Raw genomic sequence first — 144,179 nt, 5'->3', positions numbered from 1 at the left:
GGAACTTCTGTCACTGGGACTGAAGTCAGCTTGGCATCCTCAGATGGACCACAGGCAGAAGTAACTATTTCAGAGGCACAAGGAGGACACTTCAGGATGTTAACGAGGCCTTTAGAACTCTCATTAAAAAGAAGACACGTCAAGGACCAGTGTGCAGCCAGGTTTAGAGGACCCTACGCCCAATTATCTAACCAACCAGCAGTGAACTCCAAAATCCCATGCTATATTTTTCAAAACTGCTTTGCTAACAGGCTGCTTATCTTTATTTTAGCTGCTCCCTTCATACACTTACTTAGCTATTTGAAGTTGTAAATTAAAATCAAAGGATTTTAAATGCACTATATTCCTCATTAGATACTCCAATGTGATTAGTTGCTTACCCACTTCCTAACATCACCGCTGTTGATTAGATTGCATTCCCTACAGGGTCAAAACAGGCCCTTCAGCCCAACAAGTCCACACTGATCCTCTGAAGAGTAACCCACCCAGACCCATTTCCCTACCCTATATTTACCCCTGACTAATGCACCTAACACTATGCACAGTTCAGCATGGCCAATTCACCTGACCTGCATATCTTTGGATTGCTACATTTGGCTTTGCTACATACCTGGAGATTCCCTTTAATTTAGTGTTAGAATTAAAACCCCAGTGACTGTAAAATCCAAACAATATTCACATTAAATTTGTTTACATGCAAATTTCAGACTTTCCCTCTTAACAATTTTAACTTCTGTCCCTGACTTGGAACATTTCAACACATTTAAAGATGATGTATAAATATAAGTTGTTGATATACTGCCACAAGGATATACAACTGTGGAAGATGTTTATAGAATCCCTGCAGTGTGCAAGCAGGCTATTCAGCCCATCACATCCACACTGACCCTTCAAAAAGCAACACATCCAGACACCACACTCTGTAGGCATAACCCTGCATTTCCAATAGCTAACCCACCCATCCCTGGGCATTAGTGGGCAACTTAGTATGGCCAATCCACCTAACCTGCACATTTTTGGGGGGAAACTGGAGGAAACCTGCACAGACACAGGAAAACTTGCAAACTCCACAGAGACAGTCACCCACGGGTGTAATCGAACCCAGGTCCCTGGTGCTGTGAGGCAGCAGTGCTAACCACTGAGCCACCGTGCCGACCCAATGCTTGTACAATGGCCTGTTTTTTAGCAGGTCTATCCATCGTGGCTGCATCTCATCCACATATATATATATATGTGGCATTCCCTGATATTCGCTACTGGTAGGAACCTTCCGATGGTGTCTATCGATGTGGGAAGGATAATGTTCTGGGGACACGGGTTCAAATCTCTGAAATTTTAATTCACTGAAAAAAAGCTACAATTAAAAGCAATGATGAGCATATTGTGCATGTTGTAAAAACTCATCAGGTTCATGAATGTATTTTACAAACGGAAATCTGCCAACTTACACAATCCAGCGTCCATGAGTCTCTAGACCGACAGCAATGTAGTCCACTTTAAAATGGCCTAGTTGGTTATTCAGTGGAAGAGCAATTACAGATGGCTGAAGATACCTCCATCCCATGAAAGAATTTTAAAAATGTCTACTGGCTGAATTCCAAATGGACTTCAGGAAGGCATTACACCTGGAATTAGCAGTTAAAGTGCAGCAAGTGGAGCAGATGAACCCAGGGTGTTCCGACTGAGTGAATAAAGAGACCTTCGGGTGCAGGTTCATAGTTCCTTGAAAGTGGAGTCGCTGTTAGAAAGAGTAGTGAAGAAGGAGTGTGGTGCTGGAAAAGCACAGCCAGTCAGGCAGCACCTGAGAAGCAGGAGAATTGACATATCAGACATAAGCCCTTCATCAGGAATGTGGAGGAGTGGTGTGGAAGGGGGCTGAGAGATAAATAAATAGGAAGGGGGATGGGGATGGGTAGCTAGGAAGGTGATGGAAGTGGGTGGTGATGATGTTAGGTTGGAGAGGAGGGTTTTCCTTCACACCCAAACATCTCATCTACTGTGTCCGTTGCTCTCGATGTGGTCTCCTTTATGCTGGGAAGACAGGAAGTCAAGTTGTGGAACGTTTCAGGGAACATCTCTGGGACACACGCCCCCAACAACCCCACTGCCCTGTGGTCCACCTCTTCAACTCCCCCTTCCACTCCACCAAGTCCTGACTCTCCTGCACCGCCAAAACCTAGCCACCCGATGCCTGGAGGAAGAACACCTCATTTCCACCTTGGGGCCCTCCAACCAGATGGGATCAATGTCAATTTCACCAGTTTCCTTATCTCCCCTCCCCCCACCTAATCCCAGATCCAACCCTGCAACTCGGCACCATTGCCTTGACCTGTCCTACCTATCCATTTTCCTTCCTAGCTATCCGCTCCACCCTCCTCTCCGACCTATCACCATCGCTCCCCACCTCCACCTACCTATCGTTTTCACAACTACCTTTGCACCCCCCCCCCCCGGCCCACCCCTCCCCCATTTATCTCTCAACCCCCTTTCCCCACTCTCCACATTCCTGATGAAGGGCTTATACCCGAAACGTCGATTCCCCTGCTCCTCAGATGTTGCCGGACCTGCTGTGCATTTCTAGCACCACACTCTCTACTCTGATCTCCAGCATTTGCAGTCCTCCCTTTCTCCTAGTGAAGAAGGTGTTGGGTATACATGCCTTTATTGGTCAGTGTATTGAGTGCAGGAATTGGGATGTCATGTTGGGACTGTGCGGGATATTGTTTAGGCAACTCTTAGAGTACTGCGTTCAAATCTGGGTCGCCCTTCTATCAGAAAGATGTTGTTAATCTTGAAAGGGTATAGCAAAGATCAAGGATAATGCCAGTGATGGAAGGCTTGAGCTATAAGGAGAGGCTGAGTAGGCTGGGGCTATTTTCCCTGAAGTATCAGAGGCTGAGGAGTAACATTATAGAGGTTAATAAAATCATGAGCAGCTTGGATAGGTAGAGTAGACAAGGTCTTTTCCCTAGGGAAGGGGAGTCCAAAACTAGAGAGTGTAGGTTTAAGGTGAGAGGGGAAAGATTTAAAAGGGACATAATGGGCAACTTTTTCAAGCAGAGGGTAGTGCATGCATGGAATGAGCTGCCAGAGGAAGTGGTGGAGACTGGTACAATTTCAACAAAAGGCATCTGGATGGGTTTTTGAATAGGAAGGGTTTAGAGGGATATGGGCCAAAAGTTGGCAAATGGAACTAGATTAGGTTAGGATATCTAATGGGCATGGACGAGTTGGACCGAAGGGTTTGTTTCTGTACTGTATGTCTCTATGACTCGGTGATGGGATACCAGCCTCTGTGGAGTTATTTCAGCCTGCATCATCAGAGACGTCAGATGATTTGGAACTGAAACCTGGATTTGGAGAGTCTTGCTTTCCCAAGTAAATCATTAATAAATATTGTTCACTTGCAATAACAAGGGTGCGGCCTCTCTTCCATCCAGAACATCTAAATTTAGATTGTGACGGTACAACATGATAGAATTGATTATAGTAATTTGGCAGCAACACTTGCCAAACACAAAATGAAAGCAATTAACAAAACACAGAGTAATTTTATCATTTTGTCATTGAATCTTTGTTGGGGGGGTTAATAAAATTTTAAAGAACCTTCCAGTGGCTCTCAGCTTCCCAGGTAAACGTTGCCCGGTGAAGTTTCCATTTGAGATTAGCACACATTGCTTCCATGTTACGCCCAGCTCCATGATTTATCTATGATTGGAATGCGATTGCAATTTTTGGGATACTTTGCCAAGTGAATCCTTGGTTTCATTTAGGGTGTGATGTGAAACCAGGAACAGGGCGGTTCAGAACGGGATGAGAGGTGAAAGGAAAATGCTTTAGTTCAATGGTGAGTGTGAATGATCTGTTAAGGTGGGAGAAGCAAAACCCTTATAACATTGGAAGATTTTTAGATGTGCTCTCAGGATGGGCCAACCTTTGGAAAATGCAATTAGAATTGTGAGGTGGTTGTTTTGCACCAGTGAGACTTGATGGGCTGAATGGCCTTTTCCTGTGCTTTAGACCTCAATGACTCTACAGTCTTTACAGACTCTATCCCCTTCACCTTGTTTGTCGAACTCCTTAATTGGGTGAGCTTTGACTCTTGACCCCTCTGCTTTTTGCCTATCTCCACGGTCCAGACACCTCAAGATTACGGGAGCCGTTATTAAATCTCATCTTAGTATTCTTGAAGCAGCACAGTGCCAGGTCTGTCACTCTAACCACCTCGCTGAATTCTCACAATCCTGGAACTCAGTGGAGAAGGAGACAATGCAAAACACTGGCCTGAGGCAATCTGTAAGAGGCAAGACACCTATATATTGCAGACAGGCTGTTTGTACACAGTTTTATCCAGAGGTAGAAACTCTGGGCAATAATCTGGAATGTTGTGGAAGGGTCACCGGTCTTGGCCACACAATGGAAGCCTGGGAAGACTCCAATACTACCCCCTTCCAGAGGGTCTGTCTGGAGAGAGATAGGTTCATACAGGGCACAAGGCTCGGTGTAAGAGTCACGGGAATGGCCCCGCCTGGCTAAGAGGCTTGGCTGATGTGAGGTCAGAGAGAAAGTGAGGACTGCAGATGCTGGAGAGTCAGAGTCGAAAAGTGTGGTGCTGGAAAAGGCACAGCAGGTCAGGCAGCATCCGAGGAGCAGGAGAATCAACATGTCGGGCTTCAGCCCTTCATCAGGAATGTCAGGACGGGCGGGTAGATGGGACGGTGCTGAACTAGCGGGTGGACTGTATCAAAGCTGCAAAATCTCAAACGTGCCCTGCCCCTTGGGGATTTGGAAAGGCTGCCGGAATCAATGGGAATCTCCCTCCCTCCACCAAGCGTTGATGAATCCTCTGAAACAGAGATGGATGTGGTGAATGCAACCGTTTCCAAGCCTTTTGTGGGCGGCATGGTGGCACAGTGGTTAGCACTGCTGCCTCACAGCGCCTGAGACCCGGGTTCAATTCCCGACTCAGGCGACTGACTGTGTGGAGTTTGCACGTTCTCCCCATGTCTGCGTGGGTTTCCTCTGGGTGATCCGGTTTCCTCCCACAGCCACAAAGATGTGCGGGTCAGGTGAATTGGCCATGCTAAATTGCCCGTAGTGTTAGGTAAGGGGTAAATGTAGGGGAATGGGTGGGTTGCGCTTCGGCGGGTCGGTGTGGACTTGTTGGGCCGAAGGGCCTGTTCCACACTGTAAGTAATCTAATCTAATCTAAAAAAAGAAGAGAATGAAATTTCACCGAGTTGCCCCCGGAGCACGAGCCGTGTATTACACACCGTCGGTTTCGGACAGCAAGTTGGAGGGACCTGACCCAGCGCGACAACGGTCCGAGAGGCTCTCCAAGGAAAAGGACTGGCCTATGTTCTTGGACTCAGAGGGGGAGGGATGTTGTGATTGCAATGTGGTCAGCCAGCTGGATCTCAGAGATTGGGGCAGGACAAACAAGGCAAAGGGAACACATGATGAAGAATAGGACCCCACTGAGGATCAGAAGATGTTGCATGTCTGCCAGTCACTGAAGCTACTGAGACAGGTAGGTAAAGCAGTTAAGAAGGCGTAGGATGTACTTGCCTTAATCAGCTGGGGTACAGAGTTTAAGAGCAGGGAGATGATGCTGGTAGCATTTTAAACATTGGCTCGACCACAGTTAGAGTGTTGTGTGCATTTCTGGAATCCCCATTGTAGGAGGGATGTGCTGGCACTGGAGAGGGTCTAGAGGAGATTTACCAAGAAGTTGCCTGGGCTGGAGGGTCTCAGTAATGAAGACTGTTAAGCTGGTCCAATCAGGGAGCCCTGGCTGACAGATAAAAAGAGGAGTGTCACACACAACATGGTGTTGAGGAAAAATAAGCACTGCTGCTGTTAGGTGGTAGTGTGGGGGAAAATTGAAAACGAATCAAAGAGGAGAAAAAAAATAAACAGGAGTGTCAAACAAAAGAGGAGGGACAGTGGTTCTGTCCACTCTGTGAGTTGGCTCTGAATGAGACAGTGCTAAAGCCAAGGGCTGTTCATTTGTAAATAAAGAGAGGGGGGGAGGAGGAGCTTGGTGACTGGATACCAGTCTCTGTGGAGTTATTTCAAGACTGATATGAATGAGAGTGATGAAGATAGAATGCCCAAGCTGGGACAGTTTCTCTCAGACAAGAGAAGACTGAGGGAGGATTTGACAGAAACTTTCAAAATCAAGAGAGGGCTGGGCAGAGTGATCAGGGAGAAGAGTATCCTTGTAAACAAATTGAGAATCAACGGGCATCATGAGAGGCAAGAAAAGCACTTTCTCATCCAGCAATTGGCTGCTGGGTGGGGTGGGGTGGGTGTGTTGGCTAGCTCAGTTGGCTGGACAGCTGGCTTGCGACGCAGAGTGATGCCAACAATGAGGGTCCAACTCCTCACACCGTGTAAGGTCCCCAAGGAGGACTCTCCACCTCAACCTTGTGCCTCACCTGATACGTGGGGACCCTCAGATGAAACCACTACCAGTCATCTCTCTCTCTCTAATGAGAGAGTAGCCCTATGGTTCAATAGGATTGGGGTGACTTTGGTTCGGGTTGAAGGCACTGCCTGAAAGTGTACAGGAGGCAGTTTCTCTTGTGACATTCATGAGGGCATCAGTTGGAAACAATGTATTAGGGCATTGGCACTACATTAAAATGATCAGACAGCCAACACAATGCGCTAAATGGCCTATTTTTGAATCGAAACAATTCTGTAATCTTGGCATGTATCATGTCACCCTTCTGCACTATTACATGCCGCACTGTCACCAAACTTACCATGGGAGAGGGCGTCAGTTTCTTCTCACAGTCAATGTTGGTGGGGCTGCATGGTGGTTAGCACTGCTGCCACACAGCACCAGGGATCCAGGTTCGATTCCAGCCTCGGGTGACTGTCTGTGTGGAGTTTGCACATTCTCCCTGTGTCTGTGTGGGTTTCCTCCAGGTGCTCAGGTTTCCTCCCACAATCTAAAGATGTGCAGGTTAGGTGGGGTGGCGATGGGAAATTGCCCAAAATGTCCAGGGATGTGCATTCTAGGTGGATTAGCCATGGGAAATGCAGGATTACAGGGATGGAGTTGGGTTGGTTGGGTCTGAGTGGGATGCTGTTTGGAGGAACAATGTGGAACGTCACCAAACCTCAATATGGGATACCAGCACAACGCCATTAGTGAACCACAACTCATGGATTGGGACATCACTCACTGTGGTCTTGACACAGTCTTGCCTTCAAGTTGAGTAGCTTGTTCTCAGCTCTGTCACGCAGCTACACAAATTATGGAGTCAAATATGCCAAAGAGAGTTGGCATCAGGACTCAGCCCTGCTCCACCTGATCTTGATGCTTTGTTGTACCACATGGAGGGCAGGAATGAGATCAAGGAGTCTGGGCAGCCTATTCCCCACAGCAGATTGATGAATCCATCTCCACTGACAGAGATGAAGATTGTGTGTGTACGTGTGTGTGTGTGTGTGTGTGTGTGTGTGTGTGTGTGTGTGTGTGTGTGTGTGTGTGTGTGTGTACGTGTGTGTGTGTGTGTGTGTGTGTACGTGTGTGTGTGTGTGTGTGTGTGTGTGTGTGTGTGTGTGTGTGTGTGTACGTGTGTGTGTGTGTGTGTGTGTGTATACGTGTGTGTGTGTGTGTGTGTACGTGTGTGTGTGTGTGTGTGTACGTGTGTGTGTGTGGTTGGTGGTGGTGGGGTGGGGGGTGGGGGTGGGGTCTCTATGATGTTGAAGAGTCTGTGGTCTTTGCCATGTTGCTGCTGCAGCTGCCGAGGTGAGAGAATCCCGTCAGTTGTCAATCTGCTGGCTGCGAAACCAGACTGTCGCTTGGGCTGGGTGTGACTGTCAGAGTCCACAATCCGCTCATGGTAACACCATGAGAGATCTACCCCAGAGTTCGTAACAAACAGATGTCTCGGTCATTGTTACAGCACCATGATCCCTTCTGCTTTGCTTAAAGGTTACTATATAAAGGTCACACCTCTTGAAACGGTCATTTTTCCTTCCTGTAGAGATATAAAAAATAGCAGCACAGGTAGGCCATTCAGCCCTTCAAGCCTAGTCTACCATCCAATATGATCATCTATCTCAGTACTCTGTTTTCACATTCACCCCGATACGCTTAGAACCCTTTAGCTCCAAGAAGGATATCTATCTCCTTCTTGAATAAAAACACAGAGACACATAAAAAGACAGAGTTTTACATGGATGCTGGTGCAGGGTCGGATTTTGATATTTCAGTTGGAATTCATCATTTTCAATGCATCGCTACTGGGACAACAGCCAATGTTCTGCCCCAGCTTTTGGTAGATTCCCAATCTATGCTCCTCCAGGGCAACATGGTCAGGAATGGCACAGAGAGCTAGTTCGGTAACAACATTCCCCAATGTGTAGATTTGAATGAGTGCTCCCCTCAACTTTCCAGCTGCTGCTCCATCCAGTAATTGGTCAGACCTGTCAACATTCACCGGGGGTTGGATTTAACATCTGCTTGCCCATTGCAATAGTGAGTGCTGAATCATAGACTCCTACAGCATGGAAACAGACCCTTCGGCCCAACCAGTCCATGGCGACCATAATCCCAAACAAAACTAGTCCCACTTGCCTGCCCTTGGTCCATATCCCTCCAAACCTTTCCTATTCATGTACTCAACCAAATATCTTTTCAACATTGTAACTGTACCTACATTCACCACTTCCTCGGGCAGTTCATTCCCCACATGAACCACTCTCTGTGTAAAAATGTTGCTCCTCATGTCCTTTTTAAATCTTTCTCCTCTCACCTTAAAAACATACCCCATAGTTTTAAACTCTCCCACCCTCCAAAGGAAACATTCTTCTCATTCTCCTTATCTAGACCCCTCATGATTTTATAACCCACCGTAAGGTCACCCCTCAACCTCCTACACTCCAAAGCCTCCAGCCTCTCCATGTAACTCAAACCCTCCATTCCTGGCAACATCCTGGGAAATCGCTTCTGAACTTTCTCCAGTTTAGTAATATCCTTCTTATAACAGGGAGACCGGAACTGCACACAATACTCCAGGAGAGGCCTCACCAACATCTTGTACAACCTCAACATGACGTCCCAACTCCCATACTAAGTGAAGACCAGTGTGCTAAACAGCTTCATAACCATCCTGCCTAACCATGATGCAAATTTCAAAGAGTTATATAACTGAATCTCGAGATTCCTCTGTTCTACAACATTACCCATAGCCCTATGGGTGGCATGGTGGCTGGGTGGTTAGTCCTGCTACCTGAACCAAGGGATACGGGTTCAATTCTAGCCTTGGGTGTCTGTCTGTGTGGAGTTTGCATATTCTCCTCATGTCTATGTGGGTTTCTCCCACAGTCAAAAGATGTATAGGTTAGGTGAATTGGCCATTGTGTTCAGGGTTGTATAGGTTAGGTGCATTAGCCTGGGGGAATGGTTTAGGTGGCTTGCTCTTTGGAGTGTCAGTGTGGACTTGTTGGGCCAAACGGCCTGTTTCCACACAGTAGAGATTTTATCATGAGTTGTGTCGATCCTGTGAAAAGAGCATAGTTAAATTTTCATACTTTTTTTTCCACAGAAAAGAAAACTGCCTGTTTCTGTGTGAATAATGCCTCATAGCACCACAGGAAATTCAGTGCCAAGTTTCAACAGCCCAGACGTTCTCAAATATCCTTTCATAATGGCTCAAACACAATGGCTAATATAAACAATACTGTCACAACTCACCCAGAGTATTGTGAGGTGAATATAGGTCACGCATGAATCATGTGTCAAAAGACAATACTGTTACTAATTCAATGCATCTTAAAGTGACAAACGACAGTGGAGAAATGGAACAGTTTGCAAGTCAATTCATGACACAACCCACGCCTTCTCTTTCAATTCTCTGCTCCCCAACACCTCATCCTCACCGTGGATGTATAGGCCCATTACACCTGTATCCCCCACATGGAGGGGCCCTAAAAGTCCTCTGCTTCTTCCTCTCCCATTGGCCCAACCAGCCCCCCCTCCACTGACACTCTCATGCACTTGGCAAAACTGATTCTCACCCTGAACAATTTTTCTTTTGATTCCTCTCACTTCCTACAAACCAAAGGGGTGGCCATGGGTACCTGCCTGGGCTTGAGCTATGCCCAGCCTCTTTGTAGGATTCATGGAACGGTCTCTTTTCTGTAACTACACCAGCACCGTCCCCCACCTCTTCCTCCACTTTATCGATCATTGCATTGGTGCTGCCTCACGCTCCCGTGAGGAGCTCAAGCATCTTATCAACTCCGCCAACACCTTCCAACCCACCCTCAAACTCACCTGGACCATTCCCGACATCTCCGTCTCCTTCCTGGACCTTGCCGTCTCCATCTCCGGAAACCGACTCACTCCTGACATCCATTTCAAACCCACCGACTCCCACAGCTACCTTGACTGCACCTCCTCTCACTCACCTTCCTACAAAAATACAATCCCATACTCCCAATTCCGCCACATCTGCTCACAAGATGAGCCGTTCCATTTTAGGATATTCCAGACATCCTCCTACTTTAGGTTCCCCTCCTCAGTTATTGAGGATCCCCTCAATCGCATGTCCTCCATCTGCCGCACTTAGGGTCAGGGAGTCATAGAGATGTACAGCATGGAAACAGACCCTTCAGTCCAACTTGTCCATGCTGACCAGATACCCTAAATTAATCTAGTCCCATTTGCCAGGACCACGCCCAACTAGATACCTTTTAAATGCTGTAACTGTACCAGTCTCCACCACTTCCTCTGGCAGCTCATCCCATATCCACACCACCTTCTGCGTGAAAATGTTGCCCCTTGCGTCCCTTTTAAATCTTTCCCCTCTCACCTTAAACCAATGCCCTCTAGTTCTGGAAAAAGTGAGGACTGCAGATGCTGGAGATCAGAGCTTAAAAATGTGTTGCTGGAAAAACGCAGCAGGTCAGGCAGCATCAAAGGAACATAAGAATCGACGTTTCAGGCATAAGCGCTGAAGAAGTCTCCTTCATGCTGCCTGACCTGCTGCGCTTTTCCAGCAACACATTTTTAACCTCTAGTTCTGGACTCCACCACCACAAGGAAAAGACCTTGTCTATTTATCCTATCCATACCCCTCATGATTTTATAAACCTCTATAAAGTTAACCCTCAGCCTCCAATACTCCAGGGAAAACAACCCCAGCCTGTTCAGCCTCTCCCCTATAGCTCATACCCTCCAACCCTGGCAACATCCTTCTAAATCTTTTCTGAACCCTTTCAAGTTTCACAACATCTTTCCGATAGGAGGGAGACCAGAATTGCACACAATATTCCAAAAGTGGCCTAACCAATGTCCTGTACAGCCACAACATGACCTCCCAACTCCTGTGGTCAGTGCTCTGACCAGTAAAGGAAAGCATACTAAAAGCCTTCTTCGCTACCCTATCGACCTATGACTCTACTTTCAAGGAACTATGAATCTGCACTTCAAGCAACACTCCCCAGGACCTTACCATTAAGTGTATAACTCCTGCCCTGAATTGCCTTTCCAAAATGCAGCACCTCACATTTATCTAAATTAAACTCCATCTGCCACTCCTCAGCTCATTGGTCCATCTGATTAAGATCCCATTGTAATTTGAGGTAGCCTTCTTCACTGTCCACTACACCTCCAATTTTGGTATCAACAGTAAACTTACTAACTATACCTTCTATGTTCAAGTTCAAATCCTTTATATAATTGACAAAAAAACAGTGGACCCAGCACTGATCCTTGTGGCACTCCACTGGTCACAGGCCTCCAGTCTGAACAGCAACCCTCCACCCCCACCCTCTGTCTTCTACCTCCAAACCAGTTCTGCATTCAAACGGCTAGTTCTCCCTGTATTCCATGAGATCTCAGCAAGGTGTCCAGCAATCACTTCTCTAGCTTCCTATAGAGTTCCAAGGTACATCTGATCAGTTCTTGGGGATTTATCCACTTTTATGCATTTCAGGACACCCAGCACCTCCTCCTCTGTAATATGGACATTTTTCAGGATGTCACCATCTATTTCCCAACATTCTATATGTTCCATGTCCTCCTCCACAGAAAACACTAATGTAAAATACTTGTTTAGTATCTCCACCATCTCCTGCAGTTCCACACATAGGCTGCCTTGCTGATCATTAGGGGTCCTATTCTCTCCCTAATTACCTTTTTGCCCTTGATGTATTTATAAAATCCCTTTCGATTCTCCTTAACCTTATTCGCCAAAGCTATCTCACGTCCCCTTTCTGCCCTCCTGATTTCCCTCTTAAATATACTCCTACTGCCTTTATACTCTTTTTTTATATATAGATATTTTCATTGAGGAAAAGATTTTGAATTTTTTACACAAAAATATAAAATTACTGCAAAATGATAGAACAATCTCACAATATAACAACAATAACCATAAACAAACTATAATTCTACACCACAAACAATCTAGGAAACAAAAACTCTACACAAATTACAATTCAATGAATAATTGAATCAAAACAAAAGGAAACTAAATTAAACCGAGTTGAACCAAGGCAAATTACGTTAATTACAACACTCAGCACAATCCCACCAAAGCTCTCCATCACCAGTAGCATCAGTTGCCACACCCGTATTTATTAAGAATTCTTTCTCCCAGGGGTCACTGAGGTACCAGGCACATCTCTTATGGCCACACAAAGGACCTGACCAATATAGCCAATAAGTCCGCGTCTATATTGTTCATAAATGGCAGCCACATCCTACAAAACAGTTCCATTTTCTGGTGCCCCATACTGTGAAGAAGTCCAGGGGGAAGTGCTCCATGACTGACCTACCCTGACCAAGAGTCCTGGGGGATGTTCCAACACCTAACTCATCAGAATGTTCTTCCTTGCACAAAATGAAAGAATTTTAAACAGCTTCTTCCTGAAGAGGGAAGATTCGGCAAACCCAAGGGGAGGGACACCGGATCTACCTTGACCTCGGTTCCCAAGACCCCTTCCAAAACACTCGTTATAACACCTCTATACCTAGGAAGCTTGTGGCATGACCACAAGCAATGAGTAAGGGTGCCAACATCTATTTTACATATGGGGCACACTGGGGATGCTCCTGCCTTAAATTTCGCAAGTTGCTCCGTGCCAAATAAATCCTGTGGAGTACCTTCAGTTGCATAGCCTGAGTCCTATTGCAAATCAAAATCTTCCTTACATTCTCCTAAATATCCACCCACTCCTCTGGCGAGATCTCCACATCCAATTCCTGAGCCCAGATTCCACCCAATCACTCAATGTCCTTCAAGACACTACCTTCCAATAAATGATAGAGGGTGCTGACTGAGAGAGTTCCCATAGACCTCCTCTCCACGTCAGACTTATAGGAACTGACCAGTAATGTAGTCTATTTCTGTAGAAAGAGCTTAATCTGAAAGTAACAAAAGAGGCCCCTCCTAGAGAGCTCATATTTCTGGCTCAGCTGCTCGAAAGACATCATGGCCTCCCCATCAAATACGTCTCTCAAACAGGAAACTCCTCTGGACTCCCGGAGCCTAAAGCCGGAATCCGTCAATCCCAGTCGGAATCTTACCGATCCTACTATGGGAATAAAAGGGGAAGTTTTTTTGTAAATTGTCACATCATTCTCCATGCTTTAACCATGTTAAGGACAATCGGATTTCTGCAATGGTCCATAACAGCCCTCATCTTGTCCCTGAACAACAGATTGATGAGGGGACATTTTGCCTGGGAGGCCTTGATGTCCAGCCAAATTGACCGTGGGTCCTGGTAAGACCAATCAGCCACATAGGATGGTAGAGAACTTAGTTGGTGAGTCTGGAAAATCCACACCCCTCATCCCTTGCTGAAGCTGCAACTTGGCGAGCTTCATAAGAAGCCGTTTGTGATGCCAGATTAAAGAGCCGAGCCAACTATTAACCCTCTATAGCGCCTGCCTGGGCAGCATCAAAGGGAGCATTCGCATGGGATATAATAAATGAGGAAGTGCATTAATTTTAACCAGAGCTATTCTACCCAACCAGGATATTGGAAGATCCTCCCAGCACTGAAAGTCCCATCTTATCTTCTCTAGCAACTGCACAAAGTTAGCTTGATATAATTGATCGAAGGCTGGGCTGGTAAAAATGCCTACATAGAGAAAACCTCTGTGCGACCATCTGAAAGGGAATTGGATTCCACCCCCAAGATCAGGTACTCGAACAAAACCCCTGACAGGCATGGCCTCAGTTTCATCAAATTGATTTTATACCCTGAGAAAGGGCCAAATAAATTAATCACTTGTATTAAACAGGACACAGGTATCGCCGGGTTAGTTAGAAAGAGAGGAACATCATCTGTGTAAAAGGTGAACTTATGCCCTCCTGACCCTACCTTTGGGCAGTTAGACTGGGGTTCCTCCGGATGGCCTCTGCCAATGGCTCAATCATCAAAGTAAATGGTAACATTGAGAGAGGGCACCCTTGTTAGTGCTAAAATTGTCAGACCTTATACCATTAGTGAGAACTGCTGCTTTCGGGTCACTATATCACACTGCCACTCACCTGGCAAATACCTCTCCAAGACCAAACCATTCCCGGACATAAAAGAGGTACGGCCACTCCACCCTGTCAAATGCTTTCTCTGTACCTAGGGAGACTACCAAGCCTGGAATCGACCCTTGCTGGCATATCTGAATCATATTTAGCACTCTCCTAGTATTACTAGAGGATCTGCGACCCCTAATAAAACCTGTTTAGTCCTCCTTTACAATGAGCGGCAAGAACTTCACCAGCCTCAACGCCAGCATTTTCGACAAAATTTTAAAGTCCACATTTAATAATGATATGGGCCAATACGAAGTGTAATCCTCTGGGGCTTTCCCTGTCTTGAGAATAAGAATATATGCGTCTCTCAGAGAGGATGGGAGGCAGTCCTGACTGTACGAATAATTGTACATATCCAACGTTGGCCCGGCCAGCATGTCTATAAACTCACACCGAAAGCCAAGTGGGCAGGGCGCTTTACCACTCTGGAGCTGCCTCACCACGTCTTGCATTTCTTGGATAGTTAAAGGGGGTTTCAAAAGACACCTTGGAGGTCCAAGGTCTTAAAAAAGGACTCCATCTTCGTCAATCTGTCCTCACAACCACCAACCGGTACAACCCAGGGTAGAGCTTCCTGAATGCTGCATTAACCTTTCTGGGATTGCAGGTGATAGTACCAGCACACTCACTAATGAATATGATAGATGGGAGGCACTCTTCTTTCTGGCCAAATACACCAGATACCTATCTGGTTTATCACCATACTCGAATAACCTCTGTTTCACAATGGAAATCTCCCTCATTGCCGTCTGGGTGAGCACAGCATTCAGAGCAGCCCTGAGGGCTGTAATCCACTGCAATGTAGTTACAGATTGTCTGTCAAAGTATGCCATCTCAGCTGCCTGTGGCTGAGCCTCAAGCATACACTGCTGCTCTCCCCTCTGCCACTTCCGAGTCACTGAGTAAAAAATAATCAAATCCTTTGCATAGCCCTTGGCAGTCTCCCAGGGCACCAACAGACTACTGGCCATACTCGAATTAAAGTCACAGAAAATGTTTAATTCCCATAAAAAATACTCAATGAAGATGCTATCCTTCAGGAGGAAAGGATCCATTTGCTAATGCCGTGAGCCTGTCCCATCACCACTGGTCTTAACCTCCATTTACACTGCCACATGGTCTGAAATGGCTATGTTCCCAATTCTGCAGGACAGCACCGAATTCAAAAAGGCCAATGGGGCAAAAAACATGTCAATCCTAGTGTCGTACTTAAGTGGGTTAGAAAAAAAGGTGAAGTCCCTACCCTCAAGGTGAAGACATCTCCACACATTCACCAAACCCAGCTCCCTGTTCAGATCCAGCAGCTACCTGGATTGCGGGGATATACATGCGAGACCTCTAGGCATTCTATCCACCTCAAGGTCCATAAGTTGGTTAAAGTCTCCCCCTATAATTGTCTGATGTGCCCCAACGGCCATCAACCTGGAGAGCGTATCCATTAAGAATTTGATGGGGTGTGCCGGGGTGGGAGGGAAATATACATTCAAGATCCCATATTCCTCTCCATCTATTAAAGCTTTAAGGATTGGAAACCACCCACATTCATCCATAATTTGGTCTAACAACTGAAGTGGTAGATTCTTCTGAAAGTGTATAGCTACTTCTCTACTTTTCAAATTAAAGGAAGAAAATAACACCCAGCCAAACCTTCCCTGCTGTAGCTTTAAGTGCCCCAATCGGTTAGATGTGTTTCTTGCAGCAAGTCTACATCGATCCAGTCCTTTCTAAGACTTGAAAGTATTTTTTTCTCTTAATCGGTGAATGACTGCCCTTAATGATCCAGGTGCACCATTTAAACCAGCGGTTAGCCATAGCTGTCCGAAACAGCGTGTGCTCCCCCCCAAGGAGGAAGAACCCCATTTATAGCGTGCTGAGTGAAAACAGTAAATAGGTCATATAAACTTGAAAATGCAACTCCAAATACTACCAAATCAAAATTTCTAACAACCACTTCTACAATGAACAAACATATAACACAAAAAAAGGGACTTTCCCCCTTGCCCACAAGGGGTATTCATACTATCCACTAATCCCTCCATGGTTCCTTCTAGCTGAAGCTGCTCCCCAAACCTAGACAAAACAAAGTATATATAAATTACACATATCTTACAACAAGAAAATTAAAAATGGGAATTCAACTCATCCCATCCATACTTTGACCCCTGGGTAATCCTGGTTAAGAAAAGGTACATCCCCCACCCCACCAATCCCGTACTAAAAAAGAGAAACGAAAATGGAATGATAGAAAAACAAAGGATAATGGGAGGGGATAAAAAAGGAAGAGGAGAGAGATAGAGGAAAGAAAGGAAGAACATCCCACATATTAAAAAGACAAAAGCAGGCAAACCAAGCAAACTACAGAAAAAAAAGCAAAGTGACCATGACTGTTCATATTATTTGAGCCATCCAGTCTATTTTAAGTTGTCTAGGAAGTCCTTTGCCTCTTCCGATGAGTCAAAATTAAACATGGACCCTCCATGGCTGAAATGTAATATTGCTGGATATCTTACAGAGTACTGAATATTCAAGTCCCTCAGCCTCTGTTTTACCTCATCATGGGTCTTCCTCTTATGGATCATGACCACAGAAAAGTCTTGAAAAAACACAATTCTTGATCCTTTATATATCAGAGCCTGTGGATCCTTCCTCAATGCTCTAGCAACTCCCAGTACCATTTACTTGTCTCTGTAACACTGGAGTCGCTCTAGAACCAGGTGGGGGCACTGGTCCGACCCAGGCCTGTGCACTGCGACCCGGTTCGCCCGCTCCACCCACACTCGGCCCCCCCCCTCCGATTTCCAGCTTCAAAAACTGCGGGAGCCGTTGCTTCAAGAAGCTGATCAGCCTACCTCCCTTTTCCTGCCCCTGCAGCCCGATCAGTCGGATATTCTTCCGACGGCCTAGATTTTCGAGGTCATCGACCTGTTCGACTAAGGCCTGTACCTGCCATTCCGGGGCCTGGACCCGGCCCTCTGAAGATTCCACCGTGGTTTTGGAAACCGTAGCCTGCTGCTCCACCTCCACGACGCACTTCCTGAGACATTGGATCTCCTGGCAATGCTTCTGCAGCTTGGCCGAGATCGATTCCAGTCTGGTCTGGGTCTCCTCCATCGCTGAATTGATCTTCTCTCAGAGTTTCACGAACTCTGAGACCAGACTCCGCTCCTCAAATAAGTCCCCAGGGTGTCAGCGGAGGCCGCGGCTTCGGGCGTGTCTGGTACTGCAGGGGTGTGCGCTGCTTGTCACGATCCTCGTGGTCCTTTTCCCTTAGTCATTTTCGTTTCCTTGAAAAAAAGCACGGAAACTAATAAATAACAGCTCTAAAACCGTGCTTTACATCATAATGGGTAAAAAGGGAGGGTGAAAACTCCACTTTGTCTGGGTTTCTGAGCAGGGCACACCTACTAGATTGCCGCCATCTTGGATCTTCGCCTTTATACTCATCCAAGGATTCACTTGATCTCTGCTGACTATACTGGACATATGCTTCCTTCTTTTTCTTGATTAAAACCTCAATTTCTCTAGTCATCCAGCATTACAAACATCTATCGGTGTTGCCTTTCACCGTAAGAGGAACATACTGTCTCTGGACTCTCGTTATTTCATTTTTTGAAGTCTTCCCATTTTCTAACCATCCCTTTACCTGTGAACATCTGCACCCAATCAACTTTTGAAAGTTCTTGCATAAAACTGTCAAAACTGGCCTTCCTCCAATTTAGAACCTTAACTTTTAGATCCTGTCTATCCTTTTCCATCCCTATTTTAAAACTATCTGATATTGTTTTTAAAGCTGAGCTAACTTGAGAATGCAATTTGAAAGAAGTTCTGGGATTTACATGTCAAAGAACAGAAACCAACGTATCCCATGATAAAAGATGAAAGTTTTAATCTAAGATTGTTTGCTGTATCACATCTCCATGACACTGGACCCCTTTGGGTATAAATTCTGAGAGCATGATTTTAACCTCCACAGCCACCTGATGAAGGAGCAGCTAGTGAAAATATTTGAAAGCTAGTGCATCCAAATAAACCTGGTGGACTATAACCTGGTGTTGTGTGATTTTAAACTTAGTCCACCTCAGTCCAATACCAGCACCTCTAAGTTATTTAGTTTATTTTAAAACTAATAGAATTATGGTCGCTGGCCCCAAAGTGCTCTCTCATTGACACCCCAGCCACTTGCCCTGCCTTATTTCCCAACAGTAGGTCAAGTTTTGCACCTTCTCTAGTAGGTCCATCCACATACTGAATCAGAAAATTTTCTTGCACACAATTAACAAATTCATCTTCATCTAAACCCTTAACGGTAAGGCAGTCCCAATCTATGTTTAGAAAGTTAAAATCCCCATCATAACGACTCTATTATTCTTATAGATAACTGAGATCTCCTTACAAATTTGTTTCTCAATTTTCCACTGACTGTTGGTGGTGCTGCTGGTCGGTGGGGTGGGGGGGTGGGGTTCCAGTCCCAGCCCCCTCCCTCTATATATTTCTGGGAACCCCTCCTCCCCAGTCCAGGGTTTTTGGCCTGAAACATTGACCTTTCTGCTCCTCAGATGCTGTCTGACCTGCTTTGCTTTTCCAGCTCCACATCTATTGACTACATGTCAGTTGTGGTCTTCCTCAGTGAAACATTACTGTGTGACATAGGTCCTCCTGAATTGTCCCTTTTCCCCAAGCTGCAGCCTGTAACACACAGGCATGTGCTTTCCTGTGTGCCTTTCAGTATTTTTACATAAGGTGTGCGTTTTGTATATATTTTAATATTAATTATTTCTGAATTTGGATTATTCAATTTTTAAACAGGTGGCATAAGGGTTTTCTATGGTTCTGAAGGCATTTAATGATTAATTTCTGAGTATTCCTGCTACAGTCTTCCTAAACTCATTCACAAGATGAGGGCATCACCAGTTGGACCAGCATTTACTGTCCATCCCTAATTGCCAGAGAGTAATTAGCAGTCAGGTGAAGATGGCAGTTTCCTTCCCTAAAGGGCATTAGTGAACCAGATGGATTTTTCCAACAATGGGATTCAACAATGAGTCATCATATTGGACTCTTAATTTCAGATTTTTAATTTAATTCAAATTCCACCATCTGCCCATGGCAGGATTCAAACCCAGGCCCCCAGAACATTATCTGGGTCTCTGGAATAATAACCCAGTGATAATACCACCAGGCCATCACCTCCCTTTTTTTTAAACAGCACGTGAGAAAGAGTAATGCGTTTTTATTTACTAGGAGAAATTTATGCACTAGTCTCCAGTTTTAGAGGTCAGGGGTTGATTTGTTTTTCCTTTTGATTGGGAAAGACGGAAGTTTTTTTTTAGTTTCAGTTTGGGTACACTCACAGGGCCTTGGCTGAAGCTGAATAAGTAAAGCAATGCCTCTAGAGAAAAGAAGTCTGTTGGAGTGGTTAAGAAATCAATTATTTCAGTAAAAGGAGTCTAGTCAAAGTCCCAGAACAAAAGTGTTTGGCTAAAACACTGAAGAGATTTTTTGAAGCTGAGAAAGTTTAAGCTCATACATATGAAGGTGCCAAGAGGAAGCTTTTAGACACTGAAGACAGAGAGTTTAAGTCATAGTTAAACTAAGCCCAATGGGGATAACAGGAATTCTCTCTGGTCTAAGTATTGTAAAGGGATGGTTTTGGGATTAATTATTAAGATATAGAGGTTTCAGAAGTGATTTACCAGAATGTTGCCAGTTTGGAAAGTTTGAATTATAAAGAAAGTCTTTAGACTGGAATGATTTACACTAGAACTTAGGAGGTTGATAAACAACCTTCTAGAAGTTTATAAAATAATGAGGGGTATAGATTGAGTTAATACTAGTTGTCTTTTCTCTAGGATGGGAGATTTTAAGACTGGGGGCACAGGTTAAAGGTGAGAGGAGAGAGATTTTCAAAAAAGACATGAGGGGCAAATTGTTTTACACAGAGAATGTATAGAGTGAACTTCCTGTGGAAGTGGCGGCTGTGGGTAAAATTACAACATCTAAAAGACATCTTTATAGGAAAGGTTTGGAATGACACAAGCCAGGAGCAGGTAGGTGGGACTGGTCTAGTTTGGGATTATGGTCAGCATGGACTGGTTGGGCCGAAGGGTCTGTTTCCATGCACTAGGACTCTGTAACTCTATATTTACTATATGTTTTGAAATCTTTAAACATGTGACATGAGTCAATAGTTTGGTTTATTTTATTTTATCTTCATTTCTTTTACACGATAAACAATATTACACAATATCATTGTGAAAACCAAATCTGCAACATTGCATGCTTAAATTTCAATTAAAGGCCACCTTTTAAAATGAGATTTGAGCCTGGTATCTGTCCGAGGAAGAGATGTAAATACATTGTGTACACACCAAAGCACTTCTGCTTCAATCCTAATGTTCCTTTTTATGAACAAACTATATCGATCAACTCAAACAAATTTCACGCTGCACACATCTCCGTTACGAAATTTCCATATCTAAGAAACTATAAGTTGTGTCAGTGGCTGACTCAGTGGGTAGCACTCTCTCCTGTGTCTTACAGTTGTGTGTTCATATCCCTTTCCAAAGTTGTGAGCACCGAACTAAACGCTGGCACACCTAGTAGAATCCTGAAGGAGTGCTGCACTGTCAGAGATGCTGCCTTTCAGATGAAATAGCAAACAACAGCCCCAGCTGCTCTCTCAAGTGAATGTAAAAGATCTTAGAGTCATAGGGCTATGCAGCTCAGAATCTCCAACTCATCCAGTTATCCTAAATTAATTTCGTATCATTTGCCAGCATTTGACCTATAGCCCTATAAAACCTTCCTACTGTACTCAAGAATTTGTCCTTGGTACCTAAGATGGCACCATAAGAGATGGCTTGTAAACTTTTCACTGTACTCACGAGAGTAAATGTGACAATAAAGCTAATTCAATTCAATTCTATTCATGTACCCATCCAGATGCCTTCTAATTGTTGTAATTGTACCAGCCTCCACCATTTCCTCTGGCAGCTCATTCCATACACACACCACCCTCTGCGTGAAAATGTTGTCCCTTAGGCCCCTTATAAATCTTTCCCTTCTCACCTTAAACCTATGCCTTCTAGTTTTGGACTCTCCTACTCTGGGGAAAAGACCTTGACTATTCACCCTATCCACACCCCTCATGATTTTATAAACCTCTATAAGATCAGCCCTCAGCCTCCTATACTCCAGGGAAAACAACCCCAGCCTATTTGGCCTCTCCCTATAGCTCAAACCTTCCAACCCCAGCAACATCCTTGTAAATCTTTCCTGTATCTTTACAAGTTTAACAACATTCCGTTCATACAGCAGGGAAACCAGAAATGAACACAATGTTCCAAAAGCAGTTTAACCAATGTCTTGTACAGCTATGAAATGGCATCCCAACTCGTATACTCAATGTACTGACCAATATAGGCAAGTGTACTAAACTTCATTACCCTGACTACTTGTGATTCCAATGTCAAAGAACTGTGAACCTTCAGTCACTACTTTGAAGAAGAGTAGCAGAACTATTCCCAGACTCTGGACTAATTTATTTTCTATTAATCAATGTCACACCAAAGCCAATTATCCAAACATTATTACACTGCTGTTATTGGGAGCTTGCTAGGTCAGATTGAATGTAATCATATCTCCAACACTATACACCTACACAAGCAGATTACACTCTGGTACAAATTCAACCTCTCCTAAAACTCTGCTTGCAGGTCTTGTGGCGCAGTGGGTATTGTCTCTGCCTCACAGCCAGGTGCTCTGGTTCAAGTCCCACTCCAAGACCTCACAGTCAAGGAAGATGCCTGCTCATGTGGATAAAGCAGTTAAGGAGGCATCAAGTATACTTGCTATTATTGGCTAAAGCATAGAGTTGAAGAGCAGGGAGGTGATGCTGGAACTGTACAAAATGCTGGTTATGCCACAGCTAAGGTACTGTGTGTAGTCTGGAACCCACTTTATAGGAGGGATGTAGTTGCACTGGAGAGAATAAAGAGGATATTTACCAGGATGTTGCCTGAACGGGAGAGTTTAAATTATAAAGAAGATTGGATAGACTGAGGTTGTTTTCCTCAGGGCTGATTGACTGATTGATTATCACATGTACCAAAGTGCAGTGAAAAGCTTTGTTTACAAGCAGTACAGGCAGATCACAAGGAGGTACAGATCAAAAAAGACTTAGATAGAGGCATACAGGTTAAATTGCACAGGATGTGCACTAGCTGAGATCAATGTTAACAAAGTCAGCATTGTTTGAGACTGGACAGCCCATTCATCAGTCTAGTAACAGGGGAAGAAGTTGTTCCTGAACCTGGTGTGTGTGTGTGTGTGTGTGTGTGTGTGTGTGTGTGTGTGTGTGTGTGTGTGTGTGTGTGTTTGTGTGTGTGTGTGTGTGTTTGTGTGTGTGTGTGTGTGTGTGTGTGTGTGTGTGTGTGTGTGTGTGTGTGTGTGTGTGTGTGTTTTCAAGCTTCTGTTTCTTCTGCCAGAGGGAAGAAGGTTTAGGAGAGCATTACCGGGTGGGAGGGGTCTTTGATGTTATTGGCAGACATTCCGCGGTAGCGAGCCGTGTAAATGGAGTCCATAGATGGGAGGTTGGCTTCTGTGATGGTCTGAACTCTGCACATAACCTTCTGTAGTTTCTTACGGTCTTGGGCAGAGTAGCTGCCATACCAGGCCATTATGCACCTGGACAGTATGCTCTCAATGGTGCATCTGTAGAAGTGGAGTGGGTCCTTATGGACATGCCGAATTTCCTGAGCTGCCTGAGGAAGAAGAGGTGTTGTGCCTTCTTGACCGTTGCATCTACATGGGAAGTCCAGGTCAGGTTGTCAGTTGTCGTCACTCCGAGGAACGTGGCGCTCTCCACCCTCTCAACCTCTGCTCCGTCGATGTAGATGGGGGCATGACCTCCTCCCTTCTTTCTGAAGTCAATGATCAGTTATTTAATTTTGCTAATGTTGAGAGAGAAGTTGTTATCATTGTACCACAACACCAAGCCCTCTACCTCCCTCCTAAATTTTGACTCATCATTGTTAGACATCCAATCTACCATGGTAGTGTCATCACAAACTTGTAGATGGCGATCGTTTGGACTTTGACAACACAGTCATGGGGGTACAGGAAGTACAGTAGGGGGCTGAGAATGCATCCTCGGTGGGGTTGAGTTGAGTGTAATTGTGGAGGCGGTACAGTTACCTACCTTCACTGATTGTGGTCTGTGGATCAGGAAGCTGAGAATCCAGTTGTAGAGGGCAAGGCCAAGACCAGTCATGGAGTTTTGAGATCAGTCTGGAAGGGATAATGGTGTTGAAGGTGGCACTGTAGTCAATGAGTAGGAGTCTGACGTAGGTCTCCTTATTATCCAGATATTCCCGGGATGAGTGCAGGGCTAGGGACGTGGCATCTGCTGTGGATCTGTTACATCTGTAGGCAAATTGTAGGGCATTAAGGCAGGCTGGGAGACTGGAGTGGATGTGGGCAATCGAAGCACTTCATTATTATTGAGATCAGAGCCACTGGGTGGTACTCATTAAGGCATGTGCTTTCTTCGGGACTGGGATAATGTGGTCTTCTTCGAACAGTTGGGAACTTTGGCTTGTCGGAGGGAGAGGTTAAAGATGTCAGTGAATACCTCCGTCAGCTGGTCCACACAAGATCTGAGTGCTCAGCCAGGGACGCCGTCCGGGCCCATCACTTTCCTTCGGTTGACTCGTAGGAAGAGTGAACTGACGTCTGCAGCGGTGACCGAGGGAACAGGCGTGTCTGGCACTGTCACAGCAGGTGTCACCATGCTGCTGGCATTCTACTCAAGCTGAGGATAGAAAGCATTAAGCGCATCAGGGAGGGATGTGTCTTTGTCCAACATCTTGCTCTGTTTCATTTTGTATTCTGTTATGTTGCTCGGGCCTTGCCACAGGTGGTGGGAGTGTGTTTGGTAGGTTTGGGCCTCTAACTTGGTCCAGTCCTGCCTCTTGCCATCTCTGATCATTTTGTGGAGGTCACATCTAGACTTCCTATATAGGTCTGGGTCAATCTGACTTGAATGCTGCATACCTGGTCTTCAGTAGGGAGTGGACTTTCTGGTTCATCCAAGGTTGAGGAACACTTGGGTTGACTCCTTTGGAGCGCAGTGCTCCACATATTTGCTAATGAAGTCCGTGATAGTGATACATGTCTAGATTTTCCGCTGAGTGAACAGTCCACTGATTCCAAGCAGTCCCAGAGATGGCCTTACACAGCCTTGGACCAGTATTGTACCTCCTTTTGTAAAGGGTCCTCCAATTTCAGCTTCTGCTTGTAACACAGGCAGGAGGAACACAGCGCTGCGATCTGGAGATCACAAGGGGAGATCTGGGGATTGAGACGGCACATGATTGAGATGCATAAAATAGGGAGCAGCATAGAGGAAGAGACTTTTCCCATTGGTGGAAGAATCAATGACCATCGAGCATAGATTTAAGGAAAGGGGCTGGAGGTTTAGAGGAGACATGAGGATGGTGGGAATCTGGAACTTTAAGAGTGGGAGAGGCAGAAACCCTCATCATATTAGAGTACTATTTAACTGTGCACTTGCAATGCTAAAGCTATTGGCTGGAAAATGGGATTAGAATAGTTAGGTGACTGGTTGTGATAGACTGAAGGATCTTGCTTTGTGTTACAGAACAGTGGCTCTGTGGTCAGCACTGCTGCCTCACAGCACCAGGGGACCCGGGTTTGATTCCAGCCTCAGGTGACTGTCTGTGCAGGATTTGTATACTCTTCCCATGTCTGTCTAGGCTTCCTCCCACAGTCCAAAGATGTGCAGATTAGGTGGATGTGCCATGATCTATTACCCATAGTGTCCAGGTGAGAATGTATGTAGGATATAAGCAGGCTGGGAAAGAGTTAAGTTCTGAGTTTGTGAAACAAGAGGTTCAGCTGAGCATGACTCAGATCAGATAAGAACGTGCAGTTAACAATGGGGTGCTGGAAGCAAGGGTAATGGGTTAACAAATTGGAAAAGCAGTCACTATGTAGAGCCGTTTAACAATTTTGAAAGTATTCAGTATGTGAGGTCAGTTTAACAAGGTGAAAAGTATTTATTATGTGAAGCCAGTTATTCATTGTGTAACAGCAGATGGTTTTATCTTTACTACTGACACTCACTGATTGTAACAGTCATCCAATCAATATGTATGTTGCCTCATCTGGATGCTCCTCCCTGTAAAATGACTATACAATTCATTGAGAAACTGTTCTCCCAGAGAAAACAGTGAACTCATGTCTTTGTGCACATGGGCGATCGTTCCCGCTCCCTCCAGGGCTAGGAATAAAGATGAAGGAGGTAAAACTATACTGTGTCTCTGAGCATTTTGCTTCAACATGGTGGGGGGTGGGGGTGAGAACACAGTGACACAGGGATATGCAGACTGCGTGGGCTAGGGAAAGGCAGGGATAGGGTGGGGACGGTCTGAGTGAGGTGCCCTTTGGAAGGTCGATGTTGACTTGATGGGCTGAATGGCCTGCTTCTGTATGGATTCAATGTGGTCAAATGTGTTGAGTGTAAACCTGCAACTCCTTCCAAGACATACTGATGGCATACAGCAAAAGCCTGGTCATCCACATGATAGGAATCTCTACCATCTTTAACTTACGATGATAGCCTGTATGTGAATGCCACTGCAGGAGTCCACAACACCATAACTCCACCTCATTAAAAACGGCACTTGCAGCCTCATTTTCCCCATTACCACAGAGGATAGCTATATGTTCCACCATGCAACAATTGCAATTCTGAAGAATTAGCTAATTATATAGAGTCGTAGAATCCCACAGAGTGGGAGCTGACCTTTTGGCCCATTGAGTTTACACTGACCCTCGGAAGACCAGCCCACCTCCCCTCCCCCACCTATCCCTGTAACTCCACATTTCCCACAGCTAACCCCCTAGCCTGCATATCACTAAACTATATCGAGCGATTTAGCAGTCCACTCTAACCTGCACATCTTTGGACTGTGGGAGGAAACCAGAGCACCCCAAGGAAACCCACACAGACACGGGGAGAGTGTGCGAACTCCGCAAGGTTATGCTGCAGCTCTATTAAACCCTGGTTAGACCTCACTTGGAATTTTGTGCTCAGTTCTGGTCATCTCATTATAGGAATGATATGGGAGCTTTGGAGAGGATGCAGAGGAGATTTACCAGGATGCCTCACTGGAGTGGAGGGCATACATTATGAAGGAAAGTTGAGGGAGCTAAGGCTTTTCTCACTGGAGTAAAGAAGGGTGAGAGGTGACTTGATAAAGGTATACAAGATAATGAGAGGCATAAGATAGAGAGAATAGTCCATGATGTTTTCCCAGGGTAGAAATGGCTATCACAAGGGGGCAGCATTTTAAGGTGATTGGAGGAAGGTTTAGGGGAGATGTCAGAGGTTGGTTCATTACACAGAGAGTGGTAGGTGTGTAGAATACACTGCCAATGGTGGTAATAGAGTCAGATACATTAGGGACATTTAAGCGACTCTTGGACAGGCACATGAATGATAGTAAAATGAAGAGTATGTAGGTTAGTTTTATCTTAGGGTAGGATAAAAGGTTAACACAACATCAAGGGCCGAAGAGCCTGTACCGTGCTGTACTGTTCTATGTTCTACACAGTTGCCTGAGGCTGGAATCAAACCTGGTGCTGTGAGGTTACGGAGCTACAGAGATCAACAATGCCTTCCTGTATTAAATGTTATAAATCGATATTCTCTTTTTTTTCTCTTGATCGGCACAAGACAATAGTTCCATACTTGCGTCCCTCTTTAGCAAGTTCAAATGCTGTCAGCGTGATGATAACCAGAGACTTTCCAGAGATGAGCTGATACCGCCCCCTCTGTACTTTCCTGGTTTCTCCCCGATCCCAAACCACGAAGTGAGCATTGCAATTTCTCAGCTGTAATTGCTGCCTTGCCCTCACTTTCTGACAGAACACTCTCATTCCTAGCCTGCGCCCATCAGTATCCAGCTACGTAACGCACCAATCCTTTTGGGCCTGTTTATGATCTGGGCTGTTTTCACAGCTCTCATTTCCTGGTGCCTATACTGACCTTCTGCTTGCACCTCATTTGCTTCGTTGAGCTTCAGTAATGACGACAGCAACCTATATTTCACAACATAAACTGACTCAAAGCAGAAGCGAGAAACAATAATGCCACTAAGCCATATTAAATATTGGGAAAGGTTGGACAAAGAGTGAACTTTTAAGTGGTGATATGTCTAAAAATAAAAATTGTCATGGTTGTGATTGTTGGGTTACCATTTGTTACCCGTTCCCAATTGTCTTTGATGACTTGGTGATAAGCTGGCTTCTTGAAAGGTTGCAGTCCCTGTCCTGTGGGCACGGGTATTTGCTGGAATAGCTGGGTCAGGGACACAGCTAGTTCTGCAGCACGTCTCTCCAATAAAACAGTCCAGGATAATAAGTCAGGACCTGAGGTCTGTGCTATGGCCAGTGTTTCCAGGCACTTCTTGATATCAAAGCAGGGGCAACTGAATTGGCTGAAGACCGTCTTCTGCAATGGAGGGGGGTGGGTGTCCATGACAACCATCCCAGCAGCATCTCTGACCGAAGGTGCTTGAAATCAATTCAGTCTGGTCTTTGGCGCTCATGGGTTGGGCTCTGCCATCATTTGATGATACAGATGCTGGTGGACCCTTCTGTTACTGATTTAACTATCCTCCATCTTTCACCACTGGATACGGTAGACCCATCGGTTGCAGGATCGCTTTGCACTGACTATTGCAAGCTGCTGCCACCATTTTTTGTGCTATGGTCCTGTATTACAGCTTCAGTAGTTGCACTCATTGGTACAATGCTGCTCCTGACAGGGACCACTCAGTTCAGAAATACTCTCCTGATCACTGTATAAGGCACAGTGGCTATGATTGAGATTGGGTGGTGGGGTCACGTGTGTGTATTGGTGAGGAAGAAGAATGGAGGAGAGAGAGGAAGAACAGAATGACAGAGAGTTCATCAATCTGTATCATGAAAAGTCCATTCAGGATTTATTTTTGGCATTAAAGGGGTCAGTTTAGCTTAGTTGGTGAGACAACTATTGAGTGATAGCAACAGAGTGGGTTTGATTCCTGTACTGGTTGAAGTTACAGCTGTGAACAAAGACTAATACAGCACAGGAACAGGCCCTTCGGCCCTCCAAGCCGGGGCTGCCACATTTTGCCCTTCCATACTAAAACTGCCTTCACTCACAGGATCCATATCCCTCTCTTCCCTTACTTTTTGTTCGGGTGTTTCTTGAATGCTGCTGTTGTGTCTGCTTCAGCCAACTCCTCTGTCGACGTGTACCAGCAACTCACCACCCCTTGTGGGTAAATCACCACAAGTTACTTTTAATTCAGTTACTCATTAAGAAATCTCATAGACAATTAAGCACTGGAACAATGATTCAACTTTATTGCCTCTCGCAACCAAAATAAGACCCCTCAAGTAAGCAAGTTAAACCTGACAACTCAACTTGGCTATTGCTGAATTAATATTTGTGTTTCTTTGGATTGATTATGTCATTTCCTGTGGTGATGTTATTTCCTGTGGTGGTGAAGTTGCATCTTGTTCCTTTTCTCAGGGGGTAGTAGATGGGGGTCTAACTCGATGTATTTGTTGATAGAGTTCCGGTTGGACATCACTGACCCAAAGAAACCCAAACATATAAATAGAAAGCAGGGATTTTCAGCAGTGCTTCGCCTGAGGCCCACTGAAGATGTTACCTAGTAGGGTGACGAAATGTCTGGAAATTAACTTTCAAGCTCAGCAAACAAAGCTACATCCAAAACCTCAATCTGTGCTACAAATCTTCTCAAAACTCACTCAACTCCTTCTTTTCGAAGGCATGAAATTGCTTTTAATCTTTCTTGAGACAGGATAATGAAGAAGGCATTTGGTACGCTTGCCTTATTGGTGAGTTTAGGAATTGGGAGGTCATGTTACAGCTGTACAAGACATTGGTGAGGCTCAACTTTTCTACAGGAAGGATATTATTCATTTGGAAAGGGTGCAGAAAAGATCTACAAGGATATTACCAAGACTGGAGGCTTTGAGTTGTAAGGAGAGACTGGAAAGACTGGGACTTTTTTTTCCCCTGCAGTGTAGGAAGTTGAGGGGTGACCTTATAGAGGTTTACAAAATCATAGATAAGGTGAACAGCAAAGGTCTTTGCCTTAGGGTAGGGGAGGTCAAGACTAGAGGGCATAGGTTTAAGGAGAGAGGGAAAAGATTTAAAAAGGACCTGAGGGACAACTTTCTCACACAGAGGGTGGAGGGTCTATGGAACGAGCTGCCAGAGCAAATGATAGAGGTGAGTACAACTGCAACATTTAAGTCATTTGGACAGGTACATGGAGAGGATGTGGGCCAAAAGCAAATGGAGCTAGTTCAGTTTAGGAAAGCTGGTTGACATGGACGAGTTGGACCGAAGGGTCTGTTTCCGTGCAGTATGACGCTATGACTCATTTTTTTCGGTGAATTCCATCCTGTACATTTCTGAAAATACTCAATGCTTGAACCTTTCTGAAAATGTCCTTCCTTCAGGTGTGGCTGTTAAATACATATCATCACATGAATTTCCTTGACTTCACAATGACTAAGCAGAAGTGTTTTTCATGTGAATGCAGCATGGTTTTAAACAAGCAATTTGTTGGGGTTTCTGTCAGGTTTTTAAAAAAATTCATTCACTGGATGTGAGTGTCTCCAGGCCAGCATTTATTACCCATCCCTAATTGACCAGAGGGCAGTTAGGAGTCACCACATTGATGCGAGTCTGGAGTCACACATAGGCCAGACCAGGTAACGATGGTAGATTTCCTTCCCTAAAGGACACTGGTGACCCAGATGGTTTCCCCTGACAGTTGCCAATGGTCTCATGGACATCATTAGATTTTTATTTCCTGATTATTATTGAATTCAAATTCCACCATCTATCGTGGCAGGATTTGAACCCAGGTCCCTAGAACATGACCTGGTTAAAAGTCCAACAATAATACCATAGAACATAGAAAAATACAGCGCAGTACAGGCCCTTCGGCCCTCGATGTTGCGCCGATTCAAGCCCACCTAATCTACACTAGCCCACTATCCTCTATATGCCTACCCATTGCCCATTTAAATGCCCATAAAGAGGGAGAGTCCACCACTGTTACTGGCAGAGCATTCCATGAACTCACGACTCGCTGAGTAAAGAATCTATCCCTAACATCTGTCCTATACCTACCACCCCTTAATTTAAAGCTATGCCCCCTCGTAATATCTGACTCAATACTAGGCCATTTCCAAAGATAACATATATACAAACATACTAAACATATAGTTCTTGCTTCTATTTTCAGAATGTTGACTAACAAGCATGCCTTCATGTCTCAACGTGCAACTAACACAGTCTGATCTCCAAACAAGCCATGCCCCATGGCTCCTAGCTATTTATTACAATAGAATGAACAACAGTGCATTGTTTTAACAAACTCTGGACTAATTTTGCAAAATCTGACTACAATCAACTTGCATGAAATCGTGCAGAATTAATGTGACTCAGAATCGGTTCTGCTAATACTTCAAAGTCAGTTTATTTTTACTGCAAATTATTCAAATAAATTTAAATAAGCAATGCGAAAACGGAACGGCTGCAAGTCAATGCGAAAAGTAATCAGTGCGTTACAGTTTGAAGGAAGAGGAGTATGCTTTACTCTTAAAGTTGCCTACATTTCAGGGGAACAGAGGGATCTTGGGATGCTTGCCCACAGATCCCTGAGGCGGCAGGGCAGATTGGATGATTAAGAAGGCAGAAGGATTGCTTGCCCTTATCAGTCGTGGCACAGATTATATGAGCAAGGAGGTTATGTTGGAACTGCACAGAATTTTGGTTAGGCCACTGATGGAGTATTGTGTGAAGTTCCAATAGGAAGCATGTGATTGCACTGGAGGGGGTGCAGAGATTCACCAGGATGTGGCCTGGGATTGAGCATTTCAGCAATGAAGAGAGGCTGGATAAGCTCAAGTTCTTTTCTTTGGAGCAGAGAAGGTTGAGGGGGCGATCTTTTGGAGGTGCACAAGATTAAGTGGGGCATGGATAGAGTGGAGAGGAGGCAGCTACTTCCTTTAATCGAAGGGTGAATAATAAGGGGCAGAGTTTTAAAGGTTTAGAGGGGATTTCAGGAAAATCCTTTCACCTGGAGGGTGGTGCGGGATTTGGAATACACTGTGTGGGAGGGTAGTTGAGGTGGGAAAACTCACAACCTTTAAAAGGTACTTGGATGAGCATAAGTGTCACGACATTTATAGGCCATGAATCCGGAGGTGGAAAGAGAGACTAGAGCTGGCAGTAGTGTATTTTTTAACAGTACTGACTTAATGGGCCTTGTGTGTACTGGATGATTCTATGATTTCAAGATATTGCAGAAATAATAGATCCTAAAATCGTGAAACCATTTTATTTGGGCTGCAGTGCTGTCCTATTGAGAACCTTTGCCTGATGAGTCTGCCCAGCTGGCATCACCAATGAACGCCATGATCTCATCTTCACCCTTCGTCTGAGGCTTGGTGACCTTCAGACCTTAACCCCCACCAGTTGTCTCTCTCTCTAACGAGAGAGCAACGCCTCTAGTCCTCTGCCACCATGACAACATTGCCTTTGGAAAGCAGACTCTTGTAAGGGTACAGAGATTACTAAAGCAGGACGGAAATGTCTTTGATGAGCTGATCCTTTTGATTGAAATCGCCTCACAAAAAGTTTTGACAGATGTGAAGAATACCGTGAGCAGTGAAAACAAGGACCTGCCAGTATTCCTGCTAGATGCGGTCAGGGTAAATGTGACAAACCCTTACCTGGGGTGGGGGGGATATCACCTGCTGAACTCATTCTGCAGAGGAATCTTTTAATAGGAGGTGCCAGTTGTAAGAAGAATCTGTACTCAGGATGAGACTGATTGATTATTCCAACTACAATAAAATAGTTTAAATGCATATTCTAACTGAAGTTAGATTTCTGTGATAGAATTGTTCTGTCTCTTCAATATTATTATTTCCTTTCCTGTAAATTTACCAATGAATGAGCAATGTACCCAAAACAAATTTCCATATAGGTTAATAAGGTGAAATGGAAGGGAAGTGAAATTACAAAGAACCCTTTACAAGTTGTTCCCATGCAAGTGGTTCCACTTCATATGAGTCAATGACCTTGATGTTATTTTAGTGACTGCACTTCCCACATACTTCTGTCACTTCGCTGTGCCAGAAATGTGAAACAGAAAGTGCAGTTGCTCTCATCTGCATCATTCACTCTTTCCTTTTCAGTCTTGCCTCTCCCCATATTTCGTTAATCTCTCTCTGATCATGGTCACCATAACTTTCGAAGCTACCAACTGACTGTCCTACGGAGTCAAAAAGTGCGGCACTGGAAAAGCACAGCAGGTCAGGCAGCATCTGAGGAGCAGGAGAATCGACGTTTCAGGCATAAGCCCTTCATCAGTCCGACAGGCTTCCTTTACTTTTTGGGGACGCGATGATATGGAGGAGCCAGTGTTGGACTGGAATGGACAAAGTTAAAAATCACACAACACCAGGTTATAGTCCAACAGGTTTATTTGGAAGCACTAGCTTTCAGAGTGCTACTCCTTTGTCAGGTCGATAAAAAGCTCTCCCACAAGCTTGTACTTCCAAATAAACCTGTTGGACTGTAATCTGGTGTTGTGTTTGGACTGTAACCTGGTGTTGTGTTTGGACTGTAATCTAGTGTTGTGTTTGGAATGTAATCTGGCATTGTGTTTGGACTGTAACCTGGTGTTGTGTTTGGACTGTAACCTGGTGTTGTGTTTGGACTGTAATCTGGTGTTGTGTTTGGACTGTAATCTGGTGTTGTGTTTGGACTGTAACCTGGTGTTGCGTTTGGACTGTAATCTAGTGTTGTGTTTGGACTGTAACCTGGCGTTGTGTTTGGACTGTAACCTGGTGTTGTGTTTGGACTGTAATCTAGTGTTGTGTTTGGAATGTAATCTGGCATTGTGTTTGGACTGTAACCTGGTGTTGTGTTTGGACTGTAACCTGGTGTTGTGTTTGGACTGTAATCTGGTGTTGTGTTTGGACTGTAATCTGGTGTTGTGTTTGGACTGTAGCCTGGTGTTGTGTTTGGACTGTAACCTGGTGTTGTGTTTGCCTGGTGTTATGTTTGGACTGTAATCTGGTGTTGTGTGATTTTTTTTAACTTCAGGGACGAGGCCAGGGCTGACAAGGTCAGTGTTGGCTGCCTGTCTTGAATTATGTTTGAACTGATTGGCTTGTTGGGCCATTCCAGAGGGCAAGTCAATCACATTCTGAAGTTACATGAAGGCCAGACCAATCAAGGATGGAAGATTTCCTTCCCTAAAGGGCTTTGGTGAACCAGATGCATTGAAATGACAATCATTGCTGTGGTCAATGTTACTGACACTGGCTTCAGACTCTAAAAGTAATAATTTAAATACCTCTTGTGACAAATTCCAATTCCTTAAACTCACACATCCGGCCAATTAACTTAGCTTCTGGATTATTAGTCCGGGGATGTTACCATTTTATTATAGCTCCCTCCGTATATTCTCATGTTGTTGCTGTGAAGACTGGTTGTGCAGTGTCCTATTCATTCCTGGCCATAACCTAAGCTCCTGATTATTCTTCTATTCTACAGTCATCAGGCTTCACAGAATCATTGAAATGTAGAGGCAGGCCATTCAGCCCTTTGGGTCCACACTGAACCTCTAAAGAGCATCCCTCCCAGACCCACCTCCACAACCCCATCTCTGCATTTCCCATGGCTACTCCACCAAGCCTGCACATCTTTGGACTGTGGAAGGAGACTGGAGCACCCGGAGGAAACCCAAACAGACCCGGGGATAACGTATAAACTCAGCACAAACAATCACAGAGTCACACAGTACGGAAACAGACCCTTCGGGCCAACCAGTCCATGTGAAAATTATCCCAAACTAATCTAGTCCTACCTGCCTGCTCCTGGCCCATATCCCTCCAAACCACTCCTATTCACGTACTTATCCTAAAGTCTTTCAAATGTTGTACCCACATCCACAACCTTCTCTGGAGGTTCACTGAGCACACGAACCACACTGTTTAAAAAATGCGCTCATGTCTCTTTTTTTACATCTCTCTCCTCTCACCTTAAAAATGTATCCCCTAGTCTTGAAATCCCATTTCCCAGGGAAAAGAGAACTGCCATTAATCCCATCTGTATCCCTGATTTTATAGCCAGAAATGTTGTCTTTCCTGTTCCTCTGACACTAACCTGCTGTGCTTTACCAGTTTAACATCTACTGACTCTAGCTTTCAACACCTACAAACCTATCTGTCTCCATTGTTTTGAGAGTCTATTTTTTTTCCAATTAATGACTATTTCCTGATTAAGTTAAAATTTCCTGAAGAAGGGCTAATGCCCGAAACATCGATTCTCCTGCTCCTCGGATGCTGCCTGGCCTGCTGTATTTTTCCAGCACCACATTTTTCAACTAAGTTAAAGTTCTGTCAATCTCGAGGGTGCTCTGCACTGTAAGCATTGTTCCTCCACTTCCTTAGTCAACAGAAAAAAAACTCAATTTATTCTGGCTTCCCCTGGATTTACCACAATCAAACAAACATTTCTGAATGTCACATAACTCCTTAAATTACACTCAACAAGGAAGAAGTAATGATTATCTGTTTAGTTCTTGTTCAGGAAATCATTTTCAAACACAAGTCACTGACAATGAAGCCGATTGTGAGCTTCTTCATCTATTAGGACTATTTTGTGTTCTCATGTTTATGGTCTCTGTTCCATCTCTGAGTAGGAAGGTCAGAGTCCTTAGGAGGGATACAGTGGCTCAGTGGTTAGCTGCCTCACATTGCTAGGGACCTGGATTCATATCCACCCTCAGGTCACTATCCGAGTGGAGTTTGCACATTCTCCACCGTCTGTGAGAGTTCCCTCCCACAGTCTCAGGATTTGCAGGTTAGGTAGATTGGCTATGCTAAATTTCCCATCGCGTTCAGGGATGCATAGGTTTGGTGGATTAGTCATGGGAGGAACAGGGAGCTGGTTCTGGGTGGGATGCCCTTTGGAGGGTTGGTGTGGACTCAATGGGCCGAATGGCCTGCTTCCTGTGATTCTGCTCCAGAAACAGTAGCACAAACTCCAGGCTGACGGCCCCAATGTAACAGAATTGGAATGCTGCACTGTTGGAGGTCCTGTCCTGATGGAGGTTGAATATTGCAAAAAAATATTGCTGATAGTGTGCCCGGCTTGGTGGAAGGGCTGGTGACCAGTCATCCAACTACATCAGAACCATTTGCTCATGAACTGTGCATATTCTCTAACAAAAATATCTTCATTTACGTCAGGCTGTTCACAGTCACAGGACGCTCCAAAGCAGTTTACAGCCTATGTAATACTTCTGATTTGTGTCAGCAATGATGTTGGGGATGTGGCAACCCATTTATGCAACGGCACAGGAGCTTATCGTGATGGTCAGCTATGTGAGAATGTCAAGATTATCTGCTTACGTGAAGATGTCTGGAACATAAATACGGACAAAGGCACCGAATGCTGTCACAGGATCTTTTTAAGTGCAAATTCTGAGGGCCATTGCTCATCACTTATCTGAAAACTAGCTCTTTCAAATACAGTGACCCTGCAGTACAACATTCAGCTTACTTTTCTACACAAAGTGTTCAGAGATGTTATTACATACCATTGGAGCAGGTGGGACTTGAACCTCCCAATCCAACAGTAGGGATACTGCTACTGTGCCACTGAAGCTCCCATGAGTACAATACTCAACACCTATAATATGATTGGAATCCTCCTGCTACCTTAAGAATAATCATAGGAGCAACAGCTGGCACTCAAGAAGCACATAGACATTCCAAATGTGCCTGAAAAGTAAATCTAAATTGGTTAGCTAAATTCAGCAGGAATAATTTGAAACAGCAAAGAACAAAGAAAATTACAACGCAGGAACAGGCCCTTCGGCCCTCCAAGCCTGCGCTTATCCAGATCCTCTATCTAAATTTGTTGCCTATTTTCTAAGGATCTATATCCCTCTGCTCCCTGCCCATTCATGTATTTGTCCAGGTACATCTCAAATATTGCTATCGTGCCCACCTCAGCTGGCAACATGTTCCAGGCATCCATCACCCTCTGCAAAAATGCCTTTCCACTCAGATCTCCCTTAAGCTTTTCCCCTCAAACCTCGTGATCCCTGGTAACGGAGTCCCCACTCGGGGGAAATAGCTTCTTGCCATCCGCCCTGTCTATACCTCTCATGATTTTGTACCCCTCAATAAGGTTCCCCCTCAACACCTGCCTTTCTAATGAAAATGATCCTAATCTACTCAACCTCTTCTCACAGCTAACACCCTCCAGACCAGGCAACATCCTGGTGGAACGTCCTCTCCAAAGCTTCCACATCCTTTTGGTAATGTGGCGACCAGAACTATACGCAGCAATCCAAAGCTGTTCCTGAGCTTCTAAATATCTGATTCATTCACTGAAAGTATTTGTTGAACTACTTGAAACTATTTGGTGATTTACAAAAACTGATAACTGTGCCATCTAGTGGACACCAGCTGAACTCCAATAGATTAGCTTCTGTGCAAGTTCTCCTGCCTCTATCACTGGCAGGACATGGAGAGTCTGGTGACATTTATCTTTTGTTGTTCCAAAGAATCTTGTGCTTTCCCAGCTTCTAATTCCATTTGCAAAGTCATTAAGGAAATAAAGATATGCTGTTCAGTTATAGTTTGTCTTTGCCCGAAATGTCGACTCTCCTGCTCTTCGGATGTTGCCTGACCTGCTGTGCTGTTCCAGCAACACTCTAATCTAAACTCTGATCTCCAGTGTCTGCAGTCTTCACTTTTGCCTACAAGAGGGGACACTTTGGGCCGGGTATTCCATGAAGCCACTAGACTGTGGTTTGACCAGGGAAGGTGTGAGGGGCACATAAAGTAGGGAGGGTACCCAGTTTCACCATTTTACCAATCGGCAACCCCCTCCCCCTTGTTGTTTTAAAGGGTTAGCTACTGCCAAAATTGGCAGCGTCCCTCGAGTGTTTATAAATAATTCATTGTATAGCCCAACCTACCAAAAACACAGTTGTTGGTAGAGGTGAAATCCAGCCTTTAGACATTGAAATACTAGGCCTCGCTCACTTTAATTCTTTCAGGCAGTCCTTCCAAAACGCGAGGGGATGCACTAAAGCTTGGGGCAGCTGCTGCCAAGGCTCAGTTGGGTAAGACCACTGTCTGAGATATTCCAGCTGAAGGCAAATGGGGGTCCATCCAGTTTTCGGACCCACCTGACCCCTCAAATGTATATAATCTGGTTCAAATAAGAAATGCTCTTTGGTAAACTGAACTTTGTTTGCAAATATGCATGTATCAAGCTATGTTTTATGGATAAAGTATATTTTTGAAAATAATAAAAAGCAAACTTTCTATGGAATGTGCAGGTCTTTTAGTTAAAAACATACTACTTTCATAAGGCCTGAGTGTGACTGAGCCACAGTAATGTGGTTGATTCTTAACTGCCCCCTAGAAAATATGAGCTGAAAATGTGTTGCTGGACAAGCGCAGCAGGTCAGGCAGCATCCAAGGAACAGGACATTCGACGTTTCGGGCATAAGCCCTTCATCAGGCTTATGCCCAAAACGTCAAATTTCCTGTTCCTTGGATGCTGCCTGACCTGCTGTTCTTTTCCAGCAACACATTTTCAGCTCTGATCTCCAGCATCTGCAGACCTCACTTTCTCCCCTAGAAAATATGTACTGGTCTAGACAGCGATGTCCTCATCCCATGAACGAATAACAAGAAAATAATTGAGTTGAATGAACCTGTTAAGTAAAAGCTGAACTGAGCCCAATACTACATTGCCCTTACCATAATGAAGCTGAAATGGATGGAAGTAGGCAGTCTATATTTTCTCCCAACTGTTTAATTGACCAGAAAGATTGCTTTGCTATCTTTAAGGGATGTGCTTCAACCCTCCCTTAGTGGTTCCCACCACCCTCACACTCTCCCCTTCCTCCCAGAATTCCTGTGTCTGTGCAGCACCTTTAACATAACACATCCAAGCTAAATTCATAGGACAATCATTAAGCAAAATTTGCCAATGAGCCACATAAAGAAATATTAGGGTATAAAACCAAAAACTTGGTCAAAAAAAGTAGGGTTTAAAAACAAACATTTCTATCAAAATAAAAGCGTTTTACCATAGGTGACACAGTGGTGTTAGCACTGCTGCCTCACAGCACCAGGGAGCTAGGTTCGATTCTGGTCTCAGGCAACTGACTGTGTGAAGTTTGCACATTATCCACTTGGGTTTGTTCTGGCTTCTTCCCAAGGTCCAGGGATGTGCCGGTTAGTGGATTGGCCATGCTAAATTGTCCCATAGTGTCCAGGGATGTGTAGGTTAGGTGGTTTAGCCATAGGAAATGCAGGGTTACAGAGCTGTGGTGGGTCTGGGTGGAATGCTCTTTAGAGAACCAGTGTGGACTCGATGGGCTGAATGGCCTGCTTCCACACTGTATAGATCCAATCAACCTGGTCAGAGTTGCTATCACACTGGTGGGACTAAGGAGCAAATAGCGATACAGGAGGAATACAAATCCTTACAGCTACACAGCTGTAGGCAGATAGTCAATGGGGAGAATTTGAAATCAGAATTGCGCAAAAGATATAGATTTGGAGACTGCAGACACCTGACTGACATGGGGCTTAAATGTATGGGGCAGATAGGAATTTGTAACCACACTGAGAATGTTTACAATTGGGTAATCAGGAGAACTAAGCAATACAAACACAGCAGTAGTAGGTGAAAACTTGATGAGACACGGCAATAGTTTGACGACTCAAATTTTAGGGAGGGTCAAATGTTCTTTCCGTGTAATGTTTGTATTGTAGGTAGTTTATTGGTTGTCTGCAATTGCCCATAAACTGAATGGCTTGCTCAGCCAGCTCAGAGGACAGTTAACAGTAAACCAGAAGGGTGTGGGTCTGGAGTCACAGAGGCCAGCCCCCAGCTTCCTTAAAGCCAACCAGGCAAGTTTTCATAATTTCCAAATTATCACTAGTTCTAAATTCCAAATTTATTAAATCCATGTTCCACCATGTCATGGCAGGATTTGAAACCACACTGATACAGTATCAGCCTGGGTTTCTTCGATGATCAAATCGAAGCCAGTATCACCAAGTCATTATCCCCATTAAAGGCTGGACTAGCCGTATAAAGAGGGGAGGAAAGACACTGATGAGAAAAAGTCACATATAGCACAGCAGGCCATTCAGCAATCCAGCCGTTCCACTCCTCGTTACACCATGCGTTTATTTCATTCAAGTGCCCATACAATTTCGTTGTAGATTAGATTAGATTACCTACAGTGTGGAAACAGGCCCTATGGCCCAACAAGTTCACACCGACCCACCACCCATCCTTACCCCTACATTTACCCCTTACCTAACACTACAGGCAATTTAGCATGGCCAATTCACCTGACCTGCACATCTTTGGACTGTAGGAGGAAACCGGAGCACCCGGAGGAAACCCACGCAGACACGGGGAGAGCGTGCAAACTCCACACAGTCAGTCGCCTGAGGTGGGAATTGAACCCAGGTCTCTGGCGCTGTGAGGCAACAGTGCTAACCACTGTGCCGCCCAAATTTCCTTTCAAAGTCCTAATGTATGTCACGATGTATAGTAACAGCTTTTATGGGAAAATATCTAAAAGGATGGGAAGGCGGGAGTATTTCTGGATGGGACATCCTTTGCACATGAACACAAAATAGTAACCACCCATCACCTTCCCTCCTCCCCATCTGGGCTTTAAGGCATACCCCTTTTGTAAGGCACTCAGACCCTGCCTGCCCAATGACTCTGACTTACCCAGATCTTCCAGAATTATGGGGCAAGAGGAGGTTCCAGATAGGGAGTGATGAGGCATGGAGTATTTTGGAAATGGGGGAATGGCAATTTTAAAGCAGGAGGCATTTTCTGACAGGTGAGACCTCAACTGCATGGGTGAATCGAGCTTAGTGCAACAAAGGACATATGCTGTCGTTTTGATTGAGCACATGTTGGCAGAGATTAAAATCTGAGCAGCTCATCAGCAGTGCATTGGAATGATTGCACGATTGCAAATGAACAGAGGCAAAGTTAATAAAATATAGGAGCAGAATTTGACTATTCGGCCCATCGAGTCTGCTCCGCCATTCAATTGTGACTAATATGCTTCTCACTTCCATTTTTCTGCCTTCGCCCTATTACCAATTAAAAACCGTCTAACTCCTGCTTAAATTTACTCACTGTCCCAGCATCAACTGCACTTTGGGGTAGTGAACTCCACAGATTCACAACCCTTTGGGAGAACTAGGTTCTCCTCAACTCTGAGTAAAAAATGAGGTCTGCAGATGCTGGAGATCACAGCTGAAAATGTGTTGCTGGTCAAAGCACAGCAGGCCAGGCAGCATCTCAGGAATAGGGAATTCGACGTTTCGAGCATAAGCCCTTCATCAGGAATGAGAGAGAGTAGCCAAGCAGGCTAAGATAAAAGTTAGGGAGGAGGGACTTTTCTCACCAGTAACTTGTAGAGTTGCAACAATACTTACCCTTATATTCTATTCCTTTCATTGTAAAAGCCAACATTCCATTTGCTTTCTTTCTTATCTGCTTCGATTTGAACTGAAATACATTGGTGGGGGTGGGGGGGGTGGGGCGGAGGAGTATGCGTTTTTGCAATAGTGTGGCCACAAACTGTTCACGAGATCAATGAGTACACTGGGACAAGGCTGGGGTCTTTAATAAGCAACTTCAATGAAGGCTTTAAAACACACCGATGACATTTCACCGGCTACATTTAAACAAGTTCCTTGCAACTTTCCTTTGAAATGCGCAATTGTTCAAACATTTAGTTTTATTTAAAACATTACTTTGGATACCAAAAAGGGCAGTTAATGAGAAATAACAGCATTTCTTACCTGCAGAAGGTTATTGTTATTTGTAGGGACAAGATTAACAGCAACAATGTGACCATTACGGCCAGTGTTGTAATTTACAGGCGTTTCCATTCGAGTGCAACCTAATGCTAGGTTATTCGATGTACAAGAAATGCATACACCTCCCAAACTCCAAAAAACAAGGATACTTTTCAATGCAGCATACACCTTCACAATATTTTAAAAGGATTGAGAAAAACAGTAAGTCTATATAATAGATGGGGCACCAATCTATTTGGTGCGACACGATGGCTAGCACTGCTGCCTCACAGTGCCAGAGACCCAGGGTTCAATTCCCGACTCGGGCGACTGACTGTGTGGAGTTTGCACATTCTCCCCGTCTGCGTGGGTTTCCTCCGGGTGCTCTGGTTTCCTCCCACAGTCCAAAGATGTGTGGGTCAGGTGAATTGCCTATGCTAAATTGCCCGCAGTGTTAGATAAGGGGTAAATATAGGGGTAGGGGTAGGGGTATGGGTGGGTTGCGCTTCGGCGGGTCGGTGTGGACTTATTGGGCCGAAGGGCCTGTTTCCACACTGTAAGTAATCTAATCTAATCGGCAGTCTATAACGCACTTCACTGTCCTAATTCAACTACAACTATGCTTCAAGAGTGCTAATACAAGATGGAAGGGAAAACTGATTTTTTTCTATTATGTTAGTGATGAAGATTCACTGCAGTTTCTGATTCCAAAGTATCAAAGACGAAACTCCATTTTCGATAATGTTAGATTGTTCAACATCGTTAATGTGGAGCACTTTATCTGCATCCCTTGAAATCTAAACAGATTTTTAATTAAAAATGTATGTGAATGTACAAAGAATTAAAACAGTATGGGTTGTGTTATGTTTCACCTGCAGTATCAATGTAACTTTAGAGACATGCTTGTGATATTATGGTATCATACCATAGATCTGAGGATAAAAGGTCTCAAACTCCATCTTCACTGAGGCCACTTGAAGCATCATATGCTGTTGAAAGTATGCTATTTGCACGAATAGCTTCATATTAGTCCTGACACTGAGGTGTCAATGGCTGCAATATCAGTAAGTTAGCTCACTGAGCTAGAAGGTTCGTTTTCAGACATTTCGTCGCTGCGACTAGGTAACATCCTCAGTGTGAGTCTCTAGTGAAGCACTGATGGCAGGTCCTGCCTCTCTATTTATAGATCTTGGTTTCTTGAAGTGGGTGATGTCATTTCCTTGCTAGGGAAGGCAGATAGGATCTAAACCGATGCACTTATTGAGTGAGTTCTGGTTAGAATGCCGTGCCGCTAAGAATTCTTGTTCGTGTCTTTGCTTTGCCTGTCCTAGGATGTATGTGGTGCCCCAGACAAAGTGGTGCCCTTCTCTGTATATATGTATGGAAACTAGCGATAGTGGATCATGTTTTTTTGGTGGTAGTTGGTGTTAGGGTATCTTAGTGGCAAGTTTCCTACTTGTCTGTTCAATGTAGTGTTTTTTTTAAAACAGTTCTTGCATGGTATCTTGTAGATGGCGTTAGTTTTGCTGGCAGTATCTAATAGATCCTTTCGGTTCATTAGTTGCTGTTTAAGTGTGTTGGTAGGCTTACAGTTATAACACGTTTATACACAATGAGTTGTAATAAAGGTCTATTGAATCTTTCAATATCACGTTACTCACATCTAGCTCATATGTTACGAGAGCTACCATAAGCATTGCCACATCAGCTATAAATAGCCTGCTGAAGGCAGAGCCCATATCATGGTAGCAGATTATTTTATGCTTAAATGAACATGGTTAATACTATGGTGAAGCTCTGTACACCTGAGACAGTTACTCCTAGGAAGAAATATTAGGCAAGAAACACAGGAAAAAACAGATTTTCTTTTTAATTTAATGCAATTATGTACACATTACAGCATAATTCCAGGTAAACTATTCTACTTACTAAATTATACTGATAAACATCTCCACGGTTCCTGCTTAATGGCTTGTATGTTCAGGTACTTGCAGTATATATTCTCACTCCCATGAGCCTTTTATTGATTAGTTGTATTAATAACAAATAAACCATCTGATAGTAGACCAATAGTTTCAAAAAGCTCCAATGACCTATATTAGAAATCAAAGGGCTAAAAGACTGGAAATGCTGCTTGGATGATGGCAAATAAAACTACACATCATTTATATAAAGGTAAAGTTGCCATAGTCACAGAGGACCACTCTCTTGGAAGGAGAAGACTGGTGGTGGTTTAAGCTGAAAATGTGTTGCTGGAAAAGCGTAGCAGGTCAGGCAGCATCCAAGGAGCAGGAGAATCGACGTTTTGGGTATGAGCCCTTCTTCAGGAACCTGAGGGTCACCATGCCTTAGGCAAAGAGAAAGGTTGAGGAGAGTCCTTCGTGGTAACCTCAGCTAGTATTGGAATTGAACCCATGATGCTGTATCACTAACCAGCCACTGAGTTAACTGACACCCTTAATGACACTCTGACTGGGTCATGTTGTTCATTACACCGCTATGGTCTTGCATAGTGGATCCCTTTTTTGTCACCATTGCTGGTTGATTCAGGATTCCCCATAATGAATATTGGAATGGTTTTGTGAGGGTTGGAGATTAGCTGTAACATTTGCCTCACACAGATGCCAAGCAGTGGCCATCTCCAATAAGAGAGAAACTCACCATCACTGAATCCCCCATTGTCAACATCCTGGGGGTTACCATTGACCAGAAACTCAACTGGACTCGCCACATAAACAAACATAGTGGCTACATTAGCAGGTTAGAAGCTAGGAATACTGAGCCAAATAACTCCCCTCCTAATTCCCGAGTCTGTTCACCACCTACAAGGCACAAGTCAGCAGTGCGAGGGAATACTCCGCACTTATCTTGATGGGTGCAGCTCCAGCAACACTCAAGAAGCTTGACACCATCCAGGACAAAACAACTCGTTTGATTGGTACCATATCCTCCCCTCCACTAATGATCAGTTGCAGCAATGTATATTATCTACAAGCTACACTGCAGAAATTCCCTAAAGATCCTCAGACAGCACCTTCCAACCCATGATCACTTCCATCTAGAAGAATAAGGGCAGCAGATACATGGAAACATCATATGCAAGTTCCCCTCCAAGTCATTTATCATTCTGACTTAGAAACATCTCGCTGTTATTACTGTCACGAAGTCAAACTCCTGGAACCTCCTCCCTAACTATAGCACATGGACTCAAGACACCAGCTTCCCAAGGGCAACCACAGACAGGTAGTAAATGTTGGCTCAATCACCAATGGCCACAAATAAATTAAAAAATAACATGGAGGCCATAAGGGTGCATAAGCCATTCCAATTTACCCTTTAATCAGGACAACCAGTCATGACAGAAAGGCTGCAAGGTGAGAACCCCAGATTTCAATGAGTCGATGGGGCTGAACCTCCTCCTGGCAATCCCAGTTCTTGTTGATGATCGAAAGCAGCAGATGGTGAAGGGAGGTTTTCAGCACCTGACGTCAGTGACTGACACACTGAGTGGGAGCGAGCGTGTGAACTCAGCTAATGGCAAAGAACGTGGGTCAGAGAAGGCCTCTGATATGCAAAGAATTGAGGAAAATGGATCCAACTAGAAAAAAGGGGAAGAGCAGCTTTCCAAAAGACCTTGGTTTTTTTTTAATGTTGGAGATGAGGCCAGTAACTCTCCATTGGCCCACCTCATCATTCTTTTTTCGCAACACCTAGGGACAGAGTCTAGATTAACGAAAATAAATGATCCCCAATAACACTTTAAACTTAGGCAATTTCATCACAATAGGACATGCGATACAGATGTATCTTATTTTCAAAACCAATTACTTTCTGGTTAACCACACCCAATAATATTGCTGAATTTCTCGGCGAGCTAACAACTACTGATTATTGAGCTGGTCAGGAATGAAAAGCTGAATACATTCCAAATCGGAAGTTTTCACAGGATATCAACTGAAACATAATGAATCCTTAGCATTATTAAACAGCTTAATGCACAAACCTCTAACAGAAAGTCATTTATATTGTTCGGTATAATATAAAGTTACATCTAACATTAATGTAAATCACTGCTGGTTACGAGCAAATATCAATCAATTACAAGACAGGCATTTATGTAGCTACATGTTCAAGTCAATTGCATATCCATGAAGCAGTCAAGTTTTTAAAAATATTATCATTTAAGAAACGTTAACTTTGCATGACTGCTTCTGCGAGATTCCATATTTCACTGCGAGCTCTCAACGCAGCAGCTTCTGCACATACCCTACGTGAGGGAGATTCTTGGCATGGGGTTTGTTGCCCCCACTAGTCATCCCAAAACCCAGGAAATCAGTCCAAATCCCACCACACCAGAATTTAAATTCTATTAAATAAATTTGGAATATAAAGCTAGACTCAGAAATGAGGCAGTGGCACTCAACTGGCGTGAAAACCTAGCTAGTTCATCAACAATCCCCAGGGAAGGAAACCTGCCATCAACACCCAATTTGGCAACATATAATGTGAGCAATGTGGTTGACTCTAAAATGGCCAAGGGCAAGTGCAACTAAATCAGTGATGCCCACAAAAGAATATGCTCCTTTTAATTAAAAGAAAGGTTTTGCCAAACAACTCAATGTCTGCAAACAAAAACAAATCAACTTGTTCGAACATATGATAAGACACCACTAGGGCACGTGGGACTTAAACCTCACTAGGAACACTACCACTGTATCTTCTAGAGAAAGTGAGGACTGCAGACGCTGGAGATCAGAGCTGAAAATGTGTTGCTGGAAAAGCGCAGCAGGTCAGGCAGCATTCAAGGAGCAGGAGAATCGACGTTTCAGGCATGAGCCCTTCTTCAGGAATGAGGAGTGTGCGCCAAGCAGGCTAAGATAAAAGGTAGGGAGGAGGGACTTGGGGGAGGAGCGTTGGAAATGTGATAGGTGGAAGGAGGCTAAGGTGAGGATGATAGGCCAGAGTGGGGGTGAGGGCGGAGAGGTCAGGAAGAAGATTGCAGGTTAGGAAGGCGATGCTGAGTTCGAGGGTTGGGACTGAGGCAAGGTGGGGGGGAGAGGAAATGAGGAAACTGGAAAATTGGAGTTCATCCCTTGTGGTTGGAGGGTTCCTAGGCGCTCTTCCTCTAGCCGTCGTGTTGCTATGGTCTGACGATGGAGGAGTCCAAGGACCTGTATGTCCTTGGTGGAGTGGGAGGGGGATTTGAAGTATTGAGCCACGGGGTGGTTGGTCCGGGTGTCCCAGAGGTGTTCTCTGAAATGTTCCGCAAGTAGGCGGCCTGTCTCCCCAATATAGAGGAGACCACATCGGGTGCAGTGGATGCAGTAAATGATGTGTGTGGAGGTGCAGGTGAATTTGTGGCGGATGTGGAAGGATCCCTTGGGGCCACTGTATCATTGGCTCTAGACAAACACATAAGTGAACCATCTGAAGGGGCAGCGGCGGTCTGAAATCTAGTGCTTCCAAATAAACCTGTTGGACTATAACCTGGTATTGAGAGATTTTTAAAAAATAAGTGAAGGTACACACAGTGAGAATAATGTTACCGCAGACTTACTGTTCAGTTGCCTTTGAATATAGAACCAATTATTTTGGTGGTGGGGGGGGGGGGGGGTCAGTTAGTGCTAATTTAGTTGCTCCCATTCCTTCATGCCCTAAAAGACTTAAGAAAGCAGTTGCTCTGTTACAATTTTTATGGGAAACAAAGGAAACAGACACATGATGTGCCAGTTGCTCATTGTGAACTGCAGTAAATCAGCAGATAAAAGAGCCACTGGATAAAACTCAGGAGCAGGAACCCTCTCGGAGTTGCTCCTAATCCAGAACATTAGACCAGCTGTGTCACCAGCTACTGGGTGCTGGCATGGACTGGGTTGGAAAGACTGTTATTCTCAACTTTTTATTTCTTTACCTTTCTAATCTATTCCTCTGGTCTGTAATGCTTTATCTCTTTGCTTTTCTATAGTTTCTTTCCCCCAAAACAATTTGATTTTAGGAACCTATAGGAGAAAGTGAGGACTGCAGATGCTGGAGATCAGAGCTGAAAAATGCATTGCTGGAAAAGCGCAGCAGGTCAGGCAGCATCCAAAGAGCAGGAGAATCGACGTTTCAGGCATGAAGAAGGGCTCATGCCCGAAATGTCGACTCTCCTGCCCTGCTGCGCTTTTCCAGCAATGCATTTTTCAGTTTAGGAATCTATACCTTTGTACCCAAGATGGCACTGTAATGTAAACTTTTCACTGTCCTCATTTGAGCACATGTGGCTATAAAGCTAATTCAATTCGGATGTGGTATTTAATTACCTGTGTGATGACAGGTAAATTCAGCACAGACTGATGTTCTTACCTGGGTCCTTTTTGGTCAGTACAATTCATACACTGCTTGACAGTGCTGTCCAGGAAGTGTGAGAGATTGTATCAAAAACAAATTCCCTACATTTCTAAGACTCTGTTTTCTTCTAAATGAGACAGCAGGAAAACAGCCTTCTGTTGGGCGGTCAAGTTGCCTGTCAATGTAATCATTTTTCAACGCATCTTCCAAGTTAAAAAAAATCACAATACCAGGTTATAGTCCAACAGGTTTATTTAAAAGCACTAGTTTTCAGAGTTAATCTGTTGGACTATAAGCTGACGCTGTGCGATTTTTAACTTTGTACAATCCCAGTCCAACACTGGCATCTCCAAATCATGACCTTCCAAGTAATTATACTTACATTGAAATGGTGGCCCAGTCCACACAACAACAGCCTCTCCAGACATGAATAAATGACTTTTTTGCTGCCTTATCAAGACACAGGATGTTACATCCATTACTGGTAGTACATGGAGCCAACACCACTTGGAAATAGATAATGCTCACGATCAGGTGGTCATACATAGCCAGAGTGTGATTGAATAGACACTAAAACCCAATTAGAGAGAGCAGGCATTGTATGTCAAGGGAGCAGGGTCAGAAAAGGGTATAAGCCATGACCACAGCCACATGAACACGACGTGAAGCATGACACAGGCTGATGGTGGGAAGACGTGCATTAGAATTTGTTTAATGGACTGACCATCTGGAGATCGGTTCTAGTGCGCCAAGTCTAACTAAGCAAGTGGAGTTGTAATCATATACTGTTGCTCGAGACCATAAGAAATAGAAACAGGAGTAGGCCATTTGGCCTCTCAAGCCTGCTCAGCCATTCAACAGGATCATGGCAAATTTGACATTCCTCATATCTACTTTCTTGCGTTTTCCCTGTAACCTTTGATTTCCCGACTGATCAAGAATCTAGCTCAGCCTTAAATATACACAAGGACGCTGTCCCACCCCAGCCCTCTGTGGCAAGGAATTCCAAAGACACTCAACCCATTCCTTCTCATGTCTGTATTAAATTGGTGCCCCTTAATTTGCACACTGTGCTGTCAGGTCCTAGACTCTCCCATGAGGAGAATGTTCTCTTAAGCCAAGCCCCTTAAGAATTCTATGTTTCATTGGGATGACCTTCCATTCTTCTAAACCCCAATGAGTAGAGTCCCAACCTGTTTATAAGACAATCCCTCCATACCAGGGATCAGTCTAGTGAACCTTCTCAGAATTACCTCCAATGAAATTATCTTTCCTTAAATCAGGGGACCAAATGTTGCTCACAGTACTCCAGTTATGGTCTCACCAGCACCTTGTACAGTTGCAGTCAGACTTCCCTGCTCTATACTCCAACCCCTTTGAAATAAGGGCCAACATTCCATTAGTCTTCCCAATTACCTGCTGTACCCGTGTGCGAACTTTCTGCACAAGTATTCCCTTTGTGCTACACTTGTTCGCCATTTAAATAATATTGTTATTTTGTTCGCCCTACCGAAATGAATTTCATATTTTTTCCACGTTATACTCCATTATGCGCCAACTTTATGCCCATTTACTTAACCTATCAATAGAGGGCAGCACGGTGGCACAGTGGTTAGCACTGCTGCCTCACAGCGCCAGGGACCTGGGTTCAATTCCCGCCTCAGGCGACTGACTGTGTGGAGTTTGCACATTCTCTCCGTGTCTGCGTGGGTTTCCTCCGGGTGCTCCGGTTTCCTCCCACAGTCCAAAGATGTGCGGGTCAGGTGAATTGGCCATGCTAAATTGCCCGTAGTGTTAGGTAAGGGGTATATGTAGGGGTATGGGTGGGTTGCGGGTCGGTGTGGACTTGTTGGGCCGAAGGGCCTGTTTCCACACTGTAAGTAATCTAATCTAATCTAATCTCTGTAAACCGTTCTGAGGAAGGGTCACCGGACCCGAAATGTGAACTGATTTCTCTCCACAGATGCTACCAGACATGCTGAGCTTTTCCAGCAACTTCTGTTGCTGTTTTGGATTTATAGCATTTGCAACTCTTTTGGTTTTGCTCTATAAACTGTATCCTTCCCGTAACCTGCCTCCCCACATATTTTTGTGGTGTCTGTAATACATTCACTTCCTTCCTCCAGAACATTAACTTCTTCTCCAACAGTTGTAGTCCCTGTACGATTCCTGCAGAACCTGACTGCATCCCCAGGTTGCCAACCTGAAAAGGAACCCTTTTTCCCCACTCACTATTTCCTACCCGTGAGTTAATTTTCCACCCAAATCAATGCACTACCTCCAACACCAAGGGCTCCTATCTTATGTCTAAACCATTTGTGAGGTACCTTATAGAGTGCCTCCTAAATCAAAATACAACACATCTTCTGGTTCGCCTCTATCCACTCTGGTTGAGGCCCCCTTGAAATACTCTACTAAATTAGTCAGGCACAATTTCCCTCCCATGTTAGCCAAGCAGACTCAGCTCAATTATGATTTTCCAAATGTTTTGCTATTACTTCTTTAACAGTTGATTTTAATATTTTTCCAAAAATACATGTTAGGTTAATTGGCCACAGTTACTCACCTTTTGCCTCTGTCCCTTTTTGGACAGCGTTGTCAGATTGGCAGTTTTCTAATTCTCTTAAAATTCAACACGTTTTGTAAAGTAATAACCAATGCACCCCCTATCTCCATAGCTACCTCCTTTAGGATCCTCGGTTGCATGCTATCTACCTCTAGAATCATTAGTTTGTCCAATACTTCTTTAGTGACAGAGATGGCACTTAATTCCTTCCATGTCCTTTAGTATTAGTGGGATATTCAAAGTACCTTCCAATATATAGGCTGATGCAAAATATCTGCCTAGTTCCTCTGCCCAAGACCATCGCCACAGATTCATTTTCTCAAGGGCCTCTGTTCACTTTGACCTCTCTCTTCTGTCTCAGATTAGATTAGATTACTTAGTGTGGAAACAGGCCCTTCGGCCCAACAAGTCCACACCGACCCGCCGAAGCGCAACCCACCCATACCCCTACATTTACCCCTTACCTAACACTACGGGCAATTTAGCATGACCAATTCACCTCACCCGCACATCTTTGGACTGTGGGAGAAAACCGGAGCACCCGGAGGAAACCCACGCAGACACGGGGAGAATGTGCAAACTCCACACAGTCAGTCGCCTGAGGCGGGAATTGAACCCGGGTCTCAGGCGCTGTGAGACAGCAGTGCTAACCACTGTGCCACCATGCCATTCGTATATTTAAAAACGCTCTTATTGTTAGTTCAATATTCCTCACAAGTTGGCCATTGTAGTTTACTTTCTCCCATCTTTTTAAGTCCTCCTTTGCTGGATTTGGAATTTATACGAGTCTTCAGGGCTATCACTGAGTTTGGTCTCCTTATATGGTTTGTTTTCAACTTAATACCCTCCTGGGTTTGTTATGGTTGGTTTGTCCGACTCATTGAATCTATTCTCCTTGCTGCGATATATATGTTGCTGACTCATGAATTACCTCCATACATGCCTGCCAATGCTTGCTTACTGTCACTAATGCCCAATCCACTCTAGCTAACTCAACCCTCATTCACAATAATTCCCTTTAGATTAGATTACTTACAGTGTGGAAACAGGCCCTTCGGCCCAACAAGTCCACACCGACACGCCGAAGCGCACCCACCCATTCCCCTACATTTACCCCCTACCTAACACTATGGGCAATTTAGCATGGCCAATTCACCTGCACATCTTTGGACTGTGGGAGGAAACCGGAGCACCCGGAGGAAACCCACGCAGACACGGGGAAAATGTGCAAACTCCACAGTCAGTCAGTCGCCTGAGGCTGGAATTGAACCCGGATCTCTGGCGCTGTGAGGCAGCAGTGCTAACCACTGTGCCACCCACTTTAGCTAGTGGGTTAATAACAGGTTTCCACATCAAGTAGAAATCGAGCGATTTATGTCACCGATAACTGGAGTACAAGATGCCTTACAAGGAGGTGAGACACACTGCTTACAAAACAGTCATACAAATAGCAGGCAGATATTTGTTGCAACCAAATCAAACCCAACCCTGTCTTCTCCACAATGGTCTAAAAGTTGGATGCATCAGTTAAAACACTGAGAAAAACAACTTTTAAAGCAAATTACAAGATTTATTGAAGGAGGAAACTTTAAACCATTTGGGCAAAAGTCACAGGCAGTTCATGCTCGTTTTTTTTTTGCAGGTGAGATTCTTACTGACCTTTCACAGAATTTACAAAGTCATCACCTAAATCCTGAAATTTGGGGTTCACTTTTGCAACTGGATCCTGAAAAGCGGCGGAATATAGAGGCGGAAACTTTAGAGAAAAGTCTCAGTCGCTCAAGGAGAACAAACACTTTGCACCTTAAACAGCACTGAACTCGTTATAACTTAAACACAAGAGCTTGACAAAGGAATTTCTCTCTGACGCTGGGTGCCAAAGATTACACTTGAACTAAAATCTCGTAAGCCATGGGTTAGAGTGATGGAACTGTACATAGAGTTTTCAAAATTCCAATAGGAAGTACACAAATTCCGCACAGCCATCGTATTGCACAGATTACAGGCTTGTCAGCCAGTTGTGGTACTATGGAGGACTCTGGATGTTGGGACACGGAGATAAGATACTGCTCCTTCCCTCTCTTTGCTGGCTGCTTTCAACAGCGTCCAGTTCAACTGCATGACCAATGGGGGACTCTTTCGGCAGGACCTCACCGCCAACAAATCAAGGAGAGGATAGGCAAATCTTGTAGCAATGAGCATGGAGTTGTCAATTCTCTTAGCCCTTCTGATGTTTACAGTAGGGTAAGACCAGGATTCAAACAAAAAGATCCGGCAGACTGGAATGCTATGTTTCATGTTGTGGGAATCAAAGTTTGCAATTAAGCCAACTGGGTAAAACGGAACACATCACAAGGAGCTGGAACGGAATTCCTCACGATATGGGCCCCCTCAGTGTGGGATTGGGGTAATCCCCATGCTCTGAGAGGCCAGGGCATAGCTGACCATCGGCGTCGTGGCGTGGCTCATGGTGATGCCAGGGATGGGCTGCGTGATGGAAACAGTGACCGCCGCCATGGAGACGGGCGTGGCGGCCATGCCCTGGGCGATGGTCTGGGCCAAGGCCAGCTCGGGGGCGAGGTGAGGGCCGGGCGGAGGGGGAGGGGCAGTGCTGGCGGGCGGGGGGGCCGGCGCTGGCGGGCACCGGCAGCTCCTGCCGGGGCTGCAGGGCCTGGCTGCTGAGCGAGTTGTGGGCCTGCACGATGCTGTGGTTGTAGGCGGTGACGGCAGCCACGGTGGGGGGCGCCACCAGCTGCTCGCCGGCGGCAGTGCTGGTCAGCGTCACCACCTTGGGCTGGCTGCGGTAGTGGGCGTTCTGCTCCAGCAGGATCTCGTTGGTGGCCATCAGAGTCGACGCGTGCTTCTTGAGCTCCTCCACCCGCTTGCGCAGCATCAGGTTCTCCTCCTCCAGGTAGCGGTAGTCGGCCGGAAAGGGGCGGGGAGCGCCCAGGTCAAAGGCGTCGGGCCTCACGCTCTCTGCCCAGCGCCTCTTCAGGAGGTGGCTGTACTCGTCGTGGACGTCGCTGAAGGGCGGCGAGCTCTTATCACGGGGAGCGCCAATGCCATTGCTCTCAAAGTGGAGGAACTTGCACCTGGAGCCGCGCTGGCACCCACCGTACAGGTGGTCACGGCAGACTGGCACCTCCCCCTTGCCAAGGGGCATCTCCCCACTCAGCGTGCTGAGTTCTGATGCCTCACTAACCTCGGGGTGCTGGAATTTGCACCGCTTGCCCCGCTTGCAGACATTGCGCATGAAGTCTCGGCAAACGTCGCTCGAAATGTGGCCCATCTTGTCGCTGCTGATGAAGGCGCTGTCTTTCTCTGGCATTCTGTTCCTTCAACGTTTGAGGCTTCCAAGCACAGATTATTGCAGCCGTCTGCAGTCTGGAGAGAGAGAGAGAGAAAATTGTGGTTTTGTACAGGACAATGTAATCAAAAAGGCTTTTATGTAGCACTTTTCAAGACCATAACACAACTTTACTGCCAGAAATACTCCTGAATCATTGCCGGAACGTACAAAACATAGCCACAGGGAGAAATCTCAGACTCTTCTTCAAAATAATGCTAGGAAAGCGCGTTATATTTTGGAGTTTAGATTTCAAAATAGTGGCACATGGATGTGGATCAGTTATAGAGTCAGAGATGTACAGCATGGAAACAGACCCTTTGGTCCAGCCCGTCCATGCCGACCAGATATCCCAACCCAATCTAGTCCCACCTGCCAGCACCCGGCCCATATCCCTCCAAACCCTTCCTATTCATATACCCATCCAAATGCCTCTTAAATGTTGCAATTGAACCAGCCTCGACCACATCCTCTGGCAGCTCATTCCATACACGTACCACACACTGCATGAAAAAGTTACCCCTTAGGTCTCTTTTATATCTTTCCCCCCTCACCCTAAACCTATGCCCTCCAGTTCTGGACTCCCTGACCCCAGGGAACAGACTTTGTCTATTTATCCTATCCATGGCCCTCATAATTTTGTAAACCTCTATAAGGTCACCCCTCAGCCTCAGACACTCCAGGGAAAACAGCCCCAACCTATTTAGCCTCTCCCTGTAGCTCAAGTCCTCCAACCCTGGCAACATCCTTGTAAATCTTTCCTGAACCCTTTCAAGTTTCACAACATCTTTCCTATAGGAAGGAGACCAGAATTGCATGCAATATTCCAACAGTGGCCTAACCAATGTCCTGTACAGCCGCAACATGACCTCCCAACTCCTGTACTCAATACTCTGACCAATAAAGGAAAGCATACCAAACGTCTTCTTCACTATCCTATCTACCTGCGACTCCACTTTTAAGCAGCTATGAACCTGCACTCCAAGGTCTCTTTGTTCAGCAACACTTCCTTGGACCTTACCATTAAGTGTATAAATCCTGCTAAGATTAGCTTTCCCAAAATGCAGCACCTCGCATTTATCTGAATTAAACTCCATCTGCCACTTCTCAGCCCATTGGCCCATATGGTCCAGATCCTGTTGTAATCTGAGGTAACCCTCTTCGCTGTCCACTACACCTCCAAGTTTGGTGTCATCTGCAAACTTACTAACTGTACCTGTTATGCTCGCATCCAAATCATTTATGTAAATGACAAAAAGTAGAGGGCCCAGCACCAATCCTTGTGGCACTCCACTGGTCACAGGCCTCCAGTCTGAAAAATAACCGTCCACCACCACCCTCTGTCTTCTACCTTTGAGTCAGTTCTGTATCCAAATGGCTAGTTCTCCCTGTATTCCATGAGATCTCACCTTGCTAATCAGTCTCCCATGGGGAACCTTGTCAAATGCCTTACTGAAGTCCTATAGATCACATCTACTGCGCTGCCCTCATCAATCCTCTTTGTTACTTCTTCAAAAAACTCAAACAAGTTTGAGAGACATGATTTCCCACGCACGGGTTATGTGAAGGATTTTAAAAAAAAAACAGGTCAGAAAGTAATTTGGACAGTAAAGTGAGCATGTAAATACAGCCCTCTTGATTCCCTGCCGTGCTAATGGATACAACTTTGATACTGTTGAATTTATGACCGGCAGAGTAAACAGACCTAATCAACAGGTTTGGTTTTGACTTCAGAACAGAAGAACCAGGAGTTCAGTTCAGATTCACCCAACAGGAGCAACGCGCCAATTAAGGCAGCCACCTTAGCAGAGGGGGTTCCACAGTCTGCAAAGCTTCCTTGCCCGGAGAGTTTGGATAAAACTCTGCAAGTTGTGAGAACTGAGAAAGTTTGGGTCATCAGAACTGAAAGAGGTTGCAAACTTGGAAAGGAACTGTAAAATTTGGAAAAATTGGGGAAAATTAATAAATATTTTAAGAAGCTGAGACAGGTGTGATATTCCTCTTAATAACAGTTAGAAAATAAGCTATAATTTTAGTTTGATGTTTGCGTTAAGATCTTTCTCCTCTGTATAAAGCATAGCTTATTTGTATCTCTTTTGTGTAAAAAACTTAAAGAACATCTGAAGCTGCATATGAATATATTTCAGTAACAAATATTTCTGTACTACCATCAGCTGGGACGCGTGTCATGGGATTTTTGACCTCTGAGCTGACTGATGGGCCTCAGTAGACATGCCACTTGACAGATGGCATCTCCGACAGTAATCTCTGGATTATTTCCGATGCCACAAGCTAGAGAGTAGGAATAGGAGGGTAAATGAATGCATGGCTGAGGAGCTGGTGCAGAGCGCAGGGATTCAGATTTTTGGATCATTGGGATCCCTTCTGGGATAGAAATGACCTGTACAGGAGGGACTGGAGGAGGACCAATATCCTGGTAGGGGGATGTAACGAGCTGCCAGAGGACATGGTGGAGGGTACAATTACATGTAAAAGATATTTGTACATGAATAGGAAAGGTCGAGAGGAATATGGGCCAAACAGGCAAATGAGACTAGTTCAGTTGGGGAAACCTGGTTGGCTTGGATGAGTTGGGCCAAAGGGTCTGTTTCTGTGCTTTATCACTCTATGATACTCTGTTAGCACTATGCTGTATTATCAGCCTTCATTTTTGTGCCTGAGCCCTGGAGTGGGATTTGGACCATCTGACTCAGAGGGGAGAGTTACAGAAACTCAGATAAAGCTGACACATTTATGGTTCAGAGTCTAGATTAGAGTGGCACTGGAAAAGCACAGCAGTTCAGGCAGCATCCGAGGAGCAGGAAAATCAATGTTTCGGGCAAAAGCTCTTTCTCCACATTTATGGTTCAGTCATGCTAAATAATAGTCAGCCGGTCATCTTACAGCACACAAGGCGGCTATTTCGTCTGCTGAACCCAAGCTGATTCACCCTGGAACAAGCCAATCCCCTATAATTCTGCACCTTTTTTCCCCTTCAGCTGTTCATTCAACTCCCTCACTGATTGCCTCTGCTTCCACTAGCCTTTGGAACAGCAAGCTGTAGGTCATTACAATACATTTTGAATGATCCATAGGATGTGGTGCTGCTGAAGCGTATAGGCCATGGGTTTGAAAGTGCAAACAGAGGAGTCTTGGCGATTTCTTCATCTCCCCTACTGCATCCTTGCACCCAAAATTTTAAATCCATGTGACGCTCTATTCCTTGTACCAACAGTTAATGGGAACAGAAATCCTTGCCTATATAAACAAAAACCTGCCATCACCTTGGACACACAGAACAAATCTCCCAAAAACCTATTTTCCTGAAGGAAAACAACGCCAGTTCTAGTTTTTTTTAAAAAAATTAACCTGTTCAGATATGTTGTGGCCATACTAGTGGAGCAAATGAGACATGAAGCCTGATTGTCTGGCTCCAACACCACCACCGTGCCAGATGCACCCTCTGCCCAGTTTTTAAAAAATAGGTTAGATTCCCCACAGTGTGGAAACAGGCCCTTCGGCCCAACAAGGACCGACCCGCTGAAGAACAACCCACCCCTCTCCGACTAATGCACCTAACACTATGGGCAATTTAACATGGCCAATTCACCTGACCTGCACATCTTTGGACTGTGGGAGGAAACCGGAGCATCCGGAAGAAACCCACACAGACACGGGGAGAATGTGCAAACTCCACACAGACAGTTGCCCGAGGCTGGAATTGAACCTGAACTACTGCATTGTTATAACATAACCTTGCAAATAAAATCCCCAAAAATTACTGACAAACTGGGGCTTTTTCTGAGAGTGTTTTCTGTCAGGGAAATTGGGATCAATTGTTAAACCTTGGCAGATATTTTGTCCAGATTAAATCACTTCAAAATTGTGAATTTTAAAATTTGCAACTATGCAAATCAAAAGGAAGCCAGTCTCCTCTGGTGCTGTTAATAACTTTGGTAATATGAAAAAGGATCGATGCAGATTAAACCAGGGAGTTCCAAGTCTTTCTGCAGGTAGACTCCTTACACTTACTGACAAACTTCTAGACACCAGAGGAAACAATTCTTTTCTAAATGAAATGGTGCAACAGCAAGAATAACTTTGATAATGTGTCAAGAGACAAAACAATAGAATGCAGATCAGTAACTGAGATCTCTCACCCTCTGACCTCATCTCCTCCATCCCTTCCCACTGCTTTGCCGCTTTCTCCTTCCGTCTCCCAATTCACACAACATCCTTTACCCTGCCTCAATAGTATTCCACTTTGTTCCTTGTTCTCCATATGTCCACATCCTTTTCCTTCTCCTACTCTCTCCCTCATTATCCCTATGCCCGTTCACTCTCCTCCAAACTCTTTCGTCGCAACCCCTCAGCTCCCTTTCTTCCCCCACCTTCCCACTGTCACTTCCTCTCACCCCTCATCAGCCTCCCATTCCCCCCCTCCCAACCCCTGCCCCCTCATTCCCTCAAACCCTTTTCCCTGCCCTCTTTCTTGTCCCCCCCAACACCACCTCACTCCCCACCCCCATTCCCCTCCTCCCCCTTTCCCACACACTGCTCCTTCCCCATTCCCCTTGCTCTCACCCCTTCCCACCCTCCCTGCCACACTCATTCCCTGTCCCCCTTCCCCACCCGCTTACCACCCTCCCATTTCCCACACACTCCCCCCATTCCCTCCCCCTTCCTCCCTCCACCCTCCCCCCACCACCAAACTCCCCTCACCCCTTCACCCGTCGCTTCCTCCCCCTCCTTCATTCCTCCTCCCCCTTCCTCGCTTCCTCCCACCCCCCCCTCTTCCTCCCCCACCCCCCCCTCCTCTCCTCTCCCCCACCCCCCCCCCCCCCCCCCCCCCCCCCCCCCCCCTCCCCCCCTCTCTTCCTCCCCCCCCTCTCTTCCTCCCCCCTCTCTTCCTCCCCCCTCTCTTCCTCCCCACCCCCCCCCCTTCCTCCCCACCCCCACCCCCCTCTTCCTCCACCCCCCACTCTTTCTTCCACCCCCCACTCTTTCTTCCTTCCTTCCCCCCACTCCCCCTCTTCTTTTCTCGACCCGACCCCCCCCCAAAAAAAAATACACCCCCGGCGGCTCCCCCCGGACCCCTCACCTACCCGCCTGCCCGGTAACTCCTCCAGCGACAAAGAGCCGACACCAAATCCTCCGAGCCAAGAGCAACCGACGGCAGCCGCACCGCACCAACGAGCAGCCGCGTGGTCCTCCCAGCCAAGAGGCTCCGGACCTCCAGGAGCAGGGTTGTTGTTGTAGTCTGTAGGGAGGGAGACTTTGTTAAAGTGGTATTGACCCTGGAGAGCTGGTGGAAGCTGACAAAATAGTGACTTTATATCTTTGACAAATACTTAGAAAGGAACATTTATGAAGGGCTATCAGCCAAAATTTTGGATAATGGGATTATTGTAGTCAGATCTTTGTTGACTGGTATAGAAGCAATTGGCTGAATGGCCTCCCTTTTCAATGTGGTCATCCTAAACACTGCCCCATCTTCCAAAAAAAATGGAAAGTATTGTCAATGTAGAAACTGTTTTCCATAATATTTGGCAACGGAAATACCATCCCCAAGAAATAAAGATAAATAATTTATTTCTAAGTGTACAGCATTGTGGTACCTCCTCGCCTTAGGCCAAACAGAGACAAATCTGAGAGTCTCCTGGCCCCTTTGAAGTGCTGGTCAGTGTATGTGTTGAGATTCTTACAGTTCCATATAATATTATTACAAACACATTTAGACCATAAGAGACAAGAGCAGAAATAGATCATTTGGCCCATTAGTCTGCTTCACAATTTAATAGATGATGGCTGATGTAAAATCCACTTTCCCACTAACCTTCAATTCCCATACTGATTAAAAATCTATCTCAGCAGTAAATGTAGTTAAGGACCCAGCCCTCTATGGTAAAGAATTCATTACCCTAAGAAATTCCTTGTGATTTCTGGATTAAAACATGTGAAATTTATTTGGAAGTTATGTCCTTGACTCTCCAAAAAGGGGAATCGACCTTTCCGAATCCACCCTAAACTACATTACTGGTTGTGGGAGCTTGGTGTGCTCTCCAATTTCCTGTTTTGAAACAGTGACAACACTTCAAAAGTGCGTCATTGGCTATAAAGTGCTTTAATGTGTATTGTGATTTTGATAAGTGCTTTATAAATGCAAATAGTTGTTCAAATTAGGTTGTCATGTGCACTCAAGTAACAAAAGAACAGGAGTTCTGTGAAAACTACATAAAGTCACCAACGCATGGTGCCATCCTAGATGTAAAGTACCCAGGCACAAAAAGTAGAGAAAATAAAGAAAAAGAGTTCCACTACACTACAGACATACATGGTGTAAGTTAGGACACTAAGAAAGAAAGCTAAAAAGATTGACATTACAGTCTTTCTAATCAGGGCTTCCACATGGTCTGACCAGGCTCCATTGGCTCCCCAACCAGTAGCCATCTTCACTGCCTGCCTACTGCTCGCTCTGATGTCTCACTTGACTATCCATGGCCTGATGGTTGTGTTGCTGGGCTAGTCACCCCAAAACCCAGGCTAAACCTTGGGGACCTGGGTTCAAATCCCACCATGGGCAGCTGGTGGAATTTGAATGTAATTGTTTGGAACTGAAAGCTAGCCTCAGTCCTGGCTCCATGACAAAAATTGTCATTTAAAAACATGTCTGATTCATTGGTGCCCTTCAGCGGAGAGTATTGTGTCCCTTCCTAGTCTGGATTGTATGTGACTCCAGTCCCACAGCAATGCAGTTGACTCATAATTACTCTCTGAAGTGGCCCCATCAAGCTATTCAGCAATGAGAGATTGAGCAACAAATGCTGCCTTTGCCAGTGATGCCCACATCCCATGGAAGGATAAAGAAAATTGTTGAGGTGGGACCTCACGATGTTTAATAAGGCAACTCACCCCCACCATCTCAAGGGAACTGAGGACGGGCAATTAATGCTGACCCAACCAGCAACACCCAGTTTGTAGATTCAGATTAGTTGGTGCAGACTTGATGGGCCAAATAGCCTGATCTGTGCTGCATGAGTGTTAGGCTCTATGAAAGTAAACAGACCATTCAATTAAACCTGTTGGACTATAAGCTGGTGTTGTGTGATTTTTTAAAACATTGCCCACCCCAGTCCAACACCAGCACCTTCACATCACGCCTGACAGCGCGACCCTTCCTCAGAGCTGAACAAAATCAGATCTTTTATTGTGTTTCTGGCTTCCAGTTCTTTGGAGGGGGACAAAGGGGGTGTTTATTTTATTCGGTGGGTGCTGCTGTTGGTGGGTGAACCTTGACATTCGAGTGGTGGGTTTTTAAAACATAATAATGTAGTTTCTGTGCTGCCAGGAGGAGCAGAATGAAACACCAGGGAAAGCTGCTGGTCGGCCAGTGGGGTGGGGGGTGGGTGTGGGAGGGAGGGAGTGCCTTTCCCAGGGAAAGCCGCTGGTCGGCCCACAGCCTGTGCTCAGCTGATTGAGACAGAAGGTGCCCCGAGGGTGGGGAAGGGAGTGCGGCCTGGAGTCACCATGGTGAGTGTGGCCCGACCTAGGGCAGGGTAGACAGAGGGGGAGGGGAGGGAGCCTGACCCCCTGGGACACACTCGCTGTTAAAGGCCGCTCAGCCCATCTGAGGGCTAGCAGGGAGGCTGGGCTTCCTACCCCCCAATAACAACCAGAGTGTGTACAGTACAGGGTCTGGCCCTTCGGCCCACTCAGCCCCCTCTCTAAACTAGCAACCCTTTCCAAGTCGGGGGGAGGAGGGAGGGGTTAAAGCCGGGGTGGGATAGACTGGTTGGATTGATGGCCCGAAGGGCTGAATGGCCCATCCCCCGACCAGCTGCCCCTTGAACGTTGCTCCCCACCTCTCTCTGCTTTCCCCTTCACCCCCTCCCCTTCACCCCCTCCCCCTCACTCCTCCCACCACCCTCACCCCCTCCCTCCCCTTCCCTCCTGCCCTCCCCTTTCCCCTGCGTGTGCGTGCGCATGCCTGGGTTTGTATGTCAGGCAGTGTGTGTGTGTGTGTGTGCGTGTGTGCGCGCGCGCACGCCCCTGGGTTTTGTGTGTCGGGCACTGTGTGTGTATGTGTGGTACGTGCCCGGGTTTGTGTGTCGGGCACTGTGTGTGTGTATGTGTGGTACGTGCCCGGGTTTGTGTGTCGGGCACTGTGTGTGTGTATGTGTGGTACGTGCCCGGGTTTGTGTGTCGGGCACTGTGTGTGTGTATGTGTGGTACGTGCCTGGGTTTGTGTGTCGGGCACTGTGTGTGTGTGTATGTGTGGTACGTGCCCGGGTTTGTGTGTCGGGCACTGTGTGTGTGTGTATGTGTGGTACGTGCCTGGGTTTGTGTGTCGGGCACTGTGTGTGTGTGTATGTGTGGTACGTGCCCGGGTTTGTGTGTCGGGCACTGTGTGTGTGTATGTGTGGTACGTGCCCGGGTTTGTGTGTCGGGCACTGTGTGTGTGTATGTGTGGTACGTGCCCGGGTTTGTGTGTCGGGCACTGTGTGTGCGTGCGCGCCTCTGGGTTTGTGTGTCAGGCACTGTGTGTATGCGCCTGCACCTGGGTTTGTGTGTCGGGTACTGTGTGCATCTGCACGTGCCCGGGTTTATGTGTTAGGCTCTGTGTGTGTGTGCACGCGCGCGCGCGCATGCCGGGCTTCGTGTGTGTGTGTACATGTGTGTGCCGGGCTTCGTATGTCAGGCAGGTGTGTGTCTGGGCTGTGTATCTTGGTTTTGTTATAAATAAATAGTCATCTGCCCTTGAGTTTGAATGTTCGTGGTGATCATGTTTTGTCTGTGTATATCGATTTTGTTTTGTGTTGAAAGTGCTGCACAGTCATCTAGAATCTAGCTTTTATGGCACTAAAATGTGTGCATTTTGTCAGTTTTCCTGTTAACAGAAGTCAGTTTTGTTTTTAATCATCTAAGTTGTCATTTTGTGCAACTTTGAAAAATTACGGTGAGTGGGACGTCTGAAATGCAAATATGCTATTGCAGCTTATTTTAAAGAAATATTGCCTCTGTTGTTTAGTTTTTTTTGTGTGTGGCTAATTTAGCTCCTAACAGGACATGCACCAAAATATTTAGAATGAAGTTCTGGGCAAGTTCAATGACTTCAGATTGTCTGACAGTTTTGGGTGTTGTTATGATATGTGATCTAGTAGTAATTTTCAAAATGGAATTGGATGTTCGCTGAAGATGGAAATTGCTGGGAAAACCAGAGCAGAGCAGAATGTGGCTCAATGGATAATCCCGTTAGATAGGCTGAATGGCCTTCTGTGCTTATAGATATTTTTAATGCCCCTCTCCAAGCATGTTATGATAAACCTCTGAAGTAGGTGGGAGCTGTGCCAGGGGCCTTCTGACCTTGAGGTAGGGACACCACCACTATACTAGAAGAGCTGCTCCTCCTATACTCTTATGGCAGTGAGCTGGCTATGAGCTCCCTAGCTCTTCTGCAATGTTTTTCACTTACTTCAACTCCCATTGCTGCCTTTATGGTTACTTTAGTGAACCCTTAATACATGATCGATAACAATGCATTTTCGGAACCACCGTTAAAAACTTTAGAACACAGTCGTGGGCGGCACGGTGGCACAGTGGTTAGCACTGCTGCCTCACAGCGCCTGGAGACCCGGGTTCAATTCCCGACTCAGGCGACTGACTGTGTGGAGTTTGCACGTTCTCCCCGTGTCTGCGTGGGTTTCCTCCGGGTGCTCCGGTTTCCTCCCACAGTCCAAAGATGTGCGGGTCAGGTGAATTGGCCATTCTAAATTGCCCATAGTGGTAAGGGGTAAGGGATAATGTAGGGGTATGGGTGGGTTGCGCTTCGGCGGGTCGGTGTGGACTTGTTGGGCCGAAGGGCCTGTTTCCACACTGTAAGTAATCTAATCTATAACACCCCTGTAACATGCTTAAATTGTTCCTTACACTTTGAGCCTTGGGTTATACAATCAGTAGTGTGCAGACAGAATAACCCATCAGATTCTCTTTTTTTTTTACCCCCTGCCTCTGGCTTTGTATTTTCAATCTGTTCTCAATTCCATTCAGTCTTTCTGAATTATTCCAGCTTCCCAAACTGCCGAGATTCCTGCAAAATGTTATCCCTTGTGCCTAACCCCGTCAATGTAAACAGTTACACAAATGCCAACAGTTAAGCCTCAACTTACCAACCCAGAAACATTTATGAAGCAGGGTACCTAAAATTCACAATATCAGGAACAATATACAAAAATCCATTTATCTGATAGTGTTACTCCATCTAGCCCTATCAAACAGCCTTCTGATCCAGCTCCCCCTTAAGTACATTTACATTATTAACTGAGATTTTGAGTGGACATCTAAATAGTTCCTAAATGTTTTAAGAGTTTCCGTCTGTACCACACTTTTAGACATAGAGTTCCAGATATCTACCCTCTCACTATAGAAGAAATCCTAAAATCCCCTCCTCGCTGTAAAACTGGGCTCCTGGATATTAAATCCTCAAGTTTACGAAATTGAGGGGCATGGATAAGGTAAATAGGCAAAGTCTTTTCCCTGGAATCATGGAGTCCAGAAGTAGAGGGCATAGGGTGAGAGGGGAAAGATATAAAAGAGACCTAAGGGGCAACTTTTTCACACAGAGGGTGGTATGTGTATGGAATGAGCTGCCAGAGGAAGTGGTGGAGGCTGGTACAATTACAACATTTAAGAGGCATTTGGATGGGTATATGAATAGGAAGGGTATGCAGGGATATGGGCTGGGTGCTGGCAGGTGAGACTAGATTGGGTTGGCATAACTGGTCGGCATGGACGGGTTGGACCAAAGGGTCTGCTTCCATACTGTACATCTCTATGACTCTACTAAAGGAAGTGTTTCTCCTTGTCTATCCTGTCCGTGCCCCTCAGAACTTGTACACCTCAACCAGGTTTCCCTGAGCCTTCTCTGCTGTAAGGAAACAATAGGTCACCCCTCATCCTTCCAGAGAAAATAGGCCCCAGCCTCTCCATTCCTGACAGTTAGACGCTATAATTTATTTTTCTGTTGTTTTTTTGCTGCCTATTCAAAATATTTTCAAATTGTTCAACTGATCTATTGCAAAGTAAATGTTTGCATTTAAGCCGGGTGTTTTGTCATCTGACGTGTGTATGATGTAGAGAGAGAGAGAGAGACTAACGTCATCTTTTATTTTGCAGAGGTTCCGTTTCTGTGGCGACCTGGACTGCCCTGACTGGGTTCTGGCAGAGATCAGCACCTTGGCAAAACTAGTTGAGTGTCAAACCTTACGCATGTCCGAATGCTGTTATGCTTCAGGCACTGTCCCATCAATTGCGCGTGGGGAATAGTCTTTACTGTGGCTACTTACAGCTAATGCCAACGTTTTGCGGAGTTCTTCCCATCAGATCGATACACCATGTAGTTGGCCATTAAACAGAGCCATACAGCATGGAAACAGACTCTTCAATTCAACCAGTCCGTGCTGACCATGATCCCAAACTAAACTAGTCCCACCTGCCTGCTCCTGGCCCATAGCCCTCCAAACCTTTCCTATTTATGTACTTATCCAAATGTTTTTTAAACATTGTAATTGTACTCACATCTACCACTTCCTCAGGAAGTTCACACATGAACCACCCCCTTTGTAAAAACATTTGCCCCTCATGTCTTTTTAAAATCTGTCTCGTCTCACCTTAAAAATGTGTCCCTGAGTCTTGAAATCTCCCACCTGAGGGAAAGACAACCACCATTAACTCTAACTGTACACCTCACAATTTTATAAACTTCTATCAGGTCGCCTTTCAAACTCCAGTGAAAAAATGTTCCAGGCCTTTATTATATCTCAAACCCTCCATTCCTGACAACACCCTGATAAATCCTTTCTGAGCCCTCTCCAGCTTAATAATATCCTTCCAGCTTCTGTGATGTTTTGTTGCAGATGATCAGTTTCAAAGTAGTTTGTTTCCACGTGGGAATGTTTGCAGCAGGGCTACTATTTGGGAAGGTGACCTTCCTGATTTCACTGCGGGATGGCTCCAACATGAAGATTTGTGCAGATTCCTTAATCGGAGGAAAGATTTTCTCTACTTTCAGCTTATTATTTTAAACATATCAATTAGATCATTCCTCAGCTTTCTAAACTTAAGCCGATGCAATCTCAACTTGTACAGCCCCTCCTGGCCATTCTACCCTTTGGACCTGGTGCCAGTTCCAGAACTGAGGACATTATGTCTCAGTCTTTGAGCAAAGTCTTTGTATAACTGACGCTTCACTTGCTCCCCTTTGTTTCCCAGATCTTATTCAAGCTGAAAAGTGACACATAGAGTGTGTGTGATTTTAGTATTTTAATCCAACTGGGCAGATGCACAATTTTTGGTAAATGATAATATTGACAAATTCATACTTAGAAATGGGGAGGTGGTAATAGTAATGGCACTGGACTAATAATCCAGACTCCCAGGCTAATGTTCTGAGGCTGTGGGTTCACCTCTCACCATGACAGATGGTGAAATTTGAATTCAATTAAGAAAAAGAAATTAAAAGCAAAAGCCTAATGGCAATTACTGTTAAAATCCAAAAGAACTGCACATGCTGTAAATCAGAAGCAAAAATAGAAGTTGCTGGAGCTCAGAACTGACAAAGGGTCACTGGACTTGAAATGTTAATTCTGATTTCTCTTCACAGATGCTGCCAGACCTGCTGAGCTTTTCCAGCAACTTCTGTTTTTGTTTCTTGCATCTACTGTTGATTCTTATTAAAGAAAACCCATCTGGTTCACTAACGTCCTTCAGGGAAGGAAGCTGCCATCCTTAGCTGGTCTGGCCTACGTGTGACTCCAGTCCCACAGCAATGTGGTTGACTTTCAACTGCCCTCTGGGGCAATTACAGATGGGCAATAAATGCTGGGCTAGCCATCGGATGCATGAGTTTTAAAAGACATATAACGACCTTACTTATTCCAGTCTGTCATTTCTGCATCCAGCAATTTCTTACTCATGGGAGAATGCACAATCTATGCATGATGTAAGAGTTACTTTTTTGCTTGTACACCTCTTCTTAAAAAAGTCTTTGATTTCTCTTCTAGTCTTCAGTGAAAGTGAAGTTGCTCTGTGTCCAGGTACTGAAAGACCTGCTGGGAGATGGAATTGATGTAAGTTTAAAAAGCATTCTAATAGGACTTGCTATGGTCTTATAAGGACCGTGAGGAGAAAGTGAGGTCTGCAGATGCTGGAGATCAGAGCTGAAAATGTGTTGCTGGAAAAGCGCAGCAGGTCAGGCAGCATCCAAGGAACAGGAGATTTGACGTTTCGGACATAAGCCCTTCTTCAGGAATGAGGAAAGTGTGCCAGGCAGGCTAAGATAAAAGGTAGGGAGGAGGGACTTGGGAGAGGGGCGATGGAGATGTGATAGGTGGAAGGAGGTCAAGGTGAGGGTGATAGGCCGGAGTGGGTCAGGAAGAAGATTGCAGGTTAGGAAGGCGGTGCTGAGTTCGAGGGATTTGACTGAGACAAGGTGGGGGGAGGGGAAATGAGGAAACTGGAGAAATCTGCGGCCTATCACCCTCACCTTGACCTCCTTCCACCTATCACATCTCCATTGCCCCTCTCCCAAGTCCCTCCTCCCTACCTTTTATCTTAGCCTGCTGGACGCACTTTCCTCATTCCTGAAGAAGGGCTTATGCCTGAAACGTCGAATCTCCTGTTCCTTGGATGCTGCCTGACCTGCTGCGCTTTTCCAGCAACACATTTTCAGCTCTTATAAGGACCGCATCAATATCAGCACAGCCGGTCAGGCAGCATCCGAGGAGCAGGAGAGTCGACGTTTCAAGCATAAGCCCTTCATCAGGAATTCTCTTCATCACCCAGCATCTGCAGTCCTCACTTTCTCCTCATCTGTATCACACAGGAGAATACGTTTATGGGGTTTTTATGCTATGATTTTAAACAACTTTTATTCTCCCCCTTCTCACCATCTCCCACTTTAGTGGTTACAAAGGGACAGAGGGTATGTCTTGCGAGGAGAGGTTGAGCAGGTTGGGTTTATACACATTGGAGTTCAGAAAAAAATGAGAGGTGACCTTTTGAAACCATAAGATTCTAAGGGACCTTAACAGGACAGACTCTGAGTTTTCCTTTGTTGAAAAATCTAGGGCACAGTTTGAGAAGAAGGTATCTCTGATTTAAGACACAAATGAGGATTTTTTAAAAGACTCTGAGGATTGTGAGGGTTTGGAATTCTTTATCCAGACAGTGGTGCAATGAATAAATTCAGGCCTGAATTAAACGGGGAGTTAAAGGTTGCGGAAAGTAGGCAGGAAGGTCACATCAGATCAGCCACAATCTTATTCCATGGTGAAGCAAGCTTGAGGGGCCTATAGTAGTCATGATTTGGAGATGGCAGTGTTGGACTGGGGTGTGCAAAGTTAAAAGTCACACAACACCAGGTTATAGTCTGACAGGTTTAATTGGAAGCAGTAAGTTGTGCCACCTAATGAAGGCACAGTGCCCTGAAAGCTAATGCTTCCAAATAAACCTATTGGACTATAACCTGATGTTGTGTGATTTTTGACTTTGAAGGGCCTAGTTCTTCTCCTGTTTGTTTTTATGTAAAACCTGCCATAGGTCAACATAACCTTCCACAGCCTCTACTATTTGAGTTTCACCCAACTCTGAGTGTATTTCGCTGATGAACTCTCGGCAAACAGGAGGAAGCAGCGGGCATTGTGCCAGGTTTTGTCTCACCCTGGAGGAGACCACTTGCTGTGAGTCTCCAGGTTAGCAAAGGAAACGTGGAGGATGTCTGATCAGAAAGTAACAGCAATAGGTAAAGCGACTGCTCAAGCTCAGTACCGTCGGCTCAGCTATCTCGTGGTAATTCTGTTCTCGTGCAGCCCCCGTGTTGTAAGAAAATTGCGTAATAGCAGCTCCATTTAAACTAATGGGGCTGGAATCGTGTTATACCCAATACTTTAAAAGTTTGTGCTATAGAAACAGTGTCCCCAATTCATCAACTGTGTGACAGTGAGTTTGCATTAACAAAACACGTGTTATAGCAGATATAGCGTTCAAGACAGACACCGATCGAATATGGACATTAAAGGATATGGGAATACCGTGGGAAAATGGCGTTGAGGTGGATCAGCCATGATGTGGAATGCCGTATGGCCCCATCTCCTATATTCATAATAACAATTCAGTGCTTTGTAATCACTTTCCTGCCGATCAGAAATTCTTTTAAATAACTGTTCAGACATACACCTCGTGAGCAGATGGAGCTTGAACCTGGGCATTCTGGCCCACGGGTGGGGACACTACCACTGTACCATAAGAGCCCTTCAGTAGTAAGTTCAGCCAATGGTTCACCACTGGACTGCCTATGTAAAGGCAGGAATGCACATGATGTGCAACAAAATACGTAGGTGAACGAATGGGGAGTGTCATGCTCCTGGGAGTGGTCATTCACAACAAGATTTCTTGGACTCTTCATGTGGACCCACTGGTTACAAAGGCCCAACCACGTCTCTTCTAACTCAGGCAGCTGAGGAAATTTGGCATGATGGAGAATTCCCTTGCCAACTTTTATAGGTGCACCGTCGAGAGCATTCTGTCTGGATGTATCACTACCTGGCATAGGAGAATGTGAAGTCTGCAGATGCTGGAGATCAGAGTCGAGAGTTTGTTGCTGGAAAAGCACAGCAGGTCAGGCAGCATCTGAGGAGCAGGTGAGTTGACATTTCGCCCTTCGGCCCGAAATGTTGATTTTCCTGCTCCTCGGATGCTGCCTGCCCTGGTGTGCGTTTCCAGCAACACAGAATCGACTTACTACCTGGTATGGCAACTGTACCATTCAAGATCGGAGACGGTTACAGAGTGTGGTGAGCTCAGCCCGGACAATCACAAAGGCCAACCTCCCATCTACAGAATCCATCTACCAGGCCCAATGTCAAGGAAAGGCCGCCAGCATTCTCAAAGATCCATCCCACCCTGGCAATGCTTTTCTACAACCTCTACCATTGGGGAGAAGGTACAGAAGCCTGAACACACGCACCAGCCGGTTTTGTAACAGTTTCTGCTCTACTGTTAGAATACTGAATGCACTCGCGAACTCTTACCATTCGCCTGTACAGTGTACCTGTGTTTTTGTTTTTGTCGCTATTTACCTATTATTTACTTATCTATACTATTTAACTCTGTGATCTGCCAGTATTGCTCGCAAGGCAAAGCTTTTCACTGTGGTACACGTCACGAGAAATTCAATTCAATACAAGTTTTGCAAGCTTGGGCCTTGACTCAGATTGTGTACATATTCCTGTAAGCGAGAGCTGTGCAAATGTTTTGTGAATTTTTTTTGCATTAACAACGAATCCCACATTGTACTAACAATCATGCGTTATCTGTTGTCTCTCCCCTTTAGTATGAGAAAGTTGCAAAGCTCACTTCAGATGCTAAGTTTGGTAAGTCTGCGTAAAGCTTTTCTGTGCATATCGTCCACTCCAATTTTGCAATGCTTAAAAATGTGCTTTGAAAATATGCTGTACTTGCAAACTTACTGTTGCATCACAGTATATTGTTAAACAGTAAACGCATTAGGTGAAAAATGTTACTCCTTAATGTCTGGTTGATGTGACAATGCAAAAGGAAAAGGAGTGTTACATTTTTGTGTAGCATTGTGCACAATCTGAAGGCAGTTTACAGCAATGAAGTAGTTTTGAATGGTAGTCACTGTTGTAAAGCATGAAACACTGCAAACGCCCCCAAAATAAAGAGTGATAATGATTAGATAAGTTCTTTTTGTGATTGTAAGTAAGGAATAAATGTTGGCTAGAACACTGGGGATATAACTCTCATTTTTTGAATTGGTGCCGGTTACATTAAAAATAAATGTTCTTAATTCATTCATGAGATTGAGGGCATTGCTGGCTATGTCTGCATTTACTGCCCATCCCTAACTGCCCCCCCAGAGGGTGGTAAGAGTCAACCACATTACTGTGGGTCTGGAGTCACATGTAGGCCATGATCAGGTAAGGATAGTGGATTCCTTCCCTGAATGATATTAGTGAACCAGATGGATTCCTTCCTGACAGTTGACAGTGGATTCACAGTTGTCATTAGACTCTTAATTCCAGATTTTCTTTGAATATAAATTCCACCCTCTGATGTTGCTAGATTCACACCCAGATCCCCAGAATGTTACCTAGGTCTCTGAATTAACAGTCCAGCGATAATACCACTAGGCTAATACGCCCTCCCCTCCACCCCCATGAATATTTCTATCCTCCCAGAAGGGGTGTCCGTCTTATGCCTCATCTGAAAGATGGCATTTCTGATATTACATCAAACCTTCAATGCTACTGTACAGCATCAACCTTGATGTTTGTGCTCAACCCCGAAGTGGAATTTGTACCAGGAATCCTGACAGTCCAGGTGCAGTTGGGCTGCCAGCTGACTTAGTGACAAATTCTAAATTGTGTCTAACAGGCCCACACCGAGCCCATCCAACAGTCACATGCATCATTGATTTAACGAACCAATATGTGCATTGAATCGTGGATTTTTACAGCCCAATCCGCCCATTGATTCCATGCTAGCTCTTTGACTTCCCCTTTCTCTCTTTTTCTTTAAACATTTCAGACATTTTATCATTGATTCACTTGCTGATCGTCCAATCTCTGCACCGTAATGAGATTTGCGATTAGCACGTGCGTAAAATTAGAGACATCACCTGACAAAGGAGCAGCTTTCTGATTTTAAATAAACCTGTTGGACTATAACCTGGTGTGGTGTGATTCTGACTTTGCCCACCCCAGTCCAACATTGGCATCTCCACATCATAAAGGAACTGATGTACTTGGCTAGAGAAAAGCTGATGCATATCTCCGTGTTAATGTGGGAGAGTCTGTATTGAATGAGGAGATCGCATGTGTTGCTTTCTGTTGAGTTTTAAAAACTCCATTTCATAACAGTCTCCAATTTTCCTTTCACAATGTGAATTCGCAAAGTCATTTTTATCCCCCGGATTTTCTGTTGCAGAATGAGTACCTATGTAAAGCTGCACACAAGACAGTCAACATTCCTGGAAATAAAGATCAAAGGCTTATTTTTGTATTTCTAATTCCAGAAACCAGTGATATAAAGGCAACCGTTGCAGTGCTGAACTTTGTTCTATCAAGTGCTGCCAAATATGGTGTTGATGGTGAATCACTATCAAGTGAATTACAACAACTTGGTCTGCCAAAAGGTACTGTTGGTCTACCTGAAGCAATAATAACAATGTTTTGTCGTTGTTTAAAACCTGACTTAGCAATTGCCGACAAAAAAATCCTAGAGGAAGTTCATGGTAACCCTCTTTGTGAAGAGTGATTATAATGCAGAATGTACAGATCAAGGTGAATAATGCAGGTGCCATTCACAAGGAAGCTTGATAAATGCATGAGGAAGAGAAAAGATGGAGTGAAATAACCAAGGGATGGGTGAAGGCTTGTGTGTTGCCTGGATGAGTTTGGCTGAATAGCCTGTGTCTATGTCTGTAATTTCATGTAACACTACATATGTACACTTCTCAACTTACAGGGTTGATTAGCTGAATTGTCTGGATGGCTGGTTTGAGATGAAGGGTGACATCAATAGCGTGGGTTCAATTCCCACAGCTGCTGAGGTTACCATGAAGTACTCCTCTTCTCCCCTTTCCTGAGGACATAGTGACCCTCAGGTTAAACCACCACCAATCATCCTGTCTAGGACTATCGTGGCTTTGCCTTTTATGCTTCACATCTCTTGTTCAAAATGAACTATCACTCGGTGATAAAGCTGCCCTTTTGTTTGTAGAATCCCTAGACAGTGGAAGCAGGCCATTTGGCCCATCAAGTCCACACACCGACCCACCAAAGAGCTCCCACCCAGACCCACCCCATTCCCCTTATTCTGCATGTCCCATGGCCAATCCAACTAACCTGTGCATCTTTGCAATGTGGGAAAAAATTTGTGCAGACACTGGGAGAATGTGAAAATTCCACACAGACGGTCACCTGAGGGTGGAATTGAACCCAGCTCCCTGGTACTGTGGGGCAGCAGTATTAACACTGAGCCACCTTGCTGCCCTAAATGGACCCTAATCATTCCAAGAAATTACTTTGGACCACTGCTTACTTTTTCCGTCAAGGTGTGCAACCTGTGCTCCTTGAGCTTTCAGTCTGACCAAAGCAATTTTTATAATTGAAAGGTAAAAGTCAAGTCACCATAGACCAGAATGCTGTTTGGAGAGAGACGACTGGTGGTGGTTTAATCTGAGGGTCAGTACGCCTCAGGAAGGAGAGGTTGAGAAGTAGAGTCCTTCATGGTAACTTCAGCCAGTGTTTTATCTCGCACAATTATCTTGCTAATTGTTTTGTCATAGTGGGCAGCATGGTGGCACAGTGGTTAGCACTGCTGCCTCACAGCGCCAGAGACCCGGGTTCAATTCCCGACTCAGGCGACTGACTGTGTGGAGTTTGCACATTTTCCCCGTGTCTGCGTGGGTTTCCTCTGGGTGCTCTGGTTTCCTCCCACAGTCCAAAGATGTGCAGGTTAGGTGAATTGGCCATGTTGAATTGCCCATAGTGTTAGGTAAAGGGATAAATGTAGGGGAATGGGTGGGTTGCGCTTTGGCGGGTCAGTGTGGACTTGTTGGGCCGAAGGGCCTGTTTCCACACTGTAAGTAATCGAATCTAATCTAGTGTTGCTGTATGGACTTGTTCTGTTATTTTCACCTTTTTCTTATTGTACGTTTCCCTACATGTCTTTTTGCCTCCATTATTTGTATAAAAGACAAAAGGTTTTTTATATAGGTCTATTGCATAACACTGATGTTACTTGATTTGATTTAATGTTATTTGATAATTGTACTATTATTTAACCTTATATTGATTATATCCTTTGATTCTCCCACTTCTAAGTTTTTTTTTAATGCTTCTAGAACAGTCAGTAAGTTGCCTTTGTCTATACGATACAAATCTGTTGTAAGGTGTATTAGAGGCATCAGACAACTTTAATCCAAAGCACGGAGCCATTAGAGAGGAGAACCAAAAGATTGTTGCCTTTTAAAGGGAAACTTCAAGCAGAAGAGGGAGGTGTGGAGAGATAGAGAGGATATGAAATACAGCTCTTGGAATTAAACTGCTGAAGGCATTTTTACCAGCGATGGGACTGAGGAGTGGTATGGTGGCTCCATAGTTAGCACTGCTGCCTCCCAGCACCAGGGACCTGGGTTCGATTCCAACCTCGGGTGACTGGCTGTGTGACATTTGCAAGTTCTCCCCGTCTCTGTGTGTTTCCTCCAGCTGCTCCATTTCAACCAAAGATGTGCACATTAAGTGCATGGGCAATTGCCCAGTGTCCAGGGATGTGTAGGCTAGGTGGGAAATGAAGGGTTACAGGGTTAGGATGGGTCTGGGTGGGATGCTCCTTGTACGGGCTGAATGGCCTGTGGGGCTTCTTTGATTGAGGGAGAGTAGGTGATGAACAGGAAGACTGCAGTCAGAAAAGCCAAGAGTGTAATTGTAAAACTGAAGGAGATTATAGTGTTGAAGTATAGGGATGAGGCCCTTGAAGAGATTTGCACGCAAAGTTAAAAATGTGAAATATTATAACCTGTCTTTCCATTTGCAAGCTGACCTGTTAATAACTTCCAACTATTTTTCTTCCCATTTCACAGCAATGATCAGCCATTAGTTAACAGCAGTTTCCAACCTGGCCTTGCAAAAATGTTTTTTTTTGTTATAAAGTTTTCATGAATGTAATATGTTTTGATTTTTTTCTTGCCTGTGCACTTTGAAAAGAACGTTCTCAATGTGAAAATTACACCATCCTCTCTAAATAACCTTTGATATTGAATCTTAACTTACCTCCTTAACTGCATCTCATGCTTAACCTTTCAGAACACACCTCTGCACTCTGTAAATCTTATGAAGACAAACAGACTGCCCTTCAGGACAGATTAAAGGAGAGTAGCCTCAGATGTAAGTTGTATTATCCTTTCTTGAGGTTTAATGATAAAGGACTCACTCCAGTTTAATGCAATGTGGTGCCAAACACAACAAAACTTGAGGGAGTGTGTAGGGCACCACAGTGGCTCAGTGGTTAGCACTGCTGCCTTACAGCGCCAGGAATCCAGGTTCAAATCCACCCTCAGGCAACTGTCTGTTGTAGGGTTTGCACATTCCCCCATGTCTGTGTGGGTTTCCTCCCACAGTCCTAAGATGTGCAGGTTAGGCGGATTGACCATGCTAAATTGCCCATAGTATCCAGGGATGTATAGGTTTGGTGGGTTAGCCTTGGGAAATGCAAGGTTACAGAGATGGGCTGCTCTTTGGGGAGGGGGAGGTCAGTGTGGACTTGATGGGCCAAAAGGCCTGCTTCCACACTATAGGGTTTCAATGATTTTAATTTTCCTTCTCTGTTTTAAACTGTGTGACCCTGACTAGCCTTGTACTCTGTGTATAGTGAACAAACTAGACTCGGTGTCATGGAGAGTGGACTACACGCTAAGTTCCAGTGAGCTGAAGGAAGTAAATGAACCTGTCGTTCAGCTGAAGATAAATGTTCGGAATGTAGACACAGGCGCTGTGGAGCCCACAGTCATTTCCGTTTCAGCAAACAAGTTCCGAGTCTTACTCACTGGTAGGCCAAACCTAAGGCACATTGTTGGTGGAGGGGGGGGGAGTGTGATTTAGAAATGTAACTAAACCCATTTTCAAGTTGTGTAAAATCTTACATTGCACTTGCTTTGACTGATTACACTGTGTCTCACAAATGCATCTCTTTGCATCTTCTACTCTGAGAAATGTGTTGCTGGAAAAGCGCAGCAGGTCAGGCAGCATCCAAGGAGCAGGAGAATCGACGTTTCCGGCATAAGCCCTTCCTCATTCCTGAAGAAGGACTTATGCCGGAAACGTCGATTCTCCTGCTCCTTGGATGCTGCCTGACCTGCTGCGCTTTTCCAGCAACACATTTTCAGCTCTGCTCTCCAGCATCTGCAGTCCTCACCTTTCTCCTAGTTGATCTTCTACTCTGGCCATTTGATTGGTATTGTGCAGATATTTAATGTCTGCCTTTAACGTTCTAATCCTCTCTTTTCTCAAATCCCTCCCTCACTATCTCTGTAACCTGTGGGTACACTTCTTTTTGAGATTAGGTCCCACCAAAACCGTTGTCTTGTGCATCCACAGACTAGTTGAACCAAGGGCTGTATCTATGTTCTATAGAGCTATGATTTCCTTTGGCACAGAGTTGGCGGTATGCCTTGAGCCACCGGGTTCCTAAGCTCTGAAATTACTCCCACGATTGTCCTTGCCCCTCCATCTCTCTCATCTCCAGCATGATTCTCCTTAAAACCTACCTCTTCCACCAAGCTTTAGGTCAGCTATGTTTAGGCTTCGATGTCAATCTCTGATTACATCTTGTGGGGTAGCTTAGAATCTGTGATAGGCAATATATAAATGCACATTGTTAGTAGATTTGATTATAGCTGATGGTTTCTTTTGTTCTTCTTTCCTGCTCAGAGCTCAAACAAGCACAAGTACTGATGAATTCTTTGAATTAAACAATGTTATACGTTGATCAACTTCCGTGGGCTTGCTGGATTTACAGGAAACTGGAGAGACAGAGGTAGATAAGCTGATATATTTAAACAAAATGAACAACGACTCTTGTTTGCGCTCTGTTGAGAAGGTTTGTCAGCTTGTGGATCACATGGTATTTAAACATTTGATTTAGTAATTCCTGCAAACATCGCCAGAAAGATGGCTGTGTTCGGAACCTGAATTCAACTCTTGATGAAGCACTTTCTAGAGAATGACTCTGTTTGTAATGGTTTAGCTGCTTCAGCACACCAATATCTTGAGACTATCAATGACACAAACTGAATTACCACTGAGAAACGTCAATGAGAAATTAATGTCTGTTCACAGCCAATTGAGTCGCTTTGTTGGGCTGCTTTAGTTGGCTGATCTGACAGGTTTGTGTGAGATTGACCAATTAAGGTGCAGGGGATTGAAACATTTTCGCCTCCATTTTCTGTGGATCTTGACTCCAACCCAACTAAGACAACACCGGTGAACGTCTCCTCTCAGCAAGATTGTTGGGGATATTAAGTTGCACATCTTCACACAGCTGGTAGATTCCGTTTATTTATGATGTTGAGAATTGAACAGTTCTGATTTATGTCTTATCAGGCTGCAGGCCCTGGTACAACCAATGGAAAAGTCAGTTCATTTCATGAACGTGAGAGGAAATGGAACAGTGCAAGTGGCCTCTTTGTACGCTGACAAGTATTATTCTTGAGATTTTGAAACCAATCAAGAGCACCGATCATTTTCCTGATGCCAGATTCTTCTATTTGTCCACCCGATTCTTTGTAGTTAACAAAAGGTGGAGGTTTGTGCACATGTCTCTGTCCACTAAGTCCATTTTGACATTCACGTGAAGCTGGATCTAACTGGATCATAAAACCTGGTCACTTCAGTCACTAATCACTTTGGGACATGCAGATACTTGGACAAATGAGGGACCGGGTCTGACCTCCAGTTGAAGCATTTGAGAAAGAAATAAGACCAAGCAAATGAAGCAAACAGTAAACTTGAAGCCGGTGTACTCTCGAAGGATCAAGGTGTTTGATTCTGGCTGTTTGACATTATGCCTCTGGTTTGTGAATTAGCTTGGAAGTAGATTCCAAGTCCCATGCTTCTGTCTAACCATTGTGGTAACTCTGAGTAAGTTAGCCCAGGGGAAAAAAAAACAAGCATAAACTGTGGGAAGAACCATATTTAGAAAAGCTAGTGACTGACTGTTTTCATTTGTCGCGATATATTAGCTGACCACATTGATTTTCCGAAGCAGCTAAGGCTGGTCAAGACAGTGTGTAAATTGCTCCCTGCCCTTTTCCCATATTGTATGGCTGAGTCTAATGAGTTTGCAGGAATGTTGAAACATCACCTACTTATGGAAGAAACCATTGCACCAGCTGATGATAACAGAATATCCCAGTTCTTACTCCCACATTGATGAGCAGAAAGATTCATCCGAATTATTTGAGGAGGATCCTCTCCCCAAAGTAAAATTGGATCCAGCTGGCGTCACAGAGTTGGGTTTGGAAGAATGGTGCGTTTTCTTCACGACAGAGCATGGGTTTTCCAGTCCTCTTGGTGTTTCTCTTTGCTGACTTTGACTTTATGACACCAGAGGGCAGGGTCTACATTTTGCATCGCAAACAAATAAAGAAAAAGCATAATTTTCCACCATACTTGGAGATCAGCTTGGAATCATTGGGACCACCACATCAAATCTTGAAAGGCAGTCTGATGCAGGGACAATCAGAAGGGGAGACTTGCCAGTGAGTTTCAGGGAAAAGGTACCTGATAAATTGGAGCATTGTTGCATTGAGCTTTCTGTACCTCCAAGATATTGTGCTATTTGTAAGCTTAACTTAGCTCTCAACATCAGAAATGATAATAAGCGTGTCCATTCCACCCACAACATATAGGTGTTGTGGGTCATTGTTTACATGTATATGCCTAATAAAGTTACAAAAGAAGCATTTGGGGGAAAAATAGTTAAATTTGAAAGTATATGATTTAATTTCAGTTTGTAATATTATATTCTGCTTCCTGAAGAAACCAGTGTGACAATATAGCAAAATGACATTGTACCTTTTACTTAATCAGGGACAATAAACAATTCAGTATTGAGACTGGTTTGTGTTGCTGCCCAGTTTATGGAACGAGTGTATATACCTTTGGTCACAGTCACAGACCTTTCCAAGTACTCATTTTCTCATTGGTTTATATATGATGTAGAGATTTGTTTTGGGTTGAAGCACTGAGATTAAAGTTTCTTTCAGGTTTTGACATGCAATCTGGGGCCTGAAATAAGTACTAATTGCATCATGTAAACTTAAAAATTGTGAAAATAAAATCTAAAGTTTATCTGAACTGAAGTGTACCTTTGTCCATAATTTTGTGGGTTAATGGTCGAAGGCATTCAGTCATTCGCTATGGAAACGATGGAAGTATTTGTACCTAATTTAACATAAAAGCAGGAGCAGGCTATTTGATCCCTCAAGCCTGCTTCATCATTTACAGAGGAACCTTGATTATCCAGCATTCGGTTATCCGAATTTCAGATTATCTGGCAAGATAGCAAGGTCCCGATGCTTGACTAAACTGTTATCAGACATTTGATTATCCAAACAAAATATTCCCCGCCCGTATCTTTCAGATAATCAAGGCTCCTCTGTAATTAGATCCTGGCTGATCTTAATCTCAAACTGCATTGTCTCACCCTATCTCCTCATCGGTCAGTACTTTTAGTGTCCGCAAATCTAATCGTAGAATCCCAACGGTGTGGGTGTAGAGGGGGCAGTCAGTCAGTCACGATGACTCCCTCCACAGCCTGAAGCCTGGACCTGCCGCCTTATTTTGCCAAACTGAGGACATTTTGGATCCCTTGTTTATATCTTTTGTTGTCTGTGTGTGTGTGTGTGTGTGTGTGTGTGTGTGCGCGCGCACGCGCGCGCGCGCAGTGACTCAGTAAGACTTTATTCAATATTTCCACCAGCAGGAAAGCATCCATCCAGCCATTGAACTAGTAACAAGCAGGAGAGGTAATACTTCTGTCTCTTTTGGGACGTGGTGCGAGACTGCTTCTCCTGCTCCCAAAGGCATCATCAGGTTTGATGCAGCTGCAACACGAGGAACCATGAACTGAAATAACAATGATCACTTTGCTTGCAAATTGGCTGCCGCATCTTCTACATTGCAATGGTGTATTCACATGGTGATTAATCTTCAATCTTAGACCCTTGAAACCCCAATCACTGTTGAAACACAACTCCTTTTCTCCACATCCCTAGATAACCTTGCCTAAGCTAAAATACTTTAATCGTAATCACTCCAATTGACAAATTGTCCACCAAGGGAGTGAGAATTCCAGATTCCTTATTTAATAATATGCTACCCTTCTATATTTGTAAAAATACACAAGTTCACATCTTCATATATTACACTCACTCACTATAGGTAAGGAAGGCAACGGCCTAGTGCAATTATTGCAGGTCGGCTAATCTAGATAATGTTCGGTGGACCTGGTTCAACTCCCATCATGGCAGATTGTGGAATTTGAATTTAATTAAAGCAAATCTGATGATCACTATGAATCCATCACTGGTTATCAGAAAAACCCATCTGGTTCGCTAATGTTCTTTAGAGAAGGAAACTGCTATCCTTACCTGGTCTGGTCTACATGTGACTCGAGACCCACAGCGATGTGATTGACTCTTAACTGCCCGCTGGGGCAATTAGGGATGGGCATTAAATGCTGTCTTAGCCAGGGACACCTTGCGAATGAGTAAAGAAAAGAAAAGTTTGCCCACACAGTAAACTTTTGTTCCCATCAATTCAAAATAATCACACATTTAGGCTTAAAATTCTAGAGTGTCATGGACTGTCTTTCTGGAGCTTCCTCTGCTCCAACCCTAATCTCACCATCGAACAAGTGGACAAGGGGGTGCAGTGGTAGTTTGGCGCACCAACCTCAACACCGCTGAAGCCAGGCACCAACTTACCGACACCACCTCCTACCGCCCCCTCGACCACAACCACGGCCTCACCTCCCATCACCAAAACCATCATCTCCCAGACCATCCACAACCTCCTCACCTCAGCTGATCTCCCATCCACAGCCTCCAGTATCATCGTCCGTGAACCTCAAACCACCCGATTCTATTTCTCACCCGAAATTCATCAACCTGACTTCCCCAGTCGACCCATTGTCTCAGCCTACTCCTGTCCCATTGAACTCGGCTTTGCCCAAGCATCATTCCTGATGAAGGGCTTATGCCCGAAACATTGATTCTCTTGCTCCTCGGATGCTGCCTGACCTGTGCTTTTCCAGCAACACACTCTCGACTCTGATCTCCAGCATCTGCAGTCCTCACTTTCTCCTGTCTGTCTTGTTGGCTGGTGAACTTTTTCATTGTTGCTCAGCACCTAAATACAGTATAGCAATAAATGGGCCAATCTGCATGTAGATATTTTCTAACCAACTTGTTCATAGATGTTATTAAACCTGGGCCTCTTAGTTCAGAGGTAGAGACACTACCACTGTGCCATAACAAGTTCTCTGTCTGGACATATGTTCCCATTACAATAAGTTATTTAAGAATAACACAATAATGTCATGAGAGGTGAAAATGTGTTGCTGGAAAAGCGTAGCAGGTCAGGCAGCATTCCTGAAGAAATGCTTATGCCCGAAACGTCGATTCTCCTGCTCCTTGGATGCTGCCTGACCTGCTGCGCTTTTCCAGCAATACATTTTCAGCTCCGATCTCCAGCATCTGCAGTCCTCACTTTCTCCTCAGTGTCATGAGGGGGCCTTGTGACACAGTTCCCATGGCCCTGGGTTTGACCCCTACCCTCACTCTGGCTGGGTAAGTAAGGTAGGCTCATAAACTAGCCAAAAGGTTAAGCGTTACTGTTAACATGTCCCTTACCACCGCACCCAACCCCCCAACATTAAGAGCTGGAGAGATTCCTGGTCAGCTGTGTTCATATTACAGATCCAGACTAACACATGTATAAAAGAACACATGTTGCCATTGCAACTCAACAGTGCATGGTATGGTCTAAGGGCTCTTGTGGAGCAGTGGTAGTGCCCCTACCTTTGAGCTAGGTGGCCTGGGTTCAAGCCCTTGCTCCAGCTGTCATAGAGCTATACAGCATGGAAACAGACCCTTTGGTCCAACATGCTGACCAGATATCCTAAATGAATCTCATCCCATTTGCCTACATTTGGCCCATATCCCTCTAAACCCTTCCTATTCATATACCCATCCAGATGCCTTTTAAATGTAGTTATTGTACCAGCGTCCACCACTTCCTCTGGTACTTCATTCCATACACACACCACACTCTGCATGAAAAGGTTGCCCCTTAAGTCCTTTTTAAATCTTTCCCCTCTCACCTTAAACCTATGCCCTCTAATTTTGGACTCCCTTACCCTGCGGAAAAGATCTTGCCTATTAACCCTATCTGTGCCGCTCATGATTTTATGAATCTCTATAACGTGACGTCTCAGCCTCAACACTCCAGGGAAAATAGTCCCAGTCTACTCAACTTCTCCCTCTAGCTCAAATCCTCCAACCCTAGCACCATCATTGTAAATCTTTTCTGAACCCTTTCAAATTTCACAACATCCTTCCTATAGCAGGGAGACCAGAATTGCACACCATCTTCCACAAATGGCCTAACCAATGTCCTGCACAGCTGCAACGTGACCTCCCAACTCCTATACTCAATGTACTGACCAATAAAGGCAAGTGTACCAAATGCCACATTCACCATAAGAACCGAGGACGCTGTAAATCAGAAACAAAAACAGAAATTGCTGGAGAAGCTCATCAGGTCTGGCAGCATCCGTGGAGAGAAATCAGAGTTACCGTTTTGGGTCCAGTGACCGTTCCTCAGAACTGCCTTCACTGTACTGTCTACCTGAGAGGTGTGTAATAACATCTCTGAATGAGTTGATTAGAAAAATATTTTTCTTTTACTTATTTGAACAAAAACCTAGATATTAGAAGGGCATTGTGAAACTTGAAAGGGTTCAGGAAAGATTTAGAAAGATGTTGGAAGGTTGGAGGATTTGATCTCTCGGGAGAGGGTGAATAGGCTGGGACTGTTTTCACAGAAGTGTCAAGAGGTTGAGGGATGACCTTATAGAGGTTTATTAAATCATGAGGGACATGGATAGGATAAATAAACAAAGTCTTTTCCATTGGGTGGGAGGGTCCAGAACTAGAGGGCATCGGTTTAAGGTGAAAGGTGAAAATTTTTTAATGGATCTAATGAGCACGCAGAGTGTGATGTGTGTATGCAATAAACTGCCAGAGGAAGTGGTGGAGGCTGGTACAATTACAACATTTAAAAGGCATCTGGATGGGCATGTGAATAGGAAGGGTTTAGAGGGATTTGGCAGAGGTGGGTACTGCAGATGCTGGAGATTAGAGTCAAGATTAGAGTGTTGCTGGAAAAGCATAGCAGGTCAGGCAGCATCCAAGGAGCAGGAAAATCAACGTTTCAGGCAAAATCCCTTCATCAGGAATCCCGAAAAGTCAATTTTCCTGCTCCACGGATGCTGCCTGACCTGCTGTGCTTTTCCAGCACCATTCTGATCTTGATTTAGAGAGAAATGGGCCAAGTGTTGGGAAATGGGATTAGATTGGGTTGGGATATCTGGTCGGCACAGACAAGTTTGACCAAAGGGTCTGTTTCTGTGCTGTGTATCTCTATGACTCTATGTACCTTGTTAAAACTCACACAACACCAGGTTATTGTCCAACAGGTTAAGTTGAAACCACAAGCTTTCGGAGCGCTGTCCCTTTGTCAGACTTCACCCAGATAAAGGAGCAGCGCTCTGAAAGCTAGTGCTTCCAAACAAACCTGTTGGACTGTAACCTGGTGTTGTGTGATTTTTAACTTTGCCCACCCCAGTCCAACACGGGCTCCTCCAAATCTATGTACCTTGCCCTTTTAAGACTGACGTCAGTGCAGTGTGGGGACTACAGGATCCAAGTTACTTCATGAGAGGAAGTGAAATACGCCGTGAACAGGGAAGGAATCGACTCGTGTTGTCTGGGGGTTTGTGCATCCTAAATCCTCCGCATTGCAAACTCTGCATTGAATGCAATTGTGTCAGTTTGCTTCCCCCTTGTCGGTGCGTGTGTTGTTCCTTCCGTTCATGCTTAGGAATTTTGCAACCCATCCTAGAGAGCACTCCACATTCAGGAGCTGCGAAATGCTGGGGGGATTTTCCAAGTGGAGAGGAAACTCCGGAATGCCTCTCCTTTCAGGTGTTCATCCTCAACCCAACTCAACCCTTGTCGTGTAGACATTGTATCCGGCCCGCTTCCAGATGGAGTGCATCCTGCGTTGGGCTGTTTTGTATCAGTTGAGATTGATACAAAACCCATTTGTGAATGAAGTCGGCAGGACTGCAGCCTGTGTTTACTGAATTTCAGTTGTGTCTTAAAGGGGCAGTGCTCAAATGTTGGAATAAGTTCTGTACTTGCTTCAGAGCACCATATCTAGGTTGTCGATTCCCCTTGCAGTGTTAAGGGGGTGCTACACTGTCTTGTTGGTTGAGATGATGTGGAGGTGCTGATGTTGGAATTTGATGGGCAAGGTCAGAAGTCACACAGATTATAGTCCAACAGGTTTATTTGAAATTGCAAACTTTCAGAGTGCTCCTCCTTCGCCACACTTCACCTGATGAAGCAGCAGCACTCCTAAAGCTTGCAGTTTCAAATAAACCTGTTGGACTATAACTTGATGTAAAAAATGAGGTCTGCAGATGCTGGAGATCACAGCTGCAAATGTGTTGCTGGTCAAAGCACAGCAGGCCAGGCAGCATCTCAGGAATAGAGAATTCGACGTTTCGAGCATAAGCCTAACTTGATGTCTTGTGACTTCTGGCCATGTCAGTTGAGATAATTGGGCGGCACGGTGGTTAGCACTGCTGTCTCACAGCGCCTGAGACCCGAGTTCAATTCCCGACTCAGGCGACTGACTGTGTGGAGTTTGCACGTTCTCCCCATGTCTGCGTGGGTTTCCTCCAGGTGCTCCGGTTTCCTCCCACAGTCCAAAGATGTGCGGGTCAGGTGAATTGGCCATGCTAAATTGCCCATAGTGTTAGGCAAGGAGTAAATATAGGGGTATGGGTGGGTTGCACTTCGGCGGGTCGGTGTGGACTGGTTGGGCCGAAGGGCCTGTTTGCACACTGTAAGTAATCTAATCTAATTTAAACAAATGAGCATGATTCATCTCAAAGCATTGTTCGAAGAATAGTGCTTTTTCCTCAGTTAGTATTGGTCTCACATTCGTAAAGAAAAGACACTCTGTCGATCTCCTGAGGTTTTCTCATGTTTTTCTCTGAACTGGTGTAATCTGGTCATTTGTCATGTTGCTGGTTGTGGGATCTTGCAGTTTGCAAATGTGTTGCCATACTCCCATCATTCCATCATCAGTGACTATATTTTATTAGCTGTAAAACATTTTTGGGCCATCCAGAAGTCATGAACGGTGCTATATAAATGCAAGTGCCTGTTTATTGATATTTATAGAGTCATAGTGCTGTACAGCATGGAAACAGACCCTTCATTCCAACTCATCCACACTGACCAGATATCCTAAACTGACCAAATCCCACTTGCCAGCACTTGGCCCATATCCCTTTGGTTCAACTTGTTCATGCTGACCAGATATCCTGAATGAATCGAATCCCATTTGCCCACATTTGGCCCATATCCCTCTAAACCCTTCCTAATCATGTACCCATTCAGACACCTTTTAAATGTTGTAATTGTACCAGCCCCCACCACTTCCTCTGGCAGCTCATTCCACACACACACCAGCCTGTCCTTGAAAACGTTGCCCCTTAGGTCCCTTTTTAAAATGTTCCTCTCTCACCTTAAACCTATGCCCTCTAATTTTGGACTCCATACACTGGGAAAAAGACCTTGCCTATTCACCCTATCTATGCCCCTTATGATTCTATAAACCTCTATTCAGTCACCCCTCAATCTCAGGCGCTCCAGGGAAAATATTCCCAGCCTATTTGGCCTCTCCCTGTAGTTCAAACGTTCCAACCTCCGCAACATCCTTGTAAATCTTTCCTGTGTCCATTCAAGTTTCACATCTTTTCTATAACAGGGAGACCAGAATGCAGTATTCCAAAAGTGGCCTAACCAATGTCCTGTACAGCAGCAACCCAATTTTCATACTCCATGCACTGACCAATAAAGGCAAGCATACCAAACACCTTCACCAATAAACATAAGGGCTGGCAGCAAGAGAAATCAGAGTTAACATTTTGAGTCCAGTGACCTTTCCTCAGAACCTTTACTCCTCTGTCTATCTGTGACTCCCATTTTCAAGGAACTGTGTAGCTGCATTCTTAAACCTGAAACTTTGGGGGTAATCTACCTCATTTTAAAAAGGATGTAGCTGTGAGTTAAACACTAAACTAAAGCAAAGAACTGCAGATGCTGGAAGAATGAAACAAAAGTGTAATTTCTTGAGAAACCCAGCAGACCTGGCAGCATCTGGGGAGAGAAAGCAGAGTTACAGCTTTGAGTCCAGTGACTGGTCAGAATTTCTATTGAATGTGAAATGCTGCTTGATCTTTACATTTTGATCACGGAAACACCTTTTCAAAGAACCAATCTCCACAATCTCAGACGATTGGTAACTGTTTGGGTTTCCTGACGGTTGAGTGGCAGTACGTCCCCAACTGTTTCTTTTGACCCCATGAACTGCGAGGTGCTGGTGTAGGGAAAGGAGACCTGTGAGAACACCGTGGGGATCGATGGTCCTGTGTACTTGCAGTTGGTGCGGGTAACAGTTGTTGTAACTCAGTCAGGGGTGGTTTAGAGGTCATGGTCCCAAATATACAGCTTGTGGACCCACTAGGAGGCCTCAACATTAGCCCCTTTCCCTCAATCAATCACTTTCGAGTGGGGTCTATGGCCTTTGCAGTTGCTTTGTTAGATTGTGACAGTAAACAGTGTTTTATGTGTCCTGACTAAATAGTCACAAAAGGATGCCAAATATATGGGCAGCAAGTTTTGTTTTAACCTGCACTTTTAATAAACGGGCAGAGATTATGTACTGTATCTCAAATACTGTGATGATGTCTGAGTATTTATACTGTAAATAAAATATAACACTAATACGTAAAGAGATTTTAAAATGACACAAGGGGCAAGTGTTTTACACAGCGGGTGCTTCGCGTGTGGAATGAACTTCATGTTCTGGGAAGGATATTATGAAGCTGGAGAGGGTTCAGAAGAGATTTACCAGCACATTGCCGGGAATGTCAGGTTTGAGTTGTGAGGAGAGGCTGGATAGGCTGGGACCTCTTTCACTGGAGCATGGGAGCTTTATAAGATGGTGAGGGCTGTAGATAAGGTGAATTGCAGATGTATTTTCCCTAAGGTGGGGGATTTCAAGACTACAGGGTGTTTTTTTTTTAGGTGAGAGGGGCTGTTTTCCCTGGAGCATCGGAGGGTGAGGGGTGACCTTATAGAGGTTTATAAAATCATGAGGGGCATGGATAGGATAAATAGACAAAGTCTCTTCCCTGGGGTGGGGGAGTCGAGAACGAGAGGACATAGGTTTAGGGGGAGAGGGGAAGGTATAAAAGAGACCTAAAGGGCAACATTTTCATGCACAGGGTGGTGTGTGTATGGAATGAGCTGCCAGAGGAAGTGGTGGAGGCTGGTACAATTATAACATTTAAAAGGCATCTGGATGGGTATATGAATAGGAAGGGTTTGGAGGGATATGGGCTGGGTGCTGGCAGGAGGGACTAGATTGGGTTGGGATAGCTGGTCGGCATGGACAGGTTGGACCGAAGGGTCTGTTTCCATGCTGTATCTCTATGACTCTATGAGGACATGAGGGGCAACCTTTTAGCACAGAGTGGTTTGTGTGTGGAATGAACTTCCAGAGGAAGTGGTTGATGCGGGTACTGTTACAACGTTTAAAAGACATTTGGATAAACACATGAATAAAAAATGTTTGGAGGGATATGGGTCAAGCGCGGGTAAGTGAGGCTAGTTTAGTTTGGGATTATGGTTGGCATGGACTGCTTGGACCAAAGGGCCTGTTTCCGTGCTGTATGACTCTAATTCTTCTCAATCTGCCTGCATCTGGCCTGATCATTTGTGTTTTCATTGTCATTCTAGATCGTCTTCTAAAATGCCTGAAGGACCCGAACTCCACCTGGCTGCCAGGTTTGTCAACCAGGTCTGCTGCAGTACTGTGTTCTCAGGGCAAGTAGAAAAGTCTACGGTGAGCAAAAACTGTGACGTGCCTTTCAGCTGTGACGCCTACCTGATCTTCGCCGTGTCGAGAGGGAAGGAGGTCAAGCTGACCCTTACCCCCATCAAAGAGGAGGATGGGAAAGAGGGTATCACATCAGATGGGGTGGAAGGCGATGACGGGCTGTTGGCGCCGATGGACGTTGTCTTCCGCTTTGGCATGTCTGGGTCCTTCAAGCTGACGACTGAGGAGGACATCCCCAAACACGCCCACCTCAAGTTCTTCACCAAACGGAAGCCTAGGCAGGTGCTGTGCTTCATTGACCCCAGAAGGTTTGGCAGTTGGGAAGTCAATGGGACTTGGCAGTCGGACAGAGGACCGTGCGTGATGCTTGAATACGAGAGGTTCAGGTACCAAAAAAAAAGTGCTCCCCCCAACCCCCCCACTTTGTTTCCCTCATCTATTTTTGTCTTTTTTTTTTCCGGGAGAGCTGACAGAGGAGAGGGTGATCTTGTCCATCTTGGTCCTAACCGAACAGCCAGAGTGACCTGAGCTGGAGTGACGCTTTGGCACTGAACGTATCTGTGGCTGAGGTAGAACAGACGTTTGTCTCTCTAGGGATGTGGAGAGTGGGGATGAATAAGGAGTCAACAGCTAAAATCAGCATGCATGGACATTTTGGTTGGCATGGACCAGTTTGGGCTGAAGGGCCTGTCTCCTTGCTGTAGGACTCTATCATATTGGATGGTGGAATCGCCTCGATGGGCCAAATGGCCTCATCCCACTCCTGTTTCTTACATTCTCAACCTCTCCACCTCAGTTGAGGTCAGTCTGCTTTGAGGGCGAATGCTTCGCTATTTTGATTTGGACAGCATCTGCTGTGCAGACTGTGTTCAACGAAAGCTGAATGATTGGATTAGTCTGAGTGTGGCACAGAGGAGGCCATTCAGCCCATTGCCTAGGCTGCCTCTCTGTAACTTTGCTCGTCCCGCTTTCCGGCCTTTTCCCCGTAACTCTGCGAGTCTTTTCAGATAATTGCCCAGTTTCGTTGTGAAAGTGTGATTGAGCCAGCCCCCTCTGCACTGTGAGGCAGTGCATGCCAGACCCTAACCCGATGCTGCGTTTAAAAAAAAGGTTTCCACTCCTGTCGCTTCTGATTCTTCCGTCAATCACTTTCATTCATCTTGTTCTGGTTCTTGACCTCCAGCTAATACTTTTTCCCCAATCTCCACGGTCTGGACCCCTCATGATTACGGGAGCCTTTATTAAATCCCCTCTTAGTCTTCTTAAAGCAGCACAGTGCCAGGTCTTGTCAATCTAACCACCTCGCTGAATTCTCTCAACCCTGGAACTCAATGGAGAAGGAGACAATGCAAAACACTGGCAATCCGTGTGAGACAAGACATCCATACGTTGCAGACACGATGTGCAGGTGAGGGTGTTGGACTGGGAGGTATAAAGTTAAAAATCACACAACACCTGCACTCTGAAAGCTCGTGTTTCCAAATAAACCTGTTAGACTCTAACCTGGTGTTGTGTGACTTTTAAATTTTCAGACAGGCTGTTTGTACACAGCTTAGAAACTTCAGGATAATAGTCTTTGGGGGAGGTCACAGGTTTTTGCCAGAGGCACGGGGAAGCCAGTGAGATCCACCCACACTTCTGTTCTAAAGGACTGTCTGATTTCCTTTCATTAGGAGCCGAATACTCATATTTAAATTACTTAAGCTAGTGCTTTAAGTGAAAGAGATAGCCAACGTCATTAACTATATTCTCGATGATATTCTGTTTCATATTGCCTGGCCCTCATAGAAGTCATACTCATAGTCATAGAGATGTACAGCATGGAAACAGATCCTTCAGTCCAACCAGATATCCCAACCCAATCTAGTCCCACCTGCCAGCACCCGGCCCATATCCCTCCAAACCCTTCCTATTCATATACCCATCCAAATGCCTCTTAAATGTTGCAATTGTACCAGCCTCCACCACATCCTCTGGCAGCTCATTCCATACACGTACCACCCTCTGCGTGAAAAGGTTGCCCCTTAGGTCTCTTTTATATCTTTCCCCTCTCATCCTAAACCTATGCCCCCTAGTTCGGGACTCCCCGAAACCAAGGAAAAGACTTTGTCTATTTATCCCATCCATGCCCCTATAATTTTGTAAACCTCTATATGGTCACCCCTCAGCCTCCGATGATCCAGGGAAAACAGCCCCAACCTGTTCAGCCTCTCCCTGTAGCTCAGATCCTCCAACCCTGACAGCATTCTCGTAAATCTTTTCTGAACCCTTTCAAGTTTCACAACATCTTTCTGATAGGAAGGAGACCAGAATTGCACGCAATATTCCAACAGTGGCCTAACCAATGTCCTGTACAGCCGCAACGTGACCTCCCAATTCAGCACAGGAAATGACCCTTCAGCCCATCGGATCTGTGCTGGTCAAAGAGAAGCACATAATTATTATGGTCCCATTTTCCAGCACTTGGCCCATAGCCTTGTACACTTTGGCATTGCAACAGTACATCTAAATGCTTTTTCAGTGTGATGAGGGTTTCTGCCTCTCCCAACCTGACAGGCAGCGAATTCCAGATTCCCCACCACCCTTTGGTGAAAATGTTTTGCTCCGATCCCCACTAAACCTCCTGTTCCTTAATTAAAAGATGATAATGTAGTTGGACGTGCAATAGAATGACTACCTAGCATGCAGTTTAGATTAGAATGGTGCTGGAAGAGGACCACTCTAATCTAAACTCTGGTTTTCAGCATCTGCAGTCCTCACTTTTGTCTACTTAGCATACAGTGTCAATCAGAGCTCAACTCGTTGCTGTTATACCTCTGTGTCTGAATGTTGTGACTTCAAATGTTTCTGTTATAAATGTGAACACAAAAGCGTAACAGCCTACAGCGCGGTGCTCAGGGAGTGCTGCACTGTAGGGAGTGCTGTCTTTTGAATGAGACATGAAACCAAAGTAGTCGTGCAGATACCATGATCCTATTTTGAAGGTGAGCAAAGGAGCTCTCTCTGCCATAACCAGATTGTCGGATCGTTCGCTGGTTGCGGGAGTGACATGTGCTCCATTGGCTGCTCTGCTTCCTGCATCACAATAGTGACTACAATTTAAACTATCCTTTATTGCCCGTACATTGCTTTGGGATAGACTGTGGTTGTGAAAAGTCCAATAGAAATGCAAACCTTTCTTAGTCAATTCCTCTCTCTCCCTTCTTTATTAGAGAGTTTACTCTTTACTGGCTCATATAGGTCCTTTTCTGTTTCAGTCTGATTGCCCTTTAGCAGCACGATATATTAGTGAAGCGTGGTCATTACTGATATACATCACTGACATGTGGTCATTACTGACAGTTGTCATTACTGATATACATCACTGACGTGTGGTCATTACTGATATACATCACTGACATGTGGTCATTACTGACAGTTGTCATTACTAACGTGCGGTTATTACTGATGTACATTACAGACGTATGGTCATTATTGGCGTACAGTCATAACTATCACATGGTCATCACTGTAGTGTGGTCATTATTAGTATATGTTCATTATTGCAAATGGTCATTACTGACAAAACGGTCATTAGTTGTATGATCATTACTGTTCTATGGTCGTTATTGATGTATGTTACGGACATGTGGTCATTATTGGTGTATAGTCATTACTGATGCATGGAACATCACTGACGTGTGGTCACTATGGATTCGTGGTTATCCCTGACATGGTCAATAGTGACACATGGACATTATTGATGCTGCCCATTAATGGCACATGGTCATTACTGATATGTGGTCCTTATTGAAGAATAACCCCGTTGGCGATTTTCAGTCACACTTCTCCGCTGTTATTTGTTGCTAAATTTTTTCTTTATTATTTCCATTGTGTTTTATTTTTCTCTCACAATCCATTTTTTTTTTCTGCAGCATGAGTTTAATTTCTATGTTTGCTTCTCCTGCCATCTATCCCAGATCAAATGTGCTGACAAACCTATCAGAAAGAGCCTTTGACAAGCCGATCTGTGAGGTACTGTTGAATCAGAAATACTTCAGCGGTATTGGCAATTACCTGCGAGCAGAGATTCTCTTCAGGTGAGGTCGAGGAAGGCTTCTTCATCGGGGGGTGGGGGGATGGGCTAGGCCTGTAGGTCCCTACTATAGTCACTGGACAAACACAATCAGGGCCCACCTCCTACACTGGGACCAGGGTTAAAGTTCGATTGGCAAGTCCTTGGGCAGTTCAAGGCTTGAGGTGGGGTTGCTGATTTCCACCATTCAGGATTCAGTTTTCATATCCTGCATCTGTTGGAGGGTCATAGAATCATAGAGTACAGCCCAGAAGCAGACCCTTCGGTCCAACTCGTCCATGCCGACCAGATATCTTAAACTGATCTAGTCCCATTTGCCAGCACTTGGCCCATATCCCTCTAAACCCTTCCTATTCATATACCCATCCAGATGCCTTTTAAATGCTGTAATTGTACCAGCCTCCGCCATTTCTTCTGGCAGCTCATTCCATACACGCATCTCCCTCTGTGTGAAAATGTTGCCATTTAGGCCCCTTTTAAATCTTTCCCCTCTCTTCTTAAACCTATGCTCCCTAGTTTTGGATTCCCTACCCTGGGGAAAAGTCCTTCTCTATTCACCTTATCCACAATTTTATAAACTGCTATAAGGTCACCCCTCAGCCTCTGATGCTCTAGGGAAAACAGCCCCAGCCTGTTCAGCCTCTCCCTTTCGCTCAAACTTTCCAACCCCGGCAACATCCTTGTAAAGCTTTTCTGCACCCTTTCAGGTTTTGAGGGTGATTGGGTTTTATTTTCAAAGGAAATATGTTTTCGGAGTTGTTACTGCTTTAGTTTTAGTGTTGAGCACAAACATCAACAGTTACCTCTGCCCTTGCAGTGCCGACAGGTCTCGGTGTGGTCGGCTGTTGCAGGAATGGTGTGGAAAGGTGACACTGGGGATGTTGCCAATATTTCTCATACTCGGAGGAGTTGGCTGTAATCAGGGAGACTAGCTTCAGAGCAAGTTGGTCCTGTGACTTGGAACTGACTGGAAAATGCCCGATTGATTCACCTCTCTTTGTCGCTCGCTTTAGGTCAAAGGTCCCCCCTTTTGAAAAAGCCAGGACCGTGCTGGAACCTTTGCTACACAAAGAAACGGTTAGTTTTCTGAGGAAGGGTCACCGGACCCGAAACGTTAACTCTGATTTCCCTCCACAGATGCTGCCAGACCTGCTGAGCTTTTCCAGCGACTTCTGCTTTTGTTTCTGGTTTACAGCATCCACAGTTCTTTTGGTTTTAATTTGCTTAGTTTTCCTCTTCTGTTTGGGGGTTAAAAAAATACGCCTGCTTCGGCTGTGTCCAAGGTGACCAAGCTCTGGGTCTGGAGTCACATGTAGGCCAGACGCTGTAAGGATGGCAGATTTCCTTCTCTCAAGGCCACTGGTGAATCAAATGGGATTTTACAACATTCAGGGAGAAGTTGTCAGGGTCACACTTACTGAGACTGACTTTATACTACATACTTTATCATTGAATTTAAATTGTACCAGCTCTCATTGGGGTGGGGGTGGTTGGGGATGGAGAGTTGAACCCATGTCCTCAAAGCATTAGCCAGAATCTCTGGACTCTAGGTCAAGCAACATTACTGCAATGTCAGTGGTTCCTCAGAGAGGTAATTCCAGCAATTTGACCCAGCATTCATGAAGAAATGGTGGGTGGTTTAAATCCATGTGCTGTTTAATTTTTATTTAAGTTTAAAAAAATGTTATGGTGGCTCAGTGGTTAGTGACTGTACACAGTCCGCACAGACATCCTTCCCGTGTCTGCATGGGTTTCCTCCGGGTGCTCTGGTTTCCTCCCACATCCCAAAGATGGGCGGGTTAGGTGGATTAGAGACATAGAGGACTAAAGCATGGAAAAAGATGGTCCAACTTGCCAATGCTGCCCAGTTTTCATAACCGAACTAGTCCCATTTGCCTGCGTTTGGTCCATACCCCTCCATGCCAAGCCCATCCATGTACCTGTCCAAGTGATGAAATCATACTCACCCCCCACACCTACCTCTGTCAGCTTGTTCCAAACACTCACCACCCTCTATGTGAAAATATTGTCCCTTCACCTTATCTCTCCCCCTCACCTTAAATCTATGCCCTCTAGTTTTAGACTCTCCTACCATGGAGAAAAGCTGTTGGATATCTACCTTATCTGTGCCTCTCACGATTTTACAGACTGCTATAAGGTGACACCACAGTCTCTTAAACTCCAGTGAAAAAAGCCCCAGCCTGTCCTTACAACACAGCTATGCTAAATTGTCCATAGTGTCCAGGGATGTGCAGACTAGGTGGGTTAGTCATGGGAAATGCAGGGTTACAGGGATAGAGTAGGAGGATGACTCTGGGTGGGATGCCCTTTGGAGGTTTGGTGCAGACACAATGGGTAAAAAATGAGGTCTGCAGATGCTGGAGATCACAGCTGAAAATGTGTTGCTGGTTAAAGCACAGCAGGTTAGGCAGCATCCAAGGAATAGGAAATTTGACGTTTCGGGCATAAGCCCTTCATCAGGAATCTATGCCCGAAACGTCGAATTTCCTATTCCTTGGATTCCTGATGAAGGGCTTATGCCCGAAATGTCGAATTTCCTATTCCTTGGATGCTGCCTGGCCTGCTGTGCTTTAACCAGCAACACATTTTCAGCTGCAGACACAATGGGCCGAACGGCCTTTTCCTAGGGATTCTATTCCAAGACTTGGCAGAGAATCCGGCTGCTGTGATATTTCCATCAGAGTGCTGTTTGAGTGCTGATTAAAGGGATGAATGTTCAGTCTCTGTTGCCACAAACAAAAAAAAAACAACTACAGGGTGAAGCTAGACTGAGAAGCAAGGATCAAGTAAAGCACACACTCAGCAAGCCATCGTCAGGCATTTCATCATACAGACAGTCTCCGAGTAGGGGATGGGTTTTGTTCAGGAGTCCAGTCACAAGTATGCATGTCAAAGTACAAAGCAGGACAATGTAAAGTACAGGAAATGTTCATATGTTGGACCTGTATGGGATCCCGTTTGTAAGTATAAATGTTCATAAGTCAGACTTTCATAAATTGGGGACTAACTGTAAATTAAATTTATACAAAGCTCATGTTTTTACAGTCAGCAACTTAGAGTCAGACAGCACGGAAACACACTCTTCAGTCCAACCAGTCCATAATGAACATGATCCTAAACTGAACTAGACCCACCTGCCTGCTCCCATTCCATATTCCTCCAAACCTTTCCTATTCACACACTTATCCAAATGTCTTTGTAACTGTACTTGCACCCATCACTTTCTCTGGCGGCTCATTCCAACACGAACCACTGCCTGTGTAAAAACGTTGCCCTCGTGTCTTTTTTTAGATCTTCCTCCTCTCACCTTAAAAATACGCCCCCCCCTAGATTTGAAATCCTCCACCTGAGAGAAAAGACACCTGCCATTCATCTTATCTATACTCCCTCGTGACTTCTGTAAGGTCAATATTTACTTCTCTGTCAACAAGAGTGGGTGGAGCATTCATTTCAGTACAATATGAGATACTCAAATTGATCTCCCTGGGAGGTTCTGAAGATAAAGTGTAATTCTGATATCCAGACAGCTTGGTGGATGTAATCTTATGGGCTTTTTGTTTGTTTTTAATCTAACTCAAACCAGTTTCTATTGGACCGGTAAAAGTGAGTGACCACTTTTTAACAGATCAGTTCATGTTAGGTTAAAGTCATAAAAAGGAATTTGACTTTGTTGTGAAATCACCTGCACCAAGTGGATTGTAAAAAAATAAAATGTAAAGGCACTTCATGATGTTTCTATTGTGGGGAAACTGAGTGTCGGGGAAATTGTTTTGTCTGAGACTTCGAGTTTTGTTTCAAGAAGCTTTATATTTTGTGAATTCACGGAGAGGCTGGGACAGTCTCCACTGTCTAACAGCACTCGCTCGAGCTGCACAGTCAGCCTATAATTATACAATGATACAAACAACATTGCTTACATTCTACAGTTTACAATAATTCAAGATAAAGATAAGCAGCTATCGCCTTGTTGCTCAAGGACAGAAAAGCTAATGAGCTCAGGAAGCAGCCCCACTAATGAGCCTATAATAGACTCCCCATATTTTGTCAAATTATAATTACACAAACTCAGTCTTTATCTTCAGCGGTATTTTTCTACTAAAGCGAGAGGGTGAGAGCCAAGATAGCTTTTACCTTGATCAAGTATCCCATCTTGCAGCAGTATGTCAATTTCTTACTACTTCACAGAGCATGGTTTTAACAAGAACAGATTGCTCAGTGGCACAGTGGTTAGCACTGCTGCTTCACAGCGCCAGAGACCTGGGTTCAATTCCCGCCTCAGGCGACTGACTGTGTGGAGTTTGCACGTTCTCCCCGTGTCTGCGTGGGTTTCCTCTGGGTGCTCCGGTTTCCTCCCACAGTCCAAAGATGTGCGGGTCAGGTGAATTGGCTATGCTAAATTGCCTGTAGTGTTAGGCGCAGGGGTAAATGTAGGGGAATGGGTATGGGTGGATGCACGTCAGTGTGGACTTGTTGTTTCCACACTGTAAGTAACATAATCTAATCAAAGCCAGTGTGTCCAAGTGTTAATGCTGGATCTTGCTATTTAGTCTCAGCGGCAGTTTGTTTATATTGGGAAGGGTCACCGGACTCAAAATGTTAACTTTGATTTCTCTCCACAGACGCTGCTGAGCTTTTCCAGCACCTTCTGTTTTTTATTTCTGATTTACCACATCATCAGTTTTTTGGTTTTTATTTATGTTGAGCACTCCTTGGTAAAGTAACCCTGCCTTCAGTAGCAACTTAAATCGAACAGGCTCTTCATAGGTAAACGCCACCAACACTTTCTGCTCCACTTCTGCACTCCTGTTTCTCCCTCAGAATATTCTGTGGTGATATTTCATTTCTTTATGTCCCACTTCCAAGTAGCTTTTCGCTTGCTGTCTTTGGTCTTTTTTTCAAATATTTACATATGTTTTAGAAGTATGAGGTAATAAATGTCTCATTGGTCAGGAGGTTTTTTTTTGGGGATTGCAGTTCATTTGCGGACTGTTGGAATGCTGTATAATGTTTGAAGGCCCCTCCAGGGTGCAGTAGCATAGTGATTTCATAACTGGATCCAAATTCATGTCCCACCAAGGCACTTATTAAAAACCTATTCGATAAAATTGACCATTTTTCTTAGGATTCATTCACAAAATGTCGCTGGCTGAGCCCAGCATTTATTGCCCATCCCTAGTTGCCCCTTTGAGAAGATAGTGATGAGCTGCCTTCTTCAGCTGCTGCAGGTAGACGCTCAGGTAGAGAGGGAATTCCAGGATTTTGACCCAGCGACAGTGAAGGAACGATGATATATTTCCACGCCAGGGTGGTGTGTGGCTGAGAGGGGAATTTGCAGCTGGTGGTGTTTCCATGTATCTGCTGCCTGTGTCTTTCTCGATGGAAATGGTCATGACTTTGGAACATGTTGTTGAAGGAGCCTTGTGAGATACCACAATGTATACTGAAGATAGCACTGCTGCCACTCTGCGATGGTGTTGGAAGGAGTGAACGTTTAAAGTGGTGGTTGGGGTGCCAGTTAGGAAACTGCTAGATCGTTGTATGAGTACGCTTGGCTCAATAATATCTTTAGGGATGGAAATCTATATTTACTTTATTATTCATTCACAGGATGAGAGCATTGCTCGCGATGCCAGCATTTATTGCCCATTGCTAATTGCCCAGAGTGCAGTTCAGAGTCAGTCATATTGCTGTGGGTCTGGAGTCACATGTAGGCCAGACCAGATAAGGATGGCAGTTCCCTTCCCCAAAGGGCATTAGGGAACCAGGTGGGTTTTTCTCAATAATCAACAATGGTTTCCTGGTCATCATTAGACTCAACATGGAGGTGCCAGAGTTGGACTGGGCTGGACAAAGTTGAAAATTACACACCAGGTTATAGTCCAAAAGGTTTATTTGGAAGCACAAGCTTTTGGAGCACTGCTCCTTTGTCAGATAGCTATGTGGCAGGATCATAGGACACAGAATTTAGAGTAAAAAATCAAAGTGTCATACAAGTAATGCGATATATTGAACAAACCGAGATTCCTGTTAGGTCCTTAATCAAGTCTTTGATCTTTTACTATAAATTCTGTGACCTGTGATTCTGCCCCATTAGCTACTTGAAGAAGGAGCAGTGCTCCGAAAGCTGGTACTTCCAAATAAACCTGTTGGACTATAACTTGGTGTTATAGAGCCATAGAGTCATAGAGATGTACAGCATAGAAACAGACCCTTCAGTCCAACCCGTCCATGCTGACCAGATATCCCAATCCAATGAAGTCCCACCTGCCAGCACCCGGCTCATATCCATCCAAACCCTTCCTATTCCTATACCCATCCAAATGCCTCTTAAATGTTGCAATTGTACCAGCCCCCATCACATCCTCTGGCAGCTCATTCCATACACATACCACCCACTGCATGAAAAAGTTGCCCCTTAAGTCTCTTTTATATCTTTCCCCTCTCACCCTAAACCTATGCCCTCTAGTTCTGGACTCCCACACCCCAGGGAAAAGACTTTGTCTATTTATCCTATCCATGCCCCTCATAATTTTGTAAACCTCTATAAGGTCACCCCTCAACCTCTGACGCTTCAGGGAAAATAGCCCCAGCCTGTTCAGCCTCTCCCTGTAGCTCAGATCCTCCAACCCTGGCAACATCCTTGTAAATCTTTTCTGAACCCTTTCAAGTTTCACAACATCTTTCCGATAGGAAGGAAACCAGAATTGCATGCAATATTCCAACAGTGGCCTAACCAATGTCCTGTAGAGCCGCAATATGACCTCCCAACTCCTGTACTCAATACTCTAACCAATAAAGGAAAGCATACCAAACACCTTCTTCACTATCCTATCTACCTGCGACTCCACTTTCAAGGAGCTGTGAACCTGCACTCCCAGGTCTCTTTGTTCAGTAAAACTTCCTAGGACCTTACCATTAAGTGTATAAGTCCTGCTAAGATTTGCTTTCCCAAAATGCAGCATCTCGCATTTATCTGAATTAAACTCCATCTGCCACTTCTCAGCACACTGGCCCATCTGGTCCAGATCTTGTTGTAATCTGAGGAAACCCTCTTCGCTGTCCAATACACCTCCAATTTTGGTGTCATCTGCAAACTTACTAACTGTACCTCTTGTACTCGCATCCAAATCATTTATGTAAATGTCAAAAAGTAGAGGACCCAGCACCGATCCTTGTGGCACTCCACTGGTCACAGGCCTCCAGTCTGAAAAACAACCCTCTGTCTTCTACCTTTGAGCCAGTGTTCTGTATCCAAATGGCTAGTTCTCCCTGTATTGCATGAGATCTAACCTTGCTAATCAGTCTCCCATGGGGAACCTTGTCAAACCCCTTAGTGAAGTCCATATTGATCACATCTACTGCTCTGCCCTCATCAAACTTCTTTGTTACTTCTTCAAAAAACTCAATCAAGTTTGTGAGACATGATTTCCCACGCTCAAAGCCTTGTTGACTATCCCGAATCAGTCCTTGCTTTTCCAAATGCATGTACATCCTGTCCCTCAGGATTCCCTCGAACAACTTGCCCACCACCGAGGTCAGGCTCACCGGTCTATAGTTCCCTGGCTTGTCTTTACCGCCCTTCTTAAACAGTGGCACCACGTTTGCCAATCCCCAGTCTTCCGGCACCTCACCTGTGACTATCGATGATACAAATATCTCAGCAAGAGGCCCAGCAATCACTTCTCTAGCTTCCCACAGAGTTCTCGGGTATACCTGATCAGGTCCTGGGGATTTATCAACCTTTAAGGTATTCAGCACTTCCTCCTCTAATCTGGACATTTTGCAAGGTGTCACCATCTATTTCGCTAAAGTCTATATCTTCCATATCCTTTTCCACTGTAAATACTGATGCAAAATATACATTTAGTATCTCCCCCATTTTCTGTGGCTCCACACAAAGGCCGTCTTGCTGATCTTTGAGGGGCCCTATTCTCTCCCTAGTTACCCTTTTGTCCTTAATATATTTATAAAAACCCTTTGGATTCTCCTTAATCGTATTTGCCAACGCTATCTCATGTCCCCATTTTGCCCTCCTGATTTCCCTCTTAAGTATACTCCTACTTTCTTTATACTCTTCTAAGGATTCACTCGATCTATCCTGTCTATACCTGACATATGCTTCCTTCTTTTTCTTAACCAAATCCTCATTTCTTTAGTCATCCAGCATTCACTACACCTACCAGCCTTCCTTTCACCCTGACAGGAATATACTTTCTCTGGATTCTTGTTATCTCATTTCTGAAGGCTTCCCATTTTCCAGCCGTCCCTTTACCTGCGAACAACTGCCTCCAAACAGCTTTCGAAAGTTCTTGCCTAATACTGTCAAAATTGGCCTTTCACCAATTTAGAACTTCAACTTTTAGATCTGGTCTATCCTTTTCCATCACTATTTTAAAATTAATAGAATTATGGTCGCTGGCCCCAAGGTGCTCCCCCACTGACACCTCAGTCACCTGCCCTGCCTTATTTCCCAAGAGTAGGTCAAGTTTTGCACCTTCTCTAATAGGTACATCCACATACTGAATCAGAAATTGTCTTATACACACTTAACAAATTCCTCTCCATCTAAACCTTTAACACTATGGCAGTCCCAGTCGATGTTTGGAAAGTTAAAATCCCCTACCGTAACCACCCTATTATTCTTACAGATAGCTGAGATCTCCTTACAAGTTTGTTTCTCAATTTCCCTCTGACTATTCGGGGGTCTATAATACAAGCCCAATAAGGTGATCATCTCTTTCTTATTTCTCAGTTCCACCCAAATAACTTCCCTGGATGTATTTCCAGGAATATCCTCCCTCAGCACAGCTGTAATGCTATCCCTTATCAAAAAGGCCACTCCCCCTCCTCTCTTGCCTCCCTTTCTATCCTACCTGTAGCATTTGTATCCTGGAACATTCAGCTGCCAGTCCTGCCCATCCCTGAACCATGTTTCCGTAATTGCTATGATCTCCCAGTCCCATGTTCCTAACCATGCCTGGAGTTCATCTGCCTTCCCTGTTAGACCCCTTGCATTGTTGTGAGATTTTAAACTTCATCATTAGACTCATAATTCCAGATTTTTATTAAATGCACATTCTGTCATGGCGGGATTCAAACTCAGGTCCCCAGAACATTACCTGGGTCTCTGGATAAACAGTTGAGCAATATTACCTCTTGGCCATTGCCTGCCCTAGCCGGTCTCGGCTTCATGTAACTCCAGCCTCCCAGAAATGTAGGTAACTCCTAACTGCCTCTGGAATGCCCATACAAGCTGATTGGTTCAATTCTCGAGAACATCTCCTCAACACCTTGTTTAATTAGGGGCGGGAAATAAACGCTGGCTTCAGGAGTGATTCCAAGAAAAAAGTTTGTGGTCGTGAAATAGTGTAGTTGCAATGTCCCCTTCCTCCCTGTACTTTGGGAATAATACATGGATAATCGAAAAGAATACAGTGCTGCTCCGGGAACTGTGATCTATATGTCTCATGCAGAGGATGTTCTGCACCAGTTTGTAGTCAATCTCTCTCTTTCTTTCTTTCTTTCTTTCTTTCTTTCTTTCTTTCTCTCTCTCTCCCCCTCTGTCTCGAATCTTTCTGAACTGTCCAACCCAGCACCTCTGATGAAGTGGCACTCTTTTAGTACTGTGTTGGAATGTCTGCCTTTTGCTTGTGCTGACAGTTATAGAGCGGGGCTCGATCCCTGCAGCACGCACTTGACATTTGCCATATGGGTTAATCTTACACATTGTGCAGGTCAAGTTAGTGCTCGCATTACAACCCGCTACGTTCAGAATCTGTGTCTTCAAGAGCCGCTTATGAGAGCGGGCTAAAGGAGCCAATAAGGCCCAAGATACATGAATTACATCTGTGCAATATGCCGCACGAGAAAACCGTTCAAAGTAAAATGGCAATGCAAATGGAGGTAGTCTTTCTCAACTAAGTAATCCTGTTGTAAATTGGTAGATTGCTTCCAGCGCTTACCTTTGGAGCTTTCATGGCTGGTGCAGCTCTTAACGTCTCACCCATCTTTCAGTCTCAGGCGAATGAGGTGTCTTTGAGTAAGAAGATAAAGATAAAGATGGAGAATCCTGATCTTCTGGAACTTTGTCACATGCTTCCGATGGAGGTTGTTAATTTGGGTGAGTCGTTTCCAGGTTTAGACCCCAATGTGTGAAACGTGAACTCCGCCATCTCATCGGCACAGATCAGGAGTAAGCCATTCAGCTCCTGGGCTGGAGTCCACAAATCGATCACATTCCAGCTGATCTGACTATAGCCTCCACTCTCCTGTGTTATGATGCGGGGTAAACCCCTTTGCTAATTTAAACCCCATACACACAGAGGCTCAGCTGGAGCCCTGATCTTTTAAATTTCAAAAGGGAAAGAACTATCTCAGAGGTCACGATTTAAAGTAAAAATTAGCAGTTTTATTTCTTCACAACCATTCACAACTCCTGTTTTTACCTCCCACTCTCCAATGCTGGTCCAATTTTAAAAATACCCAATTAAGATTTACAGAGAAAAATAATCACATTTCAAAACCAGTCAGCTTTGTCCATTCTCCTTTTGTAGGTTTTCCTCTGTAGATTGTTCTCCAACTATTTGTTTCACCCACTGTTACATTTTAAAATCTTTCAGAGCACTTTGTGCCAACCAGAAATTTTAGTTCCCTTAAAGGTACAGTACACGTCTACACCTTCATAACACCTGTCTCGTCCCAATATGCTTTAACTCCCCTGTTAGACAGGAATCTCGCCCACTCAGTCATAGTGCCTCCCTGTGGCTGTGTGGGAAAAAGGACCGCACAGCCGCAAGGTCCTCACTTCCATCTTTAATTGGGGGGAGGCCGGGGTGGGGGAAGGGAGGGTCTCCTTCTGGTTAGACCGTGTCCCATCGATTGAGTCTCTCCCACAAAGGTGAACTGGCTGTCAGTGTCCGAGGTGTCTTCTGATCACCGTTTTTGGTCTTTGAAAGAAGACTAGGATCTTCTTAATAAGGCAAGTAAGAAACAGAGGTCAACCCTCATTTTAATCCTCACTCTTCCTCTTGCCCGACTGCAGGTGGCAAGGGTTATGATCCCGAGCATGTGGGTGAATCCTCTGCCTTTGAAGACTGGCTCCGTTGCTACAATGTCGATGGAATGCAGTCACTACGTGACAGTAATGGAAGAACCATTTGGTTCCAGGTAATCAGAGCAGCTTTACAGTGGTTTGATCTGATTTAATATTGTCACATGTACCAAGACACAGTGAAAAGTATTGTTCTACGGCTTTCCAGACAAATTATACCTTACATGAGTCCATCAGGGTAATAGAACAGAATGCAGAATATAGTGTTACAGCTGCAGAGAAGATGCTAGAAAAAAAATCAACTCTAATGTATGAGAGATCCATTTTAAGTCTGATAACAGCAGGGAAGAAGCTGCTCTTAAATCTGTTGACGCTTGTTTCCAAACTGCCTGATGGAAGAGGGTAAAAGACAGTTTAACTGGAGTGGGAGGGGTCTTTGACAATGTTGGCTACCTTCTTGAGGCAGTGGGAAGTGTAGATGGAAGATTGGTTTGCGTGATAGACTGGGCTGTGTTCACAATTCTCTGTCGTTTCTTCTGGTCTTGTCAAGAGCAGTTGCCAAACCAAGCTGTGATGGTGCATCTATGAAAATTGGTCAGAGTCATTGTGGACATGCTGAATTCCCTTAGCCTCCTGAGGAAGTAGAGGCATTGGTGTGCATTCTTGACTGTGGCATTGATATGGATGGACCAGGACAGATTGTTGATGGTGTTTACTCCCTGGAACTTGAAGCTTTCAACCACCTCCACCTCAGCCCCATTGAGACAGACAGAGGGCGTGTCCTCCACTCCACCTCCCGAAGGTGATGGCCAGCTCCTTTGCTTTACTGACCTCGACGGAGGGATTAGTGTCCTGACACCATGCCACTAAGGTGTCTAACTCTTTTCTGTACTATGCCCCATTTGATGTTGTTGAATTCAAAATCTTCCCCCCCCGCTCCCTAAAGCCAATACCAAAGATGACAGCAGCTGTGTGATTTTGAAATTAAGTTGATGTAATTGTAATAAGTGTTTTATTGGAACAGCATATTGTTATAGAGTTGGAGGGAGGTAATCAGCAGTTAAGAGAAAGGGGAGGGCTTAGAGTTGTGAATAATTGTTTAATGTTTACCTTTAGAGTTAAAGAATACATTGATATTATTTTCTTTAAATAATAGAATTTGGGAGTTCTCTGGCACTCATATTTTAACAGAATACGAGGTGAAGTGAGCTTTTTTGGGTGTTTGGTTTAATTAACAGTGGGGTTAACCGCTGTGTCATAACACAACAGAACACTTCTGTGCAAGGTCTGTTAGTAAGTGAATGTGCATTATACCTAACTACAGCTGATACTACAGCTTTCCTGCGATAGGGTTCGGGTCACAGTCACTTATGCTTTCATTCTGTAAGATACAGACTTTCATCTTGGTATCATCAGGACTGAATTGCAAGAATACCAAATCACTCACATGAATTGCTCTGACATCATGTCTCAGCACATGTCTGTGCTACCGAGTGACGATTCATTCTGTAAATACTTCCATTTGTATAGCACCTGCTGGCATCCCAAAGCACTTAGACCCAAGGAAGAACTTCTTCAGATGCCCAAGTAGTAGCTAAATTGTGCACAGCAAGCTCCCATGGACAGCAATGGCCAGATCGGTTGCATTGCTGAGACGAGAGAAGAAGGTGAACATTCATCTGCCGCTGGTCAGGACTGGGTTGCCAGGGACGACATCTGATACAGCCTGGGAAGAAGATGCTGACTGGCCAGGCCACTATTGGCTGGCGATGTATTAAGAGCAGTTAACTGTCAATCTGAATTGTGACGCAGATTCGGATCGGTCAGGGTGTTGCCGTGGGGACCAGGCAGAGATTGGCTGTTTCTGCGGTTCTTTTTTTTCTGAAGTGCAGTGTACGTCCAAATTCCTTTTGCCTTGGCAGAACCGGGTCCTGTGCATGTGCATCACACTGGGAGAACAATTCAAGGCGTGATGTAACTCTGAACACAGTCTGGATTATTTAACAGATGATGTCCAGGGACAGAATGCCCTTGTTGGGTAAACTTTTTGAGGCTTGCAAGCATGTGCAGGTTAAGTTGTCTGCCACCCGTTTACCTTGTGCTGACTGGCATTGCCTGAGGTTTAATATTCACATTCATGTGTTCAACTCCCTCTGTGACCTTTCCCTCTGCACCGTATCTCTGTAACTGCAACCCACAGTGAAACGCCACACTCTGAGAACTCTGTGCTCATTCCAATTCCTGCATTTGTCTATTGACCGGAGTGGGTTGCATCTTCGATAAACTCACTGGCACATCCTCGAGGTCAGATCCGAAACTTCCCGGGATTTCATCAGAGTGCCCCCCCCACCCCACGCAATCGGCCTGCAGCCCAGCTATTGTGGTGCCAGGGAACTGAGCTCAACAGAGCAAGGTATCATTGTGAGCACATTTTGCCTGACCCCACCCCAGTCGCTGCCCCCTCTCGGAACCGATCTATCTGACATCACTCAATCCCGTCAGAATGCTTTAATAACACCAACGCAATGAGCAATATCTCCCTCTCGGTAAATAAATCCATTCCCTCCTCCACCGATGCTCAGTAGCAGCAGGATTACACCTCTTCCCACCCTACCTCCTGCAAAAATGCCATCCCGTATTCCCAATTCCTCCACCTCTGCTGTATCTGCTCCCAGGAGGACCAGTTCCACCACAGAACACACCAGATGGCCTCCTTCTTTAGAGACTGCAATTTCCCACGTGGTTAAAGATGTCCTCCAACGCATCTCATCCACATCCCACACCTCTGCCCTCAGACCCCACCCGTCCAGCCGTAACAAGGACAGAACGCCCCTGGTGCTCACCCTACCAACCTTCGCATAAACCATATCATCCGCCGACATTTCCGCCACCTCCAAACAGACCCCATCACCAGGGATATATTTCCCTCCCCACCCCTTTCCGCCTTCAGCAAAGACCGTTCCCTCTGTGACTACCTGATCAGGTCCACGCCCCCTTCAACCCACCCTCCCATCCTGGCACCTTCCCCTGCCACCGCAGGAATTGCAAAATCTGCTCCCACACCTCCTCCCTAACCTCTATCCAAGGCCCTAAAGGAGCCTCCCACATCCATCAAAGTTTTACCTGCACATCCAGCAATATCATTTATTGTATCCGTTGCGCCCGATGCGGTCTCCTCCACAATGGGGAGACTGGACGCCTCCTAGCAGAGCGCTTTAGGGAACATCTCCAGGACACCCGCACCAATCAACCACACCGCCCTGTGGCCCAATATTTCAACTCTCCCTCCCATTCTGCCAAGGACATGGAGGTCCTGGGCCTCCTTCACCGCTGCTCCCTCACCACCAGATGCCTGGAGGAAGAACGCCTCATCTTCCGCCTCAGAACACTTCAACCCCAGGGCATCAGTGTGGACTTCAACAGTTTCCTCATTTCCCCTTCCCCCACCTCACCCCAGTTCCAAACTTCCCGCTCAGCACTGTCCCCATGACTTGTCCTACCTGCCTAGCTCCTTTTCCACCGATCCAGTCCATCCTCCTCCCTGACCTATCACCTTCATCCCCTCCCCCACTCACCTATTGTACTCTATGCTACATTCTCCCCATCCCCACCCTCCTCTCCTTTATCTCTCCACCCTTCAGGCTCTCTGCCTGTATTCCTGATGAAGGGCTTTTGCCCGAAACGTCGATTTTACTGCTCCTTGGCTGCTGCCTGAACTGCTGTGCTCTTCCAGCACCACTAATCCAGAAGCAGTGTGTACTATATACAAGATGCACTGCAGAAATTCACCAAAGCTCCTCAGACAGCAGCTTCCAAACCCAAGGTCATTTTGATTTGATTTATTACCGACATGCGTATCGAGGTATGGTGAAAAAACACACAGTCTGAGTCTGAGCCATCCTGTGTGTCCAGTTTAATAAAGTGCTTTTATATAGCACCTGCCACAATCTCAGGATGTTCCATAGAGGCATAGAGTCATACAGCATGGAAACAGACCCTTTGGTCCAAGTAGTGCATGCTGAACATAACCCAAACTAGTCCCATCTGCCTGCTCCTGGTCCATATCTCTCCAAACTTTTCCTCTTCATTTATTTATCCAAATGTCTTTTAAATGTTGTAACTGTACCCACATCCACCACTTCCTCAGCAAGTTCATTTTACACTCGAACCAGCGTCTGTGTAAAAAAAAAGCCTCATATGTCTTTGTTAAATCTCTCTCCTCTCACCTTAAAAATGTATCCCCAAGCCTTGGAATTCCCCATGTTAGGGAAAAGACAACTCCTATCAAATTCCTAGATGGGTCACGGGCATCACTGACTGGGGCAGCTTTTATTGCCCATGCCCAGTTGCCCTTGTGAGGGTGGGCGGTGAGTTGGCTTCTGTAACTGCTGTGCTGTGGGTAGACCCACAATGCCCTGAGGGAAGGAGTTCCAGGACTTTGACCCAGCGACAGTGAAGCAAAGCGGGATAATTTCAAAGTCAGGGAGTTAACGTTTTGAGTCCAGTGACCCTTCATCAGAACTATTTCCAAGTCAGGCCTGTGAGTGGCTTGGAGGGGAACTTGCAATTGGTGGTGTTCCCGTGTATCTGCTGCCCTTGTCCTTCGAGATGGAAGATTTACAAGATATCAAAGGTATAACAGTTTTTATACAGGTGCAAAGAGAGTCAAGAGCAGATTCTTCACTTCATTTTGAGTGGATGTCTTTAACGTTAATTAGATTAGATTACTTATTTAGATTAGATTAGATTACTTACAGTGTGGAAACAGGCTCTTCGGCCCAACAAGTCCACACCGACCTACCGAAGCGCAACCCACCCATATCCCTACATTTGCCTAACACTACGGGCAATTTAGCATGGGCAAATTCACCTGACCTGCACATCTTTGGATTGTGGGAGGAAACCGGAGCACCCGGAGGAAACCCACGCCGACACGGGGAGAACGTGCAAACTCCACACAGTCAGTCGCCTGAGGCGGGAATTGAACACAGGTCTCTGGCGCTGTGAGGCAGCAGTGCTAACCACTGTGCCACCATGCCACCCACTAATGTTGATCTCTCTCTGCAACTTCTCAGCAGCTATAACATGGTGTCTTGCACTGTGTCCCTTTACCCTGAAGCACTTGTTTAGTACAATCTGCCTGTAAAGCATGTAAGCATGAGTGGTGGGCGCCACGGTGGCACAGTGGTTAGCACTGCTGCCTCACAGCGCCTGAGAGACCCGGGTTCAATTCCCGACTCAGGCGACTGACTGTGTGGAGTTTGCACGTTCTCCCCGTGTCTGCGTGGGTTTCCTCTGGGTGCTCCGGTTTCCTCCCACAGTCCAAAAATGTGCAGGTTAGGTGAATTGGCCATGCTAAATTGCCTGTAGTGTTAGGTAAGGGGTAAATGTAGGGTATGGGTGGGTTGTGCTTCGGCGGGTTGGTGTGGACTTGTTGGGCGGCACGGTGGCACAGTGGTTAGCACTGCTGCCTCACAGCGCCTGTAGACCCGGGTTCAATTCCCGACTCAGGCGACTGACTGTGTGGAGTTTGCACGTTCTCCCCGTGCCTGCGTGGGTTTCCTCCGGGTGCTCCGGTTTCCTCCCACAGTCCAAAGATGTGTGGGTCAGGTGAATTGGCCAAGCTAAATTGCCCGTAGTGTTAGGTAAGGGGTAAATGTAGGGGTATGGGTGGGTTGCGCTTCGGCGGGTCGGTGTGGACTTGTTGGGCCGAAGGGCCTGTTTCCACACTGTAAATCTAATCTAAAAAAAAAAGACAACATTCTTCACCGTACCTCAGTGACTGTAATAAATCAAGTCAAAATGATCTTGGGTTTGGAAGGTGCTGTCTGAGGGATCTTTGGTGAATTTCTGCAGTGCATCTTGTAGGTAGTGCACATATTGGTGGTGGAGGGAGTGGATGTGATGCAAATCAAGCAGCAATTACTAGCATAGCAAGAAATTAAGTACTTCTTTGAGGTGTAATCGCTTGAATAATCTCAGAAACACAGCACAGCAAGATCCCACAAACAGCGTGGTGACAACTGGGTGGACCTCCTGCTACGGAACTGAGTGAAGGATGATTGTGACCTTGGCACTGGGCGATTTAACCCCAATTGTCTTCAAAATATCACCCTATGGCGTTTCTTAAAAAAAACTTACCTGAAAGCAGCAGGCTTGGTCTCGGTTTAATGTGGACTTCTGAAAGATGGCACCTCCAACCGTGCAGTGCTCCCTCGGCACTGCACCCGGCCTCTATCACGGGCCAACATTCCTGGACCAGGCCTCGGAGACATGGCCCGGAGGCCGGGAGTGCCAACCACTGAGCGACAGAGGTAGCTCCCCCTTCAGGTGGGTGCCCACATGGTGTAGAGGCATCAGAACCAGAGAGAGCGACTCGATCCAATCATCTTGTGTGGCCCAGATACCTCTGTACCGAAGAAGACAGCCACACGTGGGCCAAGAGATGACTTGCTGTTTGTAATTTGATTAGAAGACAAAGGGTGGCCATTCAAGCCATCATGTTTGTAGTGGCCCTCTGCAAGAGCAGTGCATTTAGCCCCTTTTACCCACACTTTTGTTGTGGCCGTGCAATTGTTTTCCTTATTCAGTTAATTCTCATGTGGGAGTGATTTATAGAAGCTGCCTCCACTGCGTAAAATCAGTGTTTGTGCTGCAGTTGTGGTTGTGGGTGGTGCGGTGTGTCAGTGGTTAGCATTGCTGCCTCACAGCGCCAGGTTTGATTCCAGCCTTTGTGTGGCGTTTGCACATTCTCCCCGTGTCTGCATGGGTTTCTTCCGGGTGCTCCAGTTTCCTCCCACAGTCCAAAGATGTACAGGTTAGGGTGGATTGGCCATGCTGATTTGCCGCATAGTGTCCTGTGATGTGTAGGTTAGGTGGAAATCAAAGGTTACGTGGGATAGGGTAGGGTGTGGCTGGGATGTTCTTTAGCGGGTTGGAGTGGATGCGACGTGCCGAATTATCTGCTTCCACATGGTAGGGATTCTGAGATCCATCTACTGGCTACATTTTTGAAAAAAATTAAATGTTCTTCCTCATGTCACTTTTTGCTAATCACTTTAACGCTTCTGCCAATGGAGACAATTCCATCACCTGTGTTGTGTCCACACCCCCTCCTCTTGGTTTGACATAGACACTAATGATGTTGCTGGAGGGGTATATTGGCTGTTCAGGGAGCCTGCTCAGTATTGTCTTCATAGGGAATGAGCTGGGCCACTTGGAAAGATGGACATCCAATAGGATAAGGGACAGAGGCAAACGAGTGGGACGAGTCGCTAATAGGGGAGATGGTGGTAATGTCACTGGACTGGTAAACCAGAGGCAGAAGTGAATACTCTAGAGGCAGGGATTCAAATCCCACTACAGCAGCTGGTGGAAATTGCTTTCAATTAATTGGGGTAACTCTTACCCCACAGCAGAGTTTTGACAAGCCCCATGTCAGTATCTGTCAGAAGTCAGGGGCTTTTGAGATGCAGACATCGCATCCATATCTCAGAGCCAGTAGACCTTGGGTTCAGATTCCACTTGCTCCCAAGGTATGCAGCTACATAATCATAAAGGTACACAGGACAGAAACAGGCCCTTCAGCCCAACTTGTCAATGCTGACCAAATTTCCTAAACTGAACTATTCCCATTTGCCTGTGTTTGGTCCATATCCCTCTAAACCTTTCCTATCCATGTACCTGTCCAAATGTCTTTTAAATGTTGTAATTGTACTCGCCTCTCCCACTTCCTCTGGCAGCGTGTTTCATACATGCTCCACTCTCTGCGTGAAAACGTTGCCCCTCAGGTCAATTTTAAATCTCAAAGTTTGTGAGAAGATTTGTAGCTTGGGTGCTCGTTGTTGTGGTTCTGTTCGCCGAGCTGGGAATTTGTGTTGCAGATGTTTCGTCCCCTGTCTAGGTGACATCTTCAGTGCTTGGGAGCCTCCTGTGAAGCGCTTCTGTGATCTTTCCTCCGGCATTTGTAGTGGTTTGTATCTGCCGCTTCTGGTTGTCAGTTCCAGCTGTCCGCTGCAGTGGTAGGTATATTGGGTCCAGGTCGATGTGCTTGTTTGAATCAGTGGATGAATGCCTAGAGGCATGACACTCATCCACAGATTCAATCAATAAGCACATCGACCTGGACCCAATATACCGGCCACTGCAGCGGACAGCTGGAACTGACAACCGGAAGCGGCAGATACAAACCACTATAAATGCCGGAGGAAAGATCACAGAAGCACTTCACAGGAGGCTCCCAAGCACTGAGGATGTCACCTAGACAGGGGACGAAACGTCTGCAACACAAATTCCCAGCTCGGCAAACAGAACCACAACAATTTTAAATCTTTCCCCTCCCACTTTAAACCTATGCCCCCTCGTTTTGGACTCCCTTACCCTCAGGAAAACACCATCCTCCTTATCCATGACTGTCAGTTGTATAACGTTACCCTGCAACTTCCTATATGGTAGAATAAAAAATTCCCAGCCTCTCCTTATAATCCTTGTGAATTTTTTTTGCACTCTTTCCAGTTTAATAACGTTTTAAAAAAATCACGCAACACCAGGGATATTGTCCAACAGTTTATTTGGAAGCATCAGCTATAGTTAGATTGTAACTGTGGTGTTTAAAACTGTGTTGCTGGAAAAGGGCAGCAGGTCAGGCAGCATCAAAGGAACAGGAGAATCGACGTTTCGGACATAAGCCCTTCTTCAGGAATATGCCCAAAATGTCGATTCTCCTGTTCCTTTGCTGCCTGACCTGCTGTGCTTTTCCAGCAACACTTTTAAGCTCTGACCTCCAGCATCTGCAGTCCTCACTTTCTCCTATAACCATGGTGTTGTGTGATTTTTAACTTTGGGCACCCCAATCCAACACAGTCACCTCCAAATCAGTTTAATAACATACTTCTTAAAGCAGGGCAATCCGAGATGTATGCAGTACTCCAAATGTGCACTTACCAATGTCTTGTACGGCTGTAATGTGACATCCCGACTCCTATACTCAGTGCCCTTACCAATGAAGGCAAGCGTGCTAAATACCTTCTTCAGCACCTTATTTACCTGTGATGCCACTTTCAAGGAACTATGTACCTGCATCTCTGGGTCTTTTTGTTGAATAACACTCCCCAGGGCCCTACTATTAACTGTATAAGTCCTGCTCGGGTATGTCTTACCAAACTGTGACAACTCGCATTTATCTGTAATAAACTCCATCTGCCCACTAGCCCAGTTGATCACGTTCCCATTGTACTTCTTTACTGACCACCGTACCACCAATTTTGGTGTCATCCCCAAACTTACTATGCCTCCTATATTTCTCATCCAAAATTATTTATATAAATGAGGAACAACAGTGAACCCAGCACCGTGTGGACGGCATGGTGGCATTGTGGGCGGCACGGTGGCACAGTGGTTAGCACTGCTGCCTCACAGCGCCAGAAACCCGGGTTCAATTCCCGACTCAGGCGACTGACTGTGTGGAGTTTGCACGTTCTCCCTGTGTCTGTGTGGGTTTCCTCCGGGTGCTCCGGTTTCCTCCCACAGTCCAAAGATGTGCAGGTCAGGTGAATTGGCCATGCTAAATTGCCCGTAGTGTTAGATAAGGGGTAAATGTAGGGGTATGGGTGGGTTGCGCTTCAACGGGTTGGTGTGGACTTGTTGGGCCGAAGGGCCTGTTTCCACACTGTAAGTAATCAAATTTTTACAGCACACTACTGTCTCTGGACATAGACGGTGAATAGAAAATATCTCGACGGTGAGCAGAGGATGAGGCACTATTCACAAAATTGCCGATAAGATCAATCTGCTAGTGTGTGGGACTGTAGGAATGCCCATTGTATATTGACCATTAAACATAGGCTTCCAGCTGATATTAGTAGAAAATCCAGTCATGGATTTTTCAACCAATAATTTGAGGTGCTTGCTTGCTTGCTCACTTGATTTCGAGTTCAATTAATTAATCTGAGGTTAAAAGCTAGTTTTCAGTTTCAAGATCATCATAACTATCATCAATTGTTGTAAAACCCATCTGGTTCAGTGATGCCCAGTAGCAAAGGAGATCTGCCATCCTTACCTGGTCTGGCCTACATATGACTTCAGATCTACAGCAACGTGGGCAACTCTTAACTGAAGTGGCTGAACAACCCATCCCTTCAGGATCATGAGGCTTGGCCATGGATGGTAACCTTGCCAGAGACACCTTAAGACGGAGGTAGCTAGATTACCAAGGGGATCAAGGGTCACGGGGAGAAAGCGGGAGAATGAGGTCAGGAAACTCCTCAGCCATGATTAAATGGCGGAGCAGACTTGATGGGCTGACTGGCCTAATTTCTGCTTGTATACCTTGTGGTCTTATGATACCCAATCCAGTGAAAGAATCTGAACTAAATGACTTGTGTGAAACAGTAGGGATTTGATGGGCTGAATAACCTGTCAGTATTTTAACAAACTTCAACATCTTTGTCTATTGATTTTAGGGAAACCCAGGACCCATGGCACCGAAAGGTGAGTGTGACATTTTTTGGGGGGTTCATCTCAATTTTAGACCTTTTATTTAAAGAAAAATGTTAATGATTCATGTCATCTGAACTGGACTTTGCTGCTGTTGCTGCCGTTACCCTTCGCTTGTTGTATTGTCTAAGCCTCAGCTCTCTGACCTGGCCATCCAATGTCACTGCTCTCGTACAGGGTCTGACTGCCAGGGTCTTGCTTGCCTGGTTTACTGAGTGCATTTATAAGCTTCGCTTTAAGTCATTCAAAATCCTGTGAGTCGATGGGGAAGTAAAGAGGTCAAAAACTGACTTTGTTTCTGCGATTCCTTGAAGGTTAAGGTGAGATTTGATGGAGACTTCATAGAGATGTACAGCACAGAAATGTTCCAACTCGTCCATGCCGATCAGATACTCGAAATTAATCTATTCCAATTTGCCAGCACTTGGCCCATATCCTTCTAAACTCTTCGTATTCATATACCCATTCAGATGCCTTTTAAATGTTGCAATTGTACCAACCTCCACCACTTCCTCTGGCAGCTCATTCCATACCCATACCCCCCTCTGCGTGAAAAAGTTGTCCCTTAGGTCCCTGTTAAATCTTTCCACTCTCACTATAAATCTATGTCCTCTAGTTTGGGACTCCCTTATCCCAGGGAAAAGACCTTGTCTATTTACACTATCCAAGCCCCTCATGATTGTATAAACCTTTATGAGGTCACCCCACAGCCTCTAGTGCTCCAGGGAAAACAGCCCCTGCCTATTCAGCCTCTCCCTATAGCTCAAATCCTCCAACCCTGGCAACATCCTTGTAAATCTCTTCTGAGCCCTTTCAAGTTTAATGACATCCTTCCTGTAGCAAGTTAAAAATCACACAACACCACGTTATAGTCCAACAGGTTTAATTGGAAGCAATAGTTTCAGAGTGCTGCTGTGGTGATGTGGCCTTGGGTTACTCTCCATCCTTCGTTGCTATGGCAGCCATGTTTTTGGCAGCCATGTTTTCAGCTGCCTGAGCCCTAGCCACTACAGTTCCTTCCCTGAATCCTTCCACCTTCGTTTAACAATTAGTGCTTCCACCAGGTCACGTGTCCTTCCAAAACTATATTTTGTTTATTTACGCTCCTGTGAAGCATAACACCAGAAGAAATAGGGACAGGAATTGGCCATTCAGTCCCTTGAGCCTGATCCGCCATTCAATAGGAGCATGGCTGATGGGACATCTCACAAGTCTCTTTTCTTGCCCTTCCCCTCTAACCCTAATTCCCAGACTGATCAAGAATTTACCTCAGCCTTAAACATACAGAAGGACGCTGCCCTCCAGGCTGTCCATTGGCAAGGATTTCCAAAGACTCTCAAATCTCTGAGAGAAGAAATTTCTTCATATCTCAGTTTTAAATTGGCACCCCTTTATACTGAGACCTTGTCCTTTGGTCCAAGACTCTCCCATTAGGAGAAACATCCTCTCAGTATTGACCATGCCAAGCCCCTTAAGAATCTTATATGTTTCAATGAGATCACATCTTATCATTCTAAACCCCAGTGAGCAGAGTTCCAAGGAGACAATTCATTAAGATATTCCCACCATCCTAGTGAATCTTCTCTGAACTGCTTCCAACAAAATGATATATTTTCTCAAATAAGGGGACCAAATCTGCTGTCAGTAGCCCAGATGTGATCTCACCAGCAGCTTGTACAGTTGCAGTCAGACTTCCCTACTCTATACTCCAACCCCTTTGAAATAAGGGCCAGCATTCCATTTACCTTCCTTGATTACCTGCTGCACTGTGTGTGTTATCTCTGTGATTTATGCAGCTTGGGATTTCTCAATATGCTATACAGGTGTAACATTGGGGAAACGTAGACTGGGTGACCGCCTCGCAGACCACCAATGTTCTGCCCTCAAAAAAAGATCCTGACCTTTCCAGCTGCTTACCACTTTAACACCCCATCCTCTTCCTTGTCCATGATCCCTGCCTCAGGCTTGCTGCAGTGTTCCAGCGAACTCAGCGTAAGCTGGAAGAACAGCGCCTCATTTTCCACTTTGGGGACCCTGCAACCTTCAGGTTTCAGTATCGAGTTCAACAGCCTTAGGGCTTGAACTCTCCCATGTTCTTACCCCAACCCCCACACACCAGGCCTTGTTATCACACAGTCTGCCATTACACACAACCCGATGTTAGCCACTAACTATCTCCATGAGCAGCTATTTACCCTCCCAGACAGATCCATTCCTTTTCCTGCCCAACTGTGGGCTCTATCTCAACCATCACTCCTTACCCCCTCCTCTCCACCCTACCTTCTGCATATAAACCGACATTTTCCTATCTACCGCCATTTCTGAGGAAGGGTCACTCAACCCGAAATGTTAACTCTGATTTCTCTTAACAGATGAGCTTTTCCAGCAATTTCTGTTTCTGTATCAGAACTGGAGCGTCCACAGTTCTTTCAGTTTTTACATATTTGTAGGTTATCATTGTTCTCAATTCAGAAGTACTCATTAAGACAAAAAAAGTAACTTGAGGGAAGCAGGTAAAAGGAAGAGCTGCTTCCTTAGTCCCTAAGAAAGTGATAGTTGTGTCTCAATAGATGGTGTTCTTGCCTCTTTACCCTCTCCACCCTTACAACCTCTGCTCCATCGATGTAGATAGAGGTGTGGCCTTCTCCTTTCTTTCTGAAGTCAATGATCAGTAATTTAGTTTTGCCAACATTGAGCGAGAGGAAATTTTTCTCTAGGTGAGGGGAGTCCAAAACTAGAGGGCATAATTTTAAGGTGAGAGGAGAAAAATTTAAAAGGGACCTGAGGGGCAATGTTTTCACACAGTGGTTCGTGTGTGGAATGAGCTGCCAGAGGAAGTGGTAGATACAGATACAGTTACAATATTTCAAAGACATTTGGGTAAGTATATGAATAGGAAAGGTTTGAAGGGATGTGGGACAAATGGGACGAGTTTAGTTTGGGAAACTTGGCTTGGACGAGTTGGACCTAAGGATCTAATGCTGTGCTGTGTGTGACTCTAAGACTTTAAACTGCTGTGCTGTCTTCTCTGTCTGGTCAGGATGTAAGGGATGCAGCATGTGACAATAAACTTGTGCATTCACCACTGTATTATCATCTTCATAGTGCTCTGTTATAAATGAACCTGGAATGAATCGTCTAATGATGACCATGAAACTGTTGCTGATTGTTGGGAAAAAACTCCATCTGGTTCAGTAATGTCATTCAGGGAAGGAAACTGCCATCCTTAACTGGTCTGGCCTACATGTAACTCCAGACCCGCAGCAAGGTTGACTCTTAACTTGTGGTTAGCACTGCAGCCTCACAGCGCCAGGGACCTGGGTTCGATTCAAGCCTCGGGCGACTGTCTGTATGGTGTTTGCACATTCTTCCCTTGTTTGCGTGGGTTTCCTCTGGGTGCTCCGGTTTCCTCCCACAGTCCAAAGGTGTGCAGGTCAGGTGAATTAGCCATGCTAAATTGCCCGTAGTGTTCGGCGCATTAGTCAGAGGGAAATGTAGGGTAGAGGAATGGGTCTAGGTGGGTTACTCTTAAGACGGTCAGTGTGGACTTGTTGGGCCAAAGGGCCTGTTTCCATACTGTAGGGAGTCTAATCTAATCTTAACTGCACTCTGGGCAATTAGGGATGGGCAATAAATGTTAGTCTTGCCAGCAATGCCTACATGCCATGAATGAATAAAAAATATAATGTTCTGAGATGATGGCGTAATGTCGACTCTCCTGCTCCTTGGATGCTGCCTGACCTGCTGTGCTTTTCCAGCACCATAAGTTTTGACTGACTCTCCAGCATCTGCCGTCCTCACATTTTCCTATAACTTGGTGTCGTGTGACATCTGACTTTGTCAATAGTTTTACACCTTAACCCCTCCCGCCCCTTCAGTTTACTGTTTCATTTTCTTGTTCTCTCACTTAAATTCAGAACAGCTTTTAACCATTTCATCCCTCCTGCCAGCTACCCTATTGCAGACCTTCCCCTTTGTTCATGTTCTGAGGGCAACTCAGTGGCTCAGAGATTAGCATTGCTGCCACATAGCATCAGGGACCCGGGTTCGATTCCAGCCTTGGGCGCGACAGTCTGTGGGGAGTTTGTACATTCTCCCTGTGTCTGCGTGGGTTTCCTCTGGCTGTTCTGGTTTCCTCCCACAATTCAAAAATGCACAGGTTAGGTGAATTGGCCATGCTTAATTTGCTCATAGTGTTCAAGGTTGTGTAAGTTAGGTGCATTAGTCAGGGGTAAATGTAGAGTAATAGGGTAGGGGAAATGGGTCTGGGTGGGATATTCTTCGGAGGGTCGGTGTGGACTTGTTGGGCTGAAGGGCCTGTTTCCACACTGTGGGGATTCTAGGATTCCAACAGTGTGCGTTTTGTGTCAGTATCTTGCCCGGATCTTGACAGAAGGTCTCTCTCTCCATCTCGCTCTCCATCTCATTCTCTCTCTCGCTCCATTGATCTCTCTCTCTCTCTCTCTCTCTCTCTCTCTCTCTCTCATGCTGTCTCTCGCCCCCTCTCCACCTTGCTCACTCTCCTCAGAGGCAGGCTGACCTTTCTCCTGCGTTTTCCATTTTCATAGGGGCAAAATACTGTGGGTGCTGGGAATCTTGAAACACAGGCAGAGAACGCTGGAGAAACTCAGCTGGTCTGACGTCATTGGTGGAGAGGGAAGGAAAGTCAGCGTTTCAGGGCTTTCGTTGGAATTAATGTAGGAGTATCATGAGGGACTGACTTGATTATCCACCAACTCCTCTTCGTGAGAAGGTTCACTCCGTCAATCCCGGGGTCTAGAGGGATTCTGTTCGGAGGAGAGGTTGAGTAGGTTGGGCCTTAACCCATTGGAGCTTAGAAGAATGAAAGGTGACCTTATTTGAAGATTCTTAGGCGATTTGACAGAGATAGATGTGGAGAGGCTAGAGTCTTAGAGATGTACAGCACGGAAACAGATCCTTCAGTCCAACTCGTCCATTCTGAGCAGATATCCTGAATGAATCTCATCCTGTTTACCTATATTTAGCCCATATTCCTCTAAACCCTTCCTATTCATATACCCATCCAGATGCTTTAAATGCTGTAATTGTACCAGCCTCCACCACTTCCTCTGGCAGCTCATTCCACCCTCTGTGTGAAAAGGTTGCCTCTTAAGTCCCCTCTCACCCTAACCCAATTCCCTCTAGTTCTGGATTCCCCCACCCCAGGGAAAAGACTATTTACCCTATCCATGCCTCTCATGATTTTATAAACCCCTATAAGTTCACCCCTCCACCTCCGACGCTCCAGGGAAAACAGTCCCAGCCTATTCAGCCTCTCCTTATAGCTCAAACCCTCCAAACCCCTCTCCCCCTGCCTTTGGGAGAGTCTGGTACCAGAGCGTGTAAGCTCAGAGTGACGGGTTGCACCATTCAGGTGGAGATGGGGAGGAATTTCTCAGTGTAGTGACTGTGAGGAATTCAATGTCGCAGAGGATTGTCGAGGCTGGGTCATCAGTATATTCAAGGCTGCGTTAGATTTCTAATCAGTCAGTGGAAATCGAGGGTTTTGGGAAAAGGGCAGGAAAGTGGAGATGAGAATTATCAGATCTGTCGCGATCTCTTTAAATAGTGGAGGAGACTTGATTGTACAATCCCCTACAGTGTGGGAGCAGGCCATTCGGCCCTTCGAGTCCACACTGACCTTCTGAAGAGCATCCCACCCACAACCCTACCCCTGTAACCTTGCATTTCCTATGGCTAACCTGCACATCTCTGTGACAATTAACCATGGCTAATCCACCATAACCTGCACACCTTTGGACTGTGGGAGGAAACCCACGCAGACACGGGGAGAATGTGCAAACTCCGCACAGGCAGTCGCCCGAGGGTGGAGTCGAACCAGTGTCACTGACGCCGTGAGGCAGCTGTGCTAGCCATTGAGCCACCGTGCAGCCCAATTGACGTGGGCTGAATGGCCTCCCTCTGCTCCAGCTTGGTGTGAGCATCAGTGCAGTGGGTGACTGTGTAAGGCAAGTATCTTAGGAGGAAGTGAGGACTGCAGATGGTGGAGAATCGGAGTGGAAAAGCTTGGTGTCTGAAAAGCACAGCGGGTCAGGCAGCCCCCGAGGAGCAGGAAGAGCTCCTCCCCAATATGTCTGCTCTCCTGCTCCTCAGATGCTGCCTGACCTGCTGTGCCTCTTACAACACCACTGTTCCAGTGCCTTTTCCAGTGCCAGCCTTTATCAAGGTAAGTATTTTATCAAAGATTGTGGGGCTCCGCAGATTTTTTTGTGACAATTGCAGTTCTTTTTTCTTGAAACCAAATCATCCCCAATCACTGTCTCTTAAAGGATCCAAGACTCCCAAGCCCAAATCCCGGGGCAGAAAGACAACGGATGGAGATGGGAAGAAGACATCCACATCTGAGGTGAGGTTCCCTCAGCGACCCGAAAACGAGCGGCTGAGCCCAGCCGTGTGAATGTGATGAGTGTTTGCACAAAAGTTACTGAATAATCTGTGAGAGGTTAGAGGAGAGGCTGAATAGGCTGGGGCTGTTTTCCCTGGAGCCTTAGAGGCTGAGACCACATGGCGGTTTATAGAATCACGAGGGGCATGGGTGAAAGGGTCTGAGGAAGGGTCACTGCACCTGAAACACGCTTTCTCTCCAGGGATGCTTCTGACCTGCTGAGTGTTTCCAGCAATGTCTGGTTTTGCTTTTCATTTGTTTGGATGTACCTTGCTGTGCATTCCCAGAATTTTCCCCTTTTTGCTGTTAGCCGTGTGTCCGAGGTTTGCGCTACCCTTTTGGCATCTACAGTTTAAAGAGGACCTGGTTTACTGATCAGGCCATACCTGGCCCTGATTCACCTCCAGATGCCCTATAATTGTGTCTGTGGTGGTGCATTTGCCTGTGACCCACAGATTTGTGCATCCGAGCCCCAGTAAAAAGCACGCAATCCAGACCAAACATTCCATTGTAATACTGAGGGAGTGCAGCATTGGCAGAGATACTCTCCATACAGTTAGATGCTAAACTTGCTATCCCCTCAGGTGGATGTTAAAGACCCCCATATGGTGCTGGTCTGGATTAAAAACAGAACTTTCCTGTTTTCATATTTATCCCCCCGACCCAGCCCTGGCTAATAGCATGCTGACTTTCATAACAAGAGGAATTGAATATAGAAGCAAAGAGGTGCTTCTGCAGCTGTACAGGGCCCTGGTGAGACCGCACCTGGAGTACTGTGTGCAGTTCTGGTCTCCAAATTTGAGGAAAGACATTCTGGCTATTGAGGGAGTGCAGCGTAGGTTCATGAGGTCAATTCCTGGAATGGTGGGACTACCTTACGCTGAAAGACTGAAGCAACTGGGCTTGTATACCCTTGAGTTCAGAAGACTGAGAGGGGATCTGATTGAGACATATAAGTAAATGAAAGGATTGGACACTCTGGCAGCAGGAAACATGTTTCCGCTGATGGGTGAGTGCTGAACCAGAGGACACAGCTTAAAAATACGGGGTAGAGCATTTAGGACAGAGATGAGGAGAAACTTCTTCACCCAGAGGGTGGTGGCTGTGTGGAATGCTCTGCCCCAGAGGGCAGTGGAGGCCCAGTCTCTGGATTCATTTAAGAAAGAGTTGGATAGAGCTCTCAAAGATAGTGAAATCAAGGGTTATGGAGATAAGGCAGAAAGCGGTTACTGATTAGGAATGATCAGCCATGATCATATTGAATGGCGGTGCAGGCTCGAAGGGCTGAATGGCCTACTCCTGCACCTATTGTCTATTGGTCATCTTTGTCATTATTCTCTGTGGGAACTTGCTTTTTGCAAAGCAAATGTTGCATTTTCCACATTACAACCATTGCCATACATTTAGAAAGGAATTAATTGTTTGGAAGGCATTCGGGATGTGGGAAGTCCACATGAAAGTTAAAAGTCACACAACACCAGGTTATAATCCAACAGGTTTATTTGGAATAACTAGCTTTTGGAACGCTGCTCCTTCATCAGGTTGTTGTCAAAGCTCCGAAAGCTAGTACTTCCAAATAAGCCTATTGGATATAACCTGGCATTGTGTGATTTTTTTTTTAAACTTTGTCCACCCCAGTCCAACACCAGCGTCTCCAAATCAGAAATGAAAGTTTTGTTTTAAAAGAAAAAGGTTGTCAAAGTTGGGCATCGGAATTAAGGATTGACTTTGGGATTTTAGGGAAATGAAACTTGTTGGCGAAGTTCTGAGATTGAGCTGGCTTTCAGAGTCAAACTCTCTACTTCCTACTTTTGTGAAAAAGTCAGATTTTAAAAACCTGTTCGTTTTAAACGTGGCGTCACGGGTTAGGGCTTTTTGAATGTTGGATGAGTCAGGTGCCCTCTGGTGGCAGGGAAGCGTTGTGAATTTAAACACTTTTATACCTAATTATTCGAGGGAATCGTGTATTGTAAAACAGACCCCATTGTTTGTTCAATGTTCTGACCCATGTGATGGTGCAATGAGATCCAGCAGGGTGTGGGCCATGATATCTAGATTGGAGTTCCTAAAAGAAATTCTTTAGCTGCACGTTTGAGTGATGTGCCAACAAGTTTCAGTTACTGTGATACTACGCAAAGTTCCAACAATATTTTCTTTTTAAAGAAAAGGAAAACCTAACCAGTGTTTACAATCCCGGTCAGCAATTTCTTCCTCTCTGCATCTCGAGACACACAAAGGCAGCGGAACCACATCCTTGCAGTCTGTTTTCCAGAGCTTATTTTCCCTGGAACGGGTCACAAATTGAGAGTGAGATGGAACACTCTCCACTTGTCTGAATGAATTGAATTGAAATGGCTAAATTGTCACGAGTACCATGAAAGGGTTTCAAGTTCCCACTGTCAGCTCTATCTCTGGGTTCAAAATCTAGGGATGGAATCTGGATGCAAGGCAGAAAAATAAGGAAAACTAAGTTTAAAAAGTTAAACATTACTTTTCTTACTGAAAAGTAGAAAAACAAAGAAACTCAGTGAACAGTTCAACACCACAAAGTGGCTCAGTGGTTAGCACTGCTGCCTCACAGCGCCAGGGACCTGGATTTGATTCCACCCTCGGGTGACTGTCTCTGTGGAGTTTGCACATTCTCCCTGTGTCTGTGTGGGTTTCCTCCAGGTGCTCTGGTTTCTTCCCACAGCACAAAGATGTGCAGGTTTGGTGGATTGGCCAGGCTAAATTGCCCCATCGTGTCCAGGGATGTGTAGATTAGGTACATCCGTCAGGAGAAATGTAAAGTGATAGGGTAAGGAAATGGGTCTGGGGGGTTACCCTTCAGAGGGTCGGTGTGGACTTGATGGGCCAAATGGCCTGTTTCCACACTTTAGGGATTCCATGATTCAACCACAGTCCCTAAGCGCTTGGCCACACTGGGCTCTACTTCCCCTACTCTGGGCTTAAACTCACTCCCAACTCAACGTCAGCTACCTGCTTTGTCATTTTGACTGGGAAATAGGTGCCAATTCCATTAGAATTCCAGCCAATCCAGGGGGACTGGCTGACCTATCTCGGAGGACTGTCTAGTTTGGGGGGGTGGAGATTATAGAAAACGTGGAGCAAAGGCACGGTGGGCATAAGGGTGAGACTGTCTTTAGGTTCGTTCAGAGGATGAGGATGTCACCAGCATTTATTGCCCAGCCCGAATTGCCCAATGGGTTGCTATGGTTCTGGAATCACATGTAGGCCAGACCAGGTAAGGATGGCAGTTTCCTTCTCAAAAGGACATTAGTGACCCAGATGGGTTTTTCCCAACAATCGATTCATGGTCACCATTAGACTCTTATTTCCAGATTTTACTGGGTTCAAATTCCACCATATGCCGTGACGGGATTCAAACCCAGGTTCGCCAGAATGTTACCTGGGGCTCTGGATCAATAGCTGAGCGATAATGCCACTAGGCCATTCACTGTTCCTCAGTGTCGCTAGATCAGAATCCTGGAATTCCTTCCCTAACAGCATTGTGGGTGGAACTACAGCACATGGACTGCAGTGGTTCGAGTAAATACCTCACCATGGCGGTAACGGAGTAACTGCTACTGGGATGTGGTCACAAAAGAAGGTTGCCAAGAGTCCTTCTTTCTCCTGTTTTAAATAAACCAAATTAACTAATTTCAGGCATATTAGGATTGACAGTCTCCTAAGGGTCTCCGTCACAGAAAATCAAAATTTGGAAGGGAATATAGAGGAACCTCAATTATCCAGCATTCGATCATCCAAATGTTGGATTATCCAGCAAGACCGCAAGGTCCCGATGTATGGTTAAACTGTGCTATCCGGCATTCGGTTATCCAGAATTCGATTAACCGAAACAAATATTCCCCACCAGTGTCCTTCAGATAATCAAGGTTCCTCTGTAAGTCAATTGATATTAAAATATCATGGTGAGGATTGATCCAGTCCCCCCCCCCCCATGGTTCCCACTGATGGTGGGTGGTCCAAAGCCTTAAATTAATCTTTCACCAGAGACTTTAGCTTTCACAAACCCCAGTCCATAGCAAATGTAGCTGTCTAGGAGACTGTCTCACTCTTACTACCTGCCATAGCCATATGTCAGAAGGATTCACAGCTTAAAAATCAATTTATTTAGCTCCATTATGAAAGCAGTTTCTTCGGCTTTTAAGTACTGGGGAGTCATAGAGTCATGCATCATAGAAACAGACCCTTCGGTCCAACCAGTCCATGCCGACGTTAATACCAAATCAAACTAGTCCCACCTGCCTGCACTTGTCCCATATCCCTCCAAATATTTCTTATTGATGTACTTATCCAAATGTTGTTTAAATGTTGTAACTGTCCCTGTACCTGCCACTACTTCTGGCAGTTCATTCTGCACATGAACCACTCTTTGTGTAAAAACAAAATGCCCCTCGTGTCTTTTTTTAAATCTCTCTCCTCTTGCCTTGAAAATGTGCCCCCCTGATCTTGAAATCCCCCACCCTAGGGAAAAGACAGTTACCATTAACCCTGTCTATCCCCCTCATGATTTTATAAATCTCTATATGGTCACCTCTCAACCTCCGATGCTCCGGCGAAAACGTCCAACCTTCCATACCCGGCAACATCCTGGTAAATCTGCCTGAACCCTCCCCAGCCTAATAATATCCTTCCTATGGGAGACCAGAAGAGGCCTCACCAATGTACTGTACAACCCCAACATGACTTCCCAATTCAAGCTCAGCTCTTCTGGAATAGAGATATTGGCACTACCCCCTGCACTTTGTTGACTGAGGCATGATAGCTTTGCAACCTCTCCAACAATGGGGCTTTACTGTTTTGCTACTGTTACCCATGAGAAAACATTTAATTAGTTTGCTCCTTGCCATTTCAATTACAACCATACAAAAAATAAGGCCACTTGCCCCTTCAAGCCTGTTTTGCCATTCAATAAAATCATGGCTCATCTGATTGTAATCCTAGCTCTACATTCCTGTAGACCCCCAATAATCTTTCAACCCCTCCATCATCAAGAATCTATCTACCTCAGCCTTAGAAACATTGCAAAGATTCTGCCTCCCCTTCCCTTTTGAGGAAGGGAATTTCAAAAATGGAGGCTACGGCCTAGTGCTATTATTGCTACACTATTAATCCAGAATCTCAGCTAATGTCCTGGGTTTAAATCCTGCCATGATAGAAGTAAAACACAGTTTTTAAAAATCTGGAATTACGAGTCTAATGGTGATCATGAAAGTATGATCAATTATCAGGAAAAATCCATCTAGTTCACGAATGTCCTTTAGGGAAGGAAACTGCCATCCTCACCTGGTCTGGCCTATGTGTGACCCCAGACCTACAGCAATGCGGTTGGTTTTTAACTGTCCTCTGGGCAATTAGGGATGGGCAATAAATGACGATCTGGCAAGGTGTACCCTCATCCTGTGAATAAAAAGAAGTTTTGCAACCCTCCAAGAAACAATTCCCTCACCTGTCTCTTAAATGGGAGACCCTTTACTTTTAACTCCCAGTCCACATAGAACCCCAACAGCGTTGAAACCGGCCATTCGGCCCAACAAGTCCACACCGACCTTCTGAAGAGTATCCTACCCAGACCCATTCCCTTACCCTATTACTCTACGTTTTCCCCTGACTAATACACCAAACCTACACATCTGTGGACATCATGGGCAAATTAGCGTGGCCAATTCACCTGACCCGCACATCTTTGGACTGTGGGAGGGAACCGGAGCACCCAGAGGAAACCCGCGCAGACACGGAGAGAATGTGTGAACTCCGCACAGACAATCACCTGAGGCTGTCCTAGATTCCGCTAACAATTATAACACAAGATTTAAAAGGATGGCTTCTGTCTTCCCAACTCCCCACAGCCCTTGGTTCTGAAAATGGTTAGGGCGACTTTATACAAGATGTATGAAAAAGTGCTTTTTTCTTTTTAAATAAAAGCAGATCAAAACCTGAATGGGGTTGATACTTGAGTGATTGACTCTTGCTTGAGAGTTTATGCAGTATTCCAGTTTCTCAATCCTGGTGTGTCTGATCAGGGGGATCCTGTATGTGTGGGGAATGACTGACTCCATCTTTTACTTGTGGTTTCTGCTTTGGATACTACAAATATCTGACACTGCTCACACTGCTAATGGCTCCCAGATATGCTGCAGATGAAGCCATTAACAAAACATGTTTGTAAATATGTTTTAGCCCCCAAAAATAATCTCAGTGGCTAGTGAAAGTTTATTTAACTCTCTTTTGTGCTGTAGAAAATTTAATGCCGTTTTCTTAACACATTTTTAAAATGCGTTCGTGGGCCAAAGCTATCATTTGCAAGGCTGATGTTTGTTGCCTGGTTTCTTAGCATCATTAACACGGTTGGAATTATGGGATAGGGCAGTGTGGATTGGAATCAACTAGGTAAAAACAAGGACTGCAGATGCTGGAAACCAGAGCCTAGATTAGAGTGGTGCTGGAAAAGCACAGCAGATCAGGCAGCATCCGAGGAGCAGGAAAATCGATGTTTCGGGCAAAAGCCTTTTTCCAGCACCGCTCTAACCTAGACAGTGTGGATTGGAAATGGAGTCTAGTGTTTCATGTTGCTTTTCCAAGGGCACCCTAACACTATTGTACAGCACGGAAACAGACCCTTCACTCCAACTCATCCATGCCGACCAGATATCCTAAATTAATCTAGCCCCATTTGCCAGCACTTGGCCCGTAGTCCTCTTAAACCCTTCCTATTCATATACTCATATAGATGCCTTTTAAATGTTGTAATTGTACCAGGCTCCACCACTTTCTGTTTCCATTCACGTCCCACCCACTGCGTGAAAAGATTGCCCCTTAGGTCCCTTTTAAATCTTTCCCCTCTCACTTTAAATCTATGTCCTCTAGTTTTGGACTCCCTTCCCTTGAAAAAAGTCTGTGGGTTATTTTTAAAAATCTCTATCTATACCCCTCATGATTTTATAAACCTCTATAAGGTCACCTCTCAGCCTCTGAGGTTCCAGAGAAAATAGTCTCATTCAGCCTCTCCCTGTAGCCCTCCAACCCTGGCAACAACCTTGTGAATGCTTGCTGCACATTTTCAACTTTAACAGCATCGTTTCTGTAGTAGGGAGACCAGAATTGAATGCAGTATTCCAAACAATGTTTTTGTAGTGATATTTGTATCAGCACTGGTCTTTTGGAACACCATAATATCCTGGATCTGAACTTGAATATACAATGTATAGATAGTATGAGTCATGGAGTCATACTGCAGGGAAATAGACCCTTCGGTCCAAGTTGTCCATGGCAAATTTCCCAAACTAAGTTAGTCCCATTTGCCTCCCATATCTCCGTAAACCTTTCCTATTCACATACCTGTCCAAACGTCTCTTAAACATCGAATATGCAGGTGACACAAAACACAAATTTAATGAAAAATGAGGAGCTCTTAACAATCTTTTGAAGGACATTGACAAACTGGGGAAATGTTAAAACATAACAATCTGAAACAAATGCAGAAAAGTGCTGGAGAAAGTCAGCAGGTCTGGCAGCGTCTGTGGAGAGAGAAATAGAGTTAATATTTTGAGCCCAGTGGCAAAATTCCAAACAGGTCACTGGATTTGAAACGTTAACTCTGTTTCTCTCTCCACAGATGCTGCCAGACCCTGCTGAGTTTCTCCAGCAATTCCTGGTCCAGTTCAGATTTCCGACAACTGCGGCATTTCTTTTTGTTTCGGTTCAGCGCCGTTTATGTTTCATCACTAGGATTCCGAATCGAGCAAAGGGAGGGTGAAATCGGAGCAGCGGAGAACCGGCAGAGTCCCCGCGGATCCTTCCCGGAAGAGAGGCCGGAGTTGCAAGGCGGATAGAGGGCAGACTGCCGTGACAGTACAGGCTCGGGAGGGAACCAGGAAAACAGCTGCTCGGCGTGGGAAGAGTTCGGAAGCCAAATCCCCGGAGGCTCCGGCAGGTGATGAGGCAAACTGTCAGCTGTCCGACAGAAAAGCATGTTGGGAAATTCCGGAAGAATAGCCAGGAACAGTGGGCAACTAGCTTCTCCGGGAAATCTCTCAAATGCAAGAGATTAAACTCAAACTTGTTTGAGTGCCTAGGCCGGCCTTTATTGCTGATCCCTAGAGGGACCTGGGTTTGATTTCAGCCTCGGGCAAATGTGGCGCTCCGGTTTCCTCCCACAGTCCAAAGATGTACAGGTCAGGTGAATTGGCTGTGCTAAATTGCCCATAGTGTTCGGGGATGTGTAGGTTAGGTGCGTTAGTCAGGGATAAATGTAGACTAATAGGGTAGAGGAAGGGTCGGTGTGGTATTGTTGGGCCAAATGGCCTGTTTGCTGTAAGAATTCTATGAATCCACTATCATTTGTCAGGAAAAACCCGTCTGGGTCACTGATGCCCTTTAGGGAAGGAATCTGCCATCCTTACCTGGTCTGGCCCACGTGTGACTCCAGTCCCACAGCGATGGGGTTGACTCTTAATAAATGCTGGCCTAGCCAGCAATGTCCTCATCCCATAAAAAAGTGAATTTTAAAATATTCCCTTAAGTTAGTTGATGATGGCATTTGAATTTAATTAATAAAACCTGGAATCGGTGAATACTAGGGAGCATGGATCTGTCAGGATGAAGACTGTGGTGCTGGAAAAGCACAGCAGGTCAGGCAGCATCCGAGGAGCAGGGGAGGCGATGTTTCGGGCATAAGCCCGTGTCTGCGTGGGTTTCCTCCGGGTGCTCCAGTTTCCTCCCACAGTCCAAAGATGTGTGGGTCAGGTGAATTGGCCATGCTAAATTGCCCGTAGTTGTTAGGTAAGGGGTAAATGTAGGGGTATGGGTGGGTTGCGCTTCGGCGGGTCGGTGTGGACTTGTTGGGCCGAAGGGCCTGTTTCCACACTGTAAGTAATCTAATATAATCTAATCAGGAAGGGCTGTTTCCATGGTGTAGCCCTCTATGACTCTATTGTGCGAATTCATTGTTCTTGCTCTCTCTCTCTCTCTCTCTCTCTCTGTCAGCAGAATCTGAAAACCTAAACAAACGACCAAGGAGAACTAGGACCACATCGAGGAAGCAGGCCTCAGGCTCTCTTGTAAAATCAGAATCTTTGGATTAGAGTGGTTTTATTACGCAACAAATATACATAAGCTTGAATAAGGAAGTGCAGAGAAAGCAGATCGTATCAGCAAGTAGTGCAGAAGTTAATTTGCACCGTTGTGTCTGTGGGGATATGTTCCTCAGGAGATGACAATTCCTGATATTTCTGGTTTCCAGGCAACCTGTCCTACCCGTTCACTGCTCCCTGCACCCCCTTTGGAATACATCGAGTGAACCTTGTTAAAGAATAAGTGATTTTTAAAAACAATTCATTCTATTTTTTAAATGAAGATCTAGTTTTGTTTTTAACTGGAATAAATTCTCATCCGTGTTTTAATGAAAAAGTGTGGTCATGTTTCTAAAGTGAATATGCAAAACATTTGTTACTGATCACTTCAGGAGTTTGTCAGAACTTAGCCACATCTTAGAAAAGCAAAGATGGTTTATTGTAAGGGGAACTGAATATAAAATGCAGAAGGATTACTACAGATGTGGAGAAGAAGAAATAGGAGCAAGAGTAGTCCATTTGGCCCCTCAAGGCTAGCCCTATGATTCTATAGAATCGTTGCTGGCCTGCCCTAGGCCTGAACTCTCTTATATCGCCATCATGGTGGCTCAGTGGTTAGCACTGTTGCCTCGCAGCACCAGGAACCCAAGTTCAATTCCAGCGTTGGACGACTGTCTGTGTGGAGTTTGCACATTCTCCCCGTGTCTGTGTGGGTTTCCTCTGGGTGCTCCGGTTTCCTGCCACAGTCCAAACATGTGCATGGCCATGCTAAATTGTCCATAGTGTTCAGAGATGTGTAGGTTTAGCTGGATTAGTCTGGGGAAAATGCAGGAATGGGTCTGGGTGGGTTACTCTTCAGAGGGTCAGTGTGGACTTGTTGGGCCGATGGGCCTGTTTCCATAGTGTAGGGAATCTATATCTCCCTGATATTTCCAAAATCTATCCAGCTCCTTTAACATTCTTTCGGTGATGTAGTTGCTAAAACTCACTGGGAAGAAAATTCCAGATAATCACAGAGAATAAATTCCTTCGCAGCTCGGTTAGAGAAAAGGGAGTAGGCCATTCAGCCCATTGAGTCTGATCCACCAATCAGTAAGGTCATGGCTGAACTGATCACCTTTAACTCCATTTTCCTGCCTATTTGCTGTAACTCTTAATGATGATAAACTTGTCTGTCTCAGCGGTGGATATACTTAGTTAGCCTGCCTCAACAGCCCTCTGCAGCAAAGAATTCCACAGATTCATTAACTTCTGAGTGAACAAATTCCTCCTCATTTCTGTATTAAATGGACCATTCCTTACTCTGAGATTATTCCCTGTGGACCAAGAATGTCCCACAAGGAGAAATAATCTCTCCACATCTACGCTAAGAGTCCTGTCTGTTTCAATAAGTTCAGTTCTCATTCCAAACTCCAACGAGTACAAGACCGACCTACTCAAGCTTTCTTCATAAGACAGTTCTTCCTTACCTGGTGTCAGTCCAGTGAACTTTGTGTTCTACCTTCAATGCCAGTATATATCCTCCCTTAGATAATGAGCCCCAAAACTGTTCACAGTAATCCAGCTGTGGTTTAACTAGTTGAAAAGGGTGGCACTGGAAAAGCACAGCAGGTCAGGCAGCATCTGAGGAGCAGGAGAGTCATTGAAGGACTTTTTGCCTGAAACATTGTCTGTCCTGTTCCTTGGAACTTACTGTGCTTTTCCAGCACCATACTCTTGACTCTAATCTGCAGTACTTACTTTCGCCCACTCTCCTTGAATACCCCATTCCCTTTGAAATGAAGGCCAACAGCCCATTGGCTTTCCCTATTACCCTACTTTTCAATCCCAGGAACATGGTGAGACCAGACAGAGGATGTTGTTTACAATTTTAGTCTCCTTGTAAAAGGATATAATTGTAGAATGTTCACTCAACCCATTCCTGAGATGAAGGACTTTTGAGCAAAGGTTGAATAGGTTGGGCCGAGATTATTTGCAGCTCAGTCAATCTTACTGAAACGTTAAGGACCTTGAGGGGTTTTTACAGGGTGGGTGCTGACAGGAGGTTTCCTCATGTTGGGATATCTAGAATCATGGCAGGGGTTAAAGACAAGAGGTTTGTAAGGCAGTGATGAGGATAACTTAGCAATCCAGTCAGCACTTAGCACCAGTCAGACCACAGCGGATTATTGTGAACAGTTTTGGAGGAGGGATATATTAGCATTGAAGACAGACCAGGGGAAGTTCACAGGACTGATACCAGGTTTGGAGGGACAGTCTTACAAGGGGAAAGTGGCAAATTTTGGTGGGGGCAGGCGGGAAAGTGGAGTTCAGGATGGGGGGAGGGGGAGGGGGGTGCAGTAGAGGACATCAGACTCCATTAACTGAGGTCCAGGCTGAAATAACTCCTCAGAGGCTAGAGACCTGCTCCTGACTCTCCCTTTATTTACAAACAGTATACAAACAGTCATAGAGTCATTGGGATGTATAGCACGGAAACAGACCCTTCGATGCAACTCGTCCATGCAGATAAGGTATCCTAAATTAATCTGGTCCCATTTGCCAGCATTCCGCCCATATCCCTCCAAACCCTTCCCATTCCTATATCCATCCAGATGCCTTTTATATGTTGTGATTGTACCAGCCTCCATCACTTACTCTGGCAGCTCATTCCATACACACACCGCCCTCTGTCAAAAAGCTGTCCCTTAGATCCCTTTTAAATCTTTCCTCTCTCACCCTAAACCTATGCCCTCGAGTTTTGGACTCCACCACCCCAGGGAATAGACCTTGTCTATTTATCCTGTCCATGCCCCTTGTGATTTTGTAAGCCTCTATAAGGTCACCCCTAAGCCTCAAACGCTTCGAGGAAACAGCCCCAGCCTATTCAGCCTCCCCCTTTAGCTCAAATCCTCTAACACTGGCAACATTCTTGCAAATCTTTTTTGAACCCTTTCAAGATTAACAACATCTTTTCTACAGCTTAGAGACCAGAACTGCACACAATATCCCAAAAGTAGCATAACCAATGTCCTGTACAATTGCAACATGACCTCCCTGCTTCTCTACTCAATACACTGACCAATAAAGGCAAGAATACCAAACACCATCTTCACTATCCTATCTACCTGCAAATCCACTTTCAAGGAGCTATGAACCTGCACTCCAAGGTCTCTTTGTTCAGCAACACTCCACAGGATCTTACCATTAAGTGTATAAGTCCTGCTAAGACTTGCCTTTCCAAAATGCAGCCCCACGTATTTGTCTGAATTGAACTCCACCTGTCACTCCTCGGCCCATTGGCCCATCTGATCAAGGTCCCTTTGCATTTTGAGGTAAGCTTCTTTGCTGTCCACTAAACCTCATCTGCAAACTTACTAACTATACATCCTATGTCAAAGTAGTGGACCCAGCACCGATCGTTGTGGCACTCCACTGGTCACAGGCCTCCAGTCTGAAAAGTAACCCTCCACCACCACCTTGACTTTAGTATGACCATAGTCTGAGTCAGCTCCATGATTGAACTGAACCTCTGACACTCCTTTTTTTTTATCATTTTGTTTTAAAATCCCCGATACTACCATTTCACAGCGGTAGTGCTTATATTTTCCGCGTGTTGTGTGTGTGTCTGTGTCTGTGTGTAGTGGCTCAGAACAAAGACACCATTGTGCAAAAGATTTATTCCAAACATTTCCACCACCAGGAAAACACCAAATGGCCAGTGAGCCAGTAACAAGGAAAGCCCAGTAAGGACAGTGCTTACATGAGGAATGTGAAAGGGGGAGAGTTGGGATTAAATCAGAATAGAATTGGAGGGGAAACTCCTATTTTTGTTTTCTTTTTATTTTCTTTTTTTTTCTTTTTTTTCTCTCTCTCTGTTCCCTTTTTTTTCACTAGGAAGATAGGAAAACACCCGGGTGGCCAGTGACGAGCAGTGCCCTTCACATCAAAAAGGGCAATGCTGTGTGATCAAACAGTGAAGGGCAGGGCAGGGCCTAAATCAAAATAGAGTTGGAGGGGGGGGAAACTCCAAATTTTTTTTCTTCCTTTTTTTTTTCTTTTATTTTTTTTTCTTTTTTTCAAAGGGCAATGCTTGTCCTGGTTATATTTTTTTTTATTTATTTTTTCTTTTCTTTCTTTTAGTGCTTATTATTTTTATCCCCAGCACCCATGGTGTGTGTGTGCAGGTGTGAGACACAGTGAGAGACAAGGTGTACAAATCTTTATTCAATTTCCACCACCAGGAAAAGTAGGAAAACACCCGAGTGGCCTGTGACGAGCAGTGCCCTTCACATCAAAGGGCAATGCTGTGTGATCAAAACAGTGAAGGGGAGGGCAGGGCCTAAATCAAAATAGAGTTGGGGGGGGGGAAACTCCTATTTATCTGTCAGCTAGGGCTCCCTGACTGGACCAGATTAACAGCCCCAATCAGGGAACTTATATTTTCTTCGGTCAATCTGGCTGACTGCATTACAATGGAGGAGGCAGTGGACTAGTGATACTATCATTGGACTAATACAGACAGACTAATGTTTTCTGAGGATACAGGTTCAAATCGGGGTCTTATAATGATCGTGACTCCAAAGTTGATAGTTGAAAAAGTTCATTGGTTCACTAATATCTTTTAGCCGTCCTTTTTTCTTTCCTTTATTTATGCACGGAATGCGAGCATCACTAGAGACTCAGTATTTATTGTCCATCCCTAATTGCCCAGTGATAGTCAACCCCATTGCTGTGGGTCTGGAGTCACATGTAGGCCAGACCAGGTAAGATGGCAGTTTCCTTCCCTAAAAGGCATTAGTGAACCAGATGGGTTTTTCCAACAATTGACAATAGATTCATGATTATCGTTAGATTCTTAATTCCAGATATTTATTAAATTCAAATTCCCTCATCTGTTGTGAAAGGATTTGAACCCAGGTCCCCAGAATGTTACCTGGGTCTCTGGATTAACAGTTCAGCGATTATACCACCACCTCCCCTTCTCTGGCCTACATGTGACTCCAGACCCACAGCAATGTGGATGACTCTTAACTGCCCTGTGGGGCAATTAGGGATGGACAATAAATGCTGGCCGAGTGAGTAATGCCTTCGTCCCACGATGAATGAAAAAAAATCACTGCCCAGGCCTCTTGGGGGCCAGCAGTGTCTGGGCTGAGGCTAGGGATCCTGTACCTATGTCAGTGGCTCAGACCAGGAGCTCACACTGGGTGTCTCTCCCTGGGCCTGGTTGGATTCACAATCCGATTAGCCCCGATCTGTACTGAATGCTCAGAGCAGGCTCAAAGGACCTGGAGTCAGAGGTGTGCCCTTCAGCCTCTGTTTTTTTTTCTCATTTGTTGACTTGAATGAAATACAAGTGTGTATCCATAGCCAATGGCCCCTCTCGGCTCAGCTGTACTGGAGGTGGATGTTGTAGGAACAATGGAGAGCATCACTTTGACTGAGGTCAGTGCAGTGGTTCAGGGGCCAGTCACACAACCATCATCTCACACAAAGTAGAAATCTCGGATTGTCTTTTCCAGATGCAGATGTTGGGGAATGATTGGAGGTCCCTGGACTGAGGTTAATCCATGTTGATAACAGGATGAGGCTAATAGAGTGCATTGTGGAATATCAGGCACCTTATTTAATGCACCTTAAGCTCAGAATGGTTTGGATCAACCTCATCACATTTTATGACACATTGGTGGGCAAAGTGAGATGTGAGCCCAGGCCTTCTGGCCTAGAGGTAGGAACACTATTACACGAGCCCGAAGCTGGAAGGGTATATTGGTCTCAATGTGAATGCCATCAGGACCAATAGGGTTAAATGATGGCTGCAGATCACATGGACTAGATTGGGAATCCCTTGCATTCAAGGTTTGAGGGATGAGCCAATTGAGCTGACAACAATAATTCAGGAATTTGAGAATAGGTTGGGAGGAACTATATGACCTGGCAAAGGACTTCGGAACAAGGGCACACACTCCCAACTGCGCTCTCACACGAATGTGCAATTGCAATCACACGCATGCACACGCACACTCACACACTCTCACTCACTTATTCACACTCTCAGCACACTCGCTCATTTACACTCTCTCTCACATACGCTCTCTCTCACTTCCACTTTCTCTCACATACATTCTGTCTCTCCCATACAGTCTCTCTCTCTCTCTCACACTCACACAACAAACTGCCATTCCTAGATGTTGCAGTAGAGTGAACAGCCAATGGGGAACTTCAAACCAGCGTCTACAGGAAAACAACACATATGGAATGACCGCGAAGATTAATTGAAAGTGGCTGTTACAACTCCTGGAGATGAAACAGCTCTTTATTTCTCTTGAGGTGGCTGTGGGCATGACTCAGTTACCAGGTTGAACCCTTCAAAGTTCCCAGCAGGTGGGTACTGCACAGAGGCCTTTTCAAATGCTAATGCTTGTTGCGTTTCCACAGACGCTGCCATTCCAAGCATTGGCTGCAGGAGATAGCTCACAGAGCAGTTTCCACTAATGACCCAGTAGTTCCGGAGTGGAACAGTACGGTTTGCACGGCGCAGGGTGCCCTCCCTCTGTGTCCCAGCTTTCCGTGAGAAGCCTCACACAATGAAAGGTCACCCAACTGGAGTCAGACGCCCCCTGGTGTTTTATAGAAGTGCTGGCTTGTGCCTCTCCCAGCCTCACCCTGTGTGCACTGTGTAATTAATGAAGCATTGTCAATGTTGCAAGGTCACAGCAGGATTCCACAGACAGCACGGTGCTGTTCATTAGGAACCAAGGAAACAAGAGCAAGTGGAGGACATTTGGTCCATCCCTGCATCGCCATTTAGCAGATCTTCAATCTTGATGCCATTTCTCCCACACTATCCCCATGTCATGTGGTGTGTTAATAATCAGAAATCTATCAGTCTCCAGTTTGATCGTATTTGATGGCAGAGTTACTGCAGTCATCTAGGGTAAAGTATTCCACAGATTCAGCATCTTCCCAATTACATGATACACATGCACGTGCGTGCACACACATGCACTCACACGCGTGCACACAGACACACGCACACACACACACACACACACAAACACACATGATGGTCTGCTGGTATTATTGCTGGAATGTTAATCCCGAGACCCCAGGTAATGTTCTGGGGTCCTGAGTTGGAATCCCACCATGACAGATCATGGGAATTCGAATGCATTGAAAATGCAGCATTCAAAGTCTAATGAATCCATCTGTGTCCTCTATGGAAGGAAACTGCTTCCATGTGACTCAGACACACAGTAATGTGGTTGATTCTTAACTGTCGTCTGGGATGGGCAATAAATGCTGAGCTAGCCAATGATGCTCACATTCTGTGAATGAATAAAAAAGATGCTACATACATAAAGGTACACAGACACACATATACAAACTCGCATGCACACACACACACACACATTTACACACACACAAATGCTCACACACACGAAGAAAGGCACACATTCGCACACACGTTCACACACACGTTCACACTCACATTCACATACACATTTACACATACACACGCACAATGACACACATTCATACACACATGCTCTCACACATACACATTCACACACACGCTCACATGCACATTCACCAACACACACACAAAGACACACAGGTTTTCTCCAGTCCTAGCATTGATAGGTGCAAGAACTTACTTGGTTCACCAAAGTCCTCAGGGAAGGAAACCTGCTATCCTTACAACAACTGCAGATGCTGGAAATCAGAAACAAAACCAACAATTGCTGGAAAAACTCAGCAGGACTAGTAGCATCTGTGGAGAGAAAGTAGAACTAACACTTCAGATCCAGTGACCCTCAGAACTGAATATGTTCCTGACTGATGTCTTCATTTAGTGTACAGGGGGGGAATTTGTGTTATGATGTGCTGCGTTGTAATTACGGAAGCAAAGAATGGGAACGGGAGGCTTGGAAATACATGATGGTGTGGTCAGCGAATGTCTGTGTTAGTGCATTGATCATAACCGTGTAGCAGAGAAGTAGAAGGGTTGACACTCAGGAATATGAGGACATGGTTAGATCCCCACTGCTGCTGCCTGTTAACCTGCTCCCAAAGTGGAAGGACAAACACAAACAAATCTGTCTCTTCCATTTTTTTGTACACGATTCAATAACTGCACATTAAATCTGAGACCAATTCAGTATCTTAACACCCATTCACTACTGCCCAACCCCACCCTACCTCCCCCACCCCATGATTTTGAGGGAAATCATGCCTCGAATAGAGTTGCCTATAGAATCATAGAGATGTACAGCACAGAAACAGACCCTTCGGTCCAACTCGTCCATGCCAACCAGATATCCCAACCCAATCTACCTGCCAGCACTCGGCCTATATCCTTCCAAACCCTTCCTGTTCATATACCCATCCAGATACCTCTTAAATGTTGCAATTGTACTAGCCTCACCACATCCTCTGGCAGCTCATTCCATACACGTACCTCCCTCTGTATGAAAAGGTTACCTCTTAGGTCTCTTTTATATCTTTCCCCTCTCACCCTAAACCTATGCCTCTGGACTCCCCCACTCCAAGGAAAAGACTTTGTCTATTTATCCTATCCGTGCCCCTCATGATTTTATAAACCTCTATAAGGTCACCTCTCAGCGTCCAGAGAAAACAGCCCCAGCCTGTTCAATCTCTCCCTATAGCTCAAACCCTCCAACCCTGACGAGTCGTGAGTTCATGAAATGCCCTGCCAGTAGCAGTGGTGGACTCTCCCTCTTTTTGGGCATTTAAATAGGCATTGGATAGGCATATGGAGGATAGTGGGCTAGTGTAGGTTAGGTGGGCTTGGATTGGTGCAACATCGAGGGCCGGAGGGCTTGTAATGCGCTGTATTTTTCTATGTTCTATGTTCCAAAACATCCTTGTAAATCTTTTCTGAGCCCTTTCAAGTTTCACAACGTCCTTCCGATAGGGAAGGAGACCAGAATTGCACACAATATTCCAAAAGTGACCTCCTAAATCCTGTACTCAATACTCTGACCAATTTCAAGAGGGTGGGGATGAAACGGGAATGATGAGCTTAACGCTAATCCTGCATGTTGTATCATTCTCTGATTCATCCAAGAGAATATATGGGGAGGGGGAAGGAGGGAGGGTTGGCTATCTGGTATTCATAGGAAAGATTGAAAGTGTAGATCAAGAGAGATGGGACCAGACAAGACCCAATTCCTCCTGCACACACTAAATAATTGACCTGAGACTCTGGCTAACACTGTGCAGCTAGATGCTTTGAACAATGGAATGCCATTAGGCTGTGTCAGTATTTGTAGGTTTGAATGGAATAATGGACCCGATGGATGCTAAGACCGGCGTTAAAGCAGCGACAATTGTGACGTAGACTGTCCCCAGTCCAAGTTTCCATCAAGATGAGTCGAATGTGTTCCCAGAGGCCCTCAGGTCGCCTGGATTGGCTTCTCGATTGACTTCATGGGAAAGTGGATGGGAATATATCTGGCTGGTGACCAGTTGGGTTGAGCCTAGTCAGTGTCAAGATTAGAGTGGTGCTGGAAAGGTGCGGCAGGTCAGGCAGAATCGGAGGAGCAGGAAAATTGACGTTTCGGGCAAGAGCCCTTCATCAGGAGTGGGCTTAGTCAGTGGTCCATTGGAGGCCCCCACCTTTCATGGTTAGCTCATGCAGAACCTGCAGTAGAAGGATTGCCCTCCCAGTTCTACCTCAATGCTACAGGCCCCTGACAGCTACACCAGCCTTTCGCCTCAAATCCCCTCATGGTACGGAGAGTCTGTCACAGTGTGAACAATATGACCCATCAATGGCAGCCGCACCCAATTTACACCTGCTATTTGTTCACTCATGGGGGGTGGGTGACGTTGGCTCGACCACAATTTATTGAATGAACCAGGTAGTGGTGATGTGCCTTCTTTAACCGCATCATTCCATTTGGTGTGGGGACACCCACAGTGCTAATAAAGAGGGAGTTGCAGGATTTTGACCCAGTGACACTGAAGGAACGGTAATATATTTTCAAATCTGTGAGTGGCTTGGAGGGGAACCTGCAGGGGGGTGATGTTCCCACGTGTTTGCTGCTGTTACCTTTTCAGGTGGTCGACATCATGGACTTGGAAGGTGGTGAACTTGCTGCAGAGCATCTTGTCGATGGTACACATAGCTGCCACTGTGCCTCAATCCTCCCACTTATCTCTCAGCCCCCTTGGGACACCACCTCATTTGAAGAGCTTATGCTCAAAACATTGACTCTCCTGCTCCTCGGATGCTGCCTGACTGGCTGTGCTTTTCCAGCACCACACCCTTCGATACAATGATGGAGGTACTGAGTCATAGAGGATGGAGTTGAGGGGAAAGGCTGGTGTAGCTGGCAGGGGCCTGTAGTATTGAGGTAGAACTGGGAGGGCTAAGCCTTCGACTGCAGGCTCTGCATGAGCGAATTATGAATAGTTGGGGCCTCCAATGGACCACAGATTAGGCTGCACCCACAAAAGGGAGATCTCAGGCCAGCCACACCATATTTCTAGCAGACATCTCCAATAGGTGTCAGGGCCTATTCTCTGTTAGAAATGGTAAGCGAAGACACATAGAGTCATAGAGCTGTAGAGCACGGAAACAGACCCTTTGGTCCAATTGGTCCATGCCAACCAGATATCCTAACCCAATCTAGTCCCATTTGCCAGCATTTAGCCCATATCCCTCCAAACCCTTCCTATTCTATACCCATCCAAATGCCTTTTAAATGTTGTAATTGTACCAGCCTCCACCACTTCCTCTGGCAGCTCATTCCATACATACACTATCTATCCTCTGTGTGAAAACGTTGCCCCTTACGTCCCTTTTAAACTTTTCACCTCTCACCTTAAACCTATGCCCCTCTTGTTCTGGACTCCCCCACCCCAAGGAAAAGGCCTTGTCTATTCACCCTATCCACGCTCCTCATGATTTTAATAACATTTTTAAGGTCACCCCTCAGACTTCGATGCTCCAGGGAAAACAGCCCCAGCCCATTCACCCTCTCCTGAGAGATCAAACCCTCCAACCCTGGCATAGTCTTTGTAAATCTTTTCTGAACCCTTTCAAGTTTCAAAACATCCTTCTGATAGGATGGAGACCAGAATTGTACACAATATTTCAAATGTGGCCTAACCAATGTCCTGCACAGTTGCAACATGACCTCCCACTTCTTATACTCAATGCTTTGACCAATAAAGGAAAGCATACTAAACACCCTTTTCACCTGCAACTCTACTTTCTTGGCACTATGAACCTGCCATCAGCAACACTCTCCAGGACCTTACCGTTGAGCGTATAAGTCCTGCCCTCATCTGCATTTTCAAAATCTAAATAAACTCCGTCTGCCATTCCTCAGCCATCTGATCACTATCCCATACTCTGAGGTAAACAGTCCATTACATCTCCAATTTTTGTGTCATCTGCAAACTCACTAACCATTCCTCCTCTGTCCACATCCAAATCATGTACGTAAATGACAAAACTCAGTGGACCCAGCACCAATCCTTGTGGCACACCTCTAGTGTTTCCTTTACAAATATGGCGGCACTACTAATGCAGGGGCCCATCAAGGCAATGCATTTTATCCCAACATTGGCCTTCATTGTCCACCTGAAGAGGAATACAATGTGGATAAGTTCTTCTGCAGATACTCCGTCATGTTGCAAGATACTCAATGTAAGTAGGTCATGTTGTAGGCAATTCTAATGTTTCTTTAAGCTGTGTACCAGATGATAGGTCTCTCCTCTCATGAAGGGGTCGCGACTGGTGGTGGGAAAGGTTGAGTAGGAGGGTCCTTAATAGTAACCTTAGCCGGTGTGAGAAATGCAAGTCAGAACCCCAAGCTAAATAACTCCTTATGCATTAAATAGATTTTAGCTCGACAGTGAGACTTTAGCAATTGGTTGTTAAAATGATGAAGATAGTCACAAACAGGTGTCCATTCAGCCCGCAGTGTGCATTCTGACTGTCTGTAGGTGGAGACCAGCTAGTCTTACCATGGCCCTGTAGCACTGCAAAGCATCTCCTTTCTGGTGTTTGTCTAATCTAGTTTGTTTGAGCAATAATTGTGCGTACATGACTGCACAGTCTTTTTGTGGAAAATTCTTATCCCATCTCAGCACATCATATTGATGAGGCCTGTTCTGGAGTACTGTGTCCAGTTCTGGTCGCCCTGCTATATGAATATTATTAGAGCTGGAGAAGATTCAGAAGAGATTCACCAGGGTGTTGCTGGGTATGGTGGGTTTGAGTTATAAGGAGAAGCTGGATAGGCTGGGACTTTCACTGGCGAGTAGGAGGGGTGACCTTATAAAGTCATAGAGTCATAGAAATGTACAGCATGGAAACAGACCCTTCCATGCCGACCAGATATCCCAACCCAATCTAATCCCACCTGACAGCCAACCCAATCCTAACCTAATCTAGTCCCACCTGCCACTAACCGGCTCATATCTCTCCAAACCCCTCCTAATCATATACCCATCCAGATGCCTTTTAAATGTTGCAAATGTACCAGCCTCCACCACTTCCTCTGGCAGCTCATTCCATACACGTACCACCCTCTGTGAGAAAAGGTTGCCCCTTAGGTCTCTTTTATATCTTTCCCCTCTCACCCTAAACCTATGTCCTCTAGTTCTGGACTCCCCCACCCCAGGGAAAATACTTTGTCTATTTATCCTATCCATGCCCCTCATGATTTTGCCCCTCAGCCTCCGACACTCCAGGGAAAACAGCCCCAACCTGTTCAGCCTCTCCCTGTAGCTCAAATCCTATAGTGGTTTTTTAAATCGTGAGGAGCATAGATATGGGGTTCAGGATTTCAGGATTTTAAGGTAAGAAGAGAGAGATTTGAAAATGACATGAAGGGCAATTTTATTTTACACAGAGAGTGGTAGGTGTGTGGAATGAACTTCCAGATGATGCCGATACAGTTATAAGGTTTAAAAGACATTTGGACAAGTACATGGATAAGAAATGTTTGGAGGGATATGGGCCAGGAGCAGGTAGGTGGGGCTAGTTTAGTTTTGGGATTATGGTCAGCATGGACTGGTTGGGCTGAAGGGTCTGTATGACTCTATGACTATATGTCTTTAGCATGGCCATGATGCACAATGAGAACTTTTTGAACTGAACTTTGGAGTCCAGGTGATTTTAACTTTATCCTGGATTTTAGAGTTAGCTCTGCAAACCCGAGTTGGGAGAAAGTGCCGGAAGCTCAGACTGGCAATCAGCAGCACCCTCTGCTGAACAGTTTGTGGCCTCACAGTCCGACCTTGAGGCTTGGTACAACATCACCCTCCAAAGCAGACTTCGGGACAGGCAGCAGCGAAAAGTGGCCGAGCAGAGGCTGATAGCTAAGTTCGGTACCCATAGGGAGGGCCTCAACCGGGACCTTGGGTTCATGTCACATTACAGGTGACCACCGTTGCACTATACACACACACAGACACTCCTACACACACACTCTCTCACACACACACACATACAGGCACTCCTATACATACATACACACGGGCACACATATACACAGACGCGTATACAGACACCCAGACACATCCTTACAGACACACACACTCCCACACTCACACATGCACCCTCTCACAGACTTAAAACACTCTGCACTCACTACACACACACATACACTTTCTCACACTCACAACCCCCAACCCAGACACACACACACAAACAGACAAAGACCCACATGTCCCATATATATTTTATGGGATGAATTTGTACTTGCTGGGTTACATTATACTTCGTTCAAAAACTGCATGCATTCATGTAAAACTCTGTTATCTCACTTTTTAGATTAGAATAAATCTAAACATCATGGCATAGACAGAGAACACAGGGGGCTAACACCTTCAACATATTGTCTAGCTATCAACATTGTTATGATTTGGGGATGCCGGTGTTGGACTGGGGTGTACAAAGTTAAAAATCACACAACACCAGGTTATAGTCCAGCAAGTTTAATTGGAAGCACTAGCTTTTGGAGCGACGCTCCTTCATCAGGTGGTTGTGGAGGACTCCACTACCACCTGATGAAGGAGCGACGCTCTGAAAGCTGGCGCGCTTCTAATTAAACCTGTCGGGCTATAACCTGATGTTGTGTGATTTTTAACTTTGTCCATTGCAGGACTGATAGAGTACTGCAGGGTCAAATGGGGGCATCCTTTGCATGAAATGTTAAACTGAGGAGCTCAGCTGATCTCGAAGGAGGACGAGAACCTTTTCCTATGTGCTGGCCCACTCTCCTTCCAAACTGGCCTTTGCTGTTTCTGGGACCCTGCAGCGTACAAGATAGCTGTTAGACTTATCCATGCAACAACAGCAAAGATTCAAATATCTGAGGTGTACAACAAAGCATGGAGGAAACGGAAATGTGTCTTTGCCACTTCTTATTCATGTGGTCTCTCTATTCTTCCCACCTCCGTCTACCTGTATCCCCTTTGTCACAGAGTCTTACAGCACGGAAACAGACCCTTCGGTCCAACCAGTCCATGCCGAACAGAATCCCAAACTAAACTAGGCCCATCTGCCTGCTCCTGGTCCATATCCCTCCAAACATTTCTTATTTATGAACTTATCCAAATGTCTTTTCAATGTTTTAACTGTATCCACATCCACCACTTCCTCTGGAAGTTCATTCCACACTGACCACTCTCTGCGTAAGGAAAATTACCCCTCACATCATTTTCAAATCTCTCTCCTCTTGCCTTAAAAATATGCCCCCTAGACTTGAAACCTCCAACCCTACAGAAAAGACAACTTAGCTATGCCCCTCGTGATTATATAAATTTCCTACGCTCCAGTGAAAGAAATCATTCAGGAGCCTGGGATAACACAGCAAGCCAGGCAGCAGCAGGAGGTGGAGAAGTCAAGGTTTCAGGTGTACCCAGCCTGTCCAGCCTCTCCTTATCACTCAATCTGCATCCATCACTTCCTCTGGAAGTTCATTTCACACACAAACCACTCTCTGTGTAAAAAGGTTGCACCTTATATCTTTTGTAAATCTTTCTCCTCTCACCTTGAAAATGTGTCCCATGGCTGTCTTTTTTATTTCGATATGGGAAGTGGGCATGGCTACTGGTTGCCCAGGAAAAGATTGTGTCTCTAGGCCACTTCAGTGGGAATTTAAGTAGTGCTGTAGGTCAGGAGTCAGATGTAGGCTGGACTAAAAAAGGGGTGATGACTTCCTTCCCAAAAGAATATTACTGTCAATGTGAAATGGTCACCATTAGGCAAGCTTTTAATTCCAGTCATTAGAATGCTTACAGTCTGGAAACAGGCCCTTCAGCCCAACAAGTCCACGCCGACCCTCCGAAGAGCAGCCCATTCCCCTACATTTACCCCTTCACCTA

At 45.2% G+C, this 144,179-nt stretch overlaps 2 protein-coding genes and 1 pseudogene across 6 annotated transcripts; 2 read left to right on the top strand and 1 right to left on the bottom strand.

The window, feature by feature from the left end:
* Window positions 1-52,024: 52,024 nt before the first annotated feature.
* Window positions 52,025-59,017, bottom strand: LOC132834757 (zinc finger CCCH domain-containing protein 10-like; annotated as a pseudogene).
* A 2,263-nt stretch (window positions 59,018-61,280) lies between these two features.
* commd4 (COMM domain containing 4) lies at window positions 61,281-78,756 on the top strand. The gene is made up of 8 exons (XM_060853608.1): window positions 61,281-61,351; window positions 64,994-65,065; window positions 66,880-66,945; window positions 70,209-70,248; window positions 71,913-72,032; window positions 74,707-74,787; window positions 75,272-75,448; window positions 76,330-78,756. The coding sequence occupies exons 1-8, from the start codon at window positions 61,349-61,351 to the stop codon at window positions 76,368-76,370; spliced, it is 600 nt and encodes a 199-aa protein (XP_060709591.1). The 5' UTR covers window positions 61,281-61,348; the 3' UTR covers window positions 76,371-78,756.
* A 4,617-nt stretch (window positions 78,757-83,373) lies between these two features.
* neil1 (nei-like DNA glycosylase 1) lies at window positions 83,374-129,162 on the top strand. Of its 5 annotated transcripts, none has more exons than XM_060853708.1 (10): window positions 83,374-83,457; window positions 87,564-88,049; window positions 91,623-91,742; window positions 92,752-92,815; window positions 101,774-101,879; window positions 102,801-102,925; window positions 113,270-113,297; window positions 119,615-119,691; window positions 127,483-127,687; window positions 128,740-129,162. In XM_060853708.1, exons 2-10 carry the CDS (start codon window positions 87,577-87,579, stop codon window positions 128,835-128,837), a joined length of 1,296 nt encoding a protein of 431 aa, XP_060709691.1. In that variant the 5' UTR covers window positions 83,374-83,457; window positions 87,564-87,576; the 3' UTR covers window positions 128,838-129,162. The 5 variants fall into 5 exon arrangements, with proteins under 5 accessions (XP_060709691.1, XP_060709690.1, XP_060709692.1 ...); XM_060853707.1 differs by having other exon boundaries at window positions 83,386-83,533; window positions 101,780-101,879; XM_060853705.1 differs by having other exon boundaries at window positions 83,387-83,533.
* Window positions 129,163-144,179: the final 15,017 nt, after the last annotated feature.

The sequence above is a fragment of the Hemiscyllium ocellatum genome, chromosome 42 (genome assembly GCF_020745735.1).
Source record: "Hemiscyllium ocellatum isolate sHemOce1 chromosome 42, sHemOce1.pat.X.cur, whole genome shotgun sequence".
Lineage (NCBI taxonomy): Eukaryota > Metazoa > Chordata > Chondrichthyes > Orectolobiformes > Hemiscylliidae > Hemiscyllium > Hemiscyllium ocellatum.
The sequence above is the reverse complement of the archived record's forward strand: the minus strand, read 5'-3'. Positions and strand labels throughout refer to the sequence as shown.

What these genes read in the sequence shown, in the direction of transcription:
- commd4 (XM_060853608.1), top strand. An exon ending in TGCTGGGAGATGGAATTGAT is followed by an intron (nt 66,946 to 70,208) that starts GTAAGTTTAAAA and finishes TCTCCCCTTTAG; the next exon opens with TATGAGAAAGTTGCAAAGCT. An exon ending in CACTTCAGATGCTAAGTTTG is followed by an intron (nt 70,249 to 71,912) that starts GTAAGTCTGCGT and finishes TTCTAATTCCAG; the next exon opens with AAACCAGTGATATAAAGGCA.
- neil1 (XM_060853705.1), top strand. Translation starts at nt 83,400, where the DNA reads ATGAGAGGAAGTGAAATACGCCGTGAACAGGGAAGGAATCGACTCGTG. An exon ending in GAAGAACCATTTGGTTCCAG is followed by an intron (nt 102,926 to 113,269) that starts GTAATCAGAGCA and finishes TATTGATTTTAG; the next exon opens with GGAAACCCAGGACCCATGGC. An exon ending in AGAAGACATCCACATCTGAG is followed by an intron (nt 119,692 to 127,482) that starts GTGAGGTTCCCT and finishes TTTCATCACTAG; the next exon opens with GATTCCGAATCGAGCAAAGG.